The sequence below is a fragment of the Schistocerca gregaria genome, chromosome 2 (assembly GCF_023897955.1).
Source record: "Schistocerca gregaria isolate iqSchGreg1 chromosome 2, iqSchGreg1.2, whole genome shotgun sequence".
NCBI classification, from domain to species: Eukaryota; Metazoa; Arthropoda; class Insecta; order Orthoptera; family Acrididae; genus Schistocerca; species Schistocerca gregaria.
Genome location: NC_064921.1, coordinates 784691772 through 784835950, shown reverse-complemented (window position 1 = coordinate 784835950; position 144179 = coordinate 784691772). Strand labels below are relative to the sequence as shown.

General features: G+C 42.7%; 2 protein-coding genes across 2 annotated transcripts in view; one reads left to right on the top strand and one right to left on the bottom strand.

The window, feature by feature from the left end:
• LOC126336479 (histidine-rich glycoprotein-like) overlaps nt 1-1063 on the bottom strand; it is a 2136-nt gene extending 1073 nt beyond the window's left edge. The window contains exon 1 of the mRNA XM_050000220.1: nt 1018-1063. Within this exon, the coding sequence (XP_049856177.1) occupies nt 1018-1032 (15 nt within the window). The 5' untranslated portion in view covers nt 1033-1063. The remainder of the gene's footprint in view (nt 1-1017) is intronic.
• An 85743-nt stretch (nt 1064-86806) lies between these two features.
• LOC126336478 (uncharacterized) lies at nt 86807-143946 on the top strand. Its single transcript, XM_050000219.1, has 8 exons — nt 86807-86922; nt 98272-98397; nt 103600-103738; nt 110902-111026; nt 120299-120427; nt 131696-131827; nt 132063-132116; nt 142112-143946. Exons 1-8 carry the CDS (start codon nt 86847-86849, stop codon nt 142261-142263), a joined length of 933 nt encoding a protein of 310 aa, XP_049856176.1. The 5' UTR covers nt 86807-86846; the 3' UTR covers nt 142264-143946.
• The last annotated feature ends 233 nt before the right edge of the window (nt 143947-144179 follow it).

Sequence of the window (144179 nt, the reverse complement as noted above, 5' to 3'; positions counted from 1 at the left end):
GCACACAAGGTATTCTTAATCATAAGATGTGAGCCCGGTTACACCAAAGGAAACGTCTGATGTTTAACACTTCAAAAAATATGTTGTAAAGTCTACGTTCTGTTTTTCAAGTCACCATTCTTTCAACTGGTGTTATTCAGTCCCTCATCGCTTCCTCTCCTATGTTCTTCTCTTCATCTTTGTCACTGCTACACCAAACATCTTCCGTAACGTGGTTCGGTATTTCGCTTGTTGCCTGCTTTTGTTATTTCTTCCCTTATCTGTTTCTTCCGTTAGCAGCTTCACTGTTCCTGGGTGTCGGAGCTCATGTGCCACTCTTCGGGTAACTGCCCTCTTTATTTCGTCATTTATTCCTATTTTTATTTCAATATTTCGTACCAGTGGTGATGTTATAATGAATAAATCTCTATTTGCCTTTCTTCTTCTTGTACCTTATTTTAATTTGCCCATTTACTGTTTGAAAACAGTGTGGGTTACGCCCAAATTCAAGGCTGTGAAAGAAACTATGCAACGCATATGCTCAGGAATGCCGATACTTCGGCACCGTTGATTTTCCGACATGAACGATGATGCGCTTCACTTGAAAACTTGCTTTATAAGTTCGAACAAATTCTCGTTGGTGTTAGACGTATTAATAAGAAACACTGAAATAACTATAGCATCGATGTTTCGACCATCTTTGCGGTGGCACTCTGCAGGATCTGAGCAGTTAGTCGCCTTGAAGAGGACGGCTGCAGCGACAACCGAAACGTTGATGGTATAGTTGTTTTAGTGTTTCACAACGACGCTGCTTAGCACCCAGATTATTTTATTCACATCAAAACAGTTACTTGATGACAGAGCAAAACGTCTGAAAAGTGTTATAGATAATGAAATTAAGATTCAGTGACTGATTGTGTTCATTCACTTATAATCTAAGCAAACATGCATGGAAGCAGCTTTTTAAGACATTATCCGTTGTAAAATCAAATATTTTATTTATGGTAGAACGGAAAGCTACTTTCTGAATGTACCCACCAGAATCTTGTTCATGTTGGCACAGTCAGCGTCTCTCAGGCCCCAAGACTGTTGAGATGAGACACATGGTGCTCTTTTGTAGTGGGACCGGCACGATCGTGGCCAATCCCGGGACGTTACCTGAGGAGCGGACGTGCGTCAGTCGGGTAATTGACGCCTAGGAACAGCACGGACCGGCTGGTCCGAGGTCACTCCCTCCCTCCACCAAGTTCAGCCGTGTACTACGTCACGGGCACTGCACTTTTCTAGCCATCTTCCTCTTCCTCGAGTCTGCAATTACAGATCGGTGCCGCTGGCAGAAATCAGTGGCACGCATATACCCCCAGGTAATAGATTCAAGAGTCACCACATCCACTCAGGGTTCAAACAAAGGATCGGAAATGTACTCAGCCATTCGTTTACTACCGTAAGACGTCAACACCCTAGAGTGCAATTCCATGTCCACAAGAAAATAAGTTAGATAAATTATATGCAACATTACTAATAGCACTGTGGTTCATCGCAACAAGATGGGGTTGGACGTGGTAGTATAGAGGTAAAGAGCGTGCATGGAAACAGGATGGTTGCGGAATCGAATATTGGTCGGACCATGGACAATTCAGTCCTGTAATCAGTGTCAGTGTCGGTGAACCACACTTAAATGCCGGACAGGCAGTTGTGAGCAACTCTATAATAATTATCATGTAGGCGTTGATTTCTAAGATAATGTCCATTTCATTCCAGTAATACAAAACTTACAAGTCGTGCAGGTTAGCACGTTATCGACCGCTACGCTATTATTCTGGAGAATTGGGACAAACTAGTACATAAAAAATCTAATGTCCCTGCTATATTCGTTTCTGTATGAAATTTAGCCCAACTTTACCTCCCACTCTATAAAAGTCTATGCATTACGATGGTTTACAGGGCGAGTCAGTAACTATAGCCACCTAGAATAACTCAGAAAGTATGATAGGACCTGAAAAGCTTGTGGGACAAAAGATGCATGGAACAACGGGGCCATAATATGGCGTTGGTTTTTTGTTGCTAGGTGGGATCGCGTCAGAGATACGAAGGTCAACTTTTTTCCTTAAAGGGGTGCTATAGTTTGGTACTTATTTTCTGATAGAGACTATCGAGACGAATCCAATGACGTGTAAGGTCTTTGAAGATCAACGAGGTCACAAAGGTGCATTTACAGAAGTTGTTCGAAGTGATGACCATTGGTATCAACGCAGTACTGTAATCTTCTTATCGTGGATTGAGTGGTATTCCTTATCACTTCGGCACTTGTCGAAGGGCACGCTCTGACAATTCTCTCTCGTATATCGTGTAAATAGCAAATATTCGCCGAATATGGCGTATCCATCCAACGTGCCATTAAAATGTAAACACCATTCGACGGTTTCTCAATACAACACCATTAGGGACGGTAAGACTAGTATCGTCCAGTCAAACGAATTTGAATGATGTATTCCTTCAGAGAACAAGTCGATATGATTCTCATTTACAGAGAATGCCAACGAAATTCAGTGAGAGCTAGAGACATACGCTGAAAGATAACGTACTCACCCTACACGTCGTACATTGAAGTACGTGTGTGATAAATTGAGAACAACTGGATCTTTAACGCATTGGAAACATATCCGGCAAAGGAAAATTGCTAGCGAGGAAACGGAAATTGGCACTCTTGCCACTGTGGTCCGAGATCCTCGTGTTAGTTCGCGTGAAATCGCAAGGGAGTCTGGCATGAGCCAGACTAGTGTTTTTCGTGTTATGCGTCGCCATAAATATCAACCTTACCATATCAGTCTCCACCAACAATTAACTGGTACGGACTGCATGCGTGGCATTGAACTCTCCCGATTCTTCAGATTGAGAAGGATAACACATTCATTAATTTGATTTTATTCACTGACGAGGCTATATTCACGATCGATGGAAATGGTAAGTTGCATAAAATGCATTATTGGACAACTAAAAAATCCATGTTTGCTGCGGCAAGTTGCATATTAGAAACCGTGATCGCTGAATGTATGGTGTGGGATTCTGGAGGATAGAATTATAGGCCCCTAACTTGTCGAAGGAAATCTTAATGGTAGGAAGTACACCACATGACTGCAAGAAACATTAGGTCTGTTATTGGAAGAAAAACCTTTAGGAACAAGGAACACATGTGGTATCAACACGATGGGTGTCCGACACATACACTCCTGGAAATGGAAAAAAGAACACATTGACACCGGTGTGTCAGACCGACCATACTTGCTCCGGACACTGCGAGAGGGCTGTACAAGCAATGATCACACGCACGGCACAGCGGACACACCACGAACCGCGGTGTTGGCCGTCGAATGGCGCTAGCTGCGCAGCATTTGTGCACCGCCGCCGTCAGTGTCAGCCAGTTTGCCGTGGCATACGGAGCTCCATCGCAGTCTTTAACACTGGTAGCATGCCGCGACAGCGTGGACGTGAACCGTATGTGCAGTTGACGGACTTTGAGCGAGGGCGTATAGTGGGCATGCGGGAGACCGGGTGGACGTACCGCCGAATTGCTCATTACGTGGGGCGTGAGGTCTCCACAGTACATCGAAGTTGTCGCCAGTGGTCGGCGGAAGGTGCACGTGCCCGTCGACCTGGGACCGGACCGCAGCGACGCACGGATGCACGCCAAGACCGTAGGATCCTACGCAATGCCGTAGGGGACCGCACCGCCACTTTCCAGCAAATTAGGGACACTGTTGCTCCTGGGATATCGGCGAGGACCATTCGCAACCGTCTCCATGAAGCTGGGCTACGGTCCTGCACACCGTTAGGCCGTCTTCCGCTCACGCCCCAACATCGTGCAGCCCGCCTCCAGTGGTGTCGCGACAGGCGTGAATGGAGGGACGAATGGAGACGTGTCGTCTTCAGCGATGAGAGTCGCTTCTGGCTTGGTGCTAATGATGGTCGTATGCGTGTTTGGCGCCGTGCAGGTGAGCGCCACAATCAGGACTGCATACGACCGAGGCACACAGGGCCAACACCCGGCATCATGGTGTGGGGAGCGATCTCCTACACTGGCCGTACACCTCTGGTGATCGTCGAGGGGACACTGAATAGTGCACGGTACATCCAAACCGTCATCGAACCCATCGTTCTACCATTCCTAGACCGGTAAGGGAACTTGCTGTTCCAACAGGACAATGCACGTCCGCATGTATCCCGTGCCACCCAAAGTGCTCTAGAAGGTGTAAGTCAACTACCCTGGCCAGCAAGATCCCCGGATCTATCCCCCATTGAGTATGTTTGGGACTGGATGAAGCGTCGTCTCACGCGGTCTGCATGTCCAGCACGAACGCTGGTCCAACTGAGGCGCCAGGTGGAAATGGCATGGCAAGCCGTTCCACAGGACTACATCCAGCATCTCTACGATCGTCTCCATGGGAGAATAGCAGCCTGCATTGCTGCGAAAGGTGGATATACACTGTACTAGTGCTGACATTGTGCATGCTCTGTTGCCTGTGTCTATGTGCCTGTGGTTCTGTCAGTGTGATCATGTGATGTATCTGACCCCAGGAATGTGTCAATAAAGTTTCCTCTTCCTGGAACAATGAATTCACGGTGTTCTTATTTCAATTTCCAGGAGTGTATTTCGCTGATGGCTAGAAAGAAGTTGCGGAGACAATTCCCAAATCGTTGGATTGGGCGCAGAGGAGATGTGTCGTGGCCGGCCCGTTCGCCAGACTTGGCCCCTCTGGATTTTTTCTTATGGGGATTCGTAAATGACACTGTTTATAAAGTCGTTCCAACTGCACCTTAAGATATGCGAGAAAGAATCGTCAGAGCATGTGCTTCGATAAGCGTTGATGTGATAAGGAATACCACTCAATCCGTGATAAGAAGATTGCAGCACTACATTGATAACAATGGTCATCACTTCGAACACCTTCTGAAATGGACGGTCATGTCACCTTTGTTACCTTCGTTGATCTTCAAAGACCTCACAGTTACACATCATTAGATTCGTCTCGATAGTCGCTATCAGAAAATAAGTACCAAACTATAGCATCCCATTTAAGATAACAAAGTTGACATTCGTATCTCTGACGCGACCCCACCTAGCTATGGCGCTAGAGATAACTTTGCGAGGCCAAATTTTAGGCGGGCCACAGTATTCAGTTAGAGGGTAGTCGCTATGAAATGTCCAAGGTTTCACTGAAACTAAAATGCAGAAGAATGAGCGATGACCAATGAGATGACGATGCCGAAGGGAACGGAAAGCACAGCACTAAAGACACCTATCTACGGAGTATGTGGTCTCTTACTGAAAAAGTGTCGTGATAATGTCATCACTGCCAAAAGATTCCGTTCTACGAGCCAGAGCGTGGAATGGCTGAAGTCTGAATGTAATAGGGAAGTTGGAATCTCTGGAAAGAGAAATGCAAACACTCAGCCTAGATACAGCGGTAGTCAGTAAAGTGGAACGAAAACAATGTAAGGGTTTCTGGTTAGACGAGTGTAGGATCATGCCAAAAGGAGCAGGAAATGGTGTATCAGGAATAAGAGCCGTCATGAATAGGAAGTCAGGAGGAAAAGTGACTTCCCGTGAACAGTTCAGAGTAGTTTTCTCATCATTTTCCAAATCAGACATCCCGAGCTCTCTTTCGTAATTTACATCAAATTACACCTTCAACCAATGACGCTGCTTGGATGAGATATCCCAACTACCAAATCTGAGACACTGTTGGAGGTTTCTGTAATGCAGAGTATAAGTTGCAATGCTATGGCGAACATAATCCAGTTTAAATTTTGTATTGAGGGTGCCTAAATGCAGCGGCGGTAGTAGTGACATCATCACTCTTACCAGTGATGGCATAATCTTCATCAGTAATATCATCTGCTCGACAAAAGATCCATACCGAAAGACTGGAAAGTTCCACAGGTCACACCAACATTCAAGAAAGATAGTAGGAGTAATCTACTAAACTGCAGGCTCGTACCATTACTGTTGATGTGTAGCAGGATTGTGGAACATATACTGTGTTCGAAGGTTATGTATTACCTCGAAGAGAACAGTCTATTGACAAACATACAACACGGATTTAGAAAGCGTCGAGATCTTTACATGCAAAAAATGTTGAGTGCCATTGACACGGGATTAGGTTGTTTGCAAATGATGCTGTCATTTTTCGTCTAGTCAAGTCATAAGAAGATCAAAACAAATTGAAAAGCGATTTAAAAATGATATCTGAATGGTGCGAAAATTGGCAACTGACCCTTAATAGTGAAAAGTGTGAGGTCATCCATATGAGCGCTAAAAGGAACCTGTTAAACTTCGGTTACACGATAAATCAGTTACATATAAAGGCAGTGAATTAGTACGAATTAAAATAACGAACAATTCTCTCTCTCTCTCTCTCTCTCTCTCTCCCTCTCTCTCTCTCTCTCTCTCTCTCTCTCTCTGTGTGTGTGTGTGTGTGTGTGTGTGTGTGTGTCTGTGTGTGAAAGAACACATAGAATATATTGTGGGGAAGACAAACCAAAGGCAGCGTTTTTTGGCATAACAGTTAGAAAATGTAACAGAACTACCAAGGAGACTGCCTACACTACACTTGTCCGTCCTCTTTTGTTGTAGTGCTGCGCCGTCTGGGACCCTCATCAGATAGGGTGAACGAAGTACATCTAGAAACTTCAAAGAATGCAGCACGTCTTGTATTATCAGGAAATAGGGGAGAGAGTGTCATTGACATGATAGAGGATTTAGGGTGGGTGCCATTAAAACAAAGGCGTTTTTGTTGCTCTGGAATTTTCTCACGAAATTTCGAAATAGCCCACATTGGATGGAACTGCGTTTAATTTAACTACCTTTAACAGCCTCAATGACTTAGTTCAATCATCAGTGGTTATTTTCAAAATGATATGTTGGAAAACAAGCGTGATTTGAGAAATGTTTTTTTTTCCAAAATGTTTTTGGTGAACTTATTTGTTGTAGGGGTCCTCATACAGCCTTAAAACAAAAACAGGGGATCTTTAAACAGAGGTGCGTGTTTCATATAAACAAGTGTCGGAACATTCAAGGGAAGATTAAAGCATCTTTCCAGTTGTCAAGGCCTATATGATGAGCGCGAGCGACCTCTGACATTTACCACGGAGAGGAGGATGGGGAGGCAGGATTAAGATGGCGGTGTACCGCCTCGGCCGGCCGGAGCGGCCGTGCGGTTCTGGGCGCTACAGTCTGGAGCCGAGCGACCGCTACGGTCGTAGGTTCGAATCCTGCCTCGGGCAAGGATGTGTATGATGTTAGATTTAAGTAGTTCTGAGTTCTAGGGGACTGATGACGCCAGAAGTTGTCCCATAGTGCTCAGAACATTTTTTTTTTTTTTTTTTTTTTTTTTGTGCCGCCTCGGCGAACCTTGGTACCAGCGGCTTTGACGTCACAACAGACCACAGCGCCCCTGCGAGGCTATAATGGTATCCTCCAGACAGGTTAAGCTCGTGTGACGCAGCGCTGCTTTCGCAGAACTACGTATACGGCGCTTCGACACTAGCGTTCCTCCATCTTCTGTCTGGGCAAGTGACTTACTGAATCCGTACTACATGGATTTTATATGAAAAATGACAGAAGCGAGAGCGATTCGTTGTAGGCTCATTACGTAAACACGAAAGTGTCACGAAGAAGCTCACACATCTCTAGTGGCAGACACTGCAAAGATAAGCTGTGAATCGTGATGGGCTATACCGTTAAACTTCTGAGGGCTTACGTTCCGAAGAATGGTTCAAATGGCTCTGAGCACTATGGGACTTAACATCCAATGGCTCTGAGCACTATGGGACTTAACATCTATGGTCATCAGTCCTCTAGAACTTCGAACTACTTAAACTTAACTAACCTAAGGACAGCACACAACACCCAGTCATCACGTTACGTTCCGACATGAGTCAACCAAATTATTGTTTTCTCCTAGGTAGATCTTGAACAAAGACCGTGGACGTAAAATTAACGCCATTCGATTCCACACGAGGCTGACTAATAGTTGTTCATCACTGTCGACTGAAATAGAATAGGGGGAAACGGCAGTTGTACACAAAAAACATACAGCCACACACAGCAAGAAGGATTTCGGAGTGTGGATGTAGCAGACCTAGATGTAGCAGGCGTACAGTCGACCAGCTTCTTTATTTGCGTTGTTAAGGGTTGGGTCACAACAGTCTGCCATCTATGAAACTCGAGTATTTAAGTTGATTTGTCCCACTGCTGCCCATGTCGTTATTAGACTGATTCCTCATTCATCTCTGCTCCACTTATGTATTACATTGGTGCATAAGTTGGTAGCATTTTTGTATTACATGTTGCTATAGGTTTATTTATCGATCGTCATTTTTTATTTGTAGTTCATAGTTGCTATTTGAGTTTACATACTGTCATTTTGTTGTTTGGAGATAGTGACGAGCTGTGGACGCTAGAAAATGCAGTGCCAAGTGGAGAAATGGGAACATTTCCAATGTATTCTTCTGTCTAAGTTCGACCTAGGGATGACAGCAATGGAGGCCACCAGTAACGTTTGCACCGTGCACTGGTATAGTGCCACTGGACAGAGCACGGAAAGAAAATGGTTTTCTCGTTTAAGGGACGATCGTTTTGACATTATTGACTCTCCATGTTCAGGAAGACATTCGTGGTTGGTTGCAGATTGTTTAAACACATTTACATACAACGATCCAAGTCAGTGTACTCTAGAACTCGCAAATGTGATGAACTGTGACCATTCCACCATCGTGCGATATTTGCATGCACTGGGGAATGTTCGAAAATCGTGTGTGTGTGTAATGCATGCTCTAAACCAGAAGCACAAAAGTTATGGGTGGCCATATGCGCATCTCTGCTTGCTCATCGTCAATTGGCTCGTGAACAACACCAACAATTCCTAACCTGGTGACAAGAAATGTTATCTTTACGCTAATATAAGAAAAAGTAAGAACTGGTTGAGCCCAAAGAAAGCAGCAGCTTGTAATCTCCCCCCTCCTTCCTAATTCCAACTATTGGTCACAATAAGCAAGGTCTTTAAAATGGCTCTGAGGCCATCAGTAGCGTAGAACTTATAACTACTTAAACCGGACTTACCTAAGGACAACACACACATACATGCCCGAGCCGGGATTCGAACCTGCGACCTTAGCGGTCGCGCTTTTGCAGACTGATCCGCCTAGAGCCACTCAGCCACACCGACCGGCCTAGCGAGATCTTTTATGAAAAATTTGAGAGGAGCGAAGATTACAATAAACTTTCTAGTTTACTTAACTTTTCGTGTAGAATTGACTCCAGTTCTTCTTGTCTAGGAGTCTGATTCTGAAGCTGAAATTCTCACATTTATGGTTGAAATCATCTAAATAAATTTGACTATTGTTGTTGCAGGTTGTTTGTTGTTACGTTAATATATTTTGTCACATTTTAGTATATCATACAGTCTTTTGAATTTTCACGTTAACAAAGTCAAAATTACACTGTTCGCCCAAAATAGAAAAACATGTCCGATCAAATTAGAGGCATTCCGCTACTTCACTCTGCGGTAAAAACCATATTCCTATGGGTATACAGTTTTTCTTCGCAAATGAATTTCTATTAATTTTAATTATTATTTTATATATGAATCCACAAATAAACATAATAAACAGTACTAGACTGTGTAATTAATAGTAGAAATTTTAAATGTGTCATATAACCCATAATTTGAGATATTTGTAAAAAAATTAATTTTAACTGTACATTCACAGCTAGTACTTATCGACTGTGACATTGAAAATAAACTAATTTCTTTTCATAAATTTTAGGTTGGCTATAACATATTGTGTATAAAACAATTAGAAAGTTTTCAGAAAAGCAGCTGTAATAATATTGACATGTCCAAAATTCGAAAAATAATACTGGCAACGTCAAGCACTATTGAACAAAAGTAATGGTAGAGGAGGATGTCCCGTTACAAGCTCTCCGTTAAAGAAAACCCTGCGCGCATCCACAAAGATAATGTTATGCATATAGTGGAACAGCGAAAGTGTGGTATCGATTGCATACCTGAGGTGCAATCACCACTATACAACAGTTGGGTGTGAATGTCATTCTGCATCCACCTCATTCACCTGATCTTGCTCCCTCTAAATGTCACGTTTTCCGCTTCCTATTGAACATCCTAAGGAACTTCCTGTCCGGATGAAAATACCCTCCGAAAGTGGCTCGACTAGTGCCTCAAACCACGTGACATCTACAGTCGGGGGATCTTAAAATTACACAAGCGCCAGAGGGCTGTTATAACTAGTGAAAGAGCGTGACGACTTAAAAGCCTCTGTCAGGTGTACCTGTTGGGTTTGTCAAGCACTATGGAAAAACGCTACGGATCTGTGCACCAACCCAGTACTTTCCTCACTGCCTCACACGCCCGCAGCACTACCAGGCCGCATTTAATTTCACGGTGGGAAGTAGTCGTCAGATATGTATCAATGACTTATGTTATACCAATTCACACAAAATATATATATATATATATATATATATATATATATATATATATATATATATATATATATATATGCCACACATATTTCCCTGGGAGGTACGATTATCTGGTTTGAATGCACATGGTCGCATCTCAAGATGGCTACTGGTGGACGACTGACATGTTCCGTTTACTTGATTTTTTGTTTCAGACTCAAACAAAACCGGGCTGTCATGCGTTATTAAGCTGGGAGACACTGGGCTGTTGTTCAACATGAATTCGCGTTCTTAAAAATCAATGACATTTTTTGTTATGCTACACTATATTAGTAAGCAGATGACATTACTTTCGTGCATATTTCGAAGCCATGAAAATTATGCCGCGAAACACACAATTTTTAGTACAGGCGCTCTAAGACAAAAAAATAAGACGCCACGAAGGAATCATCCGAAAGGGACGCAAAGCGGTAGAGGTGATGTAGATGTACAGACAAACAAATGATTACAATTACAGAAAAATTTGATGGCTCTCCGGCCCTTATGATGTAGTTATTTGGTTTGGCATTGATTGTTGGATGTCCTGCTAAGGGATATTGTTCTGTTCAAATGGTTCAAATGGCCCTGAACACTATGGGACTTAACATCTATGGTCATCAGTCCCCTAGAACTTAGAACTGCTGAAACCTAACTAACCTAAGGACATCACACAACACCCAGCCATCACGAGGCAGAGAAAATCCCTGACCCCGCCGGGAATCGAACCCGGGAACCCGGGCGTGGGAAGCGAGGACGCTACCGCACGACCACGAGATGCGGGCGATATTGTTCTGTATTCTGTTCAATTGGTGTGTTAGATCGTCAAAATGCCGATATGTTTGGAGGCCCCTGCTCCTAATGCTCCAAGTGTTCTCATTGCGGAGAGATTCTGTGACCTTGCTGGCTAAGGTAAAGTTTGGCAACCACGAAGGTTAGCAATAGGAACTCTCGCGGTGTAAGCCCAGGATGGCTTGCCATGAATGGCAAGAAAATGAGGCGCGGGTGGCAACCAAAAGGGTCCTGATAGGAAAAAAAATGACGCGTCAGAGCACCGCTCCTGGTTGTCGGGCCAGATTGCGTCGACAGTCACTTTGGTATCTCACCGCTCTCCATGGCGTCTCGAGACACATCTTCGGGCTGGAATCGCATTGACTACAATAGAATTAAAAAAACTCTCATTCTGGAAACATCCCCCAGGCTGTGGCTAAGCCATGTCTCCGCAATATCCTTTCTTTCAGGAGTGCTAGTTATGCAAGTTTCGCAGAAGAGCTTCTGTAAAATTTGGAAGGTAGGAGACGGATTCTGGCAGAAGTAAAGCTGTGAGTACCGGACGTGAGTCGTGCTTCGGTAGCTCAGTTGGTAGAGCACTTGCCCGCGAAAGGCAAAGGTCCCGAGTTCGAGTCTCGGTCGGGCACACAGTTTTAATCTGCCAGGAAGTTTTACAATAGAATTGTCTTCAGTGATGAGTCCTGCTTCGAACTGAGCCCCGATAACCAGGAAAGACGTATCTAGAGGCGCCCTGGACAGCAGTGAGATACCAACTTGACTGTCACCCGCAACACAACCCTTCAACCAGTAGTAATGGTCTGGGGTGCCATTCTTTTCATAGGAGGATTCCCTTACTTGTCATACGCAGCACCCTTACAGCACAGCAGTACGTCGACGATATTAACACATCAATTCGACAGAATTTTGCACGACATCCCTCAGGAAGACATCTACCAATTCTATCAATCAATGCCAAACCGAATAACTGCTTGCATAAGGACCAGAAGTGGACCAACTCGTCACTGCCTTGCTCAGTGTGTGAAGCTCTATCTCTTGAACAACTTTTTCTGATATTGTAATCATTTGTTTATCTGTACATGTACGTCACCTCTAACGATTTCCGGCCCATTAGGATAATTACTTCGCGGTGTCTTTTTTCCTTGCGAGAGTCTTCAAAGAAAATGGCCGCTCTCATTGTAGCAGTGCTACAACAGTCTTCCATTGTGGTGCCATTGGTGGTCTCTGCGTTACGTTCTCCTTGTTCTCGTTCTTACAAGAAACAAGTCTCCCACAAAGGACAGGGAACCAAGCTGCGCTGGCACCGTAAAAGAGCTTCCTCTACGCTGCTGCACCTATGTCCTCAAAACCAGCTTTCTTTCCTTTGACAACTTCAGAGTGAAATTAAACATGCAATTGTAACTCATTGCTGTCTCTCTCTTTCACACACACACACACACACAGACACACACACACACACACACACACACACACACACACACACACAGGAACACTCACACACACACACACACAGGAACACTCACACACACACACACACACACACACACACACACACACACGCACGCACACGTCACTGATTTTTATCTACGATGACGGACAACATTGTCGGACAAATAAAATAAAGATAGTCCAAATCTCCGGTTTGACCATGATACTCTCTTCTCAGAAAGTTCCCTCGATTGTGACTTAACTGCTATGCCCCTACCATCTACTCACAACGGGAAACCTTTGCTCCCCCACAAGCTCACCTGCTATCAATAGGCAAAGCATTCTGGCTTTTGCAATGGGCCGGATGTTAGACATCACTCTCTTCTCCTTACGGTGAGTAAAGAAAGTTAGATCCATCTGCCACAATACTCAAAACATCTTAGGGTATAAACTTACACTACAGAGAGCTCAAATAAAACATGAATAGTGTTTGGAAAACATTCTCACATGTAATCTCGTTCGAAACTTTACATTTGGCCAGTTCTGTAAAGTTACCACATTTTTGTTTCAAATATTTGCTGCAAATTTTGAAATACAGAACTTCGTTTTAGTGTAATTTTAGTTATCACAGTACAGCGTGATATATTTTAGGAAATGTACAGCTCTAAACAACGTCGGAATGAACTAACCTGTACACCTCATATAATTTATTTCGCAAGAAACGCTTGGTGGAGTTGCTGCCCTAAAGCAATTTTATAGATTTCTTAAGACGATTAGCTTTTTTAAGTTATTTTACTTTATCCTATGAAAAGAGGTTTGTTTAATTTTCATTAAAGCTTTCGCGTTTGGAATTATCACAACTTTTCTCCATATTAAAATCAACAATTTTGCTTTTATGACCCGGCAGATTCTCCTCTTTCGGTTAAATTAATTCAACTTCTGTGTTTGTCACAATTTAACTTTGATGTGACTTATCTGCGCACTACGTGTCTAAACGTATTCGAGCCTCTTGGTGTATAGAACATCGAAATATTCGTATGAAAACTGTCAATACCTCTGCGAAAGAAAGAACTCTGAAGAACTGAAGCTCAAGAACAAGATACTTTCTCTGCCTCGTGATGACTGGGTGTTGTGTGATGTCCTTAGGTTAGTTAGGTTGAAGTAGTTTTAAGTTCTGGGGGACTGATGACCACAGATGTTAAGTCCCATAGTGCTCAGAGCCATTTGAGCCAAAACAATATACCTCATAAATATTTTTTTCCATCATAAGCCCGTCAAGGATTGTGCAGTACTGCATGTTGCAATGTCCACTTTATGCATCGTGTGCTCCTCTGCTATTCTTTTCGAATACTTACTTCATTTCAAACTATTCTAATCTTTTTGTAGCAGAATTTTTTAGCGCGGTGAAACCATGACATCCCATAAATTTCACAATGGATGCTTGTCCGAAATTTCAAGCCACACGAAGATTGGGAAGTCGACAAATGGGGTATCAAATCAACCAGAGTGAGGTATAGTTTTGCACTGAAAAAGCTTAAAAGTAATCACGATAGTAAAGAAAGTCTAAATTCGTGATTTGAGGAAATTTGAAATGTTTGAATGTTACGTAAGGAAATCATAAAAAAATATTAAGAAACAGCACAAATTCAAACCTTCCTGCTTTCTCTTGATCTATTTGCACTTAACAATAATAAAACTCGATCGAAATTTAAATCTATAATATACCATGCTTTCTAAAGAAAAGTTGAAAATGAAAAAATTGAAAAGAAACGCTCAAATACTTTCAGAAACGTTTTGTGTGAAAGTAAGAAATAAAAAAGTTTTGGGAAAAGTTTGACGCGTCTTTGAATTATGCTCGAAATAACATACAGAAAATGAGATACCAGCTGAGAATTTGAAGTTGAATGTTCAGTTAGGAATCTTAGAATTTTTATGAGTACTGCAAGGTTGTGATGGTGGAATTTCCCTCTGTGATCTCCTTACGTCACTGACACATGAGCATCTCAGATGCTAGATTTGATATCAAGCATCATTCAAAGACAAAACGTGATGGCGTATGAAAGGAATAAATGAAAATAGACATAGTGGGATAATTTACTGATACGTTTACCAGTTAAATATGAATTAAACCATTTGTGCACTGTCCCACTCATACCACAATTCTCAAGCTCATCTAGAAGAATTTCACAACTCACGCAGTCGAAAGCCTATGTGAGACCACAAAAAATCCCAGTGGGTGATATTCGGCTATTCAGAGCATTTAATATTCGATCATTGAAAGAATGTACAGCATTTTTCGTTGTAAAGCCTTTCTGAAAACCAAAGTGACACTTGTAAGAAAATGAAGCACCTACAGCAGTCCTTATGATCTTATTTATTGTGTAACTACAAGTTTCTGCGCTTCAATGCGCCATCTCCAGGCCGTAGTTGATGCTGTTGGGGTTACATTCGGATCGTGATAACCCGTGAAGATGACGCATTGAAGCCCCGAAACTGGTAGTTACACAATAAATAAGATCATAAGTACGGCTGTAGGTGCTTCATTTTCTTACAATATGAACGCCCGTGGACTCCAGTCAAAACGATAGAAATACAAAAACTGACATTTTGTTAGTACTTCATTTCTACAATATGTGAAGCTATTCTTGAATTCATTACTTTTTCAACAATTTTGGGTAAAGCTGACATACGTGAACTTGGGTGGTAGCTGTTAGCATTAGACCTATCCCCCTTTTCATGCAATAGTTTAACAATAGCATATTTAAGTCTATTTGGAAAAATGCCCTGTTTTAGTGAGGTACTACATGTGTTGTTGAGAATCCAATTTATCTGTTGGGAACAAGCTTTTAATACTTTGCTTTAAATACCATCAATTCCATGCAAGAATTTGTTTTTGAATTAATTTATTATTTTCTTTATTTTTGAAGGAGAGGTGGGTTGAGTTTCAGTTTTATCAAATAGCTTAGGTACTTTCCCAGCCATATACATCACTGCGTTTTCTAATGAACAGTTGGACCCTGTTTCCTCTATAACACTTTTGACTTTTTCCTAACACTCTTTTAATTGAGTTTGATATAAATACGGGCTTCCTGTGTTCTCAGTTGCCCTGTTTCCCTTTTAACAAGACTCCTATTGTTTTGATTTAATTATCATAGGCGCTGGTGCTACTCTCAGACATCATCCACATTCTTCTGGACTTTTTAATAACTTTTCTTAATACACTGCTGTAGTTTTTATGAATTCTGACTGTTTCTGGATCAATACTCCTTCTCACTCTAAGGAACATTTCCCTTTTCTGTTGACAAGTTATTTGTATCCCATTAGTAAGCCATGGCATTTTAGATGGTTTCTGACAGTTATACTTTACTGTTTTCTTGAGGAATATACTCACAAAGGTATCATGATATAGGTTAAATTTTGAATTAGCATCATGTTCTTTGTACACCTAATCCCAGTGTAATACTTGTAAGCTTTCTTTAAAATGTGGAGTCGTTAAACCGTTATTTTAAAGCACTATTTTCTAGGCACGAATACGTTTAGACATGTAGTGCGCAGATAAGTCACATCAAAGTTGCTACAAACACAGAAGTTGAATTAATTTAACCGAAAGAGGAGAATCTGCTGAGTCATAAAAGCAAAATTGTTAATTTTAATATGGAGAAAAGTTGTGATAATTCCAAACGCGAAAGCTATATATCTGTAGCTCGGTCATAAACCATTCTGTTTTCGTACAGTGTTTCACTCTTCTAATAATTAAATATCTACCGTTCTACATTGTTTGCATACATAAACACAAGGACGTGCTCATTTCACTAAATCTTTTATCTTAGCTCTCGGCAATGGTAGCGTACTAAGGAAACAGGAAAGCTAAAAAGATAACCTTCAAGTGGAACTGACACCATTTTTCACTGCATTAGAGCGTAGCGGAAGCACCGGAAATGATGCTCTTCATGATGCTAAGAAGATAATCAGCAAATCTGGAAATAGGTAAGAGTTTAGTGTTTCATCCATACGTACGTTAGAAATATAGCAACGGCTCATTTCTTCCAGAATGTCGAAAGATAGCAGCATTTTCTAATCTAGAGAAATGTGCAAGAATTTCCTGGGAAATCTACAGAGAAAGAAACAAAACTGAAATGATAATAGTTTGAGGAGTACGTGCAATATTGTCTGAGTTATCTTGGTATACCCGAATCGCCTTTAAGTAGGTGAAATATTATTTGTTACAACTGGTTCTGCATCTGCTGGCAACGGGTTGACACAAAGAGAGTTGGATTGCCTGAAAATATCACAACGTCGTAGCTCATACACACATTACTAACAGGATCTCCAGCGGCATTACTGTACATATTGAGACACGAATCATTCGTTAATTAATTCAGCACAATCAACATTTGTTTCTAATCTGTAGCATGACGTCAGCTGCTGCATGTTTTAACAAATTTTGCAATAAACTACAGAGAGCTTTCGAAGTTGCAATATTGATTCTCTTTATTACTTGGTGACTCATTTCGAGCCTAAGCTCATTAGCGAATCATCTAATAAGCTACGCAATAACTGGCATTACGACAACCAAATGATTGCTTATTCTAGTGAAAAAACACCTTGTAAAGCAGTGAAGGACTCAGCTTCATTCATCAAACTGAGACTCCGAAGTGTCACAGGTAGGCGACGATACCACAAACGTATTTCCTGTGTATAACAACAACAAAAAATGGTTCAAATGGCTCTGAGCTCTATGGGACTTAACTTCAGAGGTAAACAGTCCTCTAGAACTTAGAACCACTTAAACCTAACTCACCGAAAGACATCACACACATCCATGCCCGAGGCAGGATTCGAACCTGCGACCGTAGCGGTCGCGCGTTTTCAGACTGTAGCGCCTAGAACCGCTCGGCCACTTCGGCCGGTCGGCTGTATAACAACAGTCCAAATATAAAAGATACGATAATAACATAAAGTTTCTCTGTAGTTAGCAGTCATACTGTATACAAAAACTTTTCAAATCAATTTAGGCCACAGAATAAAAACAGTAAGCAGTTACAAACCAAACAAAAATTGCAACTTGTAAATGACAGCAACAACTTTAAAATCACGCAACTACTCAACAAGATTGATAATGCAACAACTGAACAAAATCCATTGCACGAGCTTAGATGTAGAGAATCGTACAATATGAAAACTGAAGACGTTAAACTGGACTGCAGTGTTGTTGATTACAATTGTTGTTGTTGTTGTTGTTGTTGTTGTGGTCTTCAGTCCAGAGACCGGTTTGATGCATTTCTCCGTGCTACTCTATCCTGTGCAAGCCTTTTCAACTCTGAGTAACTGCTGCACCCTACATACTTATGAATTTACTTAGTGTATTTATCTCTTGGTCTCCCTCTACAATATTTACCCTCCACGTTTCCCTCCAATACTAAATTGGTGACACCTTGATGCCTCAGAACCTGTCGATCCCTTCTTCTAGTGATATCGTGCCAAAACTTTCTCTTCTTCCCAATTATAATCAGTAACTCCTCATTAGTTACGTGATCTACCCATCTAATCTTCAGCATTCTTATGTAGCACCACATTGCAAAGTCTTCCACTCTCTCCTTGTCTAAACCATATATCGTCGATGTTCCACTTCATCGCTGCACTCCACACAAATATTTTCTGAAAAGTCTACCTGACACTTAAATCCATACTCGGCATTAACAAGTTTCTCTTCTTCAGAAACGCTTTCCTTACCATAGCCAGTCTACATTTACATTCTTACTGCTTCGATCATCACGTTATTTTGCTTCCAAAGTAACAAAACTTGTTTACTACTTTAAGTATCTCATACCATAAACTAGTTCCCTCATTACCGCCTGATTTAATTCGACTACATTCCATTATCCTCGTTTTGCTTTTGTTGATGTTCATCTTATATCCTTCTCTCAAGACACTGTCCATTCCGTTCAGTTGCACTTCCGGGTCCTTTGCTGTCTCTGACAAAATTACAATGTCGTCGACCAATCTCAAAGTTTTTATTTCTTCTCTATGGATATTAATTCCTACCCCAAATTTTTCTTTTGTTTCCTTTACTGCTTGTTCAATATACAGATTAAAAGACATCGAGGATAGCCAAGAACCCTGTCTCACTCCCTTCTCAACCACTGCTTCCCTTTCGTGCACCTCGATTCTTATAACTGCCATCTGATTTCTGTAGAAATTGTAAAGAGACTTTCGGTGCCTGTATTATGCCACCTTCAGAACTTGAATGATGCTCTTGCAGTCAACATTGTCAAAAGCTTTCTCTACATCTACAAATGTTAGAAACGTAGGTTTGCCTTCCCTTAACTTGTCTTCTAAGGTAAGTCGTAGCGTTGAAAGTTCTTTATTAAAAATTTTAATTAAACTGCTGAGTGAAACTGAATGCAAGTGAATCTACTTTCTCTTTACTTTTTCTTATCATGTCAACACTGACCAACAATATTCTAGCGCAACGCAGTCTGACTGCTCAAAAAGAGGATAACCTGACTTCAAATAATTAATTCAAAAGAATGGCCCTGACTAAAAAGAAATTTTAACAGTAACCTATACATTCCATTAAGCACTTACGCCCCAAAAATCTTCATTACGCGAACTACTGCAATACAGCGAGCGTCAGTACTGGCAGCTAAATAAAGATTATAACTACTAAAGCCACCAACTACTAATAGGCATGTGGTTAGTAAAGGAAAGATTTTGTTGAAAACCAAATAATGTAAATTTTTTATTTTAATAATGTGACATTCAATGCAGACACAAACATAAATCGTCATTGACATCTAATACAAAGGTATATAATCATAAATAGTATTCAGTCTCCAAGTCGAACATGTACAGGTCGTTAGCGTACGCTAACACTTCAGACCTCTACCCTCCATCAATGCTAACTTCTCACATTTAACATCCATCACTGGTGGCTGTTCACCTCCAACTGCCCAACAGTACTTCCATCACTGCTGGCGAATAACTTCCAACTTTCTAAGACTACTGGCGATTAACTTCCAACGAGCCACAGAGACTCTTACAAAGAAAGCGCAGTCAGAGATCGAATGCAAAGCGCTACACAGCGCTGCCAACACAGAAGCACCCACTTACAGGGGCAGTATTGCCTCACGTGCTCCAAAATTTCTACAGAATCCAAACTCATCTTCCACTAGGTCGGTTCTACCAGTTTTTCTATTCCTCTGTAAATAATTCGTTTATTATATTGCAACCGTGACTTATTAAATTGATAGTTCGGTAATTTTCACACTTGACAACAGCTGCTTTCTTTGGTATTGAAATTATCACATTCTTATTGTAGTCTAAAGATATTTCGCCTGTCTCATACATCTTGCTGATCAGGTCGTAGGATTTTGTCATGGCTAGCTCTCCCAAGGCTATCAGTGGTCCTAATGGAATGTTGTCTACTCCTGGGGCCTTATTTCGACATCTGTCTTTCAATGGTCTGTTAAATTCTTCACGCAATATCATATCTCCAATTTCATCCTCATCTACGTCTTCGTCCATTTTCATAATATTTCCCTAAAGAACAGCGCCCTTGTATAGATCCTCTATATACTCCTACTGCCTTTCTGCTTTCCCTTCTTTGCTTAGGACTGGTTTTCCATCTGAGCTCTTGATATTCATGCAGGTGGTTCTCTTTCCTCCCAAGGTCTCTTTAATTTTTCTGTAGGGTGTATCTATCTTACCCCTATAATGTATGCTTCTACATCCTTACATTTCTCCAGTCGCCGTCTCTGCTGCGGCATTTTACTCTTCCTGTCGATCTCATTTTTGAGAGTTTTTTATTCCGTTTTGTCTGCTACATTTAGTGCGTTTTTATATTTTCTCCTTTCATCACTTAAATGCAATACCTATTTGTTACCCAAAGATTTCTACTATAACACGTCTTTTTACGTACTTTGCCCTCTGCTGCCTTAACTATTTCATGTCTGAAAGCTACTAATTCTTCTTCTACTGTATTTCTTTCCCATGTTCTTTCAATCGTTCCCTAATTCTCTTTCTGAAACGACCTACAACCTCTGGTTCTTTCAGTCCCTTTAAGTCCCATCACCTTAAATTCCTAGCTCTTTGCAGTTTCTCGAGTTTTAATCTAGAGTTCATAGCCAATATATTGTTGTCGCAGTCGGTATATGCCCTGGAAATGTCTTGCAATTTAAAACCTGGTTCCTAAATGTCTGTCACCCCGTTATATAATCTGTCTGAAACCTTAAAGTGTCTCCTGGCCTCTTCCACGTGTAAACACTTCTTTCATGATTCTTAAATCAAATGTTCTGTGCAAAATTTTACCAGACGGCTTCCTCTTTCATTCCTTACCCCAATCCATATTCATCTACTACTTTTCCCTCTCTTCCTTTCCCTACTATTTAATTCCAGTCTCCCAAGACTATTAAATTTTCGTCTCCCTTAACTATCTGAATAATCTCTTTCATCGCGTCATACATTTCTTCAATCTCTTCATCATCTGCGGAGCTAGTTGGCGTATAAACTTGTACTACTGTGATAGGTTTGGGTTTCGTGTCTATCTTGGCTGGAATAATGCGTCCACTATGCTGTTCTAGTTTTTATTCATTATTTAATCTACTCCTGTATTACTCATATTTTATTTTGTATTTATAATCCTGTTTTCGACTGACCAAAAGTCTTGTTCCTTTCGCAACCGAACTTCACTAATTCCCACTATATCTAACTTTAACCTATCCATTTCCCTTTTTAAATTTTCTAACCTGCCCGATTAAAGGATCTGACACTCCACTCTCCGATACGTAGAACGCCAGTTTTATTTCTCCTGATAACGACGTCCTTGTGAGTAGCCCCCGCCCGAAGATCCGAATGGGGGAATATTTTAGCTCTGGAATGTTTTACCCAAGATGACGATGTCATAATCATTTAACCATACCGTAAAGGTGCATGCCGTCGGGAAAAATTATGTCTGTAATTTCCCCGTGGCTTCAGCCATTCGCAGTACCAGCACAACGAGGCCGTTTTGTTTGATGTTTCCGTCAATCATCCAGACTGTTGCCGCTGCAACTACTGGGAAGGCTGCTGCCATCTTCAGGAACCACACGTTTGTCTGGCCTCTCAACAGATACCCCTCCGTTGTGGTTGCACCTACGGTACGTCTATTTGCATCGCTTTGGCACGCAAGCCTCCCTATCGACGGCAAGGTCCGTGGTTCATGGAATTATGAAAAACCAGTAATAAGCAACAACTAGCAAAACTTCACAGAAAATGTATTGTTATGTATTACGTAAACCACAATAAACTTATCTGTTTGTATTTTTGTTTCATCGTGAGCAAATGAAATTAGAAAATTGCAGTGGCTGAATTGTTAGGAGCCGACCACTGTGTCCGAGCGGTTCTGGGCGCTTCAGTCCGGAACCGCGCTACTGCTACGGTCGCAGGTTCGAATCCTGCCTCGGGTTTGGATGTCCTTAGGTTAGTTAGGTTTAAGCAGTTCTAAGTCTAGGGGACTGATGATCTCAGATGTTAAGTCCCATAGGGCTTAGAGCCACATGTATATATTTAACGGTCGATACCGGGCCTGCGACTTACAAATAAAATGTCTCCCGTGTACGGGAATAATATTAATGGGATACTCGAGTCCAGGTATGTCACATGGACGACGACATACGGATATTTGGATCTGGGCGCGAGTCGCGATTGGAGAGCGAAAGCTGTTAAGGGTGGGAGTGAGTGTTCGAGTCACGGCCGGCACAAATTTTCACTGTCTTCATTCCATTATGCAGGTGGAGTTGGTTCACATTTGCAACTTCCTTTAAATTTCATGTATTTTACATTTATTTAGTATTCTTTACATATCACTTTCCAAATGATACTGTAAAAACCTTAATTCATGGCAGCAATTATTTCTCGATACTAAAGTTACGTAGGTACATGCACATAATATCATTTACAGGACACAATATAAAATAATGAAGTTACGTCGGCTACAAGAGAGTCACTACAGTTTCGTCACAGAAATATAAATTGCATTTCAATCCCTTTAGGCTGAATTGATTGTCTGCAGTAGCGCAACACTACATAAACAACTATAGTTACTACCGCTTTTTATTACAATAATTACGTGACTGAAAATCAATTGTAAATTTACTGAATCTGTTTTCTGTTAATTTTCTCGGAAGTTGTAGTGAGAGGGATAGAACTCTGCTCTTGATTAACGACTTGGGTCAATGATGTTTCACTCGCAAAGTTTCTGCGCCGAGTAAAGGCGCTGTAATGTTCCAAAAAAGTATTTCGCTGGCATGCCTATTCCACAGATATAAACATACTGGTTGGATCTTCATTTTCGATGAGTTGCTTGCGGTTAGATGTAATGTTAACTATGAAATTAATTATCGCAAATATACTCTTTTTGATTAGCTAGCAGCTTGAATAAAATTACGAACAACGAAAAATTAAATTGTCCACAATCTATATATTTTTGTAATCGGCGTGGAAGGTTTTTTGTTTTATAGAGTAGAATTTTTTCAAAATTGTGATCATTTTTCACGAGCAGGTTCTCTTTGGCTAAGTATCCACGCTGATACCACGATGACGTGTGCAGTACCTCGGGCTCTCACCACTGTGCCCATTGTTGCGCCAACCCCTGGCGAGGCAGCGACAGCGGAAAGCGGCCCGACCAACAACACTGTTCGATGGAAGCGTGGCACCACGTCTTTCATTCTGAGGAGTCCCGAATTTATGTACAGGATCACGATGGACGTTTCTGTAGGAAGACTCTCACAGGAGAACGAACGAGGTCAGACTGCGCTCGCCGCCGTCATAAGGCTCCATCCTCCGGTGTCAGGGTACGGGGTGGCACTGAGTACACAACACGATCACCTATGGTTCAATTAATCGGTAATGTTGCAAGTAACTTTTACATTTCCTGTATGTTGAGACCGGTGGCGGCGTGCCGTTATCTTTCAGCAAGATGACGCACGAACTCAAAAATGGTTCAAACTACTCTGAGCACTACGGGACTTAACTGCTGAGGTCATCAGTCCCGTAGAACTTAGAACTACTTAAAGCTAACTAACCTAAGGACATCACACACATCCATGCCCGAGGCAGAATTCGAACCTGCGACAGTAGCGATCGCGAGGTTCCAGACTGTAGCGCCTAGAACCGCTCGGCCACACAGGCCGGCGCACGAACTCATGTTACCCGCGTTGTCCTGACGAATCTCGATACAAACGGTATTCGACTGTCACAAGGACTGGTACATCCTCTAGCCGTGTTACCCATGAAAAACCTCAGGTCACAAACTGTCAAGAGACTGGCATGCCACTACCCGTTAGCCATAGAGTACGAGCGGCATAGAAGACAAACTTGTGTCTGCCCTCCAAGTCCACTTCGACTCGATGCCCAACAGTCCCAGTGTCGCGGCCAAAGCTGGCTGTTCTATCTACTGAGTTTCTCACTGTGTATACCCCCAAATCACACAAAAGTTGATAAAATATTTTTTCTACTTACTCTACGGGGTGAAACTCACGCAAGTGCAGATTTTTTCGTGTGGTACTTTAATATGAATACGCGTCAGTGCATTGGCGGATAAAGAAAAACCTCAAGGACGCAGCGCTAAAGTTATCTTGAGCTACCTTTACTTTTATCGTAATAAAAAATAATCAAGTCAGAGGCAAAGTTTAAGAAAGTTTTATCTAAACTGATTATACACATATATAAGACAATGCCGTCTTATGATAGAGTAAAGTAACAATTGTGTTTCTCTACATTAAATGATGAACTCTATGCGCCCATTCTTCCTGGAAAATTGGTTAATTACATCGTCAATAGGACAATCAATGTCACGATGAGTGTTCAACAGAGCTACGCCATTAAGTCGATCCTCGTTCATAACGCATCGAGATCACTAGAATGGCCGCGAGCTTTCTCGTAGGTACAGGGTGTTTAAAAAATGACCGGTATATTTGAAACGGCAATAAAAACTAAACGAGCAGCGATACAAATACACCGTTTGTTGCAATATGCTTGGAACAACAGTACATTTTCAGGCGGACAAACTTTCGAAATTACAGTAGTTACAATTTTCTACCCCCCCATGAACCATGGACCTTGCCGTTGGTGGGGAGGCTTGCGTGCCTCAGCGATACAGATGGCCGTAACGTAGGTGCAACCACAACGGAGGGGTATCTGTTGAGAGGCCAGACAAACGTGTGGTTCCTGAAGAGGGGCAGCAGCCTTTTCAGTAGTTGCAGGGGCAACAGTCTGGATGATTGACTGATCTGGCCTTGCAACATTAACCAAAACGGCGTTGCTGTGCTGGTACTGCGAACGGCTGAAAGCAAGGGGAAACTACAGCCGTAATTTTTCCCGAGGACATGCAGCTTTACTGTATGATTACATGATGATGGCATCCTCTTGGGTAAAATATTCCGGAGGTAAAATAGTCCCCCATTCGGATCTCCGGGCGGGGACTACTCAGGAGGATGTCGTTATCAGGAGAAAGAAAACTGGCGTTCTACGGATCGGAGCGTGGAATGTCAGATCCCTTAATCGGGCAGGTAGGTTAGAAAATTTAAAAAGGGAAATGGATAGGTTAAAGTTAGATATAGTGGGAATTAGTGAAGTTCGGTGGCAGGAGGAACAAGACTTCTGGTCAGGTGATTACAGGGTTATAAACACAAAATCAAATAGGGGTAATGCAGGAGTAGGTTTAATAATGAATAGGAAAATAGGAATGCGGGTAAGCTACTACAAACACCATAGTGAACGCATTATTGTGGCCAAGATAGACACAAAGCCCATCCCTACTACAGTAGTACAAGTTTATATGCCAACTAGCTCTGCAGATGACGAAGAAATTGAAGAAATGTACGATGAAATAAAAGAAATTATTCAGATAGTGAAGGGAGACGAAAATTTAATAGTAATGGGTGACTGGAATTCGAGTGTAGGAAAAGGGAGAGAAGGAAACATAGTAGGTGAATATGGATTGGGGCTAAGAAATGAAAGAGGAAGCCGCCTAGTAGAATTTTGTACAGAGCACAACTTAGTCATAGGTAACACTTGGTTTAAGAATCATGAAAGAAGGTTGTATACGTGGAAGAACCCTGGAGATACTAAAAGGTATCAGATAGATTATATAATGGTAAGACAGAGATTTAGGAACCAGGTTTTAAGTTGTAAGACATTTCCAGGGGCAGATGTGGACTCTGACCACAATCTATTGGTTATGACCTGTAGATTAAAACTGAAGAAAATGCAAAAATGTGGGAAATTAAGGAGATGGGACCTGGATAAACTGAAAGAACCAGAGGTTGTACAGAGTTTCAGGGAGAGCATAAGGGAACAATTGACAGGAATAGGGGAAAGAAATACAGTAGAAGAAGAATGGGTAGCTCTGAGGGACGAAGTAGTGAAGGCAGCAGAGGATAAAGTAGGTAAAAAGACGAGGGCTGCTAGAAATCCTTGGGTAACAGAAGAAATATTGAATTTAATTGATGAAAGGAGAAAATATAAAAATGCAGTAAATGAAGCAGGCAAAAAGGAATACAAACGTCTCAAAAATGAGATCGACAGGAAGTGCAAAATGGCTAAACAGGGATGGCTAGAGGACAAATGTAAGGATGTAGAGGCTTATCTCACTAGGGGTAAGATAGATACTGCCTACAGGAAAATTAAAGAGACCTTTGGAGAGAAGAGAACCACGTGTATGAATATCAAGAGCTCAGATGGCAACCCAGTTCTAAGCAAAGAAGGGAAGGCAGAAAGGTGGCAGGAGTATATAGAGGGTTTATACAAGGGCGATGTACTTGAGGACAATATTATGGAAGAGGATGTAGATGAAGACGAAATGGGTGATGCGATACTGCGTGAAGAGTTTGACAGAGCACTGAAAGACCTGAGTCAAAACAAGGCCCCCGGAGTAGACAACATTCCATTAGAACTACTGACGGCCTTGGGAGAGCCAGTCCTGACAAAACTCTACCAGCTGGTGAGCAAGATGTATGAGACAGGCGAAATACCCTCAGACTTCAAGAAGAATATAATAATTCCAATCCCAAAGAAAGCAGGTGCTGACAGATGTGAAAATTACCGAACTATCAGTTTAATAAGTCACAGCTGCAAAATACTAACGCGAATTCTTTACAGACGAATGGAAAAACTGGTAGATGCAGACCTCGGGGAGGATCAGTTTGGATTCCGTCGAAATGTTGGAACACGTGAGGCAATACTGACCTTACGAGTTATCTTAGAAGCTAGATTAAGAAAAGGCAAACCTACGTTTCTAGCATTTGTAGACTTAGAGAAAGCTTTTGACAATGTTGACTGGAATACTCTTTTTTCAAATTCTAAAGGTGGCAGGGGTAAAATACAGGGAACGAAAGGCTATTTACAATTTGTACAAAAACCAGATGGCAGTAATAAGAGTCGAGGGGCATGAAAGGGAAGCAGTGGTTGGGAAAGGAGTGAGACAGGGTTGTAGCCTCTCCCCGATGTTATTCAATCTGTATATTGAGCAAGCAGTAAAGGAAACAAAAGAAAAATTTGGAGTAGGTATTAAAATTCATGGAGACGAAGTAAAAACTTTGAGGTTCGCCGATGACATTGTAATTCTGTCAGAGACGGCAAAGGACTTGGAAGAGCAGTTGAACGGAATGGACAGTGTCTTGAAAGGAGGATATAAGATGAACATCAACAAAAGCAAAACGAGGATAATGGAATGTAGTCCAATTAAATCGGGTGATGCTGAGGGAATTAGATTAGGAAATGAGACACTTAAAGTAGTAAAGGAGTTTTGCTATTTAGGAAGTAAAATAACTGATGATGGTCGAAGTAGAGAGGATATAAAATGTAGACTGGCAATGGCAAGGAAAGCGTTTCTGAAGAAGAGAAATTTGTTAACATCGAATATAGATTTAAGTGTCAGGAAGTCATTTCTGAAAATATTTGTTTGGAGTGTAGCCATGTATGGAAGTGAAACATGGACGATAACTAGTTTGGACAAGAAGAGAATTGAAGCTTTCGAAATGTGGTGCTACAGAAGAATACTGAAGATAAGGTGGATAGATCACGTAACTAATGAGGAGGTATTGAATAGGATTGGGGAGAAGAGAAGTTTGTGGCACAACTTGACTGGAAGAAGGGATCGGTTGGTAGGACATGTTTTGAGGCATCAAGGGATCACAAATTTAGCATTGGAGGGCAGTGTGGAGGGTAAAAATCGTAGAGGGAGACCGAGAGATGAGTACACTAAGCAGATTCAGAAGGATGTAGGTTGCAGTAGGTACTGGGAGATGAAGAAGCTTGCACAGGATAGAGTAGCATGGAGAGCTGCATCAAACCAGTCTCAGGACTGAAGACAACAACAACAACACAATTTTCTACAACAGATTGCGCTGCAAGTGATGTGAAAGATATAGAAGACAACGCAGTCTGTGGGTGTGCCATTCTGTACGTCGACTTTCTGCTGTAAGCGTGTGGTGTTTACAACGTGCAAGTGTGCTGTGTACAACATGGTTTATTCCTTAGAACAGAGGATTTTTCTGGTGTTGGAATTCCACCGCCTAGAACACAGTGTTGTTGCAACAAGACGAAGTTTTCAACGGAGGTTTAATGTAACCAAAGGACCGAAAAGCGATACAATAAAGGACATGTTTGAAAAATTTCAACAGACTGGGAACGTGACAGATGAACGTGCTGGAAAGGTAGGGCGACCACGTACGGCAACCACAGAGGGCAACGCGCAGCTAGTGCAGCAGGTGATCCAACAGCGGCCTCGGGTTTCCGTTCGCCGTGTTGCAGCTGCGGTCCAAATGAAGCCAACGTCCACGTATCGTCTCATGCACCAGAGTTTACACCTCTATCCATACAAAATTCAAACGCTGCAACCCCTCAGCGCCGCTACCATTGCTGCATGAGAGACATTCTCTAACGATATAGTGCACAGGATTGATGACGGCGATATGCATGTGGGCAGCATTTGGTTTACTGACGAAGCTTATTTTCGTCAATAAACAGAACTGGCGCATACGGGTAACCGAAAAGCCCCATGTTACAGTCCCATCGTCCCTGCATCCTCAAAAAGTACTGGTCTGGGCCGCCATTTCTTCCAAAGGAATCATTGGCCCATTTTTCAGATCCGAAACGATTACTGCATCACGCTATCTGGACATTCTTCGTGAATTTGTGGCGGTACAAACTGCCTTAGACGATACTGCGAACACCTCGTGGTTTATGCAAGATGGTGCCCGGCCACATCGCACGGCCGACGTCTTTAATTTCCTGAATGAATATTTCGATGATCGTGTGATTGCTTTGGGCTATCCGAAACATACAGGAGGCGGCGTGGATTGGCCTTCCTATACGCCAGACATCAACCCCTGTGACTTCTTTCTGTGGGGACACTTGAAAGACCAGGTGTACCGCCAGAATCCAGAAACAATTGAACAGCTGAAGCAGTACATCTCATCTGCATGTGAAGCCATTCCGCCAGACACGTTGTCAAAGGTTTCGGGTAATTTCATTCAGAGACTACGCCATATTATTGCTGCGCATGGTGGATATGTGGAAAATATCGTACTATAGAGTTTCCCAGACCGCAGCGCCATCTGTTGTTGACAATTGTAACTACTGTAATTTCGAAAGTTTGTCTGCCTGAAAATGTACTGTTGTCCCAAGCATATTGCAACAAACGGTGTATTTCTATCGCTGCTCGTTTAGTTTGTATTGCCGTTTCAAATATACCGGTCATTTTTGAAACACCCTGTATATAAGACAATGGCGTCTTATGATAGAGTAAAATAACAATTGTGTTTCTCTACATTAAATGATGAACTCTATGCGCCCATTCTCCCTGGAAAATTGGTTAATTACATCGTCAATAGGACAATCAATGTCACGATGAGTGTTCAACATAGCTACGTCATTAAGTCGATCCTCCTTCATAACGCATCGAGATCACTAGAATGGCCGCGACCTTTCTCGTAGGTATATGTAAGCTATATATGTGCCAGAGAGAAACGTATAAAATATGATGACACGGACACGCGTGCTACATAGGAAAGTACAAATACTCGATCACTCGCTTCAGACGAGTCGACTGACGAAAGAAACGAACGAATAGCGTGCGGGCTGACTGGCGGGGGCGGCGCGAAAGACAATGCGGGTGCCCCCCCTCCCCCTCCCCCTCCCCCTCCCCCTCCCCCTCCCCCTCCATATGTATCCGCCACTGGCTGTGAGTGTATTGGTTGTTATTTCTCTGCGTTGAACAATCTTCCCTCAAATGCGTCACAAACTTTATGACCCGATGTATCCTGTACGGCCATAATTCACCACTAAGTTGACTGTGCCTATTAGTATATATAAACTGTTTTCCGTCCACGTGTCAACGTTTCCAATGTCTGATCTGATGAACAGGTAAAAAAAAAAGTGATCGTATGGCATTGGTTTTAGGGAGGCCCCATCCGGGGAAGTTCGGCAGAAGAGTATGAATCTTATGTGATATGGCGCTTGGTGGAGATGAGCATGAAAAGATGATGAGGACAACACAACACCCAGTCCACGAGCGGAGAAAATCTCCAACCCGGGCCCGGTGCATGGAAGGCTACCACGTTACCATCCAGCTAACTAGACGGACAACAGGGGAAAATAAGTACTACTGGCTTGGTATTTTCACCTTTACCTGGACGTACGTCCCAACATAAAAACATACGACTTATAACAGCAATAGTTATTAGTCTGCAAATAGTGTAAATGCTGATGAAGTGTTGTCCAGTCCGCTGTCCTACGTCACCAACAGAAATATCTGCACCTATTACATCCTGAATACGTATACACACAAAATTTCAGTTTTTTGTATCCTTTATGGTGTCGGTACTCTTATGACTAGCAGTGAATGTGTCATTCTGAACACCAGTTTCAGTTGGGACCAAACTCTAGGTTATCATTTTTAAATACGAGTATGTAACAACGTTTACATGCGATCTCAGCGAAGAAGGAAATAAGAATGATCTTTTGGCTTAAACAATGTCCAGTTCCGGACTTATTCAGTTTTGAATTGTGGTTTCAGATCACATAAAAACGCACCTTAGATCGGTAGGAGAGAAAATTTTGCGGAGATTTTCACAATAATATTACTGTCCTTGAACCTCTCTCTCTCTCTCTCTGTCTCTCTCTCTCTCTCTCTCTCTGCTTTGTCTGTCTCTCTGTATACGTCATTAAATATGTGAACACGAACTATTTTAATAATTTATCTATTTTACTAGCTGTTGAGCTGCATGGCTTTGGATTATATTACTGTGATAAATACAGCAACCAGCCACATTGCCAAATATTTTTATTTCAGGTAATACGCGTTTCGGGCTTTCACCAATCTACAATTAGCGTAATATATATTTATGTCTTCAGTCAGTACATAGTTACAAAATTGACAGCTAGTTGGAGGGCTTTCACCAATCTACAATTAGCGTAATATATATTTATGTCTTCAGTCAGTACATAGTTACAAAATTGACAGCTAGTTGGATGCTGCAATTGCTTTTCTATTCTGCCTGTTGTTACCCCTGTTCTCGTCCTTATGGATATGGCACAAACACGTCTATTTTGCACAAAACAGTCCAGTAGCGACCATGTTAGCTTAAATAAAAGTACATAACAAAGTGGCGGGTTTCTGTATTTTTTAAAATAATTAAAATAACGAAATATTCCTTTTACGATTAATTGACTTGGTTGACACTTTGTGACTGTGATCCTTGAAAATTATAAGAGCGTCAGTTTCTGTTCGCACTGATGGATGGAAAGTCGTTAAGGTAAACACATACAGATTCTCCGTAATAAATATAATTGATAATTACTGAATTGGAGATAATGATGATAATTGTATCAGTGTAATAGTCGCAATGGTGGCTATGAAAATCGCGACCACGCCGGCTAATTCTTCTCAAAAAACTTATCGACTAATCCCTGAGATGATCTAGTATAAAATAATAAGCACTAAATTTTTAGTGACCATTTATCGTGAGAAAGTCATAGAATACATCTGGCTATCGAAACATTCCTTACTATTCAAGGACACTTACGTGGACCATCTGTTCAAAAAGTTACAGGCAAGAAGAAACAAGTGAAAGAAACAAAACTGACAGATTTCGTTTTTACCCATGCAGACAAAACAAAAAATCTGTGTAATATAGAGACTACAGGAATCTGAGACGTGAATATATTTAAACATAATGCGAGTTCCTCGGTCGGTGGAAAAATGTTGTTTCTATTCGATTAAATCTCGTCATTCACTCGTGATGAATTACGCAGTTCAAGACTGAAAAAACCATGGTAATTTTTAAGGTCTGCAGCTAGTAAGAATGTTATGGAAGCTGCCTCCAGAAGATTATGAACATAGAAACCATATTGTGATCTAATTTTGGAGCAGTCGTCTAATGTGAGTGACACATCAGACCTGCCGCAGATGTTGAGGGCCGTCTGGTAGCTCTGACGTCACACCACGCTCTCTCTCTCTCTCTCTCTCTCTCTCTCTCTCTCTCTCTCTCACACACACTCACTTACACACACACACACACACACACACACACACACGCACAAACACACACAAACACACACACGTGTGTGGATACTGAGCTTCTTGTTGACACAGCCCATGTCAGAGTGAAACTAACGAGGCGTGAACTGAATATCGAAGGCGCCCCGAGAGGCGAACGTGTTCAAAAGGTAAGCAGAACTGGGCGAGGCCAAAGCGAACGTCTTGGCAGCGACGCTGGTAGGAGTACGGCATCATCAAAGTCAGGAGGCTGTAACCTAATTTCACATTACCCATCACGTAATGTTCACCAAGTTGCTTCTGTGAACTGACGCGAGAAATTCAGATGCCTGTTTGCCGTCTCGTTTATTCGATTCAGTCAGGCATCGGCGAATCAGTGTTTTGTTTCTTATTTACTACGGCTTTCAAGCAAGTCAAAAGAATTCTCGGACTCATTGGTATACGGTGTGTTTCAAAAAGATGGAACTGATGTCAGAGACCGACATGATGACGACAGGCCTGGAAACTAAAAGTTAATCTTCTATGTCTACATCTATATGATTACCCTGCATTTCAGAATTAAGTGCCTGGCAGAGTGTTCATGGAGACACATACAAGCTATTTTCTACTGTTCCAGTGTCGAACTGCGAGTACTTAAATCTTTCTGTGCGCGTTCTGATTTATTCTATCGTGGCGATCATTTCTCCGTACATAGGAGGGCGCAAACAATATTATCATAATCGAAAGAGAAAGTAAATGACGATAAGCTCCTGCGACACCAAAATGATTGTCACCCCAGTTCACGTGTCATGTCCCTGGCACTGTCTCCCTTATTTCGCGATAATGCAGAACGAACTGTTGTTTTTTGAAGTTTGTCGACGTTCTCCGTCACTTCCATCTGATGTGGATACCACAGCGCACAGCATTACTTCAGACTACAGTCGAGAAGCGTGGTGTCCCTTTCATGGGCCTGCTGCACCTTCTAAGTACTCTGCCAATAAATCACAGTCTTTGATTTGTTTCCCTCAACAACAAAAATATCTATGTGATCACTCCAATTTAAATCCTTCGTAATTGTAATCCCTAAGAGCTTACTTCAATTTAAATCTTTTAAATGTTTGTAATTTATCGTCTAACAGAAAATTAGCAAAGTTCTTTTAGTAGTCGTGTGGATGACTTCATACTTCTAATTATTTAGAGCCAGTTGCCACTTTTCGGCCCTACAGATATATAAATCATTTTTTAAAGTAATTTGATCATATGACTCTGCAAGGCTGTAAACGAGAACATTATCTGCAGATAACCTGAGAGAGCTGCTCAGATTGTCTCCCGTCTCATTTATGTATATCTGGAACAGCAAAGGGCCTATAACACTTATTTGGGGAAAGCCAGATATTACTTCCATCATTTAGTACGAACTGTGACCTTTCTGACGGGAACTCACGAATCCAGTCACACAACTCAGGCGATACTCCATAGGCATGCAATTTTATTAGACGTTGCGGTGTCGAAAGCCTCCTGGAATTCTGAAAATGAAAGTGTGGAATCAGTTTTACATCCCCTGTCGATAGCTCTTATTACTCCGTGAGAATAAAAGGGCTAGATGTGTTTCACTAGAGCAATATTTTCTGAATCTATGCTATTTGTCAATAAATCGTTCTCTTCGAGATAATTCATAATGTTCGAACAGTACATATTCCAAAATCCTACCTCAAAGTGACGTTAGTCATAAGGATCTGCAATTCACCGAATTACTTCTATTTCTTTGCTTGGGTATTGGCGTGACTTTTGTAACTTTCCAGTCCTTAGGTAAAGATCTTTCGAAGAGCGAGCGGTTGTATATGATTGAAAAGTACGGAGCTACTGAAGCAGCATACTCTGAAAGGAATTTGACTAGTGCACAATTTGGAACGGAGGTCTTATCTTTATTAAGTGACTTAAGCTTCTTCACTACTCCGAGGACATCTGCTTCTAAGTTACTCATGTTGGCCGTTGTTTTATATTCTAGTTCTGGAATATATACTTCGTCTTCTTCGGCGAAGGAGTTTCGTAAAAACGTGTTTAGTAACTCTGCTTTAGTGGCAGTGCCACCAGTGATATCACCATTGTTATTGCGCAGTGAAGGTACTGATTGCATCTTTTCGCTGTATGTTCTACCAGCCTTAGAGACAGATTTTCATTGTGGGAAGTATTAAAAGGATCCCCCATTGGAATTCGTACAACATTTCGAGCTTCTGTAGAACTTCGCCAGTCTTGCGTTCTTTTAAATTTGGCATGGTTTTTTTCGTTGCTTTTGCAACAGTTTAATGACCTGTTTTGTGTAGAATGGGAATCAGAACTACCTCTTATTATTTGGTGTATGTTTCTGAGCGCAACGCGAAGTGGCCGCGAGCTTATAGACGCCATGTCACGAATCGTAAGGCCCCTCCCGCCGGAGGTTCGAGTCCTCCCTCGGGCATGGGTGTGAGTGTTGTCCTTAGCGTTACGTTAGTTTAAGTGGTGTGTAAGTCTCGGGACCGATGACCTCTGCAGTTTGGTCCCTTAGGAAGTCACACACATTTGAACATTTGTCTCTCAGTATACGTCGATACCATTCCTTTGAATTTAAACCACATCTGGTCTTCGCTTGCGTATTCATGTTGGAAGGAGTGAAGAGTGTCTCTCAGGAAAGCTCCAAACGCATTTTTGTCTGCTTTTTTAAATAGATGTACTTTCCGTTTATTTTTGGTGTATTTGGATATTACGGTATTTAGTCTCGCTACAACAGCCTTGTGGTCAGTAATACCTATATCCGTCATGATGCTCCCTATTTTCTCAGGATAATTTGTTGCTGAAAGGTCAAGTGTATTTCGCAACAATATACACTTGTACTTGGTTCTTGAACTAAGTGTCCAAACCAACTTTCTGGGAAAGCATTCAGTACAATTACGGACGCTATCTTATGCCCACCGCCTGCATTAAACACGTACCAAGGGCAATTTCTAAGTTTGCTGGCGCGCGTTATCTGCAGGGGTCTCCTTGAGGGCGATGGCTCACGCGTGGTCTAGATGACAGTACGACTCCAGCAGAGCAGACATGCTGTGTGCTTCCACCAGCAATGCGGGCCCGCTCGCATTCCTTAATTCTTTCGGGCCGTATTCCGACTAGATAATGGTGAATCAATACCGAAAATCAACTCTGAGATTCGCTTGTAGAAACGACTTTGCTAGACCAAAAGCACACGATGTCGAGCCAAGATCTCGGCTGCCGATGTCGTCGAGATCCACTTTTCGATCGTAAGTAACACGCTGTATGTGGAACTTATTAACGACGCTACATGCGACAGGGTTCTTCGAGACATGAAACAAGGACGACGCTTCTCTCCTGCGCGAACGGAAATGTTGGCAGTGTCGTAGTTGCTCATGCTGGACTGGAGCGTCGGACTGTACGGATATTCGAACTACTCTTGGAACTTCCCGCGGTAGACACCATGGCGGGACTGCGCCCCCGCGTGCAGTACACGAACACGCGGCAGAAAAGTGGACCAGATTTAAGTCGTATCCTGTCCTCCACGGAGTACGCCAGGTGCGCGTTGAACTACGATGGCGCATACTACGAAGGTAATCCCAAAAGTAAGGTCTCCTATTTTTTTATAAGTACATAGACCTGTTTATTTCTACAATGGTTTACATCAGTTTACAGCTTCATCATTTAGCTATTTTTCGACATAATCACCGTTTCTGTCGGTGCATTTTTGTAGACGCTGAGGCAGTTTTTGTGATTGCCCATGTCATACCAGCTCGCCGCCATGCTGTTCAGGAAGATATGAACCTCTTCTTTCACCTCGTCGTCGAAGCTGAATCGCTGGGACCACAATTAACGCTGACAGGTACTGTGAAACTCTGAAAAAACTCAAACGGGCAATTCAGAACCGGAGAAGAGGAATGTTGAGCAAGGGCGTACACATTCTTCATGACAACGCTCGCCCACACATCGCTCTACAAACCGTTGGTCTCCTGCAACAGTTTCAGTGGAACATAGTCACCCACCCATCCTATAGTCCTGACTTGGTGCCCAGTGACTATCACCTGTTCTCTAGGTGGAAAGAGCATTTGGCCGGAAAGCGATTCAGCTACGACGACAAGACGAAAGAAGACGTTCATAACTTTCTGAACAGCATGGCGGCGAGTTGGTATATCATGGGCATACAAAACTGCCACAGCGTCTACAAAAATGAATCGACAGAAATGGTAATTATGTCGAAAAATAGTTAAATGTTCAAGCTGTAAAGTGATATAACCATTGTAGAAATAAACAGGTCTACGTACTTATAAAAAATAGGAGACTTTACTTTTGGGACTACTCTCGTATCATACTGTCTAATAGGGGACTGCCTGTCAATAGTTATTTATGACGGCCAGCATAAAACGTGTTCGGGGTGCGGCAAGCAAGGTCATTTCCGTTCCGATTGCCTCCAACCTCAGATCACACAACTTCCACCGCAGGACTTGACACTTCTTCTGACGCAGACAATGCTGCCAGTAACTAGTAAGCGGTGGCGCTCACTGCGGCTCCGTCCGTCCAGAAGCAACAGACCGACGTTGCAGTACCGGAGTCGCCCTCTGCAGAACGACACCGGGCCAATTAGTCGGACTGGCCAGTGGCAGAACTCCGTCCGCCGGACACTGCAGGCACCGCCGACATCAGGATGGCAAGCGATGCATTTACCGCACCAACGGAAGCCTTTGTGCCGGCAGGCGTGAGTCAATGGCATCGTCCGACCGGATGGCCACACACGAAAACAACGTTCTCTGACATGCCAAATTGACCCGTAAGAACACATTGGAACACTGCAGCTCCTATTCGCAGAAGAACGGATGCTGCAGGATGCCGACTGTGAGGCTGACAGAATTGCCACTGTGTCCACACCTGCAGAACGGACGGCGGGGCGGCCGCATTCCGTCCGCCAGTCCTCTGCGGCGAAAAGTGATCAAGCTAATAATGCAGGCTGCGGTCCCTCCGTATCAACCACCAACGCCTTCTGTCACACGAACAGACTTCCGCGCCCACATCGCAAGACCTCGATCTGGGACCCACTGAGATCTGAACAACACCGGAAGGGCCGTGGTCGGCCGGGTGTGACGTCACTAGCGACGTAAGAAAATCTCCACCATTACACTGGATAACTGTCCAATCACCTTACCGCCTAGCCAAGATGAATATCAACATGATTAGTTCTCCTACCAAGATCCATCTTCTGAGAGAAACAATACGAGCCACAGTAGTCAGGTTTGCATTCCTGCAAGAAGTGCGAACGGCCGCAGTACCGAAGTTTAACGGCTACGCAATTTATGTGGCGCCTGGAGCTACCACAGACACGGGATTGGAGATTTTAGTGCGTGCCAGTATCGAAATCACCGACATCACGTATCTCCCCGATACACGAGGAGTAGCCGTCACAGCATTTAATACACGATTCATTAATTTAAATAAATGGTTTTCATTGAATCAACTGTAGTTTCTTGGTGAAACATTGTAAATTAAATTAACAAGCACTGTTTTCGGCCTTGTTTCACAATTAAATAGTAAAGTTGTGAAACATGGCCAAAAACAGCGTTTGTTAAGTTGAAACAAATGGTTGTAAATTTGTCATAAATTGCATTAAGAAGAATCTGTTTTATTTGTTGATGGTCACTAGTTTCGGACACCCATGTCCATTTTCAAACCATCCGTGCTGTAAATGTGATAAATAAAGGCGTTAGTCCATGTACGAAAGTGTCCCAGTAGTAATCAAAGCGGTATATATCCGACTTAACAACAACAAAACATAGCACAGAGAACGGACATGTTATGGCTATGCACCGTTGGCCACCACCAAACGTCGCGACCGGCCCAGGTTCTACGACGCTGACATTGACCCGTTTTCCTAGGGAGGTATCAACACAATGTTTTCGCTGCTGGCTTTAATTGAACCTTAATCCCAAGGATCAAATAGCTGATTACACACCTTGTCCGGTACTAGGTATGGTGACTCATGATCTTCATTTGTGCGGCACATCGGGAAAAGTACACGGCCACAGCTCTGGACAAGCGTATCTTATCAGCCATTCGCCGAGCCGACTGGATCAGATATATCTGTCACAAGGTCTTACACAGGAAGTGGTGGCCGCCGGACGATGGCTTGTCGCATTTCTTGACCACAATGGGTACATCTTCAAGGTGCATCTCAACAAGTCTGGCACAGTAACAGCCTTTGGAAGACGAATGTAAGATCTCCTGGACCCGCACTGCCATCGGCAAGTCGCCGCAACATGGGCCAAATGTGAACGATGTCACTGCCGATACGACTCGACTTTTCCGTGGTGGCTCCTCTGCGCCAGACTGGCAATCCGAAAGACACCCAAACAGTTTTGCAACGACTCGGCTGCGTGGCATCTAGGGACCCTGGAATTTTACTGTGCGGCACTCAGGGACCTCGACGCTCTACTACATCGCCGGACTGAGAACGATACCGGCTCACTTATTATAGTTGACGAAGCGCCGCTTACAACGCGCCGTAATCCCCTCGCGACGACACCAGTAAACACTAGGAGAGATTCCCAGTACTCACCACATTGTAGTGGACATGCGTCGGCACCGCCGACACGTTACGACACAAGGATGTCGTTTATGCACGACCCAAGCAACCATAGTGAAAGCTGCAGAGGATCATTTTCGTCATCGTTAACGGCAAAGAGCCGTAGACGACGACGCCACTGCGGAAGCGTTACATCAGGGGACACACACTATCGACAGGGCGCACTATCGACGACAGTAATGGAGGAAATATCATCTCATAAGGTGGGGGATACCTTTAACAAAGGTGCCATAGATACAGATCGTCGGCTCGATGGATTAAGAGTCGAGTTTTATCGCACCTTCCGTGACGTCATGACGCCCCGCGGGGTTACAATCTTCCGAGAACTCATGTCCCCGGGCTTCGTAGAAGGACTTCTATACCGGTACACAAGGTAGCAGGAGGGAAATCGGTCAATGACGACCACTTACAGTGTTGAACGTTGATTACAAGAACTTCGTCAAGCTTTTGGCAGGCCGCGTTAAGAAGACATTGCCAACAATTGCCACTGCAGAACAGACGTCGCAGAGTGTTATGCCGGAGCCAAGGTAGCCCCTGAGAGCCGGAAACCCATATTACACTACAGAGAACGAGGTTGTCTATGTCAAAGGTGTACCAAAAGCACCATGGTCAACACCGGCTATTTACATACAAGATAATGGAAACAGACCTTCTGAGCACTACTTCCTGCAGGGGGAGTTCGAGCGACGGTCTGCAGGAAGTGTCACTACGCCAAAACCTGAATGGCTGGAGACAGGTATTTAGGGGTAGAATCAGGCCCAAAGTTCAGTTCACTCCGGATGCCGACCTCGTATACTTCGACCGCTGGAGATTACGTCATCGTGTTTGAAATGGACTTCTACTAGTATGTGTGTGTGCTACCACGAACCTTTGTGGAAAATTAGAAGTGAACTTTCGTTTGCCTCAATAAGGAGACTTTTACTGGCATCGTTATTGTTACCTTTCGTTTATTGTTCAGTCATCAACCTTGTGAAATTGCATCAATAAATGTTGTGTTTGTGAAAAATTGCGAATTGTCAGTCACAGCACAGGGGGGAGACGTCAACATGCTGAATGGCACCGCGACTGCAGCGACTTAATAGCGGTGGCCTCAACATGGCGACTGAGACCATCATCGATTTCAATCCTCCTGTCCGTGACGGACCGTACAGAATTTCCTGCCAGGCTTATCGATACCCTGTGGCGTACTTTATGCAATCGTGTTTGCAGCCATTCCTTGGGGGTCTCATCCAGAGACTATCTGCCTTCACCCAGAGTTACTTCACGTTCTGCTATAGAGCGTACGCCAGCGACCTGCAACTGCAGGTTCGTTCCACCGATGAGGTGCACAGTGTATTAAACTGAATGGAGCACTATAGACAGGCTGCAGGCAGTCTTCTGAACATCAGCAAGTGGGCGACTCCGGATATCGGGCGCGGTATCGGGCCGGCACTGTCGCCCCCTCTCGTCAGTTACTGAAGTAAGATATTTAGGAGTCATGTTTACGAAAGATGTGCGCGGAACGGCCGCAGCAAGCTACTGACGCTGACTGCAGATTGTACGCGTAATGGTGCGCCAGAACCTTGCACGAGGACTTGAACCTGAACCACTACGTGACATTGAAACTAAATCACGTGTCCTCCCCCTGCAATCTGTGGTAAGTCGCAGACATCATACGGCCTTCGGTTATTTCCTCTCTACAGAACACAGATTTAAAGTACATCATGATACTGTTATCCTCGTCCTAAGCGATGGAGTGCTAGGAATGTTAACGTCCGAGCCCATTCAGGTCCTTCAAATCAGCAGTACGTGGAAATGATGGACCAGTCAACACGCCACCCTGATGGGTCGTCTATTGGAGATCATGACGCCAGTCTCTCACGTTCTGTCAGCATCGATGGCGCACGTCGCAACGCATCTTTCTCATGCATCGACGTTGATTCTGGAATACAGCCATGTGGCCTAGGTTCTCCCCAAAATGCGCCCGCCGAAGGGGAAAGATTTTTACACCACCCTTGTGCGATCATTTCCGTATAACGTGGTGGAAACTAAGTACCCATCTGTCAACTGGCCACGAGTGTGGAAAACGAAACACCACCATTTTCTGCTAACAACCTTATACCGGATGTGGTATTAAGTCGCAAAAAAAGAGACGAGACAGTGGCTCCACACTATCGGATTATAAGACTTTGCCCCCACTGTCGCCTCCTGGATACCGATGAATATCGCTTCACGTGCTTGTCGTCGTCCAGAATTTGGAGACTGACGCAAAAGATCTTAGCGTGTTACCTCAGTGTTGCACATGACGTGATTGATTCTCACTCCCTTCTATGTCCGTATGGCCTATACTGTCTCCTCCAAATTTCATGTGCTTTCATGGATCAAGGGAATGACAACCGAGCACATCTGCGAATGGAAGAAAGTGGACCTAGATTACTGGTGGTACCTGCGAAACTCTCACAACGCTCTAGAAAGGTCACCGAGGCACCGTACGATCGTTGCAAACTATTTATGCAGTGTATTCTTAATCCCCTCTTTCCTATTGTTGAGGAGTCGTTGGCTCAGTGTAATGTACCGAGCAGTATCACATTGAAGACAGAATGACTTGAATTGCAATCAGTGCAGAAGGAAAGCCACTTGAATGCTGCATTCATTGAGGCATTAAAAGTCCAGCATGAATCTTTTGTAGATATTTTGAACAAAATTGTTGGAAACAGACAACGTCAGTGGCAGTGGACAAGAAAACTCCAGTTGCACCGTTTCTTAAAGAAAGATTCTTTTAGCTGAAGTAGCGCAAGCAATATATAAAGCCATTTTAGTTCATGCTTTGAATAATATTTTTATTGTAACATTCTGTTTTACAGCATTTTCATTTGTACACATTTATTAATTATAATGATGTAACTACGCAATAATAAATAAATGTTTTAAAAATTATACAGCCGTTGAGCCTGTGCGTTGGGAGAGGGATACTTTATTCTTTATTATGGTAGGGTTAAAGTGGTAGTGCCAAGTAGGGATAGATTTCATTTTCGTTTCTTTTATTCTTGGACATTAAGCTTAGTCAGACAAGGAGATACGTCCACGAACCTTCAAAAAGAAAAGAAAAGGGGTGTTCTCGTTTCGGGTGCGAGAGGTCCTAGATTCAAATCCTCGACGAACCCAAGTGCTTTTGTTACGTTTCAATGATTGTCACACTCTGTGAGGTAGCGTCTTTCGTTAGTAACCAAAAGTCCTCCAACCCGGATTCGAACTCCATCACTGTTTAAATTTTGAATAAAAATCGTCGGCAATTGTGGCTGAAGACTTCCGGCATAAGAAGTCACCCTTGTTCTGCCAACGGCATTGTTAAAGAGGGCAGAGGAGCGGACAGTGGTTCAGGCACGCTCTTATCCTTCGGGTGGGCAACCGCCCCTAAAACGCGGAAGAATCAGCAACAATCAACGGCATGAAGATGCATACACGTAATTTGCTTAATTACATACAGGCAATGTATGACAAACGGTTCCAAAACCGTCCTCCATTAGGATCTCCGGGAGGGGACTGCCAAAGGGAGGTCACCATGAGAAAAAGACTGAACAACCAACAAAAGGATAACGTTCTACGAGTCCAGACGTGGAATGTAAGGAGTTTGAACGTGGTAGGAAAGCTAGAAAATCTGAAGACGGAAATGCAGAGGCTCAGCCTAGATATAGTGAGGGTCAGTGATGTGAAATGGAAAGAAGAGAAGGATCAGACGAGTATAGGGCAATACTAAGAGCAGCGAATATAGTATAACGGGAGTGGGATTCGTTATGAAAAGGAAGGCAGGGAAGAATGCAAGCTACTGCTAACGGTTTAGTGACAAGGTTGACCTCATCAGAAGCGACAGCAAACAACACTGACAACAACAATTCAGACATACAGGGTGAACATTAATTAAACCGACAAACTGCAGGGACGGATTCCTGAAGCGAAATGGAGGAAAAATGGTCCTATAAACATGTCCAGAAATGGACGGCGTGTGTACAAATACTAAAAGTCTCGTCCCGGAACACAGTACAGAGCAGCATCGCATTCAAAGTGGCCTCCATGGGATTGCAATTAACAGGCATAGTAGCAGTTGTCAAGCAGCATTCACGCTATCGTAGTTTGGCATACACAATGTAGGAGGGCCATTTTCCTGGAGCTTACAATAGGGTTCGTCTCAATATCCTGTAGGACCATGTTCTCCAAACTTTTGTACGCACAGTCCACAGCTTACCTGTTCATTTGTCTTCCTGAAGGTATCCATGATCACACTGAGACGTGTGGGGCTCGCGTTCTGGCCAGTCATAACTTGGCGTCTTGCAATAGCGGTAGTGACGTCTCGCGTCCTCCTTGTGTTAATGGCGCAACTGAGTTTGCTAGTATTGTTTGTCCGCGGGTGGCAGCAGCAGATCGATAGCCAGTATAGTGATACTATCTTTGGTGACACGGCTAGTATTTCGGGGTCCTCGTGCGTGTTAGGCAGGTCGGCTTCGGACGGAACAGCGAGGAGGTCTGCAACTCGAGGGGAGGTTGGGAAGCTGGCGGCTGGCAGGCACTGTCGGACCGAGGGGCTGTAGCCAACGACCGAACCCAGGACATTTGAAGTTGAGCGAACCTTCTCCTGTAGTGAAACCTCCACTGTTTGAGATCTCGCTGCTGTTTGCGTGTTGCTGCTCCCAGGGTCGCTTAGAGTCCAACCGCACCTAGTGGAGTCTGTCAGGTTGTCGGAAGCTACTAGCTGCCTTCTACTTCTTGATATTGGTATGGATTTAGTGTTACTATTGCTGAAGTGCTACCAGCGATATCTTACTGCCTAGTGGCCGCTAACGCCCCCGTTACCTGCCCTGGACGTTAGTGTATTTTGCGGCAGTGTATTTTTCCTGCTGTCCAGCATAGCGTGTAATTTGACACTTTCCTTGATTGGGGAATGGATAATTGTTTTCTTGTCCACCTTATAGTGGTTCCTTCTGCCTTTTGGTGTTTTAAACACCGGATTCTGGAGATGCAGTGTTGTCTGTCACTTCGCTATCGCCTGAATTATTCCTTCGTTGTAATGGCTATCTGGCATTAGGTGGATTTCCTAAGAAGGTTGGTCGCCGTTTAAACCGCCTCTAGTTTGAGTTGCCTTCCTTAGCTGAAAATTACTGTTGCCTGCCTGCCTCACCGCTTACACAGCTGTAGTTACTTTCCTCAGGTCGATCCAGGGAGCACTATCTATGGATCACTCCGTCTTACTTGGTCAAGTTGTCATAATTGTTTGAAATTTACCCTAATGTTATAACGTGTAATTGCCTTCCTCACTTGTAATTCAGGCCTTCAGCCATTAATTGTGGCTTCCAGCAGACAAATAATTTTCAATTCTGTCTTAATAAGGCCTTCACCCGTCACTATAGCCGGTTACAGTTATCAAGATTGTTTAGAAAGGTTTTAGTATTTTAACGTGTAATTGCCGTCCTCGTTCGTAATTCAGGCCTTCAGCCATTGAGTATTCTGAAATTGCTCGTGGCCTTTCAGTTGACGAATAATCTTGAATTTTTTTTCTTAATCACGCCTTCAGCCGTTGATTGTTTGTAACATTGCTTGTGGGCTTCAGCCGACAATAATTTGCAATTATTTTTTAATAAGGCCTTCAGCTGTTACTATAGCTTGTTACATAAAAATTGGTTCAAATGGCTTTGAGCACTATGGGACTTAACGTCTGAGGTCATCAGTCCCCTAGAACTTATAACTACTTAAACCTAACTAACCTAAGGACACCACACACATCCATGCCCGAGGCAGGATTTGAACCTACGACCGTAGCGGTCACACGGTTCCAGACTGTAGCGCCTAGAAACGCTCGGCCACCCCGGCCGGCTAGCTTGTTACAATTTTTGATTGTTTAAGAAGAAAATGCCTTAGTATTTGTTAATGTGTAACTGCCTTCCTCACTTGTAATTCAGGCCTTCAGCTGTTGAGTATTCTGAAGTTGCTTGTGGCCGTCAGCCGAAATAAAAAAAAAATCTTTCTTAGTAACACCTTCCCTTCAACCGTACGTGTAGTAAAATCTTTTAAAATCGTTGTTGAGAGTTATTTCTTCAAATTAAGTGTATGTTTTTACTGTAGCCAATGGTAGCTGATTACGGTCCCAGCCTCAATCGTTGCCTTATTCTGCCTCTACCTGACTACCGGATTACTTATACACACAAACTTCTAAAATGGGCTTGAAAAGCTATGTGATGTGCTTGGTGTCCGTATATGTTCAGTATAGCAGTACGACCACTCGTCACTCGTCAGAGCCATCTACCGCGACATGGACGGGTTTTCGACAGAAGATCGTAGGACCTTTTTTCCTCCATTTCGAGCCAGGAATCCATTCCTGCAGTTTGTCGGTTTTATTAATGTTCACCCTGCACATGCCGACGTCACAATCAGGAGATAAACAGACAGAGAAAGTATATGAAGAAACTGTACAGGTATTGGAATAAATCCAGCAGATAATTGAGGACGTAGGACGCACGTGTTACTCTCAGATGAAGAGACTGGCAGAGGAGCGGAATCTGTGTTGGACCACATGAAACCAGTCAGAAGACTGATGACTCAAGTTAGTAATAGCGAACACACTGTTAAAGAATCACAAGAGGAGAAGGTATACTTGCAAAGGGCCAGGGCACAATGGAAGATTTCAAGTAGATTACGTCAAGATAGGTCAGAGATTCGGAAATCATGGAATCCGCAAGGCATACCAAGGCAGATATAGACTCAGATCGCAATTTAGTAGTGGTGATGAGTAGGCTGAAGTTCAAGATACCAGTCAGGAGGTATCGATGTGCAAAGAGATGGGATACCCGAAGCATTAACGAATGAAGAGAGACACTTGAACTTCTCTGAGGCTATAGATACTGCGATAATGGTAGCTCAGTAGGCAGTTCAGGTGAACAGGATTAGACAGTTCTAAAAAGAGGAGTCACAGAATTTGGAGAGAGAAACATGGGTACAAAGAAGGTAACTGAAAAGAAAGACAGAAGAACGAAACACAAAAATATTCATGGAAATTCAAGTATAAACAAATTCAAGTCACTTAGAAATGAAAATATGTGCAGGGAAGCCAAGGCGAAGCACTTGAATTAAAAATATGAAGATATAAAGAAAGAAATGATTGTTGGAAGGACTGACTCAGCATATAGAAAAGTGCAAACAACATATGGTGAAATTAAAAGCAAGGGCGGTAATATTGAGTGTGCAATGTGAATTCCATTGTTAAATGCACAGGAAGCGCATGTAGGTTGAAGGAGTACACGAAAGGCCTCTGTGATAGCGAGGACTTGTCTGAAGGTGTGATATAAGAAGAAACAGGAGTCGATCTAGAATAGGTAGAGTACCCAGTATTCGAATCAGAATGTAGAAGAGCTTTGGAAGACTTATGGTCATATAAGGCATGAAGGATGGATAGTATTGCATCGGAATTTCTAAAGTCATTGGAGGAAGTGGCAGCGAAACGACCATCCACGTTGGTGTGTAAAATTTATGAGTTTGGCGACATATTGTGGTGTCAGCGTCAGACACCACACTTGCTAGGTGGTCCGTTAGTATACGTCGGACCCGCGTGTCGCCACTATCAGTGACTGCAGACCGAGCGCCGCCACACGACAGGTCCAGAGAGACTTCCTAGCACTCGCCCCAGTTGTACAGCCGACTTTGCTAGCGATGGTTCACTGACTTCTACGCTCTCATTTGCCGAGACGATAGTTAGCATAGCCTTCAGCTACGTCATTTGCTACGACCTAGCAAGGCGCCAGTATCCGTACTTTTGATATTGTGGATCATGTACCATAAAGAGCGACGTTCTCCATGAATGGATTAAAGTTAAGTATTCCACCAGCTACGTCCGTTTTTCTCAATTCTAATTCCCTTGTCATGTTACAGACCTCACGCCAGCCTACGTGAGCTAAAACGCGTGCATTTCGGCCTCCTTTAGAAAAACACGGTTGGCTCTCCTGCCAACCACAACACATACCATCTGACTTTCGTAAAAACATAATCCATACAGTTCCGAAGACTGCAAGAGCCGACAAGAGTGAGAATTATCGCACAATCTGCATAACAGCTCGGACATGCAAGTTGCTGACAAAAATAATACACAGAGGAATGCAAATGAAAATTTGGGTTGCGTTAGATATCGATCAGTTTGCCTTTAGGAAAGTCAAAGGCGCCAGATAGACAATCTGACTTTGCGGTTGATAATGGTAGCAAAACTAAGGAAAAATCAAGAACGTTCATAGGATATGACGGCCAGGAAAAAACTTTCGACAGTGTAAAATGTGGCATGATGTTCGAAATTCTGAGAAAAAAGTAGAGGTAAGCTATAGGAAAAAACTAGTAATATACAATACGGATAAGAACTAAGAGCGAGTAATAAGAGTGGAAGACTAAGTAGCAAGTGCTTGGATTAAAAAGGACGTAAGACAAGGATGTAGTCTTTCGGCTCCAACTGTTCAGTCTTTACATCCAAGAAGTAATGATGGAAATAAAAGAAAAGTTCAAGAGTGGGATTACAATTCAAGGCGAAAGGATATCAATGACAAGATTTGTTGATGACATTGCTTTCCTCAATGAAAGTGGAGAAGAATTACAGGACCTGTTGAATGGAATGGAAAGTTTAATAAGTACAGAAAATGGACTGAAAGTAAATCGAAGAAAGCTGAAACTAATGAGAAGTAGCGGAAATGGAAACAGCGAGAAACTTAACATCAGAATTGGTGAACACGAAGTACATGACATTAAGGAATTCTGCTACCAAGGCAGCGAGATAACCCGAGTTCGATGGAGCAAAGAGGACATAAAAAGCAGCCTAGAACCGGCAGAAGGGCATTCCAGACCAAGAGAAGTCTGCTGGTATCAAACATAGGCCTCAATTTGAAGAAGAAATTTCTAATAATGTACGTTTGGACCACAGCATTGGATATCAGTGAAAACCGTAACGGGAGAGAATCGTAGCTTAGGGGTTGTGGAGATACAGAAGAATGTTAAAAATTTGGCGGACAGATAAGATAAGGAATGAGGAGGTTCTCTGCAGAATCGGAGAGGAAAGGAATGTATGGAAAATAATGACAAGAAGCTGGTACAGGATGGTAGGACATGTGTTAAGACGTCAGGGAATAACTTCCTTGGTACTAGAGGGATCTGTAGAGGCTAAAAAGTGTAGGAGAAGGAGAATAGAACCCTCCAGCAAACAACTGAGGATGTAGGTTGCCCGTGGAGAGGAATTCGAGGCGGACCGCTCCAAAACAGACAGAAGACTGATGACAAAAAAAAATAAAAAATAAAAACTGAATAAACTCGCTCGTTTTTTTTCCAGTCCAGACGGAAATAACGCAGCAACAATGGGCGTTTCCAGTTCTTTGTTTCTACATGTGCAATTCAGTTAGAAGTGTGCGTCGTGATTTTTGTGGAGAGTATGGCGCTGTTCCAATTGCAACACAAAGCATTCGACAATGGCACCAGCTGATTCGGGACACTGGTCAGCTTTGGAAGGGGATTAAAAAAGGTGATGTGCGCAGGTGTCTTTCGGAACTGGCCGCAGGACCGGAAAAAGTCATTATGCCTGTCTATAAAAAGATGTTCAGTTCTGAAAGTGCATGGAATCAGATTAATTGACATTTGGTACTGTATAGATTAAACGTTCATAAATCTGCACAGAAGTATTAGAATTTGCATTCCGTGATGTTTATTAATAATATTTACCGTAATTATTTATTACCATTTATTTCTTCTTATTGTAATGTGCAACAATATTAAACAACTTTACTGTAATATCAAAGTGTTTTACCTTTACAAGACACTAACCCAGTTCGCACTTCCAAACATAAGGGATTTTAGTAACAGTGTTCCCACCATTCATAATGTCTAATGCTTAATTTCACAAACACTTATTAAAATTAATGACCTAATTTTTAAAGGAAGCTGTTTCTTGGAGTTCCTTATTTTATGGATATAAGTCACTTTGGAAATAAACTCTAGCATTGATACTAGAAGAGACTTCTCCTACAATATAAAGCATCTCGTCTCAAAAGAATGGAGAGCATTGAACATTTGTTTTCGTTTGAATGTTCAGAATTTATTGATAAAGTTGGTTACGTACATTTGCGTTATGAAAGCCCTTGGAGCACCATATCGCCAAAAACGCCTCAAATACCGTCAGAGGAGGATTGGCAGTTTGTATTCTTCCATTATTTTGCGCTAAATAATCTTGGCCTTTTCGTTGTTCCATCCTTGTATAGAAGTTATTTGCATTGTCCACATGCTGATCGGACTTGATTGTTTCGTGGAAGAAGATCGGAAAAATAATTCGTGGAGTACTAACTGCACACTATATACTCCTGTTTTCATATTGTGCAGACGCTGTCGATGTAACCGATGCTGTCGTAGTTGATTTACTGTAGCAGGATACAAGATGACTTAGACAAAATTTGTAGTAGGTGTGATGAATGGCAGCTGGCTTTAAAAGTACGTTAATGCGGATGAGTAGGAAAAACAATCCAGTAATGTTGGGATACAGCACCAGTAGTGTGCTGCTTGACACAGCCATGTCGTTTAAATATCTGAGCGTAAAGTTTCAGATCAATATGAAATGGAACGTGGATGTGAAGATTTTAAAAGGGGGGGGGGGGGGGGCGGGGACGAATGGTCGAGCTCGGTTTACGGTGAGAATTTTAGGAAAATGTAGTTCATCTGCAAAGGAGACAACCTATAAGACGCTAGTGAGATAGGATTAGAGGAAGACGTCAGACTAAATTAGAGGCGGACGGGTAGACTTCTTACTGGTACGTTCAAACAACACATAAGTAATGCGGAGATGCTCCGGGAATTCAAATGAGAATCCCTGGAGGGACCGCACCGTTCTTTTTGAGGAACGATATCGAGAAAATGAAGAGGACTGGCGTTTAATGCTGACTGCAGAACGATTCGTCTGCCGGCAACGTACATTTTGCGTAAAATTCACCAAATAAGGTATCAGAAATAAGTGTTGATACGGATGCATACAAGCAGTCGTTTTTGCCTCTCTCTATCTGCGTGTGGAAGAGGAAGTTAAATGACAAGCAGTGGTACAGGATGTCATCCGTCACTTGACGTGCGGTGGATTGCGGAGTATGTATGTTCCTGTAGATGTAGTTTGCAGAATATAAATGTAGATATAGAAGCAGAAGTAGCTTATCCAAAGATATGGTGAATAATCTCTTACTATCTTTTTAATCAAACAGATGATGTAATTAATCTAGTTCGTTTGGCATGGGAGGACATTTCTGTGTGGCATGTGCGTTTGTTTCTCTGAAATGTAATTGCGAAATACCATTTAAAGTAACGGGTAATATCTAACCTACGTTAAACACAATGAAATATATTTGGAACAGGTATTTCAGCTACGAAAAATAATTTGAAAACTCATGCGTAGTCTGTGAAACAAAAGAGCACCAAAGAGTGCAGACGATATCGGGAACCGAACTCGGTTCTAAATAGCGGCGTGATACCAGCAACAGTTCACAGTCTGGTGTCAGTCCAAGGAGCGAGCACAGGTAACAGCAAGACTCGCAGCACTTGAAGAAGACAGCGGGGTGGGTCGTTGAAATACAGCGCAAGAAATTGAAACAACTCGGCTGAACAGCCGGCAGCTCACATCAATCAACCACACCGAAAAAACCTGACAAATCGCAAGTCTCATTGTTTTGTGGTGGGTGTTGGCGAGAAAAAGTCTCGGACCGCTTTGAAATTATGTGTAAAATTTGATGGAAGTTGCAAAGTGCTCTCATTATCAAATACTGGATGCGCACCGTCAGTTACATTACCTCAACAGATATACATAATTTCCTACTTTAACACTTGACTTATTGTGTTTTAGTGAGATTCTACCTCTTAATCGGTAAATGATGATAGCTTTTTAAATTGTTAAATTCAGTCAATAAATATATGAAATACGGAAAATAAAACTTTTTTCGCCCCTGGAAGCCGTCAAATAGGCATCCATAGGCATCCTGCAACGCAGAGTGGGTAACGATGTAATCATTTTAGCTGTTTAGTAATATGGATGGACATATTTGCCCAACAGCTCCAGACTGGAGAAACTACAGCAAGACAGCTTAATGCCCTCGCATATCGCTAGGATACAGACCATAGCAAAATACATTTACTTATTCATAACAGTGGCGTTGTTAAAAGGATCAAGTATGTTCGCTGACACTGCTAGATATATCATCCATTCGCTTCAGACGGTTGTATCTCAGACATTGAACGTACAGGCTTAAGCAGCAGGAACGATAGCTATTGGAAGATGACGATTCAAAAGCTGTTGAATTTATCGGAATACCAATTGGTGCAAGATATCAGCACGAGATGGAGTTCCATCTTTCATAAGGTAGAGTTATTTCCTGTATGTAGCTGAAGACGATGCGCTTACTAATTTGACGTCTCATCAGTGGTGACTGATGGAGTATTTGCATTAAGCTTTTCGAAGGTCTTTGAAGAAATGACAAAAGCAAGTTGATCTCTCGTGCATATCGTAAGTAATACTACATCATGCGGGATTTAAGCATTTAGATGAGTACAACACAGCTCAAAGAACGTCTCGCTTATCACACATGAAAGCCTTGAAAGTCTCTTTGGAAACTGAATATTAGACTGTCCTTCCATATTCTTAAATGATGATACAAATTATTTGATTCACTCTTTCTAGACGCAAAATTCAAGACAAACATTAGCAGGTTACCGAAGCTGAAAGAGGGATCCTACTGTAACATGGCAAAATTTCTTCTACCAGCAGCAGTTCATATGCAGTGCCTTCTAATGGGTGTTCGGGAAACGAAATTGAATCAGCTACGTTACCCGAAAATCTCCACGCGTTGTGCACTAGGGCGCAAATGAAAGTAATAATTGCCAGTGGACGTCAAGAAGCAAACGCGACTGCAAGAGAGACCGACTTATATTTTTAGACAGTTTGAAACTATCGCAGTCGTGACCCTTATATTTTGTGTCAACTAATCCAACGCAGTACCAGAATTTGACAAAGTTTACCATAATTTAGTGTCTTGCACCAGTGTATCGCGAAATATATTTTTCTAAAGCCGGCCTTGGTTACGAAGACAAGGGAAATCTCTTGTTACCTCTTAATGCAGAGGAATTGGGACTCATTTACCTTAACATTCCCCTATTTAAGAACGAGTTCAAGTTTACTTATTTCTCGTTAAACTGAATGATAAACGGTGTATTGATTTAAAGATGTTGTGGTTTTATTTGTGTTTAGTGAATCTTACATGTAATTAAGTAACGATGACTCTGTGATAGCGTGTTGGAAATCCGGTATATAGTGGATATGGAACTACGACCGGTTTCATTACTAGCTTGTACCTGCTGGAAGGGTAATCCGATGGATGTGAATAACAGGATTTTTTCGCGAACGCTACAGTTTTTCTGGCTACCAATGGGAAGGAACCGATATTCCATTGAGTAAACAACAACAGTAGCAGCTCTCCCCCCTCCTCACACACACATATATACACACACACACACACACACACACACACACACACACACACACACACACACACACATACACGCACACGCACACATACGCGGTCCGGCGAGACAGTGTGAGAGGAGGAAGAAGTGGAGAGAGAGAGAGATGAAGCACAGGAATTCATATTATACGGAAACCAAATTCCAGAAGAAAATGAGCCGCTGCTTCGCATGATATTGCAGACATTTTTCTGGCAGGCATTTCTCTGACATAATATTTTCCGTCTTCTGGGAAGTCATAACGGGTGATCCTTGTTCTGAATGCAAAACGAGAAAAAAATAAAGTGCTTGCGCTTTAGGGATCGGACACTTTGTAGCACCTCTTCAGTCCATGCGTACACATATGTATACTTTGAGAATTCAAGCCGTAAAATTACTAAACAGTTATTACCAATGCAAGACCTGTCACACGTTTGTATAAGTTGTGTAGTTTGAGTTTCTACTGCTAGATCAGACCACACACTGCTTGCAATGCCACTTACGATGTATTGGATATATTATTCAGCAGAACGACCAAGAATGCCTCTAACTGCAGCTATGAAAACATGCACAAGAACCATGTGCGAGAAGTGAGGTATATATTTGTGTGCTTAAAAAGTTACTTGTTAAAATTTCATAAACAAAAATCTTAATATACGTTATCAAATATTGTTTCTTGTACTGGTTATGATTTGAAGAATGCATATGTATGCTTTTAATATCAAAGAAAATAAAATTGAAGCAATGTAATGTATAATGTAACTATGTGTAAGAACAACAATACAAATGATGAAAAATTTTTCTTTGCTTATTATATAACCAGCACTGAAGAGGTTAAGCAAATTCAGGGAAGAGAAGAGCTTTCTCTTCGTGTAGCGTAACGTCTCAATGATTACTAAGATACTGAGAGATCAATCACTAATATGAGTCTTTAAAATATTTTGGTCTTGCTAAGAAAGGTATGTAACAGGTCCTGCTAAGAAGGGTATGTAACAGAAAATGTGGAACCAGTTCAGGAATAGAGTAATTACTTATTCTGTACCACTTTTGCCAGCATCTTCTACTCAAACTTTTGAGTTAATTAAGCAGTCAGTTCCCTGAACCTTAGCTCTTTGCTCGATTCATACTGTTCTGTAGCAGCTCAGTCTATATTGTGTGTAGTAATGACATTTATATGTCGACATTTAAATGACATTCAGATATTACCAAACAACACAGGGCCTTAGTTTCATAACTATAGTGCACATAGAACTACGACAAAAATCACCACATATAATTAATGTAGAGTAATCAAAATTCCGGATTAAATTTGTCTGGGTAACATATTTAAATGATGAATGTTGCAAGAGCACAGGTTAATGTAAGCACGCGGTAAGCCTTTGCAAATGTGAAATTCTGGAACATTAGTAACCGGTGTAAACTGACAGGATGTTGAATGCAAGTATGCAAACGTGCATGCATTGTGTTGTACAGGTGCCGAATGTCAGTTTTTATGGCCGACGCCCACGTCTGCCGCCCTTGGTCAGTCAATACGGGGATGGTTAGTGCTGTTTGTGGATGACGCTGGAGATGTCGTCCTATGAGGTATCATAGCTGCTCGACTGGAGACAGATCTGGTGATCAAGCAGTCCAAGGCACCATGTCGACACTTTGTGAAACATTACAGGCTGCTACAGCGATATGTGGACGAGCGTTATCTAGTTGGAAAACACCACCTGGAATGGTAGCACAACAAGTCGAATCAGTAGACTGACGAAAAGATTTGTAGTCACTGTGAGTAGTTCAAAATGGTTCAAATGGCTCTGAGCACTATGGGACTTAACTTCTGAAGTCATCAGTCCCCTAGAACGTAGAACTACTTAAACCTAACTAACCTAAGGCTATCACACACATCCATGCCAAAGGCAGGATTCGAACCTTCGACCATAGCGGTGGCGCGGCTCCAGACTGTAGCGCCTAGAACCGATCGGTCACACCGGCTGGCATTGTGTGTGGAATGAACACGAGTTCTCGTGCTGTCATACGAAATTGCACCACAGAACACACACTCCACACATCTGTAGAATTGACGTTTAAACAGATTACGAGATTGGTGAGAAATTCCTCCTTATGCAAGTCACAGTTCATGCCTGTTAGATTAATCAGTCATTTTTAGACTGATGCTTTTCTGCATTAGCCACTGCATTGTTTGACGTTCTGGTGAGTTTCCCTTCTTTCAGTCTTGTGTTTTCTTTCTTTTACAGTATCGGTGCATGCTCTAAGCCTACGCATTATTTCATCAAAAAATGGTGAATATTTTACGTCTTGGCTTATTCTGTGCGCTGCCTGTGCAACTCAATGTGTAACGCTAGTTTTAGGCGTACAGGTAGTGCATTTCCGGTTTTATCCTCATGATTTCAGTTTTGCATTGTGGTACAGACGACATGTTGCTTACAGCTATTTTTACATAGTTATTGTCCAGTTATATTTGATATTATTTTCTGGTATTTGTTGAGATTGTTTGTGGAAAACAAGTGGTTTGGCGCTGAAACAATACTGTCCTCCTCAACACTGAATTTCTCTCCATTTCTTATTTGCAAGAACTAAAAGAAAAATCTAGAAGCTGATAACATGATTATCCGAGGGTAATTATAGCTACAGTAGCAGTCATATTAAAAATTAGCAACCATTTAAATAACTTTCACATTTTTATGGCAGCAAGTGTAGTGGTCCAAGTATTGCTCATTATTTCTAAGAACTTTGTCACCAGTGTGGTATACAGAATAGCGTATGGTAAAGTTAATGATTTATAATAGTAATATTTTGTTTAATGAAAAACTGCTAAGCGTTTAGGGAGAAAAGTGATGTCCTCTGTTAACCGAATATGTACACTGGTCATTGTTTGTATTATGGCAGGTGAAGGCGAGGCCGGAGCTGTAATAAGAACAAGGGATGATGTCATGGTGCTCCACCATTCCCCCCTCACCCCTCCCAAGCCACGACGATTTCTTCGAAATAGGCAAATCCAAGAACTTCTAAGCCACCTCACACACATAGGACGTGCAGTCAAGTTTTAAGGCCTCTGATTTTTTTTTTTTTTTTTTTTTTTTTTTTTTTTTTTTTTTTTTTGTAATTAACTACTCACCAGACATCGATGAAACTGGCTTACTTCTCGACGTAATCGCCCTGCAGACGTACACATTTTTCACGAAGCTGACACCATGATTCCATGGCAGCGGCGAAGGCTTCTTTAGGAGTCTGTTTTGACTATTGGAAAATCGCTGAGGCAATAGCATCACGGCTGGCGAATGTGCGGCCACGGAGAGTGTCTTTCATTGTTGGAAAAAGCCAAAAGTCACTAGGAGCCAGGTCAGCTGAGTAGGGAGCAAGAGGAATCACTTCAAAGTTGTTATCACGAAGAAACTGTTGCGTAACGTTAGCTCGGTGTGCGGGTGCGTTGTCTTGGTGAAACAGAACACGAGCAGCCCTACCCGGACGTTTTTGTTGCAGTGCAGGAAGGAATTTGTTCTTTAAAACGTTTTCGTAGGATGCACCTGTTATCGTAGTGCCCTTTGGAACGCAAAGGGTAAGGATTACGCACTCGCTGTCCCAGAACATGGACACCATCATTTTTTCAGCACTGGCGGTTACCCGAATTTTTTTGGTGGCGGTGAATCTGTGTGTTTCCATTGAGCTGACTGGCGCTTTGTTTCTGGATTGAAAAATGGCATCCACGTCTCATCCATTGTCACAACTGACGAAAAGAAAGTCCCATTCATGCTGTCGTTGCGCGTCAACATTGCTTGGCAACATGCCACACGGGCAGCAATGTGATCGTCCGTCAGCATTTGCGGCACCCACCTGGATGACACTTTTCGGATTTTCAGGTCGTCATTCAGGATTGTGTGCACCCAACCCACAGAAATGCCAACTCTGGAGGCGATCTGTTCAACAGTCATTCGGCGATCCCCCAAAACAATTCTCTCCACTTTCTCGATCATGTCGTCAGACCGGCTTGTGCGAGCCCGAGGTTGTTTCGGTTTGTTGCCACACAATGTTCTGCCTTCATTAAACTGTAGCACCCACGAACGCCCTTTCCACCCATCCATAACTCCATCACCACATGTCTCCTTCAAATGTCGATGAATCTCAATTGGTTTCACACCACGCAAATTCAGAAAACGAATGATTGCACGCTGTTCAAGTAAGGAAAACGTCGCCATTTTAAGTATTTAAAACAGTTCTCGTTCTGGCCGCTGGCCGTAAAATTCCATCTGCCGTACGGAGCTGCCATCTCTGGGCCGTATTGACAATGAACGCGGCCTCATTTTAAAACAATGCGCATGTTTCTAACTCTTTCCAGTCTGGAGAAAAAAAATCGGAGGCCTTAGAACTTGAATGCACCTCGTATTTGCCAACCTAAAGTTGTCTTTCTCAGACACGTCAAGACAAGTGATATTTTTCCCACAGTGTACCAACTGCCACAACCACAGGACCCCCACGAAATACATAATGTGCTCAAGATGATTTATTTCTATCGTCGCCATCTCCCTCATGCAACCACCATTGAGGCAGCACTCACAGAAATTCCCACAAGCAAAAATAATACCAGGAAATGTAAGCTGGAGTGGACCCCTCACGTGCAGCATGCTTTCGAGCAAACAAAAAACTGTGACATAAAAGTCACGAGGTTGACACCCTCACTTTCGCAAGTTGATCTCGCGTTTACTACTGACTGGAGTGACTTCGGTACAGGAGCGGTTCTAAAACAAGAAGTGGCAGCCTTACAGCAGCTGCTCTTGTTTTTTTTCCACATAGACTAACTGCTACACACCACAAGTGGTAGGACTACAAGAGTCAGCTGATGCCAGTGTACAAAGTGGTTTGTCAGTTCAAAGACGACGCGGAAGTCACACCACTCGTCACCTCCATTGCCATCACTTTCAGCGGATTCGATCCATAATCCTTCAGAGTATACGTACGTTCTGAGCTTGGCACTTCTTTCGGTCTGGCGCTTAAGCAGCTCCCCCAAACCGCCCCCCCCCCCTCCATCAGTCAATAGATGTAAGTCATTTTTTTTAAATTTGCTTTACAGTTCTTTTAGTTCCTCTATAATATAAATATGTTTGTGATGTAGAAAATCTTTATTATCATATGTATAATGCCTTAGAATGTTTTATATATTAATTATCTCAGTATGGTATTACAGTATCTGTAGAGAACATGTTCTTATGCTAGAGATTTTTTTTTATTTGGACATGTTTGCAAAGCTAAGAAATTGAGATGAATGTTTCGTGGATGATGTTCCAGATAGTTTTTTTTTTTTTTTGTATGAAGTATTTCAGTGTTTGTACTTTAAATCAATTACTACAGACATAGGGAATGTTTTAACCCTTTAGGAGTTTGCGCCAATCATATTTCGATTATAACCTTAATATAAAGCCATAACATTCGAGTATGGTTTTAGTATATGAAAATGAACTAATAGTTCCATGTTGCTGTGTAACTACTATATATGGTATGTTACGGAATGTTTGTATTGCGGTTAGAGTACAAAGTTTCTTAAGCTTTGTAACGCAGAATTATGACTCTGCTTTAATCCAATTTGCTGCTTAACAGATTTGAAGCTAGGCGCCATTGTTAGCAACCAGCATTTGTGAAATAAGAACCAGGGACTGACAGACGGAAAATGAACCTATTCGCAGGACATTCTCCTTCACGATACTTTCAAATTGTCAAGTCACAATTTATTCCCATAAATCATTCCATAGGTCCGAAGAAGAAAGAACAAACTATCAAACAGAACTGAACGACACACTGTAGAGAAATTACTCTTTTCAGTTCAGTTTAGGGTTATGTATGTGTAAAAAGAAATGGTAAATGAAAGAGCTCGAACTCTAAATATGCAAACTGGAGTATCCTGCGATACGAAGTGCCATGAAGGGAAATATAATCTAGTGTTGGAACAAGATCAGACCATTGCAGATGTGCCAACAAAGCTTACAATTTACTTCAAACACAGTACATAGAATTAAAACGTTTATGACTGGGAGGGATACACAATATCAGCGTTTACTGTAAATACTAATGGAAACTGGTCTTATGTTGGAGCAGTCGTAGAAAATGATGTAGCCAAGTACGTTTATTATATCAGAAGATACACAAAAAGATCTGTTTATAATCTTTTATCGCCAAGGGTGTCACTATAATGTTTCGCTGACTTCGAAATTTTGTATAAAGTGGATAACTCAATGCAAATCCTTGTCCAAAGACCTTACTGCTGTGGAGACTCGTAGCAGCACAATAAGCATTTTAAACATACTGAGCAAGCACGATCTTCACTTAAATACTTACGAAACTCGGCTGTCGTATTCAGAGCTTTTAGTGGCTGCACTTGCGTGTTACGAAAGTATGCAGTTTAATTGATAGGCTGAGTTAAAGACTTCAGTATGATTTGTTGTGCTAAACTGTCCAAAGATGTAATATCGGATGCTAAACATGCTACAGATCTTGGTATTATTTAATAACTGACTATAGTAACGAAATGAGATACAGTCTGTAAACGTTTTAGACATCGCTAGTACCACAACGACGACCGGCAAATGTCACCGCCTTCTGATCTCTGTACCAACCATGTAACATAACCTCAGTTTTACTTGTTTGAAAGTAATAAAAAAAGCTTTATTAGCCTGGCAATAACATCAGCGAAACATAATGTATCGTCTTCTCCTCTAAAACGGTGCTAGCTGAGGTGAAGCATTATCGGAAAACTTCACTGAAACTAAAAACGAACGCAAAGACAGGCCAACAGATAGCTCTGAAAATGCAGAGTGCTACTTTTCAAACTGTCGGCATATCGGAAGCGAGGTAACCGTCATGCTTATCCTGGGTGATGAATACCTGCTAGAAAGTACGACTTTTACGCAGTATAGCACTCCACCCCATACTGCTACACATGCGTAAGATCTCTTACGCACATCGTTTGGTGAATATCTCGTGCTGAGTAGCCACTTCCGTCATGCCTGGCGTCCCAGGCCCCCAGACCTCAATACGTGTGATTACTGATTGTAGGGTTACCGAAGTCTACCGCGACCACCCGATCTAATTAGGCATGCTGATAGACAACACCTGGCGACAATTTCTCACCTTATCTCCTGATATGCTGTACAGTGCTGTTCAAAACATTTTCCCTCGGCTACAAGTATTGTTGATGAGCGACAGCCAACATATTGAATATTCGTTACAAAGAACAAGGTCTTTACTAAAAATCAATTCTGATAATAATAATTGCTTTTGTATCATATGAAGTGCCATCTGTTGGTCATTTTGTGCAGTTTTTTTGGCTTCAATAAGACAACATGTCATTTCAACCACGTGCGTAAATTTTTACTTCTCTCACTACATTATTCGATGGAGTATTAAATTTTCAAATGTTAAAGGCCATTTTGGTCACAATATAGATAGTTCATCCATCGCGGAAACTGATTCTTTACTTGTGCATAATCAGCATTATTAAGGTTGTATGGATCTCCCACTGGGCGAGCCCTACTCGCACGTGGTCAGTTTTTGTATACCAGGCTAACCTCCAAGGCCTACAATTGTCTTTGTGTTGCGGCGCAATAAACCAGGGCCGCCCTGTGGCATAAATGCTTACATTATCTGAAATTCAAACAGTTAAATCAACAGATCACTTACATCTACACTGAGCACTGTTTTGGCTTCATATCGCTTTTAGTTTTCTGGCCGTACTGTCACCTCCGTGTCTCCTTACGGTGTAAACATTTTTGTTTCGATACCATAGAGTGATAGTAGAGATATTGCGAAACGCTTTTTAAAGGAGAAATATAACAAAGATAGTTGCCCATCAACGCAGGAGATTTATGAACTGCAGTAGATATGAGAATATTCGTCGTTCACGGACGGTTGCCAATTTTCACTTAGCTCTCGTGATTTTCCTGGTCCGTCCTCATTTATTTATCAGTTGGAGATATATCCGGTGAACTTGCTGGCCAAAGTAGGATTTGAGAAGCAGGAAGACAAGCAGTAGGAACTGTCGCAGCGTATGGGCGGGCGTTACCATGCTGGACTCTAAGCCCAGTATATCTTGCATGGAATGGCAACGAAACGGGGGCACGCTATCCCACCGGTATCTGGGGCATCTTCAGACAAGTCTTCGCCCTGGGATCTTATTGACTGGGGTAGGACTGTCTTCAGCAATGAGTTCTGCATCGAACTTTGCCACGATGCCCATCGAAAAAGTGTCTGGAGACGACTGAGACAGCGATTGGATACCAAGCCGACAGTTACCTTCCATAGGCTAGACAACCAGGGTTAATGGCCTGCGGTGCCATTTCATTTCATAGCGTTATTGGTTGATACACGATGCACCCTTACAACCCCAGTGGTACTTCGACGACATTGTGGGCTCTGTGCTATTGCCCTTCATGATCAGACATCCTGGGCTTCCATTTCAGCAAGGTAATGCCCGCCGCGCACGACGACAGCTTCCACTGGTTGTCTTCGTGCTTCCTACTTTGACCAGCAAGGTCGCCGGATCTCTCCCCAACTGAGTACGTCTCGAGCGTTATGGGCAGGGCCCTCCAACCAACACGGGGTTTTGACAGTTTCACGCTGGAATGGGGAAGCATTTGGCAAAATATCTTAAGAGGAAATCCCACAACTCTGTCAATCAATGGCCGGTCGGAGTGCCCGTGCTTTTCTAGGCGCTGCAGTCTGGAACCGTGCGACCGTTACGGTAGCAGGTTCGAATCCTGCCTCGGGCATGGATGTGTGTGATGTCGTTACGTTGGTTAGGTTTACGTAGTTCTAAGTTCTAGGGGACTGATGACCACTGTAGTTAAGTCCAATAGTGCTCAGAGCCATTTCAATTTTTTTTTTTTTTTTTTTTTTTTTTTTTTTTTTTTTTTTTTTTTTTTGTCGATCAATGGCAAGCCGAAAAACCGCTTGCTTAAAGGCCAGAGGTGGACCAGCGGGTTACTGACTTGCTTAGTTTGCGAAGCTCTGTCCCCTGAATAAATCATCCAGTTTTTCTGAAACTGTGATCATTTGTTTGTCTGTACATGTACGTTACATCTACCGATTTCTGTTCTATTCACATAATTGTTAATAACCATTGAATAGCCGAGATTTTATTTGAGACAACCGGCTTCAACAGATTTTCCTGTCATCTTCAGGTCTTAAAAATCTTTTTATAAGACATTGACATTTTACGCTGAACTTCAGACACAAAATGTCAATTGGATAAAAACATGTACATGGACAAGACGTTTGGCACAAGGTACATCATGCTATTAAAAATTTTAGCGACGAAAATCCTTTCATAATGTGCTGACTTTTATCCACTTGAGGTCTTTTGCGTAATATTCAGGGTAAAATCAACATGTTTTATATAAAGATTTTTAAGACCTGAAGATGACAGCGAAGTCTGTTGAAACCCATTGTATTGGCAAAGGTGAATTTGTTTTTAACAATTAGATTGCCCTTCAGTACTCTCGGAATCAGAAAATTCAATTCAGATAATTTTGTAAGGTTTCGGGCAAATCCAACACCTTCCATGATAACCCTGACATGATAAGCAAATCCGACAGTATATCACATAGCTCCGAATAAATCCTGACATTAAATTAACCAAAGTAATACGATCAACGAGTGAGCAAATGAAATACCACAGACTAACACAAGAACGCCTAGATGCATGTCACACCTTCCCACCCTGGGAAGAAACGAGAACAGAAGCCGAGAACAGAACCGTGTTAAGCTAGAAGGCCCTACGATAAGTGACAGACACCCCATTTTCGAGCCAACCACCAGGACCACCCCCCAGCCCATGTTTGAAGATAGAGCCCTCCAGAAGAACAGTACAGGTCCTTCGATAACACTAAAAGGGCCACACCAGCTGCAAGTTTTAGCGTGAGACTTTTTCGCGTCTCCGTTACGTTGCAAAAGTTAAAAACATTGCCCCACCACGAAAAGTATAACGTTGTTCATTGGATAGACAGAATTTTTGTAGGCGGAGCTTAAGGTTAACAATGAGACACTGATTGGTCAGATGGAAACACAGGCAGATAGTTTTTTTTAAAAAACCAACTTCGGTAAATTGTAGTAAGGAGAAGTTAGGAGGGAGTTGCTTCCGACACGGCGAGGTGCGTGGAGCTGTGCCGCCTGCCTCCCGCCGCCCGCCGCCCGCCGCCCCCTGACGAACACCGACAAGGTAATGAACGCACGCGATGCAGCATTTTTGAGCGCATAAGGCTTCACTCAGAACTGCAGAAGTCTCATCTGTTACATCCCCTTTTTACGAAATACTAGTGTCGATCGTCAATTAAAGCTCATGGTATTCACATTTGCTACGTAAGTTGAAGTCTGAAACGTGATGATTTTTCTGTTATATAATTATTGAGAAGCCACATCTGCCACTGTAATTTACGACAAGTTAGATAAGTAATTAAAGATAATTGAGGGTCACTGTAGACAATTTTGATAGTTTTCTCTTTTGTGAAATTTAATTGAAACCAAGATTATAGATGTGATATTGCATGGGTCATCCTTCGATCCATTGTAGAACTTTGAAACCCTTTCAGGGAATATCCGTTCACATTTTTGTTGAAGGCAGTTGGTTTTTATCATCCTGTATAAAAATATATCCTTTTATCAATAGTGCAATTTATAAACAATGTTTTGTGAGTAGAATAAAATTTCCAATGGTAAACGATTGCTTTTTGACGTTATTCTACCAGATAACTAAAAATAGGAAAGCCTTGAACCCTTTCCACTAAATTTAGTTTGTATTAAGATTCTTTTACAGGGAGTGCAGTGGAGCTGAGGCTGAAATCATTAAGTATTTGGTTATATCATCGCTAGTCTCACTGAACTCTTCTGAACTCTACATGTCATGTGTGGTCTGGCGTCTCCTTACCAGCAACAGGTCCCAGGTTCAAACTAGTCAATTCCCTAAAAAACAGGCTCAGAGCGTCGTTGCGCGAAAGTGGTAGGGAGACACGACTTAGAACAAACAGGCATCACGCAGAATGTTAGAATTCCTTCGCGACGGGTCTTTTTTTCGTCTTAAGACGTAGTATAAAATAGTCGACTTGATTTTCGGTTTGAGCACTTTGAGGAAATAGTAACTGTTGGTCCAGCCTGCTTGTCAGAATTGCAGTCGAATTCTGGTAACCGAGCGAGGCGGCGAGGTGATTGAGGAAGTGGAGAATTATTCGGAACCTCAATTCTGGGCCGAGCGTTGCAGCTTTTCCACCAATATTTTTCCTCAGAACTTCACGCGAATCGAGAACACCGTCGATTAATTTCGCCATCCTGCTACAACTGCTCCGGCCGGGGTGGACTAGCGGTTCTAGGCGCTTCAGTCTGGAACCGCGCACCCGCTACGGTCGCAGGTTCGAATCCTGCCTCGGGCATCGATCTGTGTGATGTCCTTAGGTTAGTTGGTTTAAGCAGTTCTAAGTTCTTGGGGACTGATGACCTCAGAGGTCAAGTCCCATAGTGCTCAGAACCTTTTGAACCATTTTGCTACAACTTCGTCAGTAAATACGACCGTGTCTGAGCTGTGATAATCTCTTGCCCTTACAAAGAACTTGTACGTCACAAATGACGTCAGTACACAAAGTGAGAAGCATACAACCTGTTTCCGCAATACGTTCCCACCTGGAGAGCACGAGAGCAACATCCGCGATAGAGTCCCTATCTGCATACATAGATCAGCACAAGCAACGGCGTAATACGGTGCTCTGACCACAAAACTTGTTCCAAAGATGGTTTCGAGTAAAACGCGGCATATTGTTCACAATAATGAGAAAATGGTGGAATACATACTTGACAGTGATGGTCGTCTCCGGAAAGACATCGTTAAGTTGTTATGAGTAGGGAATTAGAGTATCAGGTAAAATTTGTAGGATTGCAGGAAAGTGCAGTGAATCCTTATAGGAAATTACGTACAAGACGCTAGTGTAGTCCACGAGACTCAGAGGGCCTTAGACACGGGTTCCCAGGTAGATGTCGTGTTTCTTGACTTCCGCAAGGCGTTTAACACAGTTCCCCACGGTCGTTTAATGAAGAAAGTAAGAGCATACGGACTATCACATCAATTGTGTGATTGGATTGAGGAGTTCCTAGATATCAGAACGCAGCATGTCTTCTCAATGGAGAGAAGTCTTCCGAAGTAAGATTGATTTCAGGTGTGCCGCAGGGGAGTGTCGTAGGACCGTTGCTATGACAATATACATAAATGACCTGGTGGATGACATCGGAAGGTCACTGAGGCTTTTGTAGATGATGCTGTGGTGTATCGAGAGGTTGCAACAATGGGAAATTGTACTGAAATGCAGGAGGATCTGCAGCGAATTGACGCATGGTGCACGGAATGGCAATTGAATCTCAATGTAGACAAGTGTAATGTGATGCGAATACATAGAAAGATAGGTCCCTTATCATTTAGCTACAAAATAGCAGGTCAGCAACTGGAAGCAGTTAATTCCATAAATTACCTGGGAGTAAGCATTAGGAATGATTTAAAATGGAATGATCATATAAAGTTAATCGTCGGTAAAGCAGATGCCAGACTGAGATTCATTGGAAGAATCCTAAGGAAATGCAATCCGACAACAAAGGAAGTAGGTTACAGTACGCTTGTTCGCCCACTGCTTGAATACTGCTCAGCAGTGAGGGATCCGCACCAGATAGGGTTGATAAAAGAGATAGAGAAGGTCCAACGGAGAGCAGCGCGCTTCGTTACAGGATCATTTAGTAATCGCGAAAGCGTTACAGAGATGATAGATAAACTCCAGTGGAAGACTCTGCAGGAGAGACGCTCAGTAGCTCGGTACGGGCTTTTGTTAAAGTTTCGAGAACATACCTTCACCGAGGAGTCAAGCAGTATATTGCTCCCTCCTACGTATATCTCGCGAATAGACCATGAGGATAAAATCAGAGAGATTAGAGCCCACACAGAAGCATACCGACAATCCTTCTTTCCACGTACAATACGAGACTGGAATAGAAGGGAGAACCGATAGAGGTACTCAGGGTACCCTCCGCCACACACCGTCAGGTGGCTTGCGGAGTATGGGTGTAGATGTAGATGTAGCCAGTACTAGAGTGCTGCTGGAGAGTTTGGAGTCTTTACCATGTAGGCATCAAACAGACACGGACTCAGTACAAAGACGCGCTGCTAAGATAGTAACAGGTCGGTGTAGCTCTTTCGAGGGTGTAAAAGTTAAATGTGTGAATGGCGATCATCGTTATCGTGAAACTTATCTAGGTAAATTTAGACAACATGTATTCGACGAATCTTGTACGACTATTCTGCTGTCAGGATGATGCGGAATGTATCACAAGTAATGGCGCAAGAGCACACAATTCAAAATACACGATTCCTAGAAGTAAAGAAGTCCCAGTAAATGTGCGCTCTAAAACGAACGCCTTAACAGCTATGAGCACCGCTTCATCTTCGCTGCAGTGAAACACACTTCTTCTCGTGAAGAAATGTTCACAGTTCGTAAGGTAGGGGTTTTAGAGCCCATGTTTACTGCCAATTTTTCGCTTCTAGAATCGCGTACTTCCGACTGTGTGATTTTACACAGTTAATTATGACACACCCAGTACATCTTCGCGTAGCGAACATGATAAAAAGTGAGAATAACGAACGTACAGAGGAATTCCCACGGTCACTTTTCCTTTAATCAATTGGCATGTGGTAGAGGGCACAGAGTTGTTAATATTAGCCACGCACCGTCACATCCATCCATTCATCCACATTCACATGACTACTTTGCAATATTAACAATTAAGTGCTTGGCATGGGTTTCAGAGAATCACTTTCAAATTCTTTCTCTACGGCCACTCTCTCGAATAGTACGTGGGGAAAGTAAAAACTTAAATCTGTCTGTGTGTGCTCACATTTCTCTCATTTTATCATGATGGTTACTTTTCCATAAGTAGGTGGAAGTTAAAAACAAATTTACCATTCGGGGCAGAAACTTCGTTATCGAAGTTTCGTGAAAATATGTCGCCGCGACGGAAAAGGCGTTTGTTTTCATGATTGACACGCCAAATCGTGTATCATACACGTGGCACTCTCTTCCGTGTTCCGCGATAATACAAAACAATCAACCCTGCTTTGAACTTTTTTGCTGTTGTCAGAGCCGGCACGGTAGGTCAGCATGTTCGCTCAGAGGGTTAGCTGCCTTCTGTAATAAAAAAAAACTGTGTTAACGGATCAACGACGAACTTCGAAGGGTGTGATGGCACGTCCGTCCCGAAGAAATGTAACGGACGATTAAAGAAAAGAAGAAAGAAAAAAAAGAGGGTAGGGTCTATGATTAGTAATCAAAATGTCATCGGTCCCGGTTTCGAAATTCCAAATTTTGATTTATAATCAATAATAAGTCACCCTCATTCTGCCAACGACTTAGACAAAGAGGACGGGGGAGCGGACAGAGGTTCAGGGCACTCTCTTGTGCTAGGGGTGGGAAACTGCCCATAAAGGCGGAAGAATCAGCAATGATCAACGGCGTGAGGTTGCAACAAGCAATGGAAAACACTGGATTAAAGACACATATCGTGTATCCATAGGATATGTGGCCTGTAATTGCAAATGTGTCATGATGATCTCTCCACTGGTAAAAGTTTCCGGAATAGTCCCCCAATTGGATCTCCGGGAGTGGACTGCCAAGGAGGAGTTGACCATGAAGCATGAGAAAAAGACTGAATAATCAACGAAAGGATAACGTTATACGAGTCAGAGCTTGGAATGTCAGAAGCTTGAATGTAGAAGGGTTGTCAGCCAAAATATCGTGGCAAGAAGTCTACGTAGTCCGGCGGCAATCACGAAATTTCATGGAGTAGTATGCTGATTTACACATTGAACTTGCTTAAATTTATGGGTGTAATGTTTCAAACTCTTCAGGCTGTCATTCCTCCTCATTATCATTAATTAATTGTCGTTCATGTGACAGATTTTTCCGGCTTTTCATTAATTCGAGTTTTTATATTAAAATCCTCATATTTCTAGATTTACAGAAAGCATATGACGAGGAGTCACACTGCAGACTATTTGAAGAGAGCGAGCCATCCTTTGTAAAGTAAATCTGATTAACTCTGAGTATTTTGTTTGCGTGTAGTACAGAGCTGGAGAATTGGCCAACTTTGGGGGCCATCCGCCTAGGGACAGCTTGCTAGCCAAGAGCTGAAGAGGTGCCACAAAGGGACAACGTAGCCTAAGATCTGAAGACTTACGCCGCGCTGTGCAGGACGATGACCCAAATCTACCACTTGGTGCAACCAGTGCAACAGTGCGACCAGTGGTCCCTTCATATCAACCCCTCCAAGACCCAGGCAATCATCATAGGCCGCACTGCCCACTCCTTCCATCTCCATGATTTCTTCCTGACAATTTAGGTCGTACCATCCAGCTCACCCACACCCTGAGATACCTTGGCCTCACCCTCGACAATCTCACCTCGGCCCCTCATCTCCTGGCATCCGTCCGAAAGCCCATTCCCGTCTCTTCCTCCTGAAACTACTGTCTGGCCAGATATTAGGACTGCATCCTTCCACCATACTCCCATACTCCACACCTACAAATCCCTCATCTGTCCTGCCCACTGTTATGCCAGTGTTGCCTGGATCTCCGCCCCCCTCCTCCCACTTTTATAAGGCCATCCATATCCTAGAACACCACGTGTTCTGCCTTGCCTTCCATATCTGCCTTCTGTCCCCCACATGTCTCCTGTATGACTTCAACCACTACCCCCACCTTCTACTTTTTCTACAACATATCATCATCCTTTACACTGTCTGCAGGCTTCAACCCCCCCACCCCCACTCGGGGGTGTCCTCCTTCCTCTCCACATCCCCCCCCAATTGCCACACCTTTATCGCCATATCCCACCTCTCTCTACCTTCACACGCACCATATTATTCATTAGGCCAGTTTCCAGCACTTTCCCCTACCAGGTGATGAAATTCGCCTTGACGTCTACCCCTTCTACCAACTATAGCCCAGCCTTGTCCCCCCCCCTGTCCCCAGTACCCCCCTTTCCTCTCCCTCCTTCCCTCAGAGTAGTTGCCGGCCGCGGTGGCCGAGCGGTTCTAGGCGCTCCAGTCCGGAGCCCCGCTGCTGCTACGGTCGCAGGTTCGAATCCTGCCTCGGGCATGGATGTGTGTGATGTCCTTAGGTTAGTTAGGTTTAATTAGTTCTAAGTTCTAGGGGACTGATGACCACAGCAGTTGAGTCCCATAGTGCTCAGAGCCATTTTTTTCAGAGCAGTTTTTCCTCCTTTTGTCCACTTTCACATACACCCCTCAGCTGTTTTCCTCTCCCATCCTTCCCTCCCCAGCCCCCTTTGGCGCGCCCCCTATCTAGTCCCCCCTTCTCCCCCCCCCCTCTAGCAACGCATCTTCCTCCCTTTCTTCCCTTTTCCCTCGTATTCGTACCTCTGGTAGATCCTCCCAGTTTCTTCTTAGTCATCAGAGTGCTGCATCAGTGTCATTATACGAGTACAGTGACGTCAAGTGCTGTGGTTTTAATCGTGTGCTTGACTTGTATATAGTTTTGCTGTCCATGATTCTGTGCTACGCCGCCCATTGCTTGGCAGTTTTATTTATTTTTAGACTTTTATGCTCCAGCCATACTTCGCCTTGTGCTCTTTTAATCCTTACAGTGTATGGGTTTTTTTGTATAAAATACTTTATCTCCATTTTTACAGTCGCCACCATTTGTATGTTCTCTTCCACTATGGTCCCCCTTTTTATATCTATGTTCCACCGTATTTTCTCCTTTTGTTTTAAATGTCTTTGTGTTATATACTTAATGTCTCTTGGTTGAAGAGCAGCACCTATGTTGCTGTCAGCTCGCGCCGGATGGGGAACTTAAATACAGTAAAGAAAAGAAAATTTATTTTAAGGCCTGTGGGCCTTTGTTCGCAAAATGATCCTTGCATGACTGCAGTATGTAATACAATGGTATATAACATATTTCATGCCAATGCAGTTTTCATCTACACTACATTAAGGCGTGAAGTGACGTATTCTGACCTATTTTTGCTGTCTTTGTTTCAATTTATTGGTTTCAGTGTATTTTTCGTAAAATTCAAAGAAGTGTAGTTGCAATTATTAATGCAGTTTTCCAGGTTTTCGATTACATTTGAAATGACGACTGAGTGTGTCGAACCTAGTTATGTAACATTTAAAAGTTTCATTGTTTTAGTGACTGTGCCTTTACTACCGTTTGTGGTGTCAAATAAACATCTTAAAATTCATTCAGATACACTCCTTGACAATAGTTACGTCGAAATACAAAACAGCTCGGAGATGGTTTGATCGGCCCTATGTCAAGCACTCCACTGTGAATTACAGAACACTCATGTATGTATGGATGTAGATCCTTATTTGCAAGTATTGGCTGACTGTATGTAAGGCTGGCGGGAATCTCAGAGTAGCCAGCATGGAGGAAAGGACAGGGTCTGTGGATAGGTGGCGCCCGTTGGGAATGTGGGTCGGCCGCGAGGCGTGCAGAAATACTCAGCGCAGTTGCGATAACACTGTGTCCAGGCTGGTGCAGTAGTTAACGCACCTGCCTATTACGCTGGAGATCCCGGGATCGAATTCCACTACGCTACACATTTTAACTCGTCACCGCTGTTTTCGAGTAATGTCACGATTGAGCTTCCTCCCCCTCCACCTTCACTTTAAATTTAATTTGTGATATGCTATTGTGGAAAATGCATTCATAAACAGAGAAATATGTCCAGGCAGCCAAGAACCACAGAACTTTATGACTGCAGAGGAAGTGTACAACAACATTAGCAACTGAAAAAGCTTCCGAGTAAAAGTAGTTCAACAATCTTTCTCATTTAATGAAGGTTTGTCACAAAAACGATAGTAGTTCGTGAACAAACAAGCAGAATACACTATGACTATAGAGAAACACGGACCTAGGCAGAGTCTGAATAATCGTGACTGGTGACGTCTTTCTTTTTATTGGCGAGTGATGCACTCTGACGAGTGAACTGGAGGCAGTCCAAGTCGGAACTGGAATTCGTACAGGCTAGAGAGTTCCTGGGGAGTCGTTCTCTACACATTGCCCACCGAAGGAATAGCAGGAACTTGTCGATCGTCACGTGGCTCGAGCTAGTGCTGGCTGTATCCTGTCTATGTGGCGCTCCCAATATTGCAGCGCTGACGCTGGCAAGAAGAGCTGCAGGCGTCTTGACATGGCGACAATCCGCAGCACTCCTTCGCATCGTGTGTGACTGGATCGTAAGGCACCAGCCTGATGCTGCATGGTCAATAAAAGAACTCCGTTCTCAACGGCTGAAAATAGATAATACATATTGTAGCGTGCTGGTTTGAACTCTTATTCATGTATTAATAATATAACCCAAATGTCAAACAAAAGTGCAGATTTACTTGATCAAATATACCTATCCTAGTAAGAGCTATCAGACTGAGGACACCAAAATGTTTTAAACGCTCTGACACATTAAAGTTCTACACAGTATCACAAGACACTAAGCATAATCATTACGACAAGTGGAAAAGTACTCCCAATTTTTACTTAGATTTAAAAACGAAATACTTACAAACACTCTCTGATCGAATTCCTTACATTGACGACCACCAGTTTTCTTTAAAATCCGATAAAGTTTTTTTGTAACTGAATTTTAGAAAAACACGTGCCCATTTCAATAAGTTACAAACAGGTCGGTACCAAAACTTGATTGACGGGGGATCATGAGGACAATGGTTATCTTTCTGGCGTAGTCCACTGGAACCAGTGCTCATTTTGCAAAAACAAGTACTATGAACGCCCACTAAAACTGAAACAAACATAACGAAATATCACACGGTACCTTAAAACAACTCAGCACTGGTAAAAGGAGACCATGGTTTATTAGCGCAGTCAGACAGCATAGCCGTTCTCAATACATGTCTAACAAGCTGGCAGTGCATCAAGAACATGCTGTCGCTATTGAACAACATTAAAATGCAGTGAACACTGAGATTCATAGAAACAGCGTAAGGTAATCAAACAAATGCCTGCTAACGATGTACACCGATACAGATTCAACCTCCATATCGGATCACGTGAATACGGTGCATGGCTAAATCCACGAAGGCAGCTTAAATAGACCATGTCGGCACAAAATAAGGTATTTCAAACAAACACTGTCGGCAGTCAATCGGAGAGTGATAATTAAGTAATGGCGATGTAGCCACACCAATTCACCTGTTTGCGGCACTTGGTGAGCCACGCCATAATTACTGCTGTAAGTATCCAAGGTACAGCAGACTCACGATCGTTCAGCGTGTGTAGCTGGGTTCATAAAAAAATCGCATTCGCAGCTTATGGTAAGGCTCGTCGAGAGCAATGAGTAACTACCTTTCCTCGTGGCTCCATACACCGACTGACTGGAGAGTGCAGACCAGAAAACAAATGTATCCAACAGCTGACTGAGGTCAGGTACAAACAATCTAGGTAGTAGTGCCGCACGTGGCCCAATGTATGAGCTAACAACTCTTACCTCTCCGCCGGCCATGGTGGCCGAGCGGTTCTAGCCACTACAGTCTGGAACCGCTATGGTCACAGGTTCGAATCCTGCCTCGGTCATGGATGTGTGTGATGACCTTAGGTTAGTTAGGTTTAAGTAGTTCTAAGTTCTAGGGAGTGATGGCCTCAGAAGTTAAGTCCCATAGTGCTCAGAGCCATTTTTTTCCTTACCTTTCCAGTACGGCTTGTATTTACACTGACTAGTATCGGAGACATTCCAGTAGTTATATGTTCATCGATTGTTAATTTTTAATTAGCAGTCAGTCATGTGTGCTTGTAAGGCAGAGCATAACTGGGGTTGTGTCATATGCTGCGAAATTATTTTTGAAATAACTGAAGAGGAGTCAGCGCAAAGTTGAGTTTAACAGCGCAGTGCCTTCCTATGCAACGTACTACTGAAGGTGACCTTTGATTTGTCTTTCCCAGTCATTTTTAGGTCAACCAACAGTTTGAAATGGACATAACTAGGTTTACTGCATTATGGAGCCATTGTCACAAGTGAAACGAGCAGTTAGTCACAAACTCTTAGGACCATCGGAGGATTGAATATCAGACGGTTCAATCTTTTATTTTCACACGACCACCGAGGCAGACCTGCAGAAAACTTACTTCATTTTTAAAATAATACTCATTTATGGCTACAAGTCTTGTGGTTTTTGTTCCGTGCGTCGAAACCTTCCTGAAAGTTTTGCTATTTTTCGACTCTGTGCCTCCCTGGTAGTATCGCTGGTTGTGTAGAATTTTTTTAGCAGAGAGGCTTATGATGCGAATGTGCTCCACGAGGCGGTGTGTAGCGGCCAGCGACGGGAGTCTCCAGTTAGCAAGGGCGTGAGGGAGAGGGCGAGTGGGACCCTGTGCTGGGAGCACCCCGTGTCGTGCATGTGACGGAAAACGACTTGGCGGCAATTGGAGTGATAGCGCGGCCCAGTTGTAGTTGTTTGGAAAACTGCAATTTGGAAAGGAGCTCCCCTTTTGCATGCAAGAGCGCTTCGGTTGCACAGTACTGGTGTTGCTCGAAGGAGATCTGCGGTTAAAGCAACGGTTCCAGCTACGTACGCCCGACGCTATATTGTCGCTGCTCCCTTGTTGCATTTACACACATCTACTGGATAACTCCAAATGAAGCTGAGTAGCTTCATTATTGAGTGCTTGCCTATCTGTGTGTTTTAATTGTTAGTTTTGGAAAATCGTAATTGTGTCTGCCCGGAGTGGGGCACCATCACTCCCACGGGACTGGTCATTTGTCTAATTTAACAAGCTTGTTATCCAGTTTGCCCTGGTGCGGGCCATTATTTTATATGTACGTGTGGAGACAGTTACACTTGATTTATGTTTTAGCTATTATCACGCCAATTTCATGATACGTGAAATGTATTGCCAGGAAGTGTGCGCAAGACTGATGTGTGAAATAAAATAGGATTGCAAGACTACGGCTCTCTAAGTCCACTTAGTTACCAGTGAACTAATTCTAATGCTGCAGATTTGTTCTTGAGCTAAGTAATTACCTTTTGTAACTGAGCAATTCACGTCTCTTAATTTGGCATTCATCTGAAGGAGTTTTGCATGTAAACCTGTTTTGAAATTGTTCAGTACTTCTGTACAGCAAATAAGCATATTTCACACTGTGGCACGAGAAAAACTAGTGTGTAGAAAACTTGTGCTGTGAGGATCCAACTGTAATTTGTTGTTGAGTATTTCAAGTGCCTTTGCTTGAAGTGGAGTGCTTTTAGATTTGAATTGCTCTCAGTTTATTATTACAAATTTGTTTAAGGGTTACAATATGCAGTTTTAAGATAGCATTGGAGATTATAATTTTTTTTGTCACAAGTAGTTAGCGAGCTCGAGTTGAAACCTTTAACTGATGTTATAATTGTGGCCTCAAATTTGACACTGCTGTATCACCCGTATTTTACCCTTGATATTGGATCACTATAAATATTATAAGCACTGTAATGGCTACCCTTTAAAAGAAGAAAAGACAAAAGGGGTAGGACAACACGTTTTTATAAATTCTGAGAGAGAATGGTTTGTTAATGAATTTGTTTTAAAGGGTGTCTGAATTGATGTTAGCCCGATACCTTACCACTCCTCCACAGCTCCTATCATACCAGTTTTAATTATCATGTCGAAAAAATAAAGTTAAGAAACTATTTATTTTTGCTTGTCTACTGCTACACATCAGCAATCGCGGTGTGTAATAGAATTCTCCGCCCCAGTACCGTAGCAGGTAGCTAGACGAGCAAAACATGGTGGATTAGCACATCTGTACTTTACCAATGGTCTGCGTCATTTGGATTTCGCTCTCCTAGTGGCGCGCTGCGGTACTCCGGCGCCAGGATTTCAATGTTTTCCACCACTACAACCAATTATAAAATGAACTGAGATAGTTTGCTTGAGTCAGTATACACTATCGAAATAAGATATTAGATTGTAAGGGATGCCCAGTAGACACTGTGGTAATGAATACCACAGTAGTTAGCTCAGTTGAAGCGGAGTGGACTTGCCTAAAAAGGCAATAAAAAGATGTTGGATGGGTAAAGAAAAGTAACGGCAAAGAACCGTTGGCTAGTAGAATAAATGCCTCAACTGACAGACGAAAGAGATATTCAGGGAAAGACAGGAATACAGTCATAGAACCGCCGGCTTGGGAATCTAAGAAGTAGAAAATGCAGGGAAGCGAAATGGCTGCGGGAATAATGTAAAGAACTAGAGAAACAAATGTCTTCGGAAGGATTGAGTCAGCGTATAGAAAAGTCAAAGTCGCCCTTCGTGAAATTAATAGCAAGGCTGGAAGCTTTGAGAACGCAAAGCAAATTCCACTGTGCAACGCACAGGAGAGAACAGGAAAGACGTGTATTTTGAAGGCTTGTACGAGGAGATCGTCTCACCAAGAAATGAAGTCCATATAAATGACACAGAATATCTAGCTTCAGTGTTTAGCAGAGGTTTGGCAGCCTGGCGATCAAATAAGGCGAAAATAATAGATAACATTCCTTTGGAATTTCTAAGATCGTTGGGGGGAAGTGCCAATCACCCTACCATTAAAGATGGTAAATAAAATGTATGAGAGTGGAGACGTAATGACAAACTCTCGGAAAAATGTCATCTACTCAAGCCCGAAGACACTAAGGGCAAATATGTACAAGAATTTACTCGCATTCAGCTTGAGGTCCCACGCTTCCAAGTTTCTGACAGGAGTAATGCGCGCGGGAGTGGTATGAAAATCGAACAGCTAATGGAGTGCTATCAGCTTGGCTTTCCAAGAAGTAAGAGGCAGTTGTAATGTTGCGTTCGATGATTACTTACGAAAAACACAACACTTTTATTGGATTTGTCGACATAGAAGAAACACCTGAGAGTGTAAAATGGTTCAAGATTACCTAATGCTGACAAAAATAGGAGTAAGCTTTAGAGAAAGATGGCTGAGGTACAGTACATACAATAACCGAGTGGGACTTAGCTAGTTTCGTGTTTCACTGATCATATTGCACGAAAAATCGTAATCTACATCTACATGATTACTCTACAATTCACATTTAAGTGCTTGTCAGAGGATTCATCGAACCAGAATCGTACTATCTCTCTACCATTCCACTCCCGAACAGGACGCGGGAAAAACGAACACCTAAACCTTTCTGTTCGAGCTCTGATTTCTCTTATTTTACTTTGATGATCATTCCTACCGATTTAGGTTGAGCTCAACAAAATATTTTCGCATTCGGAAGAGAAAGTTGGTGACTGAAATTTCGTAAGTTGATCTCGCCGCGACGAAAAACGTCTTTGCGTTAATGACTTCCGTCCCAGCTCGCATATCATATCTGCCACACTCTCTCCCCTATTACGTGATAATACAAAACGAGATACCCTTTTTTGCACCCTTTCGATGTCCTCCGTCAATCCCACCTGGTAAGGATCCCACACCGCGCAGCAATATTCTAACAGAGGACGAACGAGTGTAGCGTAAGCTGTCTCTTTAGTGGACTTGTTGCATCTTCTCATGTGGATCACCTCACACTTTTCGTTATTTAGCGTCAACTGCCACCTGCCACACCATACAGCAATCTTTTCTAAATAGCTTTGCAACTAATACTAGTCTTCGGACGACCTTACTAGACGGTAAATTACAGCATCATCTGCGACCAACCTAAGAGAACTGCTCAGATTGTCACCAACGTCATTTATATAGATCACGAACAGCAGAGGTCCCAGGACGTTTCCCTGGGGAATCCCTGATATCACTTCAGTTTTACTCGATGATTTGCCGTCTATTGCTACGAACTGCGACCTTCCTGACAGGAAATCATGAATCCAGTCGTACAACTGAGACCATACCCCATAGGCCCGCAACCTGATTAGAAGTGGCTTGTGAGGAACGGTGTCAAAAGCTTTCCGGAAATGTAGAAATACGGAATCAACTTGGGATCCCCTGTCGATAGCGGCCATTACTTCGTGCCAATAAAGAGTTAGCTGCGTTGCACAAGAACGATGTTTTCTGAAACCATGCTGATTACGTATCAATAGATCGTTCCCTTCGAGGTGTTTCATAATGTTTGAATACAATATGTGCTCCAAAACCCTACTGCAAACCGACGTCAATGACATAGGTCTGTAGTTCAATGGATTACTCCTGCACTGGTGCGACCTGCGCAATTTTCCAATCTGTAGGTACACATCTATCGGTGAGCGAGCGGTTATATATGATTGTTAGTAGGGAGCTATTTTATCAGCGTAATCTGAAACGACCCTAATCGGTATACAATCTGGACCTGAAGACTTGCCCGTATCAAGCGATTTGAGTTGCTTCGCAACCCCTAAGGTATCTACTTCTAAGAAACTCATGCTAGCAGCTATTCGTGTTTAAAATTCTGGAATATTCCATTCGTCTTCCCTGGTGAAGGAATTTCGGAAAACTGCGTTCAATAACTCTGCTTTAGCGGCACAGTCGTCGGTAACAGTACCATCGGCACTGCGCAGCGAAGGTATTGGCTGCGTCGTGCCGCTTGTGTACTTTACATAAGACCAGAATTTCTTCGGATTTTTACTCCGTGCTTACGTTACGAATTTCCATTACTCTCTTTTTAATTACAGTACTATGTTATCTGAGGACGAGAGTATTTTATGCTTTTGTCCCCTACGAATCACACGGTATTGCTGGAGTTTTGCAAAATATTGTTTTATTCTCTTTAAAAAGTAATTGATATTGGAATCTATATTGTTTCTTTGCTCGTCTCAGTGTTCCAACAGAGGACGAACGAGTATAGTGTAAGCTGTTGCATCTTCTAAGTGTCCTGCCAATGAAACGCAACCTTTGGCTTGCCTTCCCCACAATATTATCTATGTGGTCTTTCCAACTAAAGTTGTTCGTAATTTTAACTCCCAGGTACTTAGTTGAATTGACACCCTTGAGAATTGTACTATTTATCGAGTAATCGAATTCCAACGTACTTCTTTTGGAACTCACGTGGATCACCTCACACTTTTCGTTATTTGGCGTCAACTGCCACCTGCCACACCATACAGCAATCTTTTCTAAATCGCTTTGCAACTGATACTGGTCTTCGGATGACCTTACTAGACGGTAAATTACAGCATCATCTACGAACAACCTAAGAGAACTGCTTGTGTCACCCAGGTCTTTTATATAGATCAGAAACAGCAGATGTCCCAGGACGCTTCCCTGGGGAACACCTGATATCACTTCAGTTTCACTCGATGATTTGCCGTCTATTACTACGAACTGCGACCTTCCTGACAAGAAATCACGAATCCAGTCGCACAACTGAGACGATACCCGCAGCCTGATTAGAAGTCGCTTGTGAGGAACGGTGTCAAAAGCATTCAAGAAATCTAGAAATACGGAATCAACTTGAGATCCCCTGCCGATAGCGGCCATTACTTCGTGCAAATAAAGAGCTAGCTGCGTTGTACAAGAACGATGTTTTCTGAAACCATGCTGAGTACGTATCAATAGATCGTTCCCTTCGCGGTGATTCATAATGTTTGAATACAGTATATGCTCCAGAACCCTACTGCAAACCGACGTCAATGATATAGGTCTGCAGTTCGATGGATTGCTCCTACTACCCTTCGTAAACACTGGTGCGACCTGCGCAATTTTCCAATCTGTAGGTACAGATCTATCGGTGAGCAAGCGGTTGTATATGATTGTTAGTAGGGAGCTATTGTATCAGCGTAATCTCAAAGGAAGACTTGCCCATATCAAGCGATTTGAGTTGTTCCGCAACCCCTAAGGTATCTACTTCTAAGAAACTCATGGTAGCAGCTGTTCCTGTTTCAAATTCTGGAATATTCCATTCGTCTTCCCTGGTGAAGGAATTTCGGAAAACTGCGTTCAATAACTCCGCTTTAGCGGCACAGTATTCGTCAACAGTACCATCGGCACTGCGCAACGAAGGTATTGACTGCGTCTTGCCACTTGTGTACATTACATACGACCAGAATTTCTTCGGATTTTCTACCAAATTTCGAGACAGTGATGTGGAACGAGTCATTTTACATTCACACCGGAAATTAATTCGTAAATAGGGTTACGTGTTGAAACTCAGAAGGTTTTTGTTTTAAATGTGCAAATGTGACTTAGTAATTTCTGTCCATCACCTTTTACGCGTTACAGTAATACAAAATTGTCAATGGAGCACAAGGAGACTTTTCCAGTTTGTTTCCAAATTTTACTTTGCAGCCTGTTAGACATTTTGTATCACTAGGTAAGTGATTAAAATTTTTTTTTGCAGCATTGTGTACCCCTTCTTGTGTTAAAGATAACATTAATCTTGAGTAATAACTGTCATTTTTATTTCCGGTATTGTAATTATGTACATATTTTTCCTTTTGAACTGTAGTGTATTATTTACAAGAAACTTCATGAGGGTATAAATAAACTGCGAAGCAGTAGTCAGAATGTCCAATTCTTTAAACAGATGTCTACAAAATGATCACGAGTGAGCACCACATATTATTCTTACGGGACATTTTTGAGCAGTTAAGACATTCTTCCTTAAAGATGAGTTACGCCAGACGATCATTACACATGACATTATTAAACGAAAATATCCAAAATACACACATCAAAAAAAGTTTAGCATCACCCCAGACCCCAGAGCTCCTGAAGATAGACGTAGACTGTGAGTATTGTATCAGAGACACAGTCCGTTTGACTGTTCGGAGATGTTACTAAACCCACCCAAAGATGTAAACAACCATGCATGAACAGCGCCTATTAGACGGAGCGGGTCCGACAGCCGTTCAATTCCAGTCATTCCGCCAGGAAAGAGGTACAAGCCTCGTGTTATCTGTAGTTCAACCAGGCCTAGACGGTCAGTATTGCTGTTCCATCGCGTCCGCATTGTTACTTTGTGCCAGGAAAGGATCTCAACGAAGGAAGTGTCCAAGCGTCTCAGACTGAATGAAAGCGATGTTATTCGGGCATGTAGGAGATACAGAGAGACAGGAACTGTCGATGACTCGCCTCTCTTACGACGCCCAAAGGCTACTACTGCAGCGGATGACCGTTGCCTACGGATTAAGGCTCAGAGGAACTCTGACAGCAACACCGTCAAGTTGAATAATGCGTTTCGTGCAGCTACAGGACGTCGTGTTACGACTCAAATGTGCGCAATAGGCTGCATGATGCGCAATTGCACTCCCGAGATCCGCGGCGAGGTTCATCTTTGCAACCACGACACCATGCAGTGCGGTACAGATGGGCCCAACAACATGTGGAATGGACCGCTGAGGATTGACATCACTTTCTCTTCACCGATGAGTGTCGCATATGCCTTCAACCAGACAAACCTCGGAGACGTGTTTGGAGGCAACCCGGTCAGGCTGAACTCCTTTAACACATTGTCCAGCGAGTGCGGGTGGAGGTTCGCTGCTGTTTTGAGGTGGCATTATGTGGGGCCGACGTACGCCGCTGGTGGTCATGGAAGGCGCCGTAACGGCTGTACGATACGTGAGTACCATCCTCCAACCGATAGTGCACCCATACTTGCAGCAAATTGGCGAGGCATTCATCTCCATGGCCGACAATTCACGCCTACATAGTGCGCATCTTGTGAATGACTTCCTTCATGATAAAGACATCGCTCGACTAGAGTGGGCAGCATGTTGCCCAGACATACAATATCGAACATGCTTTGGATGGATCGAAAAGGGCTGTTTATGACCCACCAACCACTCTCAGGGATTTACGCCGAATCACCGTTGAGGAGTGGAACAATCTCGACCAACAGTGCCTTGATGAACTTGTGGATAGTATGTCACAACCAATAAAGGCATGCATCAATGCAAGAAGATGTGCTACTGGGTATTAGAGGTACCGGTGTGTACAGCAATCTGGACCACCACCTCTGAAGGTGTGGTTTTCATGTGCAATAAAAAGGGCGGAATATTGTGTACAGGTTCTGGAACTCTAGGAACCGAAGTGAAGCAAAAATTTATTTGATGTGTGTATGTGAACTTAATGAGTTGTCTTTCCCCAAGAGTCTATGTGCAAATTTTGCTGAAGGAAGTTCTTTTAGGAGTTCAAAAACGTGTTTTTCCAGTTTAAATTCCGATCTATATGGATACCGAAGAATTTCTTTGCCATGTGTGTCACACTTACCATTCGTGTAGTACCGCTATATGTGCAGGACTGAATATGTTGTGAGACGATTAGCAGAAACTCAGTCAATGATCCTTTTAAGAACATTGTTTACGATGTCTTCTGTTTTTATATCTCTGCCTCAACTGATTCCAATTGCAGAAAGAACTAATTCTGCTTGTTATGTATTAGACGCAAGGTGGTTTACGTATATAAGGAACAAATGTGGTCCTAATATTGAGTCTTGGGGAACCCCATATGTGATTTCTCCCCGGTCTGTTACGTCCCTGGGCAATGTTGGTTGAATGTCTTATCCATTGGTTGGCTGTGCAAACAATCCCATAAAACTTCTATTTATCTGGGAGAATACTGTGATTCAAGCACTCATATGCCACAGATGGGGAATAATAAGAATGGAAGATCAAGAACGAAGTTTAAAAGGGTGTAAAATAGGAATGCATTCCTTAACCCTATCTGTTCAGTCTAACATCTAAGAATCACTGACGGCTATGATAGGAAAGTTCACGACTTGATTGAAACTTAGAATGAAGAAATATCAGTGGTGTGATATGCTGATAACATTGCAATTCTCATTAAAGTGTTGAGTGTTATAGGACCTGCTGAATCCAAAGATGTTATGCAGACCGAATGCTGATTGAGGATAAACGGAGAAAATGACGAATGTAACGAAGAGTAACAGTAATGAGATGAACGATAAAATAAGTCAAATTTGTTGACCACGAAGCAGCTGAAGTTAATAACTTCTGCTAGCTTGGAAGCAAAATGGCAGGTGACGGACGTAGCAAAGAGGACATAAGAAAGCTGACTATCGCAGGCAAAGAGGGAATTCTTGGCCATAAGAAGTTTACCAGTAACAAACATAGGACTTGCTTCGAAGAAGAAATTTCTGAGAATGTACGTACAGAGCACAGAATTGTATGACAGGGGGAAATAGAAAAAGAAGATAATGCCAGCGTCTAAAATTTGTTGTGTATGTTGAAAATTAGGAAAGTGGTAAGATAAGGAATGAGGTTTCCGCAGAATCGCAGAATAATGGAATACATGGAAAACACTCACACGGAGATGGGAGGGAAGTAAAGGCTGGTATGTTCCCGAGTGACTTGACCCGTGCAGTGCGTGTCAGAACAATAAATACTTGAGGAATGCCTCTGCGATCTCTTAGGAGTTTTACCAGCAAATTCCACGAAGGTGAGGGGTGCGTTGTCACTAGGCAATGCAACCCCTAGAAGAACAGCAGTAGGGAGAGAGCTCCGAACCGGGGCTTTCCGACTGAGGAAGACAACCCCGACGGACAATCAGGCACGATGCGATACCTAGAGGCGGTAGCCCCTCCTCTCGTGACTTACTCTGCACGGCGCCTGTAAAGCGGACGGGTGGACAGGTTATCTCTGACAACACGCAGAAAAAGAAGATGAAAGGACTGTGAACAACTACGACGACTGGAACTGAGAAAAATCGTTAGAGATTTTGAATAAAAGATCAGAATTTCTTAGAATTACGACTAGAATGTACAGTAATTATGACTAACAAAATCGAATTTTCACTGAAGGAAATAGATACAGGTGAATAATGTGGACGGAAATAAAACTAAAGGGCTCAAAATATTTAGGAGAAATCGCTACGATTTATTTTGTAGTCCCACAATAAACAAGAGAATCAGCAACAGTATCAATCTTCATAAAGAACAGATCGATAAAGAAGATACACTCGTACTCGTGGGTGAATGAAACGATCATAACAGACTTACGGTAGAAACTGGATATTTAAGTCTCTTGTGTAAATAGTCGCCAGAAAATGGAGGATTTTGAAATATTCTATGGACTCTTGTGAGAGACTAAGAGCACCTTCAATAAAATGACTTAGCCGTAATTGGAGGAGACGTCACTGCTGGAGTTGGAAATACACAAGATGACAGAATTCATTTTTAATTACTTCTGAAGAGCGATTACATTTCTGCGATATAAGGAGATACGAAGATTGACCTAGACCGAAAAAGGACAGCTATCGATAATACATTATTTTTTGGGAAATCGGGAAAGGACTCTAGCCTTTACAGGCGTATGGAGATGGCTGAACTGAATCATCATCATCATCGTTTAAGACTGATTATGCCTTTCAGCGTTCAGTCTGGAGCATAGCCCCCTTATCAGATTCCTCCATGATCCCCTTTTCAGTGCTAACATTGGTGCCCCTTCTGATGTTAAACCTATTACTTCAAAATCATTCTTAACGGAATTCAGGTACCTTCTCCTTGGTCAGTCGGGGCTGACTCCTCCTACCCTCTACTGCTGAACCCATGAGCCTCTTGGGTAACCTTGCTTCTCCCATGCGTGTAACATGACCCCACCATCTAAGCCTGTTCGCCCTGACTGCGATATCTATAGAGTTCATTCCCAGTTTTTCTTTGATTTCCTCGTTGTGGTTACCCTCCTGCCTTTGTTCCCATCTACTAGTCCCTGCAATCATCCTAGCTACTTTCATATCCGTAACCTCAACCTTGTTAATAAGGTAGCCTGAATCCACCCAGCTTTCGCTCCCATACAACAAAGTTGGTCGAAAGATTCAGCGATGCACAGATAACTTGGTACTGACTTCCTCCTTGCAGAAGAGGGTAGATCGTAGCTGAGCACTCTCTGCATTAGCTTTGCTACACCTCGTTTCCAATTCTTTCACTATGTTGCATTCCTGTGAGAATATGCATCCTAAGTACTTGAAACCGTCCACCTGTTCTAACTTTGTTCCTCCTATTTGGCACTCAATCCGTTTACATCTCTTTCCCACTGACATTACTTTCGTTTTGGAGATGCTAATCTTCATACCATAGTCCTTACATTTCTGATCTAGCTCTGAAATATTACTTTGCAAACTTTCAACCGAATCTGCCATCACAACTAAGTCATCCGCATACGCAAGACTGCTTATTTTGTGTTCACATATCCTGATCTCACCAAGCCAATCTATTGTTTTCAACATATGATCCATAAATAATATGAACAACAGTGGAGACAGGTTGCAGCCTTGAAACTCAATTTACCGTCAACTCTAACTGCTGCCTGACTATCCATGTAAAGACCTTTAATTGCTTGCAAAAGTTTGCCTCCTATTCCATAATCTTCTAGAACAGACAATAACTTCCTCCTAGGAACCCGGTCATATGCCTTTTCTAGATCTATAAAGCATAGATACGATTCCCTTTTCCACTCATAACACTTCTCAATTATTTGCCGTAAGCTAAAGATCTGGTCCTGACAACCTCTAAGATGCCTAAACCCACACTGATTTTCATCCAATTGGTCCTCAACTAATACTAGCACTATCCTTTCAACAATACCAGAGAAGATTTTACCGACAACGCTGATTAAAGAGATACCTCTGTAGTTGTTACAATATTTTCTGTTTCCATGTTTAAAGATTGGTGTGATTACTGCTTTTGTCCAGTCGGATGGAACCTGTCCTGACTCCCAGGCCATTTCAATTATCCTGTGTAGCCATTTAAGACCTGACACTCCACTGTATTTGATGAGTTCCGACTTAATTTCATCCACCCCAGCTGCTTTATTGCCCTGCAGATACCGAACTGAATACTGACCATTATTTGTTAATGGCAAAGATACAGGTTAAATCTCGATGGACGATAAACAAGGCTTCTGAAAACCATGAAAATAAGAAATAGAAAACATGTTTGCCAAAACAAAATTCCGTCAAGAACCTGTGTGGGGAGAGACTGAATGAATTCTGTAATAAAGTAGAAGAACGTGAAAATCTGGAGCAGAATTAGAAAAATATCTGAACTGTAACAGTGTAGGTAACTCCATAGGTTTTATGACAACGCAAAAGAAGTAAAGATCAAAAAAACTATTGTACAGATAGACTGACAAAAAGAAAAAAAGAGGCATATATCAAATGGCTACTTATGTCGGATAGTTAATCTAGAAAGTTGGAATAGATTCGGTTTCGGAAGCGGAAAACGATGTCTCCGGTAGACAGGAATCTGTTTGTACAATGATGAAGAATTTGAATAAAAGTATAGAACATGATGTGAGAATAAAATTGATAAATAAGATTCAGTGTCTGGACTACCATAAGACACTTTCGAAGCAGGAGACGACTTAAAATGCTAGAAGTGAAGGAAGCGACAACAGCTGATCGAATAGAAATGAAGGAATGACAAGATACACATACATTCCGGGCAGCTTCGCAATTAAAACAGAATTGATTAAATTTATATCTCCCATACTGAAACTCAAATTTCGCAGACCTATTAAGCGATGCTGGACAAATAATATTCCAGAGGACTCACCTATTTACAAAAAAGGAGACAGAAGTAACAGCGGAAATTATAGGGGCGTCACTCTGCATAATGTAGGGTAAAAATATATTCGAAACTAGTAACACAGATAGACTAACTGCTGAAAATATTCTATCAGAAAATCAAACGGGTTGGGATAAGAGGAATTCGTGGCGCATCGAAACAGTCAGAAGACTGATTACTTAAACAAAAAGTTATTAAGTCACGATTGATCTCTCGTACTTAGTCGTTTCCAAGTCTCTCCTCTGATTGAATAAATTTATTTTTTCGAGGTGCTGTTAAAGCTTTTTTAACGATCGCACAGACTACACTACTGGCCATTAAAATTGCTACAACAAGAAGAAATGCAGATGATAAACTGGTGTTCATTGGACGTATGTATTATACTAGAACTGACATGTTATTACATTTTCACGCAATTTGGGTGCATAGATCCTGAGAAATCAGTACCCAGAACAACCACCTCTGGCCGTAATAACGGCCTTGATACGCCTGGACATTGAGTCAAACAGAGCTTGGATGGCGCGTACAGGTACAGCTGCCAATGCAGCTTCAACACGATACCACAGTTCATCAAGAGTAGTGACTGGCGTATTGTGACGATCCAGTTGCTCGGACACCATTGACCAGACGTTTTCAGTTGGTGAGAGATCTGGAGAATGTGCTGGCCAGGGCAGCAATCGAACATTTTCTGTATCCAGAAAGGCCCATACAGGACCTGCAACATGCGGTCGTGCATTATCCTGCTGAAATGTAGCATTTTGCCGGGATCGAATGAAGGGTAGAGCCACGGGTCGTAACACATCTGAAAAGTAACGTCCACTGTTCAAAGTGCTGTCAGTGCGAACAAGAGGTGGCCGAGACGTGTAACCAATGTCACCCCATACCATCACGCCGGGTGATACGCCAGTATGGCGATAACGAATACACGCTTCCAATGTGAGTTCACCCCAGTATCGCCAAACACAGATGCGACTATCATGACGCCTGGATTCATCCGAAAAACTGGCGTTTTGCCATTCGTGTACCCAGGTTCGTCATTGAGTACACCATTGCAAGCACTCCTGTCTGTGATGCAGCGTCAAGGGTAACGGCAGCCATGGTCTCCGAGGTGATAGTCGATGCTGCTGCAAACGACGTCGAACTGTTCGTGCAGATGGTTGTTGTCTTGATAACGTCCCCATCTGTTGACTCAGGGATCGAGACGTGGCTGCACGGTCCGTTACAGCCATGCGGATAAGATGTCTGTCATCTCGATTGCTACTGATACGAGGCCGTTGGGATCCAGCACGGCGTTCCGTATTACCCTCCTGAACCCGCCGATTTCATATTGTGCTAACAGTCATTGGATCTCGACCAACGCGAGCACCAATGTCGCGATACGATAAACCGCAATCGCGATAGGCCACAATCCGACCTTTATGAAAGTCGAAAACGCGATGGTATTCATTTCTCCTCCTTACACAAGGCACCACAACAACGTTTCATCAGGCAACGTCGGTCAACTGCTGTTTGTGCATGAGAAATCGGTTGGAAACTTTCCTCATGTCACCACGTTGTAGGTGTCTCCACCGGCGCCAACCTTGTGTGAATGCTCTGAAAAGCTAATCATTTGCATATCACAGCATCTTCTTCCTGTCGGCTAAATTTCGCGTCTGTAGCACGTCATCTTCGTGGCGTAGCAATTTTAATGGCCAGTAGCCTATAATTTCAGTAAAAGGTATCAGCCATTATGTCCTTGAGGTCTGTTTATGGAAAAATAATGCTAATTATCTGTATCCAGAAACAATTATAGTCGAAAACTGAGATCAGTTCCAGGAATGAGGGGTTCGTAGAAGGTCGGACCCTAAGGTTGTGAGTGACGCTAGGAGATGAGAGGCCGCGAGCTCGTGTAACCGCCGACCTTGAGTGCCGGTTCCCCTCTGGCAGCTGTGCCGTAAATAGCGAGCGCTGCCGGTTAATGCGGCAGTGGGAACCCGACTTTCAGCATGGACGGCCGCTGGGTGCTCAACGTGTCTGCTGCCTCGCTTCTTGTGCTGCTGCTGGTCGCCACGGGCCCTGCCAGTGAGTAGTCTCTCTCTCTCTCTCTCTCTCTCTCTCTCTCTCTCTCACACACACACACACACACACACACACACACACACACATGCACTCACATGCACATATCAGGATTCCTGGCCTTTTGGTTGTTACAGCCGATATTGTCGTTCGTTGTGTCAATGTAACAGTGAAGTCTCATACCACTGCATACTAGAAGAACCTGTGGATTGGAAAGACTGGTTTAGGGATCAGCCTTCTAACGGATTGTAACAACGAGCAACTAAGAAAATCGCATGCGAGTTATATGAGAAACACATCTACAGAATCTGGAGGAAAGTGGCGAGAAAGACTGAATATATTGACATGGCTGAATCTTGTACATGTGGAGACTAGGGTTCTGTTAATTCATTCGATGTACAGCACTTCTTCCATGAAGAAGCTTATCTGAAACTTGTGTATGTACAATGTGTTAGCGTTCTAAGTGCAGATACTGTGATCATTGTATCTTAAAAAGTACCCACTACAGTGTGTTAGTTGTTTTTCCTCTGCATCTATGAGTGTTACTGCAAACACATCACATTATTTACTACCTGATGTTTTCTGCATTGTCGTAACTGCACCACTAAGTGGACTATGCCTGTCAATATAGACTAATCGTTTTGCGTCTCTGTGTCCGCACTTTAACATCTGACCTGCTGCCCAGGGGAACTAATGGCTTGCTCTGTCACTTATACTTGAAGGTACTAACCAAGCAAAAAACATATGACAGGTGACAGTTATAATTATTAGTCTGCGAATGACATAAATACTGATGTAATATTATTCGATATACCGTAGTCAGTCACCAATAGAAATAGCTGCACTTACACATGTTACACCCTGTATACAACCACACTGAACAAAATGTTAGTTACCTGTTGACAGAGCTCACAGATATGTGTGTAAGTCCTACCAGACAATCAAGTGACCACCGACACCGGGCGTAAATGACGGCAGTGAGTAGCGTGTATGCGACAATCGGTTGGATAGAATCAGAAGGATCGAAGCTGAGACGTGACAGAATGGAAGAAAAGGATCATTATGTTTAGGCAACTCGTAATTATATCGTTCTCTGATCTGTTGCGCTGTCGATGTCTAGCGTGTCAACCAGGAACGGTGTAGTCTACAAAGACGTGTAAAGAAAGAAAGAAAGGTAAGTAAGTAAGTTCTGAGCGCACAGTGAGCACATAAAATGCTTGGGATATAATGTCTCCCGCCAAGGATGAGTGCCTGCTGTGAGATTTCCCCTGATTTTTGTCGCCAAACAACGTAACTGCCATGCATTTCCTTGTTGACACTTTAGGTTCACAAACTTCTGAACACATTCTTCATATTACAAAATTTCTGTCATCGACAGACAGCCATAACTTAGTCTTTCACCAGTTTTGAAAACGTGGTAAAGGAGCACAATTTCCTACTATAATGTCAAGCCTTCTATTACTCCCAATCCTGTCTTGAGACTTCTTACAGTTTTGAATCCCCAAAGAGTCAACATCTTTGTCTTTGTTAGTACCATCGATAACGTTTTTTTTTTTAATTCACTGATTATTATAACTGTTTTACGAGGGCTGTTAGTTTCCTGACCACCAACATTTGCATACATATCCGGTAACGCACCGCTGTTAAGGAACGTGAAATTTTGTTTTGCTTGGAAGACATGCTGCTATGCCGTAGGTATCGGAGGCACTCAACTCACCAATAATGCTACTTGCCACGCTAATTCGCAAGTAACGGATGTCGGAGTTAAGATTAATGCAACAATGACAACACGAGAATGACAATTTAGTTTGAAAAGTTTAAACGTATAACGCTTCATCCAGAATTAATAATCAAACGTTGTAACGTTAAAATAGTGAAAGTGTATTAATACATTCTCAGTATGACTCCATAAATGTAAATTAAACGTTAAGTTTTACATACCCAATGAATATGAAGTAAATACCACTGGTTCAAAGTGGTTCAAATGGCTCTGAGCACTATGGGACAACATCTGAGGTCATTAGTCTCCTAGAACTTAGAATTACTTAAACCTAACTAACCTAAGGACACCATACACATCCATGCCCGAGGCAGGATTCGAACCTGCGATGCAGCGGTCGCGCGGTTCCAGGTTGAAGGGCCTAGAACCGCCTGGCTGGGATGGCTGATTTGAAATAAGAGGATGGGATGGTCTGATGGTTTGATACGGGAAGGGGGGGGGGGGGGGGGAACCCGTCTCCCCCTTTGCAAATCGCACAGTGGTGGTGGTAATAGCGCAGCTGCCCTCCCCTGTCCCTCGCAGGGTCCGCGTTCGGCCACTACTATCAAGGCTGAAGAAGACTCTCTATTGACGATAACAGAATTTTCTAGTTCCAGGGGCGAAACTTGTGACTAATTTAGTGTGTCAAAAGTATTAAAGTTTTGAGATTATGAGATACTTCTGAGAGGCGACAACCACAGTATTCACGATTCACCGCCTGGTCAAGCCTCGCGTTAAGCAGGGAAGTATAAGCAAGTCTTCGGGATTTCCAGTCAAATGATAACTCAGACGCTTCGTGACTCACAAATTCACATTGGTGCGGTGTTATGACGCAGTCTACACTTGCAAGGTAACGCCAGGCATAGACTCAGGGGACGTCGTTCCGACTTTCATGATTTTTGTGGACAGAAAAGACAGTTCCGCATTGAACAGTTACCAAAAAAGTAAGATGGATAGCTAACATTGTCTCGAATTTATAGTCGCACCAAGTGGTTAATATATTCACCAACAGCTTCAAGTGGTTTCGTACCCACTAGCCAGCCACTGCTTCGCTATGGCCGAGATCACTCAGCCGAAAGCTGGTGTGTGTATTACCACTTGAAACGCGTGCTAGCCTGAGAAGATTTTATTAAGCCATATCACCCTGAGACCAAGCATTAATTCAGGTCAGTAAGCTGTATCTCGAAGTCGACATCAGATGATCAACTATAAAATGCGCCTCTCAACGGTTAGGCGATCTATGTTTGTCCTATTCAAGGCCGTCCATCTGCATCTGGAACTCCTCATCTGCATCTACATTTATACTCTGCAAACCGTCGTGAGGTGCATGGCAGAGGGTAGGTCCCACTGAAACAGTTATTGAGCCGGCCGAAGGGGCCGTGCGGTTCTAGGTGCTGCAGTCTGGAACCGCGAGACCGCTACGGTCGCAGGTTCGAATCCTGCCTCGGGCATGGATGTGTGTGATGTCCTTAGGTTAGTTAGGTTCTAGTTCTAAGTTATGGGGGACTAATGACCTCAGAAGTTGAGTCCCATAGTGCTCAGAGTCATTTGAACCATTTGAACAGTTATTGAGGACCACGTATGGAGCGCGGAAAGAATGATTGTTTGAATGCCTTTGTGCTCGTAGTAATTATTCTAATCTTATCCTCACGATCTCTATGTGCATGATACGTAGGATATTGTAGTGTCTTCCTAGAACCATCATTTAAAGCTGGTTTTTGAAACCTTAGGTCATTAATATATAACATGAACAGCAAGGGAGCCAATACACTTTCCTGAGCACACCTGAAGTTGGTCCTTCACTGACGATGTCTCTCCATCCAAGACAGCGTGCTGTGTCCTACCTACCAAAAAGCCATTAATCCAGTCACAAATTTCACTTGATACCCCATATATTGGCAATAAACGTACGTGTGATACTGAGGCAAATGCTTTTCGGAAATCGAGAAATACAGCACCTACAGATTGCCTTGATCCAAGGCTTTCAGTATGTTACGTGAGTTTGGTTTCGCATGATCGATGTTTTCGAAATCCTTATTGGCTGCTTTGTGGAGGACATTCAAGATACCGAAAGTGTTCTAAGATTCTACAACGAATCGATGTATATTGGACGGTAGTTATGTGGGTGACTTTTACCACCCTTCTTGTAGTCGGGTGTGGCCAGTGTTTTTTTTCCAAGAACAGTTCACGGTTTTTTGTTCCATGGATCTACGATAGATTATAGGTAGAAGAAGGGCTAGCTCAGCCAAAAATTCAGTATAGACTCTGACAGGAATTCCTTCGGGCCCTGGAGCTTAGTGTTACAATAGCGATTTCAGTGGTTTCTCAACACCACTGATGCTAATATTTATTTTATTCATGTTTACTGTGGTACGGAGATTAAATTGGGGCAATTATCCTGAGTTTATCTTTGTAAAGGAACATTTGAGAGCTAAGCATTTGGTCTCCTATCCTCCGTTTCAGTTCCTGTCTCATTCGCTAGAGACTGTGTGGCGAAGTGGTACGTTGGAAAATTTCCACTCACCTCGTGGAAAATCTCTTCTCACGAGCACGCGTCCTTGAAGTCACTGAAATGCAGTTCTCAGCCGGAATAATTTACAGAAAAAACAGCTGGACGCCTCGTAGCCCCAAGTCGCATTACAAATTGTGTTGTCGGTATAAGGAATAGTTAAATTAAAGCATTTATGTGCGTAAAATTTCACTCTGTTACGGTAAGCTTGCATACATCAGTTACTACCAAGTCTTACTCCACACGCACACCTCATTCATAACCGTAGCCAGTTTATGGTAATTGTTAACTATCTTTTCACCGAAAGTTTACAAACGGGTAGTTTCTTTCAGAATAGCTCACTCAAACGTTAGTATAATCAGCCTCACCTAAAAAAATGTTCACGTTCGCGAGTAAGCAACACGCCACGCGGAACTTAAGCTGTTCATAACAGCACCAAAGCTCTGAAATTCATATCGTGCATTAAATCAAACTCTATCCCACACTTTACGGCACTTCTCAAAGATTTTGGTAGCGAAATATTACAATATTAATCATTTTCATCGGAGCACAACATCCATGGGTCTGTTCACCATGAGATCCCAGTCCCGACTCTACTCTTGTCTCTACACAAAAGAAGATTCTAGTTCCCAAAATACGCGCGAATGTGTTGACAAACATCACAGTCAATCGGAAAACAGCATTAACCACTCTCAATCCCGCACATATATACAGAACCAATAGAAATTTATCACTGAATCAGAGCAGTAAATTAGGATAAATAAATTCTGAAAACCGACAAATATATAATTAAATCCCTCTTAACAAAACTATTTTAAAGAAATCATAATTTCATTTCCCCAGTACCACAAACTGACTAAATAGTTTATAACAAATTTACGGATAATTAACAGCCTCGTTATCCTCGTACGTTCCTTCATTGTATGGTATAAAAACTTAACATAAAAAAATTATGTCACATTTGCACCTTCATTTAGTCTCATAACTATGCACAATTATAGTAGTAATTAATAAATAGAAAATAAAACAAACAGACCTCCAGTATTTTGACTGCAGCTAAAACATTGTGCGTCAGCAAGTGAGCTCTACCAGATCGCATAGAAACTGCACACTCTCGGTCTCGAGCATATTTACATGCCTGTTATCTGCCTGTAATGTCCCATCTAAGTAGGCACGATGTCAGGCGCTACACCTCAACTAGACACTAACTTTGGTGGCACAAACAACAGTTACATATGACCAGTTGAATTGTTCAACTGGGTACATACAGCGTGACAGTTATTGAACTACATGAAATAAACGCGTCATAACTTCTAAACTGTTTGTGTCAGGACGTTCAAACTGCTCGATTTGACGCAGGGCATGATGAGAATTAGTACGTGCCTTGTTGTCGGCAATTTGCACGTGAAAATGTCACGTGGGCCTGAGAGTATAACGTTTGTGAAGGCCTACCATGAGAGCAATAACAGCCCAATCGCTGCTTAAAGGAAGTTTGCGACCGAGTTCAAGCTGAAGACAACCAGTCCAAGTGTGCTAACAATCAAGAATTTGATTGGCAAGTTTGCGAAAACGGGTAATGTTCGTGATGACAGTGCTGGCGTTGTCTGTCGTCCAAAAAGGATAAAAACGCCTGAAAACATCAAAAACACACGTGCTGTGTTTCAAACCAGACCCAGGAAATCGAGCAGACGAGGTGCACAACACGTGGAAATCAACCGGGAGACACTGCGACAAATTGTTGAAGACCTCCATCTCTTCTCATAACAAAATTGAAACCCATCAGCCAATAATTCCCAGGGCTATGGAACACTGGTTGTGTTTCGCAACACTATTGTCCACAGAATTGACGAATAGGACGTTGACGTGAATATGGTTTGGTTTAGCGACCAAGCCCATTTTTATTTGGATTGGTTCATCAATAAGCAAAATTGGAGCATCTTGGGGACTGAGAATCCGCATTTCGCGATCGAGAAGTCTCTTCACCTTCAACAGGTGACAGTGTGGTGTGCAATGTACAGTCATGGAATAATCAGTGCGATATTCCTTGATGGCACGTGGACTACCTAACGGTATGTGAAGGTTTTGGAATGTGACCCTGATTACTACAAGAAGTGGTTAACACAAGACGGAGCTCGACTCCACCGAAGCAGAAGCGCGTTTTATGTTCTGGAAGAGCATTTTAGGGATCGTTTTGTACACAGAAGCTACTGGCATTGGCCTCGATTGGCCGCCATATTCTCCGTATCTGAACACACGCGACTCATTTTGTAGAGCTGTATTAGAAACAAGGTGTACAGCAATAACCCCAAAACCATTACTGAGCTGCAAACAGCCATTCAGGAGGTCACCGACAGCATCGATTTTCCGACACTTCGACGGGTCATGCAGAATTTCGCTATTCGACTGCGCCACATCAACGCCAACGATAACAGGCATATCGAACATGTCATAACCTAAATCCGAACAACTGACTTTCGAAGTCAGTAACCGAATCACACATACGTGAGTGGTGTATACTTTCTTCATCATAAGAATAAACCTGATGTAAACAAACACAAATGCGGTAATTGGTCAGCACCAGTGGCACACATACACCGGCGTTGGTACCGATGTCGCGCTGTTCATACGTAGTGTGAAAAAAGTCTGAGGCTGCTTCCTATTCTATAATGAAAAAAGTGCTTGGGAAATCGTTAAATAGAGGCGAGAGGCAAGTTGTTCTTAATCTTTTTCACAAGTCTAAAGATAAAAAAGCCATGAAGGTGTACTAGAAGCTGTATTTTTTATAGTTAAAGCATTTTGTAAAACGACATACATAGCGTTGCAGAATGGTAATCTAATACAGTTCACGGAGCGATCGTTTATATCTCGTTATGATCTTCCTTTTTTTCATTCTATTTTGAGCACTTACACCTGTGAAATTCATCAAAATTATGCTAATTAACACATATCTATTCATCATATGAAAAATACACATCGTCTTCGTTTTAGTTTCAAATTGAATGCAAATTTCCGGTTTCCACTGCAAATATAAATTCTGAATTATTCGATATTTTGTAAAAGATTGCTAATAAATGTTGTTTATGTTAATAAAACATAACAAATTAAATTTTAGGACAAAATGAAAAATCAAAATTATTCTTTATTTGCGCTACGCCCATTCTTTTGCACCACAGACGTGGTCTCATGCGAGCCAGAGCGATAAGCGTCGTAGAAACACAAAAGCAACAAGTTTCGCAGCATCGACCACGCCATGCAAATACTGCATTTTTACCGTACCACTGCATTATTAATCCAACAGAACTGACCTGGTACCAAGGTAAATTCTGTCGCGAGAAACAACAAAGCATTTAAACTGTCATACGTACTGGAACTAACGCACGAAGCTTTGTCTCACGTCCTGCCGAATGCTGGTGGGATACAGAACGGCATTTAGTAAGAGAAGACAAGAAAACGTGGCACTTGGCGGCTTCGTGGGCTGTGCTGTTGATAGACTCGTTATAAACGCAGCAGATGACAGGTCCAGTATCGAAATGTATTTCATGGGCTCGGATGTGGAAGGAGTTCAGAAAGTATCCCAGACGACTATCTGTGAGTAATACCTTCAGTGGCGTCAATGGTTAACTACACGGTGGAATCCCTGCAATTCAGTTTTGCATCACATAGCTCACTCAAAGAAATTACTCATCTACATCTACATGATTACTCTGCAATTCACATTTAAGTGCTTGTCAGAGGGTTCATCGAACCACAATCATACTATCTCCCTACCATTCCACTCCCGAACAACGCGCGGGAAAAACGAACACCTAAACCTTTCTGTTCGAGCTCTGATTTCTCTTATTTTATTTTGATGATCATTCCTACCTATGTAGGTTGAGCTCAACAAAATATTTTCGCATTCGGAAGAGAAAGTTGGTGACTGAAATTTGGTAAATAGATCTCGCCGCGCGAAAAACGTCTTTGCTTTAATGACTTCCATCCCAGTTCGCGTATCACATCTGCCACACAATCTCACCTATTACGTGATAATACAAAAAGAGCTGCTCTTTTTTTGCACCGTTTCGATGTCCTTCGTCAATCCCACCTGGTAAGGATCCCACACCGCGCAGCAATATTCTAACAGAGGACGAACGAGTGTAGCGGAAGCTGTCTCTTTAGTGGACTTGTTGCAACTTCTAAGTGTCCTGCCAATGAAACGCAACCTTTGGCTCGCCTTCCCCACAATATTATCTATGTGGTCTTTCCAACTGAAGTTGTTCGTAATTTTTACACCCAGGTACTTAGTTGAATTGACAGCATTGAGAATTGTACTATTTATCGAGTAATCGAGTTCCAACGGATTTCTTTTGGAACTCATGTGGATCACCTCACACTTTTCGTTATTTAGCGTCAACTGCCACCTGCCACAACATACAGCAATCTTTTCTAAATAGCTTTGCAACTGATACTAGTCTTCGGATGACCTTACTAGACGGTAAATTACAGCATCATCTGCGACCAACCTAAGAGAACTGCTCAGATTGTCTCCCAGGTCATTTATATAGATCACGAACATCAGAGGTCCCAGGACGTTTCCCTGAGAATCCCTGATGTCACTTCAGTTTCACTCGATTATTTGCCGTCTATTGCTACGAACTGCGACCTTCCTGACAGGAAATCATGAATCCAGTCGTCCAACTGAGACCATACCCCATAGGCCCGCAACCTGATTAGAAGTCGCTTGTGAGGAACGGTGTCAAAAGCTTTCCGGAAATCTAGAAATAAGGAAACAACTTGGGATCCCCTGTCGATAGCGGCTATTACTTCGTGCCAATAAAGGGCTAGTTGCGTTGCACAAGAACGATGTTTTCTGAAACCATGCTGATTACGTATCAATAGATCGTTCCCTTCGAGGTGATTCATAATGTTTGAATACAATATGTGCTCCAAAACCCTACTGCAAACCGACGTCAATGATATAGGTCTGTAGTTCAATGGATTACTCCTGCACTGGTGCGACCTGCGCAATTTTCCAATCTGTAGGTACACATCTATCGGTGAGCGAGCGGTTATATATGATTGTTAGTAGGGAGCTATTTTATCAGCGTAATCTGATAGGACCCTAATCGGTATACAATCTGGATCTGAAGACTTGCCCGTATCAAGCGATTTGAGTTGCTTCGCAACCCCTAAGGTATCTACTTCTAAGAAACTCATGCTAGCAGCTGTTCCTGTTTCAAATTCTGGAATATTCCATTCGTCTTCCCCGGCGAAGGAATTTCGGAAAACTGCGTTCAATAACTCTGCTTTAGCTGCACAGTCGTCGGTAACAGTACCATCGGCACTGCGCGGCGAAGGTATTGGCTGCGTCTTGCCGCTTGTGTACTTTACATAAGACCAGAATTTCTTCGGATTTTTACTCCGTGCTTACGTTACGAATTTCTATTACTCTCTTTTTAATTACAGTACTATGTTAGCTGAGGACGAGAGTATTTTATGCTTTTGTCCCCTACGAATCATACGGTATTGCTGGAGTTTTGCAAAATATTGTTTTATTCTCTTTAAAAAGTAATTGATATTGGAATCTATATTTTTTCTTTGCTCGTCTCTTTTTACGTCTTATCTGCAACCACTCGCGTCACTGCAGGTTAGCTGGACCATCTGGCTGGCCTGTGATGTCCAAGATAAATGCGCTGGTAAAGCTGTTGTCCCGTATTATATTGCTCAGTGTGCGGGTGTGGAGAGCACAAAACATATCCCTGTTATCTTACTTGACCGTACGCGAGACATCTTGGCAATAACCTAATTCACCTACAAAATAATTCACTTTTTTATCAGTCACACTGGAACCTCCATAATTGACCATATTATTTGCACAGAGCAAATTGCTAGTCATTGCAGTGAAGTTAAAATATGGTACACATCTCCAGTGACCATCTCCCCATCATTATAAAAACAACGTCTATTACCCACGCCAAAAACGACATCCACAATGGAAGACTGAAGTTTCATCCACTACCAAAATCTTAATACAGAAGACTTCAGAACAGAAATTTTAGGCAAAAAGCCTAATATCTATTAATGCTACTGAAGGCACTGACAAATATTACCAAATAATCGTCCAAACGACACCATCTGATATCACTAAGAACACATAAAAAAAACCGTAACAGAACACAAAGGCAGATTTCCTACACGTATTCTTAACCCAATCAAAGGAAAAAGAAAAATATGTAGATAAATTAAACGACAACCTAATCAAAGAACTAAAACGGAATGAAACCACTTAACAATCAAGTTAGATCAGAGATTCGCTAACTAAGAGCAAGTGTATAGAAACTTGAGTCACAAGGACTTGACCCAAGTAACTCCGCTCTCTTTTGGAATAAATTCGAGAGAACAATGAGCAAAACTGTCACCGAAGAGCCCACTTTACAAATTGATAACCACATGATGGTGGACGAACGGGAGAAAGCTGAAATATTCCGCCAATTTATTCGAAAAAATACACGTTCACCTGCAGGACCCCCAATTTGACAACCGTGATGAAATTGCTACTAGGGAACATCATTCACTTCTGTACAAAAATGCCACACCAGCCATCATCCGCTATTGAAAGAAATAACAGAATATCGGATAGCCTCTGTCATACTGAGCGGCAAAAATATAGCTCCTGGATATGGCGGCGTTCGTCGATTTCACCACCGGTGTAATGCTAGAAAGGCTTTAGGCACGCTGTTATCTTTTCGCTCCGAGTTGACGTAAGTTTAGAACACTTTCTTGTGACTGCAATCGCGAATTTTGAATATACAGTTCACGATTATGCCGCCATATCACGGTATGTAAATTCCACAACATTCCCTCGCGACTACTTCTGACGTTTTCAAGTGGTTGCAGCTGACACGTAGTACTTTGTAATTGCTGTTGTCATAACCTCAGTGATGTCGAAACTATGGAACTGACACAATACAAATAGACGACAAACTCGAAAAACCGTATGTACAATACGACCGCCATAGAACCTGTAGCACCGAACAATATGTCTCTTACGCGGAGGCGAACAACAAGTTCAGCAGTTTAATAGAGGTTTCTTGCATTTCTGTTTCAGGTTCCCAGACGTCATCATGCAGAGTACAGGACTGCCCCAACTACAGAACCGTACGATACTACGAGGAGGTGGGCTGCGTTCCCAGTGCTACCGCCGGCAACTGCTGTCCAACGCACTTCGACTGCAGTGAGTACCATATAATGAACTGGGAACACCCCATAAATGCAGTTGCAGGATAGCAACACATGACACGGGCGAAGGCTGCAGTTTATCGGCCAACCGCGGCTGAACACTAGATCACTAACAGCTTGATTCATAAGCACCTTATAGACGGTAGAGTCACATTAATTAACCACTGCCTACGTTCAACGTCAACGTGCAGTAACCACTCACAGACGCCAGATGGCAGCACTAGCAGTCGAGGACATACACTGAAGCGCCAAAGAAACTGGTATACGGATTCAAATATACAGACATGTAAACAAGGAGAACATGGTGCTGCGGTCGACAACGCCTATACAAGTGTCTGGCGCAATTGTTAGATCGGTTACTGCCGCTACAATGGCACGTTATCAAGATTTAAGTGACTTTGAACGTGATGTTACAATCGGCGCACGAGCGATAGGAGACAGCATCTCCGACGTGGCGGTGAAATGGAGATTTTCCCGTAAGACCAGTTCACGAGTGTACCGTAAATATCAGGACTCTGATAAAGCATCAAATCTGCGAAATCGCTGTGGCTGGAAAAAGAACGGGACCAACGACGACTAAAGAGAAGCGCAACCCTTCCGCAAATTGCTGCAGATTTTAATGCTGGGCCGTCAACAAGTGTCAGCATGCGAACCATTCAACGAAACATCATCGGTATGGGGTTTCGGAGCGAAGGCCCACTCGTGGACCCTTTATAACTGCCGGACAAAAAGCTTTACGCCTCACCTGGAGCCATCAACATTTACAATGGACTGCTGATGACTGGAAACATGTTGCCTGGTCGGACAAGTCTCGTCTCAAATTGTATCGAGCGGATGGACGTTTACTGGTGTGGAGACGGCCTGATGAATCCATGGACCCTGCATGTCAGCAGAGGACTGCTCAAGCTGGTGGAGCCCTGTAATGGTGTGGGGCTTGTGCAGTTGGAGTGATGTGCTACTCCTGATACTCCTAGATACGTCACGTACGTAAGCGTCCTGTCTGATAACCTGCATCCATTCACGTCCATTGTGCATTTCGACGGACTTGGGCAATTCGAAAAGGAGAATGCGACATCCCACGCGTCCAGAATTGCTGCAGAGTGGTTCAAGGAACACTCTTCTGAGTTTAAACACTTCCGGTGGCCACCAAACTCCCCAGACACGAACATTATTGCGCATATCTGGGATGCCTTGCAACGTGCTGTTCTGAAGAGATCTCCACCCCCTCGTACTCTTGCGGATTTATGGACAGTCCCGTGTGAAAATTAGTCACGAAGACTGTTAACAGTGATGTTTATTGAACAAAAAGCGGTCGTGGCATAAGTGTACCCTGCAGAGCAAACTTCCCATCGCACCCCTTCAGATTTAGTGGTAAAATGGCCCGGTGGATAGCCCGTCAACAACTGAAAACAGATCAAGCATAAAACAGAAAGAAATTGTACTGAACTGTGAAAAAAGAAGCAAAATAGAAACAGTGAACGGTCCAAGATAAAGATCCAACAGCAAGAACCATGGCGTTGCATTATAAAGCGCGAGTATCGTGTTCAAACCTCGTGTTCAAACCTCCCTCGTATCTCTATTTTTTTTTTCACAAATTTATGAACTTTCCGTCCTGTCGCTGACGTGTCTCCTCTCCTTCCGTAGTTTTGGCAATTGTCATGCTTTACGTTGGTTATAGAATATGATCCATGTGGTAAATACATATTACCGTCGGAGGTAAATGTGGTGAATTGTGAGAGCAGTTGAAATGCCGGATGTTTGTTGTTGTTGTGGTCCTCAGTCCTGAGACTAGTTTGATGCAGGTCTCCATGCTACTCTATCCTGTGCAAACCTCTTCATCTCCCAGTACCCACTGCAACCTACATCCTTCTGAATCTGATAGACCTCTCAAAATAAATAAATAAATAAATAAATAAATTGGGGCGTGAACTATATTGCAGCAAAGGAGTTAAAGATTCCAAGCTTCCAAAACAGAACGCAAGAATCATAACATATGGTACTTTTGCACGTCTGGCGGTCCCTTCCTTACACTTCACTGGTGCAAACGAACGTTACAACACAAAACAGACACAAATTTGAATCCAGCGCACAGACACGTCAATTACAGGACGGTCAGCTCGTAATTTTGTGAAAAAAAAGATGTACAATGAATGCTTTCACGACCGGATGTTTCACCTGCCGAGACTCCTTAAGGGCTGTATGGCCGTGGTCCATGGAATTGTTCTATCCCCGAGTTTCGTCCAAATCTACGTTGATCATCTTCGGAGGGCCGTGGTCCATGGAATTCTTCTATCCCCGAGTTTCGTCCAAAGCTACGTTGGACATCTTCGAAGGTGCTCTTGGTTGTGCTGAGTCTTGCCGACTGACGAGTGGAAAGTGGGAGTGGTCTGAATTTAACGTGATAGAGATAAACCTTGTCAAGGATAAAATATAACTATCGATCATAGTACGTCAAAGACAAAAACTTCTCATCGGCTCTGTAGCGCCACTGTCCATGTATCACAGTTTCATACCTTCTTCCTTTCTGTTAAAATTATCCCTATGTTTATATATTTCGATGGCTTCTCTATATAGCCGTGGATAATAGTTCGTCATAGTACATAAAACTTCAGTTTCCAAAAATATCACTACGTGATCACCCGACTGAAGAGCATGTTCCGCCACGGCTGACTTGTCCGTTTTCCCTAGTGGGCAAAGACTTTTGTGTTCCTTCAACCGTGGGTTCATCCATCCTTCTCTTTGTAGTTCCAATGTAGACCCTACCACATGTACCCGAAATCTTGTATACACCACTTGCAGGCAGAGGGGGATATTTATCCTTAGCGGAACGAAGTGCTTGGCTTATTTTCTTTGTTGGTCTGAAAATCGGTCGAACCTTATGTTTCCTTAAAATCTTGCCGATTTGATCCGTTACTTATTTGATGAAGGGCAGAGAAACCGTGTTCTTCCATCGCTGCGTCCTATCGTTGTCCTCAGGCCTCCTGTTATTCGGTCGCAAAAAAAAAATTGTAGGTCACGAGGAAGTTCAAATGGCTCTGTGCACTATGGGACTTAACTTCTGAGGTCATCAGTCCCCTATAACTTAGAACTACTTAAACCTAACTAGCCTAAGGACATCAAACACATCCAAGCCCGAGGCAGGATTCGAACCTGGGACCGTAGCGGTCGCGCTGTTCCAGACTGTAGCGCCTAGAACCGCTCGGCCACCCTGGCCGGCGAGGAGATTCCGAACACGAATCTGCTCCTTCCCTATTGAGCCGTTAACCGATATACTCGAAGATTAGAATTGATTATGTTAATTTTCTTTGTTAATTCTTAGTTAATTTAATTGTAAATAAAGTACTATAGAGTTCTAATAATTATGAAATAAATATATAGAAAAGAAAGACAAAATCAAAACATGGCCGTTGCAAAAAAAAATTGAAAATAAAAGTAAATCGTTGCTATATAATTAAACTTTTGGTGCGTGAGGCACTGTAGATGGAAAACTGTTAACCGTATGGGTACCAAACTTACTAGTAATGAAATTCGAACTGTGTGGTGCAGGACTTGTGCTGTTAGTGAAGTTAGTGTTTAGCTAGGCGTTAGGCGCCGCTACTGGTACGGCGACGTAGGGCTGAAGCACAAGCATGAGTGTGCATTACAGCTGCAGACAGTCAACATGGGTCTGGACAAGGTGAGCAGAGCTTTATTCGGTAAAGCTGTTCTATGAAAGCAACAGCAATAGTGGTGTTGCTCTTTGCAAGTATCGACACATTAAAGGAATACGGAGAGGTTCTCTTCCCGCTCCGGGATTAAAAAACATGACTCGGAAATTCGAATTAAGTTTCGACTTGGGAGTTACTCCTGGGAGAGCACACATATCGTTGAAAAAGTTACTGTTGTCATGGTTGTGAATTCTGGACGCAATGTGCGATCTTCATGCGGTGCACGAGCTGTGTCACGACAACTGAACATGTCATGGTCCATCGTTTGCAAATTGCTACGAACAGTTGTGAAATGGAATCTCTAGTGCGTTTACAGACGGGCATGGTGGCAGATGGTCGTCACACTGAGCAACGGTTGTAACCTGAAACGTCAACATGCTGCGGAGTACCAAATGTTACCCTCTCACGTGGAAATTAAAAAGTGTTTCCTTTAATGGTTCATTTGTTATTGCCCATACAAAGATTTCCACAAATTTCGTTGTCCTACGATCACTCGTTTTTTATGGGGCCCTCTCAAGTAGCGAAAGTTTAATAATTATCACCATGTAATTGTTTCCGCCTTTTTTATGAATGATTTCAGTGTGTTGTCTACCGAAAGTACTGCATGGCCTAGAAAGCCTGTCTGGTTTCTCCTGCATTCTCTTTCGATCACTCACGGGCCTACAACAGTTGTAATTAGTACATGAAATGCAGTCGCAGTTGCGAATATGGACAACCATCAGCTGTGTAACGGAATGATAACAATGAAAATTTGTGCTAGACCGGGACTCGAAACCGGATTACCCGCTTACAGTAAGCTGTCGCCTTATCAAATGTCTGCCCTCAACGGAATATACGCAATTGACGTACGATTGCAGGTTGTAGGCACAGGGGGAACCGCGCGACTGCTACGGTCGCAGGTTCGAATCCTGTCTCGATTATGGATGTGTGTGGTGTCCTTAGGTTAGTTAGGTTTAATTAGTTCTAAGTTCTAGGCGACTGATGACCACAGATGTTAAGTCGCATAGTGCTCAGAGCCATTTGAACCATTTTTTAGGCACAGGGCTGACGACATATGGAAGTTTGGGTCTCGTTGTGAAGTGTGCTCGGATATCCAAATGGTAAGGCGACCGCTCGTTATAAACGGGAAATCAGGGTTCGAGTACTGGCCCGGCACAAATTTTCATTGTCGTCATTCCCTTATACAGCTGATGTTTGTCCACATTCGCAGCTGTGAATACATTTCATGATTTCACAACGGCTGTATTCGCTGCATTGCCTGTCGTTTCGTACATGAATGAACGTCCGAAAGAACATTGCATCTTACTTCTGAACAACACAGACAATGCAATATCGTATTAAACTTTGTTGTTTAAGTATTTCAGCAAATGAGTTGTATATTACGTTGCCGTAATATTGCAAAAGGTATTACTGTATTAGTACTGGACTTCCCAGATATACCATACAAGCAACTGATGCTTCACATTTAACTGTTTGTTGTTTACTTTCAGGTTTCCTTCTGTCGCTGGACAGGACAAAATGCCACTACGAGGGGAAGACGTACGAACCTGGCGCAGATATCTCGGGCGTAATCAAGTCTGTGTGCACCCCAGCGTGTAGCTGCTTCAGTCTCACCGAAGGACCCTCGAGGTTAGTAAAGGCATTCAGAATACACGTTGTAGCAATGTAGTCGCTCTAAGCAGTAACTGCGCCAGCACTTGCAGCATAGCAGAACAGACATTTGGTACAAACGCCCTAATTCCTTTGACAGCGGAAGACTCAAAAGGAAAAAAAAATCAAGTATATCATTGCCACTGCTCTACGAAAACAATGAATACTATCTGAGACGCAATTATGTCTGGGAGAATCAAATACAACGTAGTACATTCGATGGTAAATAAATGCATAAAATGTTTTTCTGTGATTCGATGACGGAAGGCATTAGGCGGCAAACGATCAATTACCTGAATATTAATTTTGGAATGGAATTGAAGTCCAGAGAGACGACATAAGATTTTTAAGATTTTCCGGTCACACTGTACGTTTTGACGGACACAACGAAGGCCTGAGTAGGTCATTCTTATGGAACGTATTTTGACATGAAAAAACGTTGAATTTCTTTTTAAGTAAGCATGTGGTGATGTAATGTAATCGAACTTAAGTATTAGTCATGCTGCGAGAATTAGATTAGGAATGAAGATACTAAAGGTAATAATCGAGTTTCGCTATTTGGGCTGCTAAAATAACTGACAACCCAGTAACGGGGTATAAATTACAGACTGGAAGTAGCAAGAAAAACTACACTCAAAGACAATAGAGATTTAAATACTGGGAAATCTTTTCTTGTCTGAAATCCAGCCTTAGATGGAATGAAACATGGGCGATAAACAATACAAACAATTTGCCATAGAAGCATTTGGAACGTTGTATTAAAGATGAATGCTGAAGTTTAATGGTGTCAGTATGATAACCAATGTAAAGTTCCCGAATCGTATCAAGGAATAGTTAACTAGTATGAGGGAGGGAGTAAGTATTGTACAGGAAAACCAAGGCTGGACTGTAGTCAGCATGTTCAAACTGCTGTAGGATGCAGTAGTCATACAGAGATAGTGGGACTCGTACAGGATAGATTAGCACTGAGAGCTTCATTAACCAGTCTACGGGCTGAACGCCTCAAAAACATTACCGTTTGTAAGTTTCCTGTTGGTATTACTTTTTTTAATAAAGTGACGCTTGAGCTCCGAACCATACATATAATGACTTGAAAAATTACAGTAACAAGCTGCACGTTATTCATGAGAAGACACATTCTAGGAATTAACCCGTCTTCAGGTGGGCAAATACAGTTACGTAATTGTCACCTTCCTTGTGCAATATAGTTTTGTTCCACCACCACTTTCCTTTTAGTCATATATATGGACCAGCAATGGTAAAGTAGTCGTAGCTATCACACATTACAGAATAATACACAGACCAGCCGGAACATTATGACCACTACTATCGATATAAACCCGTTCAGGCGATAGCAGCGTCACCTGGGGAGGGATGACAGATACACGCACGGTGCATGTAGCATCGTAAGCGTGCTGTCCGTGTGTGGAACGGATAAGGAGCGCGATCTATCTGAGTTTGACCGAGGGCAGATTGTGATGGCCTGGAGGCACGAGCCTTTCGGAAACTGCACGACTTGCCGGGTGTTCAAGAAGTTCTTTCGCGAGTGTCTTCAATGCGTGGCGAAACCAAGGTGAAACAACGTCCAGGCATCATGGGGTTGGCGACCACACCTCATTACTGATGTCGGACGTCGTAGGTTGGGCAAACAGGTAAAACAGGACAAGCGGCATATTGTGGCGGATCTAACAACAGACTTTAATTCAGGGCAGAGTCTGAAAATACAGTTCGCCGGACACTCCTAACGACGACTCATGCATGTGCCACTGCACTACGACCTCGGCAACTGTAACTGAAATGGGCACGAGATCATGAGCACTAGACGCTGGCGCCTTGGCAGAGCCTTGCATGGCCTGATGAATCCCGGGGGAATACCTCCATCATGCCGACGGGAGGCCGCGAATCCGTCGTCTTCCAGTGGCATTTTTAACAAGACAGTGTGCCATGTCAGAAGGGCAGGAGGATGATGGAGTGGTTTAAGGAACACAGTGGCGAGATCCAGCTGATGTTCTGGACACTCAACTGCCCAGATCTAAACCTGGTCGAACACATCTGGGATCTGATTGAACATGGGGTCAGAACTCATTGTACCCCTCCCCGGAATTTGCGGGAATTAGGTGATTTGCGTGTGCAGGTGTGGTGTCACCTCGCTACAGCGAACTACCAAGTCCTCACTGCTTCCATGCCACGACGGTTCGCCACTCTCATCCGTGACACAGGTGGACATACCGGCTGTTAGGAAGTCGGCCTCATTCTTCTGTCTGATCAGTGTATATGTATGTCTAACTGTAAATGTAGACACTAGTGTGCGAATCCATAAAAAAAAATCTCCATTAGTCTCGGAAATCGTCTTTTAGCGATTTCTCGTATATACCTACGGCCATAATGTGCACATCACTGGGATTTGCATGACAGAGGGTACGTCTCCTACACCAGTTATCAGGCCTTCTCCCCGCCCCATTCACGAATCAAGTGCGGGAGTAATCATTGTTAGATGCCTCCGTGAGTGCTGGTATTAATCTAATCTTGTGCTCAGGATCCCTATAAAAGCGATACCTAGGGGTTGTAATATTCTCATAGGTTCTTCGTTCATAGCTGGTTCTTGAAATTTTTTGTGATAGCTTTCTCGGAAAAATTTACGTCTGTCTTCAAGCGTTTGCCAGTTCAGTTCTTTCAACGTCTCTGTGGAACACTCCCAAGAATCGAACAAACATGTGACCATGCGTATTGGCCTCCTCTGTACACGTCCAGTATCGCCTGTTAGTTCTATTTCGTGGACTCCACGCACCTGACCAATATTCCAGGATGTGTCGCGCGAGTGCTTTGTAAGAATACTCCTGGGTAGATCGATTACATTCCTTAGTACCCTAAGAGTTACCCGAAGTCTGCTACCCGCTTTACCAACGACCGAACCTCTGTAATCATTCCATTTCATGCGCCTAGGAAGTGCTACACCCAGATAATTGTATGAATTGACCGATACTAATTATAACTCGTAATCATATACATACTGTTCTTTCGATATGTGAAGTGCATAGTTTCACTTTTTTTTACATTTAAAGCAATTTGACAATCTTTTCACAACACTTAAATCTTAAAAAGACAGAGTTCGTTATAGATAAGTGCATTATCTGATAAAAATGCGAAGTTGTTATTACTATATTGTCTTCATGTTTACTGACGTGGTACATATTATCAGTAATAACGCGACCTTTCTGTTAACTGTGAGTGTTGAACTAACCCCTTCTTTTCCTGCTACTTAGTCTGGTTCATCCGCTGTTTACAAAGGACACCAAATGTGCATTGCAGTGGAGACTGAAAGGTGATAAGCCCTTTTATTTATTTATATAGTTGTCATGCAACAGTTCACTGCCATATATAACAATGAATGGTATGAACCTAGGTATTATGTTTAGAAACTGACACTTAACCTAGTCCGGCAGCCAAATAGCCGCATTCTACTTACCAGAGAAACTAAAATTTGTATAGTTTGTTAAATTTAGAGAGTTTATATTTAGGGAAACTTGACAACCTATTCACGGGATATCTCTCACCCATAGCTAAGGAAATGCGCCTGTTATGCTTTGTCTTGTTTCTGCTCTGCACTCTGTTATTTCGGGTTTATAGTTATTCTGTCGTTTTTAAATCTGTTATTTGACCCTAATGTTACCTATTTCTTTTCGTGTTTAAATAGCTCAATTGTAAACACCCTTCCTGTAAATAAAAATGCAACAGTATCACGGACCGAATTCAGTGGTACCAAGCTATTAATATGCACATACTGAGCGGTTGCAGTGTTAGTGTTGTTGTAATGTTGTTAGTGTTGTTATCGGCGATCAGATGGTGCCCAGGAGGCCTGTCTGTATGCCCTCTTCTTTGACTCAGCAGGCAATAACTGTGCTTATCAACATTCCTTCCTCGTCTTCAGCCGAATCAAACTGTCACCTCCACACAATATTTTTGAGGTCCACCTGGTAGCCATCATCAATTGAGAACAGCTAAGCCGCTCTCGTCGATGAATAATTCAAACCGTGAACGACGGAACCTTTATATGCAGCGAAAACACGAAAGCGCATGAGCTAAGGTAAATGCGCAAGCGCTTGCCTAATCGTACCTGCTGCCCCTAGCGCAAGAAGCGTTGCAGCGCCACCAGTAATGAATACTGTCGAAAAACAATATAACCGGCCGATTCACATCTCGTTGTTTCTTCATATCTGATAAAAGAGTCTAACGGTTCTCTTTTAATATTCTATATTGGTTTTACGCTTTTTGATACTACGAAATATAATAAATTATTTTCTTTACGTAGATGAGACCGTTAGAAGCAGAGTATCTTATAGGAGGCCAATATAAATGTTTATTTTCAATTTAAATGAGCGCCAGACTCCGTACAAGATTATCATAACTGATTTCTGTCTAAATACAGTCAAGGCCAAACTTCACAGATATACGACAAATGGTATATCTGAAAGTATTTGAACCCTCGCAAAATTAACTCATGGAACTATTGAGATTTAAATTAAATAATGTTTTAAAATGATTTTATCACGTCTGCTCTTGTGGAAAGCTGTAAGAAAAGTTAATATTAAGTCCGCTGCGCAATGGCGGCCAATTGTTGCCAGTCAGCGATCACTGCTTTCGTCTTCTTGATAGCTGAAAAATACTCTTTATTCCCTCTTTCTAATTAAAACATTGCGATTATTGCCTGGCATGTTATTGAAATAATACAATGAACTCACTTTTACACATATATTTCCATCAATAACCTGATACACACCTTTTTTATCATCTAGTCGAAAGAGCAAAAGGAACATCTGCTAGCGTTCAACGCTATACACAGTACCTATCTAGCAATAGTAACATGAGAATCAGAAACAGCAGAAGAACGAGTAATAACTTATTTTTTCCAGCTTCTATAGTTATACAAAGATGTAAATGTTTTATTTCACCCTTTTCTTTACTGCGATATTGTTTATCATTTTATTGTCTTTCCCTATATATATCGACGTTATATTCTTTCTGAATATTTTTTTCACAGTTTCAGTCTGCTCTGTTTGGTCTTGTTCAATATTTTTATACACACTTGACACGAATTATTCTCAAACATCGCAAAAGGGACACTACAACAGGATTTAAAGTTTTACATAGCGGATATCAGTTATCACGGTTAATGACATTATCTGCCCGTCTGATTTCGACAGATTCTTTTAAAACACAATCCCAGAAACGCGAGGCGTTTGCAGCCACTTGTGTCTCATTGTAAAATATCCTGTGTCCCTCTGTAAGGCAGTGCTCAGGCACCGCAGATTTGTCAGGTTGTAATAATCGCGTATGGCGATTATGTTCAAGTCATCTGTCATTGACTTCACGAATAATTTGAACGATATGTCGTTTTTCGACAATATTCACCACTGGAGGCGCTGCAACTGTTCGTACGCCAAGGCGCAACAGCTACGATTGAGCGCTTGCGCATCATCTTATCGCATGCGCTTTTTTATTTTCTCCACATATAAGGGTTCCGTCGTTCACTGTTTGAACTTCGACCGTCGGAGGGCTGTATGAGGTTTCAAGTCCCACCGCCACACCTTCAACATGCATTCCAAAGATTTCACTGGAATGATATTATTGTAGGATAGAACAAATTTACCTTTACACCAAGACAGTAAGACCGAGATCCAACGGTGACGCTGTACCTGAACACACCCCAAAATTTAAAAAAAAAGGGTTTGAATAAGTTATCGGCGACAGCGATCTAGCTATCCTCACCTGATGATGGCCGTAAGGTGGACTGCGGAAATATTGTGTGCAGATTACAGCTTGATCTGGCTGAAGACCCGACAAGAACCTAATCTGTCAATACGCCGGGAAAGTCTACATAGTCACAGTAACTGTGCTCAATTTATAGGTGCACAGTGTTGCACAACATCAGCCATTTCAATGAGGTCGTTTTGTGAGGCTGCGGGAAGCTGGGTGGGTATATCAACGGACTGCTTCAAATATTGACGATAGAGTATCGGTACTGCGGCGGTGCTTTCGGCAGTGGTGTGTAGAACATTTTGGGCAGCCAAAGACCAGTTTCTGGACGTCGGAGTAGTACAGACGCACGTCAAGGTTGATGGATTGTGGGAGCAGCGATGGCTAACGGAACATCAGCCAAAGAAGAAATCTGGGCACTGTTGCTTCTGCTGTGTCATCAAGGTCCACTGTCAACCGTCCGCTTGCAGTTATAAGATCACGTGTGCCTCTGTCCGGGATACCACTGGCGCCACGACTCCGCCAACCACGGCTACACTTGCGCCGTTAAAGAGTCGACTCTAACGGGGAAGTGGAATGACGCTCTGGCGTCCTCAGTCATGAGAGTAGGCTCTGTCTGTCTGCGACTGACGGACCACACGAGTACGGCGTAGAGCTGGCGAGCATTGTGTTCCGGATTCGTTCGCCCACGATACATCGGTAACACGCCAGGCTGTTCGAAGCCTCAGATACATTTAGCGACCACATTTGGTGTCCGCGCAGAGTAAATTAATCAGAGGAGGCAACATTGTACAGGTTATTATCCTCGTACAACTGCCATTTCTTCGACAGGAAGGTGATGTGATTTATAAGCAGGACAATGCACGTACACACACGGCTGCGGGAACGCTATGTGCTCTTTGTGGTATACAGCAACTGCTCTGAGCAGGAGATCACTAGAACTCTCGCCTATTGAACACGTGTGGACGAGATGAAACGGTAACTTACTTGTTCCCTAGAGCCTGCAAGAACCATTGCTGAATTGCAAAAAAACATGCAAGTTCCTTGGGACAATCTCTCAGGATGCCATTTGGAACATTTAAGATCGTTTACGTGTGAGAATACACTCTGCGTTGCCGATAGAGTGCGGTATACAGAGTATTGATGCGACTGTTTGGGACATCTTTGCTGTGACGTGTGTATTTCATTTGGTCTTAATTTGTTATCGTACATCCCTAAGATGATACACTACTTGCACTTTCCAATAAAATGACATTGCGTCTGAGCGTGTTGCGTTTTATTTCCGTCGGTATAGATAATATGTGATAACACTGTGAGAAATAACCCAGTTTATTCGAAACTGAAGCTGTAAACAAAGGTTGTCTATATGTTTACTTTCCTTTCCGCAGGGGAGAGGCGAGGTTCTCTTGCGCAGCTGGCGGTTGTGCTGGGTATCGGATACCAGAAGGAAAGGAGTCTTTCTGTTATCCCACCTACAAAGTTGATCAGTGCTGTGGAACTGGTATTAAGTGTGGTAAGTAGGATCAATTAGTATGAACGGTTCCATAGACGTCACTTTTCCTCAAGTTTACCTCATCTTAATACCAAAGGGGTTACGCCTAACTAAAAAGTTATAATTAGTCATAAAAATAAAACTTTTACAGTACCATTTACTAACTGTTTAATGTTGCGTAATGTATGCTGGATTAAATGAGAGGTATTCCATTGCCTGCAAAACACCCATCAAGGAATCTAAACAAAGGGAAAAGATATAAAACAGATTCAAAGAATCATAAAGCGGCTATCGCCGAGAGAGAGGCACCCAAGATCATTTCTTTCAAGAAAGGCATCAAAAACGTCTAGAGAAGAGACTGCTCACATATTCGTTGTGCACCATTCCGTGGGACTAACCACCGTTCAAAACGGAATATACTAAAGCCATGCTATGTTACCCCGCACTTACCGACAGTACTAAATTACTGATCCCTTGCTGCTTCAGAACATGTCCTACCAATCGATCCCTTCTTCTAGTCAAGTTGTCCTCAAATTCCTCTTCTCCCCAATTCTATTCAGTACCTCCTCATCAGTGACGTGATCTACCTATCTAATCTTCAGCATTCTTCTGTAGCACCACTTTTCTAAACCTTCTCTTCTCTTCTTGTCTATACTATTTATTGTCCATGTTTCACTTGAACCCGGGAACCCGGGCGCCGGAAGCGAGAACGCTACCGTACGACCACGAGCTGCGGACCTTTTATTAGCGAACCAAAATCATTTCCCTGCACTACTGCATCATTAAAACTAGTCTAAGTCAAAGTCGTCAATTTCTGTTTCAACCACAATCAATTAGTAATGCCCTGTAGTAATCTAACTGCATTTATCAACATACCGAGATCTAACCACTGACCTGGGACAGCTAATAAATTGTTTCCAGCTTATTTCGTGAAATTTACTCCCCTAACCCTCAGAAAAACTAAACTGTACAGAAAACTTAATATCAATAGGTCAGCAAGCAACACACCTGAAGTTTCCATGGAGTGAAATGTAATTTATGGTCCTCAATTAGACCATCTCTTTGACTAGCGAGCACCTTCAGATTATCATTCCATTATATGGTGCCGAAACAGCTCCAGCTACTCCCGTGCGTAAGGACTGTGCCAAACTCACTGATACACGTGTGTAGATAAACGAGTTATTGAAATTTCGCAAAAATTTGATAATTTACTCATATGAAAGAGCTTCACAAATTGAGAAAGTCAATAACGTGTTGGTCCATCTCTGGCCCTTATGGAAGCAATTATTCGGCTTGGCACTGACACCAGAAGAGTGGATATATGTCCTGCTGAGGTACATCGTGCCAAATACTAACTGTCGTGTTAGATCGTAAGGTCCCGAACTGTTGGAAGGCCCTGCCCATAATGCTCCAAATGTTCTCAAATGGGGAGCGATTCAGCGACCTTACAGGTCAAGCTACGGTTTGACAAGCACGAGGAGAAGCAGTAGAAATTTTCGCCATGTCAGGCGTGCATTATCTTGCTGAAATGTACGCCCAGAATGGCTTGTAATGAAGGGTAGCAAAACGAGACGTAGAATATCGTCGACGTACCACTGTTCTGTAAGGGTGCCTTGGATGACAACCAGAGCGGTCCTGCTATGAGAAGAAATGACACCCCAGACCATCACTCCTGGTTGCTGAACAGTATGACGGACGGAAGTCAGGTCTGTGTCCAATCCGCCCGGGGAGCCTCCAGAACCGCCTTTGGCCTGGAATCTCTTTGACAGGAGTGAAATGTCTTCAGCGATGACGTCGTTTCGAACTCAGCTCCAATGACCAGCGAACTTGAGAGAATTTGGCAAGATATCGCTCTAGAGGACATCCAACAACTCTGTCAGTCAATGCCAAGCCAAATAACTGCTTGCATAAGGGCCAGAGGTGAACCAACGCGGTATTCAGTTGCTCAATTTGGAAGCTCTTTCTCTTAAGTGAATCATCCAGTTATCCAGAATTTGTAATCATTTGGTCGTTTGTACATGTACACCACGTCACAATGGGATTTCCGTCCCATTCGGAAAACCCTTAGTGGTGCGTCGTTTTCTTTGTCTTTGATAATATTCACCAATAAGTTTGGAATGACTAATAGCACCTTCATAGAATAAACACTGTCGCTAACATGAAAGAACTGATATATAACGGCTACTGCGAAGTACTGATATATATATATATATATATATATATATATATATATATATATATATATATATATATATATATATATATATACCTGCCTAAGCCATAAGGCGTCTGCAAATGACTCAGAGAATGTAGCAGTTTAGACTTATATCTTTTTTTTTTATTTATTTATTGTTCCGCCGGACAAAATTAAGGAGAGGTCTTCATGGTCATAAAACGAGTCAATACATGAAATTATAACACGATATTAGAAACAGATAAAATAAAATATAAGTAATATATTCAGGCGACAATCCGTAAGTTTAAATAAAGAAAATCAAGAATGTAACACTGGAATTTGCTTGATTTTTGAGCTCTTCCAGGAGCTCCTCAACAGAATAGAAGGAGTGAGCCATGAGGAAACTCTTCAGGTTAGACTTAAAAGTGTTTGGGCTACTGCTAAGATTTTTGAGTTCTTATGGTAGCGTATTGAAAATGGACGCAGCAGAATACTGCACACCTTTCTGCACAAGAGTCAAGGAAGTGCATTCCACATGCAGATTTGATTTCTGCCTAGTATTAACTGAGTGAAAGCTGCTAACTCTTGGGAATAAGCTAATGTTGCTAACAACAAACGACTGTCAGAATTCCCAGACTATTGAATTGGGGTCGACAAGAGGTTCTCGAACTTACACCACACATAGCTCGAACAGCCCGTTTTTGAGCCAAAAATACCCTTTTTGAATCTGAAGAATTACCACAAAAAATAATACCATATGACATAAGCGTATGAAAATATGCGAAGTAGACTACTTTTCGTGTTGAAGTGTCACTTATTTCAGATACTGTTCTAATGGTAAATAAAGCAGTATTTAGTTTCTGAACAACATCCTGAACATGGGCTTTCCACAACAGCTTACTATCCATCCGAACGCCTAGGAACTTGAACTGTTCCGTCTCGCTTATAATATGTCCATTCTGTCTGATCAAAATACCGGTTCTTGTTGAATTGTGAGTTAGAAACTGTAAAAACTGAGTCTTACTGTGATTTAGCATCAAATTATTTTCCACAAGCCACGAACTTATTTCATGAACTACATTATTTGATAGTGTTTCAATATTACACACAAGATCCTTCACTACCAAGCTGATATCATCAGCAAACAAAAATATTTCTGAATCACCTGTAATACTAGAAGGCATATCATTTATATAAATAAGAAACAGCAGTGGCTCCAGCACCGACCCTTGGGGAATGCCCCACTTAACAGTGCCCCATTGGAACTGAACATCACTACCACTCTCAATATTGCCGAGAATTACCTTCTGCTTTCTGTTCTTAAAGTAAGAGGCGAACCAATTGTAAGCTTCTCCCCTTACTCTATAATGGTCCAACTTCTGCAGTAATATTTTGTGCTCAACACAGTCAAAAGCTTTCGTTAAATCAAAGAAAACACCTAGCGTTCGCAACCTTTTATTTAATCCGTCGAAAACCTCACAGAGAAAAGAGAATATAGCATTTTCAGTTGTTACAACATTTCTAAAACCAAACTGTACATTTGACAGCAAATTATGTGAATTTAAATGCTCCAGTAACCTTGTATATACAACCCTCTCGATAACTTTATCAAACAGCGATGGCATAGAAATAGGTCTATAATTGTCAACATTATCCTTGTCATCCTTTTTATAATGTGGCTTCACTACCGAGTACTTTAATCGGTCAGGAAACCGACCACTCCCAAAGGAAAAGCTACAGATAGCGCTAAGTACTGGGCTAACATACATAGAACAATACTTCAGTATTCTACTAGATACCCCGTCATATCCATGAGAGTTCTTGGTCTTTAGTGATTTAATTATTAACTCAATCTCCCTCTTGTCACTATCATGGAGGAGCATTTCAGGTAACAGTCTCGGAACACTTTTTTCTACGAGCGCTATATGATTCCGACTAGGTTTCTATTTAGTTCACTGCTATATTCAGAAAGTGATTATTAAATACTGTACATATAAGCGACTTATCAGTAACACTGACATTCCCACTACGCACTGATTCTATATCCTCGACCTGTCTCTGCAGACCAGCCACTTCCTTTACGACTGACCATATGGTTTTAATTTTATCCTGAGACTGAGCTAGTCTATCTGCATACCACATACTTTTTGCCTTCCTAACAACAGTTTTAAACACCTTACAATACTGTTTGTAATGGGCTGCTGCATTTAGATTCTGACTATTTCTAACGTTTTGATATAATTGCCACTTTGTTCTACAAGATATTCTTATCCCTCTAGTCAGCCACCCAGGCTGCCTGTTTGTGCTAGTACCCTGTTTTGAACGTTCTAACGGAAAGCAACTTTCAAAGAGCACGAGAAAAGTCTTGAGAAAACATAATATTTATCGTCTACTGTATCAGCGCTATAAACATCTTGCCACTCTTGTTCCTTCATAAGGTTTACAAAGGTCTCTACAGCAACTGGATCAGCTTTCCTAAACAGCTGATGACTATATTTAACACGTGTTGCAGCACAAAAATCTTTTAGAGTTAAAATTTGTGCATCATGATCTGAAAGGCCATTCATCTTTTTGCTAACAGAATGCCCTTCTAGTAATGAGGAATGAACAAAAATGGTGTCTACGTTTGTTCTACTATTCCCTTGCACTCTCGTTGGAAAGAATACGGTTTGCATAAGATTATATGAATTAAAGAGGTCTACCGGCATCCTTTTCCTTGCACAATAACTTATACAATTAATACTGAAGTCACCACATATAACTAACTTCTTGTATTTCCTATAAAGTGAACCAAGAACCTTTTCTCGCTTTAGCAAAAATATTGTGAAATCGGAGTCTGGGGATCTATAAATAACAACAGTTAGAAGCTTAGCTCCACTACATTTAACCACACCTGCACAACATTCAAACAACTTTTCAGTGCAGTACTTTGAAACATCAATTGACTCAAATAGGATCCCGTTCTTCACAAACATGACTACTCCCCCAGACCGCAAAGAGCTCCTAGAAAGCTGCCAGCCAACCTGTATCCTATCCTGGTAACAGAAGCCTCTGAATTATCTCCTTATTTAAGAAGTGTTCAGATATACCAATAATTTCAGAGTCAACATCTATAAACAGTTCACTAACTTTATCTCTAGTACTTTTTTTGATGAAATATACTAATTCCTTCATTAATCCGAAACCTAAGCTTTGTCGAAAGTGGTTTCTTTGTTAGAGGGACTTCCCTTTAAGCAGGAATATCTATCAGCTGTCTTCAATCTAAAAAAGGTGCAGTTCTAACTACTACAGGAATGTTCCCATGAGTGATCCCACCACCCCCACCTATGCTGCCACTTACAAACTTTGCCAACCTCCCATTTCCATATCTGGTGAGGTGCATGCCATGTCTAGTGAAACCCGTCCTGCTGATAGACTCCAGCGACACCACTGAAATGTGACTCATGCCTTCTGTCATCAGCGCACCCCCAAGTCTCATGTTATTACGCCTGACGGCTGTATTAAGATGAGGCCGATCGTGACGCCGAAACAGTTCCACGAAATGCACATTCGTGTTGCCAGACTGAAAGAGATGTCTGTGATTTTTGAATGATTTACTCTTGCGACGTTTTTGAGTTCATTATTATTGTAACTATTCTATCCAAATGAGCACACTATTTCTGGCACAGACGTGGCTAAATGTCCAAATAATTTTAGTTGCTCGTCTTTATTACTTTTAGTAATCTGCCGTTTCAGTCTCCTGCAGGATTTATTTCGGTTTCTCCTTCCTCCCCCACTCCTCTTCGTGAGGAGTATGCTTAGGTAGCCTCACTTACCTTTACTCTCACAGATATATAAGTTCTCTTAGCGAAGTTGCAATTGTCATTCTCTATTTCCAGCTTTTGTGAATAAATACAGCTTGTCCATATGTCATGTGCAGTACCACTACATAATCATCGAGCTTTTTCGTACTTTTATGTTCCTCCTTTGTTTCTGTGATGACCGAAATTGGTATATTTCTTTTTTCAGCATTTTTTTCAGATTTCTTCCTTTAGAACCAACCCCTACCCCATTCCAGGAGGCCACATTGTGTCTTTCTGCACTACTATTTCTCTTGCCCTCTCAATACTTTATTCGTCATATTTTCCCATTCAGCTTGTGAACTTTGAAGGCTGTTAATTTTTATGACTCCTCTAGAAGCACGTATCCACACTACGTTAGGGAAACCCAGCTGTTGGTGCTGCCACCTTAAAGACTCCTGCCGATCCTGATTTTCGGACACGTTCAACTTTCTAAACTACCTGCAAAGGACCAACATACCGTTTCCAACTTTCAGGAGCACTGCCAGCTGAGTCCCTTACCTTGTGAGCTCCAAGCAGCTCCAAAACCTTGTTTTAACATTCAGTCATTTCATACTATTGGTGTTAGGAACTGAGTGTAAGCACTTCTACCGGTCCTTTTCTGCTCTCAGCAATAACATTAGTTTGCAAAGTGCCACTTCCTGCCAATAATTTTCTTAAGTTTATTTTCAGCAGGTGCCATAAATACCTAACTTCATAGGAAACCTTTAGCCCTTAAGTCATCATGGTACACCACTCTGCCCACATAGCACTCAGACCAGTTACAGACAAATCAATTCCTCCTCTCCGGTCTGAACAAAGTTTGCTTCCACTGAATACCGGATGCCGAAATGGCGCAGCTGATCATCAGAATGATGGCTGCATGATGAAACCAGGCATGGGATGATTTTTTTATGGAAGATAGTGGTGAGTGTGAGACTACAACTTAACGAGGTAACTCTATCGGCCATCAGCACTATATTGAGGCGACAAAAGTGGTAGCGTACCTCCTTTTGACCGGCATCAGTGGGGCAAAGTGACGTGGCACTGACTCAACAAGTCGTTGAAAGTCCCCCGGAGATAAACTGAGCTGCGCTACCGCTATAGCAATCCACAATTGCGAAAGCGTTACCGATGCAGGGTTTTGTGCACGAACTGAACTCTCGATTATGTTCCATCAATGTTCGATGCGATGCATGTTGGGCGATCCAGGTGGCCAAATCATTTGTTCGAACTGTCCAGAATGTTCTTCAATCACGAACCATTGTGGTCCAGTGACATGGGGGATTCTCAACCATAAAAATCCAATCTTTTTTTAGGAACCTGAAGTGCATGAATGGCTGCAAAAGGTTACCAGGTAGCCGAACATAAGCATTTAAATTAAACTGTACTTTTGACCAGTCCATTTCATGTAACCACAGCCCACACTATAATGAAGCCACCAACACCTTGCACAGTGCGTTGCTGACAACCTTGGTCCATGGTTTTGTGGGGGCTGTGCCATACTCGAACCCTACAATCAGCTATTATTAAGTGAAATCGTGACTCATCTGACCAGGTCCTGAAGTACAGTGATCAATCGATTTGATGGAGACCTCACAAAAGGTGATGGAGTTGAGGTCGTGCTGTTAATAAAGGCACTCGCGACAGTCGTCTTCTGCCAGAGCCCATTAATTCGGAAATTCTGCCGCTCTGTGCTAACGGATAAGTTCGTCATACGTCCCACATCGATTTCTGCGGTTATTTCTGGCCGCTGCTCTCGGTCGGTAAGTGAAGGCCGTGTGCCACTGCGTTGCCCATGGTGAGAGATAATGACTGAAATATGGTATTCTCAGCGCACTCTTGACACTTTGGATACCGCAATGTTAAATTACTTATCGATTTCCGAAATGGAATGTTCCATGCATCTAACTTCAATTACCACTCCGCGTTCAAAGTTTGTGAATTCCCGCTGAGCGACCATAATCCTTTTCACATGAGTCATCGGAGTACAAATGACAGCTCCGTCATGCACTGCTCTTTTATACATTGCGTATGCGATACTACCACCATCCGCAAACGTGCACATCGCCAATCCTTAAATTTTGTCACGTCAGGGTCGGCGAATATTAAGCAATAGTTCGCCATGGTTGACCACAATATTTTGCTTTTTTCTGTTGACGTCCAAAGCGTTTCGGAACCACAACTGCAATGTCGAAGGCAGCGGTAACGTTTGTAGTTGGTACACCTGCTTCAACACTAATTATCTTAATTTGGCCACAATACGTTTTTATTCTGAAACATTCACAGTTACTATGTCGTCGTGTTTCTCAGATAGTTTAACCGATATGAACTTATTTGGTAGCACAAAGAAAAATTGCGTGTGACAATGTAGTGAGCAGAATGAGCTCGTGTGTTGTCGTGGAGTACAAACACGCCTTTAAACAGCTTCCAATGGCGTTTAGTATTGGGAGCCTCCTTTAAGCTCGTCTACATATTTCGGCAGAATCCTCCTATGGCATTTTGCACCTTACTTGTATAATCTGTTAAAACCACACCACAGCAGTCCACAAAAATCACTCTGCGTTACCCTGCCTGACGATAGTTGTGTCTTAGCCCATTTCGGCGGTGGTGAATCCTCGTGTTTCCACTGCATCCTTTGCTCCTTTATCTCAGCCCCATAGTGGTGCAACCAGCACTCGTCAGTGGTGATAAGGTGGCAAAAGACGTCATCTGTGTTGAGCATACAGCTGCAACATCGCGACTGCTGCTGCGTTCTGTTGGCTTTTTGAATTGATGTGAGCACACGCGAAAACCAGCGGGCGGCGAACTTTGTAATTTTCAAATTGTCATTCAAGACTCTTATAACCAATTCGTCATTAATTTCTTACTTTTTCCACTATTACCTAGATTTTTCCAAGAATAACCACTATTATTACCATTGAAAAATTGATTTCTGAGAGCTACTGCAAAATGCTGCCATCTAAAGACCCTACTAGAATTCTGTACAGAGAATATGCAAGTTTAGGCTTCTATGTATCTGTATATATGCAGACTGAAGCGACAAATGAAAATTTTTGCCAGGGCCAGGATTCGAACCTCTTGTCTCCTGGTCACTAGGCACATGCACTAACCGCTACGCTTAATGAGCAGGATACTCAGATTCGAATCCCAGCCTTCGTACAAATTTTCATTCCTCTCCTCAGTCTGCATATATACGTCCTCGATGTTTGAGACTCGAAAAAGTCTCTGGAAACATAGTTTTATTTGATTATATTTATCTCACTGTCTTGATACATTAGATATACTTATTTTTTCAGCGAATGACACCAAGAGCCCACGAAACGTGGCCGAATGTCCTTATAAAGGGAAGACGTACCTGGAGGGCCAGTTCATTGAAGGAACACAGTCTGAGTGCATGAGGTGTGTGTGTCAGAAGGGATATGACGGTAAGTTAACGTTTTGTCGTCTATAAACATGATACTTGCAGTCAAAATAAGTTGGTTCACTTAAGGTAATATTTGCTAAATATGAATAAGGGCACAGAGCCACAGAAAGATCCAGATTTACAGCATTTGTAGATTTAGATAAAGCCTTTATCGACATAGGAAGAAAGCATTATTTGAATTTCTGAATCAAACTGGGATAAAATACATGAAGCGGAGAGTCATCTACAACTTTTGCAGACACTCTGCTGCACATATAAGTCAAACGACGCGAAGGGAAGGTGTAGTTGAGATGAGAGTGAAAAAGGTTTATTGTCGATCCCCGATGTTATTCAGCCTGTACATAAAGCTTGCTGCAAAAGAATCCAGGAAGAGGTTTTGAGTAGGAATTAAAGTTCAGGGTGAATAAAAAAATATGGGGAATGTTAATGACATAGAAATCTGTGAGTTATGGCAAAGGACCAGAAAGATCAGTAGAATGGAAATGATAGAGTGTTGTGTAAAATGGTATAAGAGGTACATTGATAAAAGTACACGGCCAATGGAGCATAGTGTAAGTCAGGCTATGCCGAGGGAATTTGAATGAGGAATTAGATGCTAAAGCATTAATGAGTTTTCCTAGTTAGTTAGTTACACTTTCCACAGATCATCTGAAGGACTGTTTCATCGAAGCTATGGGGAACGACCCAGTTTACAGGACATGTACCCATGATTAGCGTTAACATTAATGATCACATTTTCACTTTATTCCTACTACTTGCTCATCTACCTGTCAGGCATTTTATGTTTTTGGGCAAATGATCAAAACATTTTACTGCTGCATATTGAACTCCTCTCCGAGCCACTGACAGCTTTAACAATCGGTAATAAAGGTCTTTCTCACTCTAGTGTTGCACGTATGTACAAAACAGTTCTTCTCAAATAGTGTTGGATTATTTATGACGAAATTCACTAGGGAAAATATCTTTCGTGATGGGGCAATTAAAACGCTTAGCTCCTTCAAGAGGTTCCTCCATAACATCTGTGAGTAAACACCACATATTATTCGCAGAGATAGCGTTTTTGAAATCAATACTTTCATTCCACATACTGAGTTGCCACAAAAATATAATTCCTTATGACGTTATTGAGTGGAAATATGCAAAATGCTTCAGGAAGTTGATACGTTTGTTTTCAAGACCAGAAATTGTACGGAAACCAGACGTATTTGAACGTAATTTTTTGAGAAGCTCAGTAATATGTCTCCTCCAATTAAAGTTTTCATCGATACGTACACCCATAAATTTGGAACTTTCTACCCTATTTATTGCTACATCATTTTGTAGGTATGAGTATTTGTTGCAAGTACATGCCGTATTTGGTCAGTAGAAGAGCTGCCGATGGATGAAGTAGTGACGATATAAAATTTTAAGAACAGCAGCGTAGTATTTAAATGATAATTGAAACCATTAGCTGCCGACAGGTGTTGTTGATACGCCTAGCTGCATACAGGCGTTGATATAAGTCAATGGGGCCTCGAACCCGGGATCTCCTGGTTACATGGCAGACGCTCTATCCACCTTTTTTTTTTAATCTCGTTGTGTTCTTTTTCGTTCCTTGTATCTACTCGGGGCGGACGTCGCAAGACACCCGTTTCAGTTCGTCGTGGATCCATTAACTCAGTTTTTTTTTAATTGGAGAGGGCAGCTGCCCCTCGGACCGAACACGCTGAGTTACTGTGCCGGCTGCATCTGAACCACCGAGGACACAAATGAACAGCGCGACTGCAGGGACTTATCCCTTGCAGGCTCCCCGTGAGGTATATCTCCATCGACGTATATCAACAACACATGTTGACAGCTGATTAATTATCATTTATTCTAGAGAAGCTGCACGTTCATCAGTGGTATCTGTACTTTCGAGAACAGTTGCTATCTTCAAACATAGTATTTGCTGAAAAAGTGCAATGCGTTAACATCGAGTATATTGTTACAATCTAGCTGACACGTTTGTTGTGTTGTGACTATAGAAAGCCGAGTTCGGAAAGCTGCGGGATCGTTTCACCAGCACCGCGAACACAGAGCCAGTCAGCTGAGCACAAAGCCCTGAGGATGGCCGCTTGGAATAGTGGCCGAAACGTCGGACCGTTTTATACATTAACAATGCTGTCAACAGAGCTTACCAAACAGTCTGCTTAGCTTTTTTTATGCTTTCCCTACAGCACCCTGACGGAAGCAGGTCGGGAGCCAGTCGCAGCTAGGAAACAGGAGGAGGAGGAAATTTGTGTTTAACGTCCCGTCGACAGTGAGGTGATTAGAGACGGAGCACAAGCTGGAATTGCGGAGGAATGTAGAAGAAAATAGGCCGTCCCTTTCTTTCAAAGGAACCATTCCGTCATTTGCCATAACTGACAGGGAAATCACAGGTGAGTATGTGAGGTATGTTGAGGCAGCGAAATGCTTCGACAGACAGTGAATTTGCTGCTCGGTGGTGCAGCGAGTTTTAACAGCTGGACTGGTGAACATTTCTGAGGAGGCTGACAGAAACGTGTAGGTGTCAAGAATTTAACTCAGGACTCTCGAAGACTGATCAGAGTATCAGGCGATGGCACAGTTGGAGTGACCTTTCCTCGAAGGGTCCTGTTTGAAGACCGGAACTATCAGGGCTAGATGACGACTCGTAGATTAGCGGATTCATCTATTTGCTGAAGCTGGTCGATGAGGCTGCAGTAGCTTCACCTATGGTTCGATTGAGGACTGGTGCAGAGACCGGGTTGTTCGAATGCACGGCACTGAAGGAATGTTGATACTGGCTGAGCTGGGAGTATTTATATTATGCATGGTGGTTATCACTGAGAAAATATGTTTTACTTCCTATAATAAATATAGAAATGTCCTGCCAACAAATAAAAGGACACTTAGCCCGACCACCGTTCGCAGATTTTCCAGAAAAGTGATAAGCGACTGAATACTACAACCAGCTCCGTTATTCTCCTATAGATTCTAACTTTTTGAAAATGTGCTCAAAAATCATACTGTAATGGAGGACCATCCAGACAAGACAGTAAGTGTAAACATGCATCTCAATAACATAAAAGCTAAGACAAAGCTGAACATCTGCATGAATAAACAGACCATTAAACGTGAAGATAAACCTCGGTACCTTGGAGTAAACCTGGACCGGTCCCTGACGTACAGAGCTTGTCTAGAGGGTAAAAAAAAATAAAAAAAATAAAATAAAAAAAACTGGAATCATCTAGAAATGCCATTCTTGCCAGAGTCACCGAAAACACTTGGGGATATGGTGCAACTACCTTGAGAATTTCAGCCTTGGCACTGTTATACAGCGTGGCCGAGTATTGTGCACCTGTATGGGCCAGAAGTGTATATATCCAGCTCAGAGAAACAATGAAAATAATATTGGGGGCACTAAGACCTACACCTATAGATTGGCTACCCGAACTGTCGAACATAGCACCACATGTAATCATAAAAAATCAGCTACTGAGCCAGCCTGTGTGGCCGTGCGGTTCTAGGCGCTTCAGTCTGGAGCCGCGTGACCGCTATGGTCGCAGGTTTGAATCCTGCCTCGGGCATGGATGTGTGTGATGTCCCATAGTGCTCAGAGCCATTTGAACCAAATTAGCTACTGTCAAGAAAATACTGGCAAACTCAAATCTTCCTATACACCAGGAACATGATACCAAAAAATCGCCAGAGATCAAGGTCACCTGTATGCTAAACAGGAGAAAAGGTGTTTCCCTTCGACCCAGAAAATGAATGGAAAAGTTTATGAGGTAGAAGCACAGTAAAGAACTGAAAACTGGTTACTGACCCAAGCATACCAATAGATCTCTTTAGGATTTCCAGAAGAGCGTGGACTGCGCTAAATCGTGTGAGGACGGGTGTCGGAAGATGCAGGTAGATGATGACAACATGGGGCCTCGCGAACGACCCTCAGTGCGAATGTGGATTCCACCAATCAATGGATCACTTGATCGAGTTTAATGTGCATGGTTTTAATGGCGAACTGGAGGGTACACATAATCTCACGTACAATACCATTGAAATTCCGGAAAAAATAAGTCATATTGTAATAAATTCTGTATTTTGTATTACGTAATTAAGTAATGCTGAATGTGTCGTTTTAATTCTGTAATGTCCTGGTTTAATATTTCGCCTTGGAAATACCTATCGAGTAAATAAATAAATCACATCTTTGCGTCAAGAAAAGTCAGAGCTAAACGATAAATGTAAATGTCGTGTGACTAGGGCCTCCCGTCGGGTAGACCTTTCGCCGGGTGCCAGTCTTTCTATTCACGCCACTTCGGCGACTTGCGCGTCGATGGGGACGAAATGATGATGACTGGGACGCTTTTTTTCACTAGCTGCTTATATTTTATGACCCACCGTCTAATTTCTTATGGTGGGTCGTATGTTGCCACTTAGCCGCTGTGACTGGGTCCGGGGTTCGGAGTGACTGAAAGTAACACCACACCGGCTCCCGTCCCCACTCCCGCCTTTGCCCGTGTCCCGCCACGTCGGGGCAGGCTCTATTTGTTTAGATACATTCGATATCTTTTTTTGTGCAGCATTAGAAAAACTTATAACTAATACAAAATTAAGTAATATATTAGTAAACAAAACGAAATTAAATCTTTAGAGAGAAGGAAGGAAGAGAATTGAATAGAGAAGGGATAAGTATAATATTGCCCGTCATCTGGTTGTGGGCGGCGGCCCGGGTCTTGGAATGACCCTCAAGACGCTGGCCGACGCTCACCATGCCTTTAAAATCTACCAACCTAAAAACTAACTTAACTAGAAGATATTAGGGTACGTTAAAGCTAGAAACTAAGGCTAAGACCTCCATGTCGAGCCTGCTAAACTATTTACGATATACAATAGAGAAGTAACGGATTTTGTGCTTGGCTCAAAGTTGCTAATGAAAGGGTACTTGTGGTAAAAGTAATAAGGTAATGACGCTAACGGTTTGTGTTGAGCCTACAAGGCTCCTGGTACAGTACATCAGGCGCAAGCACCTCCCGGCCCCGCCGACAACACGACCTGAACGATGGTTTTCCCCAATCTACCATAGGTATCCGTCGGATTGGGCTCAAAAGAGAGGAACCACAATTAAGATCCTTCCATCCAGGCCGTGCGCCGCCTCTTATGAGGGGGCATAGGTCCCTTGAAGAGGTGCCTAACTTTTAGCTTCAAAATGGTTCAAATGGCTCTGAGCACTATGGGACTCAACTGCTGTGGTCATAAGTCCCCTAGAACTTAGAACTACTTAAACCTAACTAACCTAAGGACATCACACACATCCATGCCCGAGGCAGGATTCGAACCTGCGACCGCAGCAGTCGCACGGTTCCGGACTGCGCGCCTAGAACCGCGAGACTTTTAACTTCAGATCAGAAGTTATTAGTGTAGTGGAGGTTGAGGTATAGGCTGTGTAGGTTGGTTGTACATACAATTCACACTGAGCCAATGAGACTTACAATGATACGGGGTGTGGCAGTTAGCACCTACCGGCCCCGCCAGCAACACAACCTGAACGATGGTTTTCCCTGATCTACCATCGGTATCCGTCGGGTTGGGCTCGAAAAAGAGGGACCACATTTAAGATCCTTCCATTCAGACTGTGCGCTGCCTCTTAACGGAAGGCGTAGGTAACTTGAAGAGGTACCTAGCTTTAAGCTCTTATTAGACATGGAGATGCTGTTAACTATTTACATATAAGGTGCAATCTGTTTTTAGGATTGTGTGTGACTTGTGCTCCTATGGATCATCCGCGCTGGACGCTTCAATATCTGTGTTGGTGCCCTGGTCTGTATCTGTTTCTTCCTCATCACTCGTGGTGTTAGTCATATATGTGTCCCCCTGGGCATCGTGATGTCTGTTTGGACCGACTTGCCTACGGTAGGGTCTGTTGCGTAAGTATTCTATTTGTTGGATCTTCGAGATTTCGTCCGTTAGTTTCTTGAGTTCAGTGCACCTTTCCGGGTCGCGTATTATGGCATGTAGTTCGTTCTGTGTGTTCAGGCGATTTAGGTGTACTGTGTGTCTTATGTTCGTGCGTTGTCCGCAGAAGAAAACAGTATGTTCAGGGGAACCTTCTTCCCCGCATGTGCATCTACACTCCTGGAAATTGAAACAAGAACACCGTGAATTCATTGTCCCAGGAAGGGGAAACTTTATTGACACATTCCTGGGGTCAGATACATCACATGATCATACTGACAGAACCACAGGCACATAGACACAGGCAACAGAGCATGCACAATGTCGGCACTAGTACAGTGTATATCCACCTTTCGCAGCAATGCAGGCTGCTATTCTCCCATGGAGACGATCGTAGAGATGCTGGATGTAGTCCTGTGGAACGGCTTGCCATGCCATTTCCACCTGGCGCCTCAGTTGGACCAGCGTTCGTGCTGGACGTGCAGACCGCGTGAGACGACGCTTCATCCAGTCCCAAACATGCTCAATGGGGGACAGATCCGGAGATCTTGCTGGCCAGGGTAGTTGACTTACACCTTCTAGAGCACGTTGGGTGGCACGGGATACATGCGGACGTGAATTGTCCTGTTGAAATAGTAAGTTCCCTTGCCGGTCTAGGAATGGTAGAACGATGGGTTCGATGACGGTTTGGATGTACCGTGCACTATTCAGTGTCCCCTCGACGATCACCAGAGGTGTACGGCCAGTGTAGGAGATCGCTCCCCACACCATGATGCCAGGTGTTGGCCCTGTGTGCCTCAGTCGTATGCAGTCCTGATTGTGGCGCTCACCTGCACGGCGCCAAACACGCATACGACCATCATTGGCACCAAGGCGGAAGCGACTCTCATCGCTGAAGACGACACGTCTCCATTCGTCCCTCCATTCACGCCTGTCGCGACACCACTGGAGGCGGGCTGCACGATGTTGGGGCGTGAGGGGAAGACGGCCTAACGGTGTGCGGGACCGTAGCCCAGCTTCATGGAGACGGTTGCGAATGGTCCTCGCCGATACGCCAGGAGCAACAGTGTCCCTAATTTACTGGGAAGTGGCGGTGCGGTCCCCTACGGTACTGCGTAGGATCCTACGGTCTTGGCGTGCATCCGTGCGTCGCTGCGGTCCGGTCCCAGGTCGACGGGCACGTGCACCTTCCGCCGACCACTGGCGACAACATCGATGTACTGTGGAGACCTCACGACCCACGTGTTGAGGAACTCGGCGGTACGTCCACCCGGCCTCCCGCATGCCCACTATACGCCCTCGCTCAAAGTCCGTCAACTGCACATACGGTTCACGTCCACGCTGTCGCGGCATGCTACCAGTGTTAAAGACTGCGATGGAGCTCCGTATGCCACGGCAAACTGGCTGACACTGACGGCGGCGGTGCACAAATGCTGCGCAGCTAGCGCCATTCGACGGCCAACACCGCGGTTCCTGGTGTGTCAGCTGTGCCGTGCGTGTGATCATTGCTTGTACAGCCCTCTCGCAGTGTCCGGAGCAAGTATGGTGGGTCTGACACCCCGATGTCAATGTGTTCTTTTTTCCATTTCCAGGAGTGTATTAGTCTGCTGCAGACTCAAGCTCTACAGGTGCGCGGAATAAGGGCAATGTCCTGTGATGAAATGTACCATACCGCGGCTGGGATCGATATGTTTTAGTTTTAGTCTTTCCCCGATGTCAGGGAAGAAGTTGTAAACACGGCGGCCCTTATCGCTGTTGGCCCACTCGCTCTGCCAGGTATCCACTCGCCATGCTCTGAGTTGGCGTGTAGTCTCAATCGGTACACCAGTGATCTGCCGAACCTGGTCTATTCTCCCCATCCTAAGCCAGTACATTGCTGCGCGGTACCTGATGGCGATACGGGAAGATTCCCATGACGACACATAGTGCGTAATTTGATGTGGTGTTGAATGCCCCTGTTAGTCGAAGTAGACTGGAACAACACAACACCCAGTCCCGGAGCGGAGAACATCTCCTAATCCGCCGGGAATCGAACCCGGTCCGTTAGGACTGACATTCTGCCGCCCTGACCACTCCGTTTTCGAGGTTTACAAGCAGATTAATGCATATCATGTAGGCACAGGCAACAGACCAGCTACTTTCTATTTTTATTGTAAACTATTAAAGGATTGTTAAATTTTAAGTTTTTCTGCTGACAAGGTGTCGCAGGTTTGTTTTGGCTTCTTCAATTTTTAATCTTATAAAGCAAGTGGAGCATTGTACTTCATTTACACCGCACTTCGTAAAATACTTCCAGACTTAGGACAGCATTCTGTAACACATCTAACGCCTAGACTATTTACGGTAAGTCTCGCACACCGCATGTACTTGCGTACCACCCAAAAGGCCACACCACTTGGTGACAGCTACATCATTGTCTCTGTAATGCTGTACCAGTTTACGCCTTGTGTTTCTTGCACCTTTCTATCGGCATTGTTATTAAAATAGCACTGATCGCTTAAACCATTTTCTATAATAACGCAGCCGGCCGAAGTGGTCGAGCGGTTCTAGGCGCTTCAGTCTGGAACCGCGCGACCGCTACGGTCGCAGGTTCGAATCCTGCCTTGGGCATGGATGTGTGTGTTGTCCTTAGCTTAGTTAGGTGTAAGTAGTTGTAAGTTCTAGGGGACTGATGACCTCAGATGTTAAGTCCCATAGTGCTCAGAGCCATTTATAATAGCGCAATATTTCAAAGCAATGGAAATGTTACGAATTAATACTGCATGTTTTTAAAAGATTTATTTAAAAACCAAAAAAGTTGCACTCCTACATTGGCTCATTGATATTTCGGTTTTTTGCCCGGTTATTAGCAAAATATAAAAAAAAAACACCTGTTGTAACTGGGACCGAACAAATACCGAAAAATACAGTTTATTCAGAACTAAAATACTGGTATCTGTTTTAACCGGCTGGTCCCATCTCTAATTCATACTCGCTCCAGCCGTTTGTTTCATGAAACGTCGTCGGCAATGGAAACATCGTGTAGTGCCATGGTACGTAGCAATCCGGTGCACCATTTACGGTGAAATTGGGCTTTTGTTGGGTGCGGATGCAGTACTGCTTCATCGCCCAGCTGCAGAACTACATTGATGGCCCGCCCAGCCATTCCTTGGCTGGTTGTGAAGGTCTTTCTGAAGCTAAGTCGTAACAATGTACCTAAGTGATGCGAAGTCTTCATATCGCGCCTATGTTAAGTGAGAGACGGTAGCGGACAGACAGTTTCAGACAATGAGTCACATTTCACGCATTACGAATGCGCTCTGACATCCAGTAGCTAGCTGCAAGTAGTTGCGTCTCTGGTGGAAAGGTGTCAGCTTCTTACGAATTATGAAATTATCAAATAGCTAAAACCTATTTTGGGAATAGAACTGTAATATTGAAATTATTACGACTGTCATTACTTATTGCTAATTTGTTTATTGATGTGAATGATGGTCTGAATGGAGAATAAAATGTTAAAGGAAGATTTTTATGTCTGTTAATTGAGTACACGGTAGCGTGATAACCACGACTGTACAGAGAAAGCCGGCCGGGGTGGCCGAGCGGTTCTGGGCGCTACGGTCTGGAACTATGCGACCGCTACGGTCGCAGGTTCGAATCCTGCCTCGGGCATGGATGTGTGTGATGTCCTTAGCTTAGTTAGTTAGGTTTAAGTCCTTCTAAGTTCTAGTGGACTGATGACCTCAGAAGTTAAGTCCCATAGCGCTCAGAGCCATTTTTGTGCAGAGAAAGTGAATTTTACTCTCAGGGGAATTTTGTAATGTACAACTAGCCGGTTTATGGTATTAGGAAAACAAGAAAAAATTTACGATAATTCTATTGTTTAAAGAGCGAGTTATTTTGATTTTTGTGGAGTTTCTAAATTTGTCCATTTGGTGAACTGTTCATAAAAGTTGTAATCGTTAAATGTAAAAGACGTGGCATTGATCCGTTTAATACCAATATCGGACTGGCTAAGATGTGTATCAGCCAATCAGATGATAGTAAGTCCATGCGTACTTTGTGCGCTAACGAATTGCTTTGCGAAGACGAAAGAGTCAGTTCACACCTCATCCATGTTCTGATGCAGATATAAGGAGTTCTGAATAAATGTGATAATTTTACAGAATAATTATTAAAACATGACCTGGAATGCCGTAAAGTGGATTCAAACGTGCGAGAAAAAGGAACACATGAAATTCCGATTTTAATATGTAAACTGTGGGTTTTTTAGAAGCCAAAATCTGCATGGCGTGTTGTACAAGGCGGGACTGCATGCAGAACACACGTACGGTTCAAGTTGTGTAATATTTCAGCGAGCATTCTGTCATAGATAATCCGTTTCGTAATCATTTTGGTTCAAATGGCTCTGAACACTATGGGACTTAACATCTATGGTCATCAGTCCCCTAGAACTTAGAACTAGGTAAACCTAACTAACCTAAGGACGTCGCACAACACCCAGTCATCACGAGGCAGAGAAGTAATCATTTTGGTAACGGGTTTTGTTGGTTACCGTACGCTGGCTATTAGAGTTATTGTGATTTGCAAGTGAGTGTTCAGACTAGAACTTAAGATTATTATGGGCTTGGCAGTGTCTTTTGTTGCAAACAAGTGCCAATATATCTAAGTTTTCACTCACAAACTACCTTTCAATCAATCGCTCTGTTAACCTGATGCTGAAAACAATTGTTGCACCCATTACATTCGTATACTGCTACTGGTTCTACTTTTTCAATAGAAGAACCTCATTCATTTTTAACAGGGAAGGTGTGTGGATCGGACTGCAGAAGGAGAAATCCGTGCAAGATGAGTGAACATTATCTCTGTAGAAGGTGCTCTGAGTAGTCACGAGTTGTAAAGGTTTTGAAATGGGATGCTGCAGATGAATGGGTAACCAACGAAGAGGAACTGGATCCAACCAGGAGGAAAAGAACTTCGTAGCACAATGCGAGTAAAAGAAGGGATCAGTTTATAGGACACAACTTGGGGCACCAATACCAACAATTGTTAATTTGTTAATGGAAGAGGTGGCAGAGAGAGGGGCTGGAGGGGGGCGTGTTGTAGACAGAGGCTAAACAGTACGAAGGCTAAAGCAGAGGTATGTCGAGTACTTATGTGGAGATCAAGAGACTTTCACTACTTACACTAGCATGGAGAACATCGGCGCATTCTGTGGACTGTAGACTGCAATAGAAACACACGGAAACTGGCCCACACAGTGACTGCAGGACTTATATGTTGTTTACGAAGGTTATTAATTTATTCACGTCTCAGCAGTTATTAAATATTTTTCAAACTAATGTTACAGGGAGTCTAAAAGAGCCCTGGTGTCGCCGACAAAGCTGCGACTACAGTCTGTGGTGGACGGTTTCTCAACTACAAAAATGTGCGCCAATTTTCGACGAAGACGACGCATGCTGCGCTCATGACTACCACTGCCGTAAGTAGCTGCAAGTTAACTTGTGGTAGTTTTCAGTTCTAACTTATGATTTACAAAACAAAGTAAAAAAAGGTCCAGATTCAAGTACCATCAGTACAGTTTTATTTGTGTGAACAACATAAGGTATTTAGTTCACTCACATTACAAATCTCTTTATATACTAAACAGTTTCTAATATATTGTGTTTTCTACGTTATAGCAAACGATTCATTTACATGTTTTATTCTTTTCGCAGCTTCCGCTGATCCTATTGCAGTGCAGCATTCTGTGTCTTCAACACCAAATGAAGGTCAGTCTCTAAAATATTTCAGTGTAAGCATTTAGAAAAACAGAAATAACGATGTTTCGCTCTTTGACACTACAGAATACAATAACTACCTTTTCGTGCAGCAGCAAATGCAATGAGTTTATATTGATCAGGATCCGAAGTCGACAAATCATCATGAAACTCTAAAGTTCAGGTATTTTCCGTAGTATCCAATATAAACATTCTACAAAGATCACAGCCTACCTTAAAAAAAGGAGGGGAGAGTCAGATAAGAGAACTAATTTGATAATTTACCCAGATTATGCTGGATGAAAGACTTGCACTTACATCATAACAGACTTCTATCGATTATCTGTCTGTGCCAACTCCGACATTTTACACAGCCATTCGTAACGTGGATCATGAGCAAACGTGTGTTTTGAAGTCCATTGCATATAAATTTTTCATGTCACTTCGTATCGGCGTTTGTGCAGTAAGTGTCCTTCATTTATTCCCATTCTTGTTTTCCGATGAGGTATTTACCTCGAACGTTGTTTGAATTAAAAATACCGATGTTTGTTAAGATGCCGTATTGGAGAGAGGCTAAGATAACGAAAGTAAGATTAATTAAAACAAAGTAGGAAGAAGAAGAAAAAGAAGGCAAATGAGGCCATCAACGGTAGGAGAAAGAAAAGTTACCGAAACTTAAAGCACCAAACTCTTAATTCTTATTCAAAAGAAACAGCCGTCGAGCCATTCGTTAAACTCTGAGCATTTATCGTCCATTGATGTCACATAGGATCAAACAGATATCGATATTGATCTAGAAAACATTGATTATGGAGCAACCTGAATTATTTGTGGTGAACTAAGAAAAACCAACTGATGGTTCCATTTTACATACCAGCAATGGGTCCACGCCACAGATATTTACATTGATTAAATTTAAGCCAAACACCATTCGTGCAAATGCGGTTATTCCGATTGGTTTTCTGATTAAATGCGAAGAGTCCTTTGATGGCCAGCATTTGATAGAACATATATGTAGACAGGAGGAAGGACTATTAAGATACAGTATATGATCAAAAGTAATAATACATTCATTAGTGAGTAATAATATAGGATGTGTCTACCCTACATCTTTATGACGTCTTGAAGTATGTTCGGGACACTTTCAGTGCTCAGTCAGAATGTCTGTGAAGGAATGGCAGCTCATTATCGTTCATGATCTGAAATCAGAGAAGCTACTGATGATGGTTGCTGTTGTGTGGAGCAAAGTCGGTGTTCTAAGTCATACCAAATTTGTCCACTGGTTTCATATCGGCAGTCTGAGCACTTCAGGACTTATACAATGAAGGCTTTCACGACCGAACGACATGGCTGCTGGTAAACCTTTCGGGATGTAAGGACGTGGTCCAAGAAACTCTTCTGCTCCTGACGATTCGTCAAGTACTGCGCTGGACATCTTCAAAGGTGCCCCTCCACTGAGTCCTGCCGACTGACTGGTCGGACGTCCGAAAGCGACGTAAATACTGTAGGAATGGGGGCGTGGTCAAATAACATGTGATAATCAGAGATAATCCTTGTCAGAGGTTAAACTTAACTATCGATTGTCGTCTTGACAAAGACAAAACTGTCTAGCAATTCTTCAGAGCTACCGTCCATATGTCGCTAAGTTGCATTGCCTCCTCTTTCCTATTAAAATCATCCTGACGCTTATAAATTTCAGTGGCTTCTCTACATAGTCGATGAAAATAATTTTACGTTGTAGATAAAATTTCTGTTTCAGAAAACTTCACTTCGTGGTATCCTGACTGAAGAGCATGCTCTGCTACATCTGATTTGTCTATTTTCCATAGTCAGCAAAGATTTTTATGTTCTTTTAGCCCTGTATTTATGCTCCTCTTGGTGGTTCCAATATAAACTTTACCACACGTACATGGAATTTTGTATACACCACTTGTCGACAGAGAAGGGTGTTTATCCTTCACAGATCGGAGTGCTTGACGTATTTTCTTTGCTGATCTAAGGACCGGTATGATGTCATGTTTCTGTAAAATCTTAAAGATCTGATCCGTTACTTTTTTAATAAAAGGGAGAGAAACTGTATTTTTCCGATATTGTGGTTCATACTTGTCTTGTGGTGTATATAAAATACCGTGTACGTGTGGTAAATTTTATATTGGAACCACCAAGAAGAGCGTAAATACACGGCTAGAAGAGCATTAAAGTCTTTGCTGACTAGGAAAAATAGACAAATCGGCTGTAGCAGAACATGCTGTTCAATCAGGAAACAACGAAGTGTTCTGAAACAGAAATTTTAGCTACAACGTCAGATTATTAGCTATGACTATGCAGAGAAGCCACTGAAATTTGTAATCATCAGGATAATTTTAATAGGAAAGAGGAGGTAATGAAACTTAGGGACATATGGACGGTAGTTCTGCAGAATCGCTAGACAGTTTTATCTCTGACAAGATGACAATCGATAGTTAATTGTTATCTCTGACAAGGATTATCTCTGCTCACCACGTGTTACTTCCACCACCGCCCCTTTCCTACAGGATTTATGTCGCTCTCGGGCGTTCGACAGTCAGTCGTCAAGACAGCGGGAGAGTGCCTCTGAGTATGTCCAGTGCAGTCTTGGACGAATTGTCAGGAACAGAAGTGTTTCTTGGACCACGATCTTACATCCCAAAAGGTTTACCAGCAGCTACTTCAGGACTTTCTCTTGTCCACAGACCAACGTCTCACAGTTGCTGCTTAGGACACGGTGCACTGATACAACCATCGTATCCGAACTACTCCTCTACTGCACGCAGTACACAGTGCCATAAAATGTGGTCATATCCCTCAGCATTTAATGTTTTCAGAAGCGCAATAACCACGAAACACATACCCGTGCTCCCTCTGTATATCACTGCTGGGCTACACAAGATGTCAGATAACGTTCTTCAAGAATTCGGAAAACTCATGTCCTTCCATCGGATTGCCACAGGATATATTGTGGTTCATCACTCCAAATCACTGGTTTCCAGTCATTCACTCTCCACTGGTGTTGCTCTTTATACCACCTCAAGCTTCACTTAGCACTGTCTACAGACATGCGTGGCTTATGAGAACCTGTTCGACTGTTGTACCTCATTCTTCTTAACTCCCTCCCGTCAGTCATTGTGCTAGCTGTTCTGCGGCCAGCACTTCGGCACTCACGAGTGATTCCTTTCACTAATGTCATACGATTTTTTACAGTCACCGTCGGCAATGCTCGACAGTCACTGTCCGTCAGTAGAAGAGCACTGCCTGGTCATGGTTTATTAGCTGCGGTTGTTATCACTCCACAATGACGTCACCATCAGTCGACTTGTCCAGCTTCAAAATGGTTGGAATGGCTCTGAGCACTATGGGACTTAACATCTGAGGTCATCAGTCCCCTAGAACTTAGAATTACTTAAACCTAGAACGGCTTGGCCACCTTGGCCGGCATGCAGCTTCAGCAGGGTTGAAATGCCCCTGATGGGTTTGTTACTCAGGCGACATGAAATGATTAGTCAACGTTCGAAGACAGTGAGCTGTCCTGGCAGACGCATTCTGCTTTTCTGCTGCTTTATTGGAAACATAATATCCCCCTTCTCTAACACTGGCTGGCCCGTTCTCGCGACATGTAATGGTCATCTACGTGCTAGATAGGAACGTCTAGGTATTTTTCATCAGTGTTGGTGAAAGGCAAGAGAATACAATGTAGCGTATTGCTTTAATTAACAACAGCAAATACCTTATGGATACTATTTGTGCTTCAGCTTTCCAGGAGCATACGTTGTGAACTACTGGTTCATTTGCAACTCATCCAAAGAGTAGAAACAAACGTTAGACAATTTCTGTTATTCAATTTCTCTTCGGTAACAGCAGATATTTAAGGACTTCTGGGGAATTTGCGTCTGCGAAGATTATTTTACACACCGGATGAATTCCAAACATAGAATCATAAATCTCTCTCGAAGTGGACCAGTTATTCCTGTATCATGTACATATTGTGAATAGACGATAATTCGATGTAAACACATTACCTACATAAATGGAAAATGAGTAATCCTACGTTGACGGCTCCAAGTGCTTGCCACAAATACTGTCAACAGTAAGGCAAGAGTGACACAAATGTCTCACTCGTACTAATGGCAGTACTGTAATTACTTACTTCACATACAAAGGAATTATTATTTTCAATTTTACAAAATGCACCCAAAATTAAAGCTCACGTTATTAGAGCAGTGCCCTTGTTTTTGTACACTTAACAGTCCAATGCCTTTATCCTCCTACTCAAAGACTTGCCAAGAACCGCGCGGTATTAGCCGGGCGGTCTAGGGCGCTGCAGTCATTGACTGTGCGGCTGCTCCCGGCGGAGGTTCGAGTCCTCCCTCGGGGATGTGTGTGCGTGTGTGTGTGTGTGTGTGTGTGTGTGTGTGTGTGTGTGTGTGTGTGTGTGTGTGTATGTGTGTGTGTGTGTATGTTTGTCCTTAGGATAATTTAGGTTAAGTAGTGTGTAAGGTTAGGGACTGATGACCTTAGCAGTTAAGTCACATAAGATTTCACACGTACATTTGAACAACTTGCCAAGAGATTTCAGCTTTAGTCAATTTTAGCATGTGTTGCAGTTCTAATTTCTAGTTTGACTTTGTAGGGGCTGAAGAATGTAAGGTGCTATGAGTGATCTTAACTGTCACCGCGACTGCTGCGACAGAGAATAAAACGGAATATTTAGTGCTAATTCTGTCAGTTGTTGGTTCAAATGGCTCTGAGCACTATGGGACTTAACATCTGAGGTCATCAGTCCCCTAGGACTTAGAACTACTTAAACCTAACTAACCTAAGGACATCACACACATCCATGCCCGAGGCAGGATTCGAACCTGCGATCGTAGCGGTCGCGCGGTTCCAGACTGAAGCGCCTAGAACCGCTCGGCCACTTCGGCCGGCTGTCGGTGGTCTGTGTTTCTTCTAACACAATATTTCGACGTCGTACCTCAGCGTCTTCATCAGGTGCTTCCTGTGAATGAACGACAGGCTGACCGTGTATTTATGTCTGGGTGGTGTCTGGCGTTCCCTACGCCGTCCGGTCCCGCTGCCACCGTCTCGGTTGGTCGCCAGATGTTCCGTCTTGCGTCCGCGCCCGGTTCCGCTGTTTTCCCCCGTGGAGGCCGTTTCATGGAGTACCCTCCTATATCCGCGCCGGCCAGGAGCGTTCCTCACACTGTCGACAGGCTGCGTTTGCTCTTGGTGACCGTTCCGACTGTTTCCAGCGCCCCTGTCTATCCCCTGGTCTTGAGTTTTCTTACGTTGTTTTTGTAATAGGTCGAAAGCCGAGTTTCCACGCCATGCTGAGTTGGTATCCAGCTTCCCGGTTTATCAAGTTCTCTGTCATCTTGATTTCGAGCGATTCAGTGATGACGCTGCCCCAAAATTTGGGGGTATGAGATAAGATCCTGGTTTTATGATAATTCATGGTGTGCTCAAGTTCCAAACAATGTTCTGCTTTTGGTGATTTAGTGGCCTTTGGTGCTCTTTACATCTTCTATCAACGGTGCTGGTGATCTGGCCAATCTAAGACATACCAAATTCACTTGGTATATGGTAGATACCAGGTTTTCTCAATCCCAGATCATCCTTCACCGTTCCAAGAAGCGCCCTGATCTTCTTTGGTGGACAGAAGACACTCTTGATACTATGCTTTTTCAGTATTCTGCTGATCTTAGCAGATATAGGTCCTGCATCTACATCTACATCTACGTCCATACTCCGCAAGCCACCTGACGGTGTGTGGCAGAGGGTACTATGAGTACCTCTATCGCTTCTCCCTTCTATTCCAGTCTCGTATTATTCGTGGCAAGAAGGATTGTCGGTATATCTCTGTGTGGGCTCTAATCTCCCTGATTTTATCATGGTCTCTTCGCGAGATATACGAGGAGGGGGCAATAAACTGCTTGACTCCTCGGTGAAGGTATGTTCTCGAAACTTTAACAAAAGCCCGTACCGAGCTACTGAGCGTCTCTCCTGCAGAGTCTTCCACTGGAGTTTATCTATCATCTCCGTAACGCTTTCGTGATTACTAAATGACCGTGTAACGAAGCGCGCTGCTCTCCGTTGGATCTTCTCTATCTCTTTTATCAACCCTATCTGGTACGGATCCCACACCGCTGAGCAGTATTCAAGTAGTGGGCGAACAAGCGTACTGTAACCTACTTCCTTTGTTTTCGGATTGCATTTCCATAAGATTCTTCCAATGAATCTCAGTCTGGCATCTGCTTTACCGACGATCAACTTTATATGATCATTCCATTTTAAATCACTCCTAATGCGTACTCCCAGGTTGTTGTTGTGGTTTTCAGTCCTGAGACTGGTTTGATGCAGCTCTCCATGCTACTCTATCCTGTGCAAGTTTCTTCATCTCCAAGTACCTACTGCAACCTACGTCCTTCTGAATCTGCTTACTGTATTCATATCTTGGTCTCCCTCTACGATTTTTACCCTTCACGCAGCCCTCCAGTACTAAATTGGTGATCCCTTGATGCCTCAGAACATGTCCTACCAACCGATCCCTTCTTCTGGTCAAGTTGTGCCACAAACGTCTCTTCTCCCCAATCCTATTCAATACTTCCTCATTAGTTATGTGATCTACCCATTTAATCTTCAGCATTCTTCTGTAGCACCACATTTCGAAAGCTTCTATTCTCTTCTTGTCCATACTCCCTGGTAATTTATGGAATTAACTGCTTCCAGTTGCTGACCTGCTATTTTGTAGCTAAATGATGAGGGATATCTCTTTCTGTGTATTCGCAGCACATTACACATGTCTACATTGAGATTCAGTTGCCATTCCCTGCACCATGCGTCAATTCGCTGCAGATCCTCCTGCATTTCAGTACAATTTTCTATTGTTACAACCTCTTGGTATACCACAGCATCATCCGCAAAAAGCCTCAGTGAACTTCCTATGTCATCCACAAGGTCATTTATGTATATTGTGAATAGCAATGGTCCTACCTCACTTCCCTGCGGCACACCTGAAATCACTCTTACTTCGGAAGACTTCTTTCCATTGAGAATGATATGCTGCGTTCTGTTATCTAGGAACTCTTTAATCCAATCACACAATTGGTCTGATAGTCCATATGCTCTTACTTTGTTCATTAAACGAGTATGGGGATCTGTATCGATTGCCTTGCGGAAGCCAAGAAACCCGGCATCCACCTGGGAACCCGTGTCTATGGCCCTCTGAGTCTCGTGGACAAATAGCGCGAGCTGGGTTTCACACGGTCGCCTTTTTCGAAACCCATGCTGATTCCTACAGAGTAGTAGACTAGATAAACTCAGACCACCGGCAGTACACCCGATTACACGAGATGTCACAAAATCGCCGGGAAAGTCTAAGAAATTACGGTGCTAATACTGTTTCCCTATCGAGCAAAGAGGATTACTCATATGCTGATCTTGCTGCTGGTGGATGCGAAGACTTCTCGTCACCTACTGCAGGCGTATCTCCCAGAAGCAATAAAATAATCAATGACAAAGGGTCATGGGTCAAATCTGCGCTCAAAGAAAGACAATGAGTAAAGTTAATTAAAATACATTAAAACTAAAAAAAATACAAATATGAGGTAGCACTGTTACACGTTTTCCCGAGCAGGATATTGAGTGCCTTAAGGAGATGCCGGCGTGCTGTAGGACAGGAAATTCGACGAGAAGAAGTACATTAAATGCACAGTGAAAGCTAACAATACTGTAGGCCAGTCCCAATAGAGTTCGAGAACCGATTACAATGAGGTGACAGAAGTCATGGGATACCTTCTAATATCGTGTCATATCTCCTTTCGCCCGGTGTAGTGCGCCACGGATTCAAGTCACTGGAAGCCCTGCAGAAATACTGAGCGATGCTGCAGCTATAGCCGTCCATAATTGCGAAGGTGTTGCCGGTGCAGGATTTTGTGCATGGGCTGTCTCCTCAACTATGTCCCACCAATGTTCGATGCGATTTATGTCCGGCGATTTGGGTGGCCAAATGATTCCCTCGAATTGTCCAGAATATTCTTCCTACCAATAGCGAACAGTTGTGGCCCGGTCACGTGGTGCAGTGTCATCCAGAAAAATATCATCGTTGTCTGGGAACATGAAGTCCATGAACGGCTGCAAATGGTCTCCAAGCAGCCGAATATAACCATTTCCAGTCAATGATCGGTCCAGTTGTACCAGAGGACGCAACGCATTTCATGTAAACACAGCTCACAGCATTATAGAGGCACTGCCAGTCTGTTCACTGCCTTGTTGACAACTTGTGTCCATGGCTTCGTGGGGTCTGTACCACTCTCGAAACCTACCGTAGCTCTTACCAACTGAAATCGGAACTCATCTGACCAGGCCACGGTTTTTCAGTAGACTAGAACCGATATGGTTACGAATCCAGGAGGGTCACTGTTGGCGATGCCGTATTGACAGCGAAGACACTCGCGTCGGTCATCTGATACCGTAGCCCATGAAGGCCAAATTTCGCCGTCTGTCCTAACGGATACGTTCGTTGTACGCCCCACATTGTTTTCTGCGGTTATTTGACGTAGTGTTGCTTGTCTGTTAGCACTTACAAATGCCACTGTTCTCGGTCATTAAGTGAAGGCCGTCGGCCACTGTGTTGTCCGTGATGAGGGGTAATGCCTGAAATTTGGTATTCTCGGTACACTCTTGATACTGTGTATCACGGAATACTGAATTCCCTATCAATTACAGATACGGAGTGTCGCATGTGTCTAGCTGCAACTACCTTTCCGCATTCAAAGTCTGTCAATTCCCGTCGTGTGTCCATAACCACATTGGGCATCTTTTCAAACGCAGCACCTGAGTACAAAAATGACAGTTCCGCCAATGCACTGACCTTTTATACCTTGCTTACACGGGGCTACCGCCACACATGTATGTTCATATCGCTATCCAATTACTTTTGACACCTCATTGTATAAGAGATAAATGGCGAAATCGAGAGTTGCAAGACATGAGTTCTGAGACGACTGCATCACCAGGGGCAGTACCTGAATCTTATCACATGACTGCCGTTGGAGTCACGGTAACGAATGCATTCGATATAATCTGAGTGATTGCATGCTAGCAACCACTGTGGTTGCTGCTGGATTCCTGCCACTAACCGTATTGTGTAATACTAGCCGGTCTTCGTACCAGCTTTCTCCCAAGTATGAAAGCAAGAGAAGTGTTATGAATCGGTGGTAGCTTCCGAGAGTCTGCAGTCAGTAAAGAGATATGTGTTACAAATACAACTGACAGCACTCGAAACGCGGACGGAGGGCGGCTCTTTGTTATTTGTCGCACATTTGATAGTGTGCTTCCACGTGTGATGAAAAGGTTCCCACAGCCAACTTAACCATGAGTGGAGGAGGTAATGGTCGCCGTGTCCCAAGAAAGGCGGGATGGTATCGCCATTTGAAATTCAAGTTGGGAGATCTTCATGGGCACCCGTTCTCCGAACACTGTTGATGTTCCTGCACCTCAACATGGCTGCTGCTTACATTCGAATGTAAAAGCTCTAAATGTTGAGAATATCTGCCATCTTGCCTACTTATTAGATTAACTGAAGAACGGAAAAATTATTGTGTCCCCTCCAATCGATATTCCTCTAAGCAGGGAAGTCATCGGGTGGATCTGTTGGTCAGAGATGATTAGTCTTGGTAGATAAAAAGATTAATTGAATTTTATAGCTTTGTAATTAATTAACTGACAGGTTTGTACTTAGTAGCAGTCAACTCAGAATTTAGCAAACAACACTTCTATGTTATTGAAATTACAGTCATTCTCTCTTTGTGTTTCGAAATGGGCACGGCACCAGTCGGGCCTTCACTACGTGCAGCGTATGCCTATGGAAATTCAATGAGTTACAGTTTTCAGCTTAATACTTTTTCTCCACGAGTATACCTATGCTTAGACTACATATTTGTTTATCTACAATCAATAAATAACGATGTACTTACGACTTTGAAACATTGCAGGTGGGCAGTGCGCCTTTGGAGACCACAAGCTGAAGATTGGCGACTATTTTCTATCATCTGGGAGAGACTGTATCAAATGCAAATGCGATACACCACCATTTATAACCTGTGTGAAGCTTCCTGTCGGCTATTGTCCTGTAGCCAAGAAATAAGACAAATACGTGAGACAAATCTATTGGATATTTATTACAAGCGACAAGGCCTATACATCGTTGGAGGAAAAAAGTGACAACAACTTGTAATTAATATCACATGGAAAGTAAAGTTTCAAAAATCTGCACCCAAATTTATGGATTTTACTAGCTACCCCCAAATCTTATCATGTATTCAAAAATGTAACCTAAAAATCAGTATGAAGGTATCGTAAAAAAGGATTACAGAAGTAATCTCTACTATACGCATTACAGTACATTTTAAAATGAAACGGGAACTTGTATTTTCGTTATCTGTAGATAATATTTTAAAAATGAAATGATTAAATTAATACAGATATTTTAATGTGTAATAAATAAGAAAATGTCCTATTTCTACAACCACAACATATCATATGGCGTTAATGCACACCAATCTACAGCATAACTCCACATCAACAGAGGTGTAGACAGCATAATCAAAAATGTAAAATTTTTTCAGTGCTGCTAGTTAGTTACATTTGTACAGGGTAATACAGCATGAAATGGACACCCATAATATACATAACATACATGGAACGGGTAAATATACTGAAGTGTGACTAATCTATCGTTTTCTAATGTACGCAAGTTATTTTTATTGCTTACAAGTGCCGTATCACGGTACCAATTTTTTTTAACTGTGCCCTATTCCCTTGGAACTGAAAAGAAACTTCGGGGAGGAATAAAAGACACAACTTGTTTGGAACGTGATCAAATTATGATCAGATATCAATTTCAGAAACTAGTATAACACAGTTAGACGATAGACTTCCACAAGTTGTTCGACTTCATCAAACGTAGGCAAAACGAAACTTTGTCAATTACTAAGACTGTCACCTCAAGTGATCATAATGTTGCCGTGAGCACTAATGCATGCTACAAAACACGATGAATTTCGTATAGAGTTCGCAAGCTGACCTCTTCGCCCTGAGAAGAGTAATTCTTCATGACGTGTTGTATTAATGATTTCATATTGGTTGTAGGATTTATTGGGGACTGAGCTAATGCTCGAACCCCAAGACAAATTGTGGATTTACAGACTGAGGGGTTGGTGGTCCACCACTGTGCATCTGTACTAATAATGGACCCAGCTGTCTAGAACAGATTATCTCATGCAAGTACTGATTACACTCACCAAGTAAGGAAAATATTGCGATGGCTAATGAATAACAAAATCATTTACATTAAAAACATGAAAATTCAGTGGGAATAAAATAATAAAGAATATAGGCAATACATTGGCAAGATTAAGTTCAATACTGTATATTTTTCTTTCAATTTACACACGATGAAGTATGTGGTTTCCAACCACAAGGGTGAACTGCAATTATCTGAGCGGTAAAAAAAAGGGGATTGAATTGTATTTCAATCACAAAACTACATTATTTTTGAAAGACCAATAGTATTATCACTATTTTGTAAGACTTTAATACTGATTAAACACGTTATCAATAATTACATTTTTGAATACTAGAGTGATATGCCACATAATTTGGTGTAGATTGCAGCTTGTGAAATATATTGTGTTTGATCATCATCATCATCTTATAATGCACCCATTACACGTATAGTTTGTACCATGCATCTATGACACTAAAATTTAGACATATATATCACATGTACAATGTTATCTATAAAAATACCTTCTATGATTTGTAAGTAGATCCGGCAATGGACCAGAAACTGCCTCGTTATTCATTTCACAATAATAAACAAACTAATTGACATCACAACAGTAACAATTTAATGGCTACTACATAGCTGTATGGCCTTCACAGTATTATTATTATTATTATTATTATCATTATTATTAATGACACTGCACAGACAAAAGCACTGGCATTCTGAGGTGTTCAAATTTCTGCCAATTATGAATTAAGGAGTCCAGCAGTCAA

Coding starts and splice junctions, on each gene's coding strand:
- LOC126336478 (XM_050000219.1), top strand. CDS start 86,847: ATGGACGGCCGCTGGGTGCTCAACGTGTCTGCTGCCTCGCTTCTTGTG. Junction 103,739..110,901: donor CTCACCGAAGGACCCTCGAG/GTTAGTAAAGGC, acceptor TCCTTTCCGCAG/GGGAGAGGCGAGGTTCTCTT. Junction 132,117..142,111: donor GTCTTCAACACCAAATGAAG/GTCAGTCTCTAA, acceptor GAAACATTGCAG/GTGGGCAGTGCGCCTTTGGA.